Source organism: Tauraco erythrolophus, chromosome 4 (assembly GCF_009769465.1).
Source record: "Tauraco erythrolophus isolate bTauEry1 chromosome 4, bTauEry1.pri, whole genome shotgun sequence".
Taxonomy (NCBI): Eukaryota; Metazoa; Chordata; class Aves; order Musophagiformes; family Musophagidae; genus Tauraco; species Tauraco erythrolophus.
In genome coordinates, this window is record NC_141468.1 from 52,406,127 (window position 1) to 52,550,305 (window position 144,179).

At 40.8% G+C, this 144,179-nt stretch overlaps 1 protein-coding gene across 1 annotated transcript; it reads right to left on the reverse strand.

The window, feature by feature from the left end:
- Positions 1 to 16,647: 16,647 nt before the first annotated feature.
- BTG1 (BTG anti-proliferation factor 1) lies at positions 16,648 to 19,290 on the reverse strand. Its single transcript, XM_086610020.1, has 2 exons — positions 19,111 to 19,290; positions 16,648 to 17,929 (listed from the first exon to the last, which is right to left on the reverse strand). Exons 1-2 carry the CDS (start codon positions 19,256 to 19,258, stop codon positions 17,565 to 17,567), a joined length of 513 nt encoding a protein of 170 aa, XP_086466146.1. The 5' UTR covers positions 19,259 to 19,290; the 3' UTR covers positions 16,648 to 17,564.
- Positions 19,291 to 144,179: the final 124,889 nt, after the last annotated feature.

Genomic DNA, 144,179 nt, shown 5'->3' on the forward strand with positions numbered 1-144,179 from the left:
CAAACGGAAATCAGGATATCAGGACAAGGGAAGTGAATTAGTCCCAGTTCCTCAGCAATCTGAAAATGAACCAAGTGCTTTGTGGATCAAACGTTTCTGAGTCAAAGTATCATATCTACAAGAATGTGTCATTTCCTTCAATACCAGACTGGGAACCCAGCTGACGAAGACCTCTCTATGGCAAAGAGCTGCATAATCTACAAAGCAATGTGAAATGGAAGTTCATTATACATTGGAAAAAACTTTAATTTATAGAAATGGAAACTTTCATGGGAATGGCTTACTTTTGATACAATGTTCAGAAAGAAATGGTTTGTCAGGTGCAGAATAAAATTTTTATTCAAAATGAATGAGAGAGGTCCCTAAAATAGCTTCATAGTTTGAATCTCTGTGTACAGTGTGAGTATTTCCCAATTAGTATTTCATACTTGGGCAGTTTTCACATAGCTCTAGAAGACAGACTGGTGGCATGGGGTTAATGGAAGAAGGGCTTCAGCTTAAGCCTTCTGCCTCCCATTGAATGCCTCATCACCAGCCTATTCTGGTGTATTTATATCTGATGTGCGTGTGGCTCACAGCTTCAGTGTCAGGACGACTGAATTTGTGAGGTGATATTTTTCAAATATTCTTCCAAGTATTAATGCCGAATGATCTTGACTTATTCATTACATGGGAGTAAAAGGCCAACAAAATCCACCCCCTCAAAAGAAAAACCCAAATAACCAAGGAAACACAGAAAAAAGTCATAAGCCCTTGTTTTGTAGTAGACTACAAGACGATGCACCCTTAGGAGAAAGCAGAGCTGCTGATCTGGCAGTTAGATACCAGCACTGCCCTTTGCGGAGTGTTTTGCAGGATAACTATCTGACTGCTGCACATGCAGATACACCCTCTTCTATGGCAACATAGCTATTCCTACACAGTGCATTTTTTACGTCTTGTATCTTTTACATATTGCTACAAAACCTGAGCCTTGTTAAGAGATTATCTGTATTTACCACTACATGTAGTGTGCTTTATCGTCAACATATTTTTCAGACTGTCCATCTGCATGCACTAGCGTTGCTAAAATTAAACAAAAAAACGAAGATATGTGAAGTGGCAATACCTACAGATTAACTATATCCTCAGGAATTTAAAATATTAGCACAGAATCAGCAACATTACGTTTCAGATACCCCCCCGCACCTTGCACTATGTCGGAGCTCAGTCGGCACAGTTGCCTTTGCCGCGGAGCTCACACCGCGGCCCCCCCCGAAAGCCTGGCAGTCCCCAGAGCCTGCCCTGCCCATCGCGTTATTTCCCTTTTTCCTGTTTCCGATTGGGAACGGTTTATCGGCGGTGCCCTGGGCACCTGATATCAGCAACAGCCATGAAACAAAGAAAACTTTGCCAGGACTCCAGATTTCTTCTCTTTCCTCCTGTGCCAGTTTGAGCAAGGGTTATATTGTGTGTGGACCCAAGTCCTAACTCGCTTATCAGGACTGACCCTTGGATTAGCCTCACTCCACCGTCTGCGGGGTAGAAGCTTACATATAGTGTTTGAACAAGGCAAATGGAAGCGTGCTAAAGCTTGAAACTAAGGTTTTGACCTTGGCATAACATTTGTGACAACATACTCAGATACAAGATAACGGGCAGCTCCTTTATTTACCTCGTACAAGGCGTGTGGGGGTATTAACCTAAAGACTGCTCTTTTAGTACTGACAGAAACAAATCGCTTACTAATAAACGAAATTTCCCATTGGCTTTTAACGGTAAGCTCTGCAGAGTGAAAATACAGTCTCTCTGAAAGTCAGTGATGAAACTATCATAAGCTTTACTGAATTGATCCTCAGGTTATAAGAACTATGAAGTACATGAAGAAGCAGTTTTTCATTTCCTTTAGAGATTTGGAGAAAATAACGAGAACACAGGTGAAATTACAACGCAGGTTTTGCTGTTGAGATTTTTTTTTCCCCTTTGTTTGCAAAAGCAAAAATAAACCACTTAAAAATCTCTTTCAGAGATACCAAATGCTTTGCAAATATGGATTAAATTGAGTGAATGAATTTGACAGGCTGAAATGAGGAAAAAAATCAGAAACATAGAAATGCTTTCCACATTTGCTAGTCAAATCATGCAGGTTTCAGATTTTAGGATGGTTTTATTCAGGAAGCTGCTAAAGCTTTTTACAAGCAGTAAGAATTTTAGTGGATTTTGCTTTTGAGCAATTTGAACACTTTTTTCCCCACTATGTGGCTTGATCTCTAAATATATGATTTCCATAACATTGATTCTTTAGATTATTTATTACAACATAACACCTGTGTAATCCTGAGAAACCAGCAAATTCATGTTTACTGTGAACCTAACAGAGGAGAAGAATGTACAAACCTGGTTGCTCTCTCTGGCATTCACACCTCTCCCGGCTGTTCCTCACCTCTACCCAAAAGCAGTGCACAACTACCAAGCTGTCCATAGAAGGAGGTTTATAATAAGCCTGGGCTCTCTGATTCATAGATTCATAGATTCATAGATTTCTAGGTTGGAAAAGACCTTAGAGATCACCGAGTCCAACCATCCCTAATCCCCATTAAACCATATCCTCAAGTAGATCATTCACCCTATTCTTAAACACATCCAGGGATGGGGACTCAACCACCTCCCTGGGCAGCCTGATGATGCAAATCTGGTGTAACGCTTGTGGTGTTGCTCCCCAGGGCTGCTCCCAAGGCATATTTCTGTGGGAAGAGCCACAAAAAGACACGAGATCATGGCTTCTAAGAGGACAAAGCCATTTCTTTCACCAACGAGATGGCAGTGCACAAGCTTCCAGCTCCCTGAGGTCTCTCTAGTCAAGTATGCCAAACTCTTTCAGTTTAAGCTCATTTTTAAATGGCTACTTTCACTGTTACAGCTGCAGGACAAAGACATGCACCAACACGGGCAAAGATTACTATTTTTCTATCAAGGAGCATGGACAGCAAAGGATGTCTAGCACCTTTACTTTAGCCTACTTCCCCTCACTGTGTTGCAGGAACTATATTGTATAGCCTCTTTCACAAAAATGGATGGAAATCTCTATGGATCTTTTATTTAAGAAAAATAATAAAAAGTAATATTCCTGGCAAATACAATAAGGTGATTTCTGAGCCACTAAAAACTCAACTGCAGCTGTAACCTTCCAAAATTCACTGCTTCCCAATCACGACAATAAAATGCGGGGAGAATCATCATATACTTATTAATGCAACATCTGCAGGACTAGAGGCAGGGATCACTTTCACGGGTCTGACTGGCTCACAAAAATACCCAGATTACAAGAACTTTGATTTGTTCAATAGCGATTGACAAAGTGTGAAAACACGGCTGGTCCAGGTAGAAGACAAAAGCTTCTCCTTCATTTAGGCTTCTTGTCTGAATTTGTGTTTAAGCAAAAAGAAATCAAATACGAGTTCTGTTAACTGCTGAAATAAGAAATACACATCACAGTGAAGACAGCTGGATAACCTGTGTTCCTCTCCTGTCCCCTATAGCAGACCATGCTGCCATATTTTTGCCAACATACGCAAAACGCTACTGCTTTTCAATCACACCTATTGAGTTTATGTATTCCTCACTTGGGGGACCCTCTCCTCCTAGAAGCTAGAGCCCAATCTCAGTTTTCATTGCACTTATGAAAATATCGTGCACTTATGAAAATATCGTGTACTTATGAAAATAAAAGACAAGGTCAATCAAGCTTCTGTCTTTCAATACTGTGGTCTATTCTGAAATATTGTACTTAACATAGAGAGGGCCAAAAGCCACAAGAAATCTGATGCAGGGAACTAATTTGCCACTATGATGTGGCAACTGATGTTCTGCACTTGTGAGATACATTTGAGACTCTGATACACATTTAAACGTGCATTGAAACAACCGTCCCTTGTAGGCATTCAGTCTCTTTTCCTATATAAACTCTGGGCATGTTTTTGTTTCCCTTTTGTATTTACCTTATCCTTGATTTGTTAAACTGTGAGCTCAAAATGATAACATAACCTAAGCAAAAAACAGGCATCAAAGCACTGAAAATGTTATTTCTGAAAGGTGGCAATTTCGACAGTATCAAATAGGCAGGAAAATCACCTTTGCCTTTCAGATTCCTTGAGGACCTCGCTCTCCTTCTCCAGGTTTCCTATACCCGTTCAGGTGAAGACACAAAAGAGCTCATTTTCACTGTACTATCTGTATGCTACTTTATGTCTGCCCAGAGCAGAGGTTTTCTTACATTCCTTCACTTCCATAGTAATAGAGGGGTTGACTATACTCAGAAAAGTGGAGTAGCATCAAGTATTTTAAAAGGCATAGTTTATACATACATACAGATTGTTTAATCACACAACTTTTTTAAAGAATCAGAATTGAAAACAACTTAGTGATCCTTGAAAACAAAGGAAGTGTCTCTAAACGTGTATGCGTCATTAACAGAAGGAGGGTTCTTCCACTCTGAGAAAAAGTTGATCCTTAAATACTCTTATAAAATATTTACGATGGGGTTGTTTTCTTGTCAGGACAGCTCATAAGGCACAGTTTGGGAAGAAGGTACCAAAAAATCTGCACACCTTTAATGAACCTTAGACCCATATACAAAGAGTGACTATTAAGACAGCATGGTGTGGCCAGTTACTTCTCAGGGAATGCAGTGAAAACTGAGAAAATGCCCAAAATAGAGAAGCTTACATATTTGTAAACTCGAAGTTTAAGGACAAAAATAGGGCTAATGATCTAATATTTTAACTGTTCTATTATTTCAACCACCTCTCATACATCACAGGCCTCCACATTTCATCCAATTATGTTTAACTTAAATAACTTAAATATATCTTTCAGAAAGTCACATGGTCTTGATTTGCAGGCATGAGGAAATGGGCCCCTTGGTTCTTTTGGTGGGCTGCTCGAAGGATCAAATCCTTTTTGTGAAAAATATGTAATCTACTTCCAAAAAAAATGCCTGGATTCAGGCATTTCCCAAACGTCTCCTTATCTCCCTATCCATAAGGCTGTAGGATTCTTGGTCACCCAGTATTCGATGCTGGGAAGGTTCTTTCAGGCTGTTAAGTGGCTTCTCAGTCCTGTCCTTTTGATATGCTAACCAGAACAGAGAGCTAAGGTCCAACTGCCAGGAACTCTTTCAACCCTTAAGTCATTCTAGTGGCACTGCTCTGCCCCCTCCCCAGTTTCTGAAGTTGTTACACCAACATTGACACCAACACGAGAAGCAGTTTCCGAGCATCTATCATGCTACATTTCAAAGTAAAATCACAGCTTTCCTCGCCCTGATTGTTATAGAACCAAGGGTCTCACTTTCTGCCCTAACATTGTGCCACTCTTCCTTGTCTGCTGAGCTGTAAATTCATTCCAGCCACTGGACATAGTTTCCCATTGCATAGACAGAGGACCTGTGTTTCTTACTCCTAAATGAATGAATGACTTTGAATATGTTTCGATAAGGTCAAATGTAACATAAATGGGCTGCTTATCCAGATTTAGCTGGACAGATAAACAGGAGTAGGAGGCAGCCTTATTTACGACACATTAAACGAAAGATAAGGTAGAGTTCAGTGCACCACCTGAAACAGGGACACCTCTAAGAGTCTATCTACTGCTCTGTTCTCCTTCAGTGACCCCGGCTGCCTTTCCCTGTCATGAGTAAGCATCTTCCTCGCCATGAAACAGCCCTGTTTCACAAGATGTCAGTCGATTCAGTATGACAGTCCTCCTGGTTTCATGGAGCACAAAGAAAACAAGTGTTTTAGGAGAGCGTTAGCAGTCTCCTAAGGTAAGAGAACATGTGGGCAGCCCCTGTAGCTTCCAAAACTTATTTCACTATTTCATAACAATGATGTTAGAGTTGCCCTGTCTCCCCAGCTGCCCTTCTGGATTTTAGAACCCCAAAGCTTGGCAGCAGCATACCTCTCTTGTGGAAAAATGGATGTCTGAGAAGACAAAGATAGCAATAATCTGGAACTGTGTAAGAAAAAACAGTTTTATTCTTATTCTGGCTCTTTGCGGTTAACTGTTGACACCTTCACCAGTGGGTTACAAAAAGTAAACAGGTATGTGATGTCTAGTTACTACATAAAAGTAATGTCATGTTAGTCCCTTAAGATCTCTCAAGAAGCCAGCAGTAGTACTGGGAAAAATACTCCAATGGTGCGTGCAGTCTTTGCAAGACTGCAGGGTACTACAGGCAGCATCTGTCACCCAGCAGGGTTTGACTCAGAAAAACAATCATGTTCAACTGGCAGAGACTACCTTCACCAGGCACTTCCCGGGCCTGGTGCAGTGGGAGTACATCCCTTCCACTTTGGCAGCCACTATCAGACAAGGCTTTTCTATTCCTCTGGGTCTGCCATGCCACCTGAAAGAAGCAGAGAGACCCTCTCCCACCCTGTGATTGCTCCAACTGTTTATTGTCAGCCTGATACTCTTTGTCCAAACCCCGCACAACTGAGTTCGGGGGTAATAATTCATACAGCAGAGCTACACCCCCAACAGCTACCGCCCAGGAGCAGGAGTCCACCTGGTTTCCTCACACAACACGGGGCTGCTGCCTGGCAGTTGGAATGAAACCAAACCACTCCAGTGTGTCTCACGTGTAACCTCAATGTAGCTAACACAAAAAATCACGAGTGTGCTTAGGTCCTGCTAGAGCACTCCTTTCTCAAGGAAGATGCACTTAAAACATCTAGTTTTATGCTTAGCAAGTTTAACTTGATTAGCAATTACATTGACGTCAATCCAAAGTGAATCCAATGTCTTCAAATGAGCCATTTTACTTCGACACTAAATGGCAGAATTTGGCCTCTTATGTTTGGGAACTGACTTTTGAAAACTGAGAGATGCATGAGATGAGGACTGAAATAAATACTTATTTCTTCTTCACATCAAGAAAATAATACATATAAATTAGCACGTAGTATAAAATTCCCTGGGGAAAAGTGTGTATGCCCACGGGCACAGATCACGAGAAGCTGCCATGGGATGAGCCAAACCCTGCAACTTCTCAGAAATAAATTTCCACAGTTCCAAACACTTAAGCACATGTTCCTGAAATTCAGGAAACATATTGCTAATGATTTCCTCTAAGGTACTGCAATTCCAGTAGATTTCGAAATGAACATGTGAGCAGAGTAAGCTATTCTTCATTTGAGGCACTAGGATTAGTTACAGGTACCTAATCAATATACTTCAAGTCAAAGCACATCAGACAATCATGTGTAGGACCATTCAGAAGGAGAGAGTGAGACTCAACTAACTAGATGGAGTCAGTGACACCTGAGCAAGCTCTCACTCTCTTTTTACAAAGAAAAGAACCCAGTGCTTATTCCAGAGTGCATCCCTTCTAGCCCAGGACACTGATTCTATGATTTTCCCATAAAAGGTCTGTTTCTCTTCACCAACCATCAGAAGAACCTAGGGAAGAGGTCTCAGACTCAAGGGGGGAGATGACTTGAGAGAGTTAATACTGAGAGAGTGAAGTCAACAGGCCACGGAGATGCATTCTCAGCTGGATGTAGAGCACTAGTAAAAGAGGTGACGAGTCTCTCAAAGTATTTTCTCTACTCATGGATCAGTCTCTCCAACTCCTGATAAAAATCAACCAAATTAATTTTAACTCAAACTGATGACACTTATGTCACTGTTACTTCAGAAGAGGACATTTGTTCATGGCTTGAGCATTTTGTAATGAGATTTAACATGCCCTAACTTCAGACTTTCATTTGACTTTCCATCCTTCAGTTTCTCCAGTTCCTCTTCTCATTGCCATTTCTCCAAAGGACAGAACTTCAGATAAAAATCCCAAGTATCAGAAATCTCCCTGTTTTCAGGGCAAAGGACACAGAGTGCTTTCTTGCCTTTGGTTTTGTCCACTACTTTTTGCATAAATATAACACAATAATTATTGTTTAACCATACCAAGGTATTTGCAGAAGCTTCTTACATATTTTATGCCACTCCAATCTCTTCTTTCATAGCAACAACTCAGGTTCTTGCATGTTTGCATGAACGTACCTCTACATACATGCAGCGTGTAAGTAACTGAACCGTTAAACGTTTTAAGTAACCTGATCATTCTCGAGAAGGTAGGGCAACATGCAGATCCACCATGGGAACAGTCAATCAACCACAATTACCTCTCCCTGAATAATTTCCGCTGGAAAGGTTTCTTTCTTTAGAAATCTTTAGCCAAAAAGGCCTTTTTGCAGTTTATATTACACCCCATCACTGCCACAAATACACTAACTGTCTTCTACATCACTGCAGCTCCCCTGGTCACTGACCTTATGTTATCTGCAGCCCACACTGCCTACAACTACATCTGGAAAGCAGCCTGCAGAGAAAATAATCACTTGAGAACCTAATTCCTGCAAATCAGCACTGCCCTTTATCTTGGACTCCAGCAATATATAGTAACAGTGGACGCAGTCCAACACATGCCAAACTCAAGGACCATGAAGATGAAGGATAGGATCATCCATTGAATTGCGAATGTGTGGAGTCAGCTTCCCAAAGTACTGCTGCCATGCTACCTAACGAGCATATAACACGAACGCTGCGGAGCGGCACTCCACGTTCCTATAGGTGTCTCAAACGCAGCTGCACAATGCTGGTGAGGTTTCTAGCAAGCATGCTCAGTTTACAAACAAAATTTGCCAAGCTTATCAGCACAGGAGTCTGGGGCAATGAGATTTAGAATAAATAGAAACTTTCAAATATATGTAAGAAAGAGGTAAGCTACAATTAAAAGCTTGTTGGGTTTTTTCCCCTCTGTAAATTCCCTCGTTTGTCCTCAAGGACAGCATATGAATGTGTACGTTAGAGTCTATGTGATCAGACACTTTCTCAAGAACTATAAACAATGGGACTATGAGTCACTATTAGGCTGGAATTACATTCAGTTCTTTCCCACTGACTCACCATATGGATTATTTGTCTGGGTTTTTTTCCTCTCTCCACTTCCTTCCCTCCCCCACAGATCATACACAACCTCTTCCCAAAATTTCAGCATGTGTTTGTTCGCTTCGCGCACCCCAGCTCTCGCAGCCAGGTGACAACAGCAGTCTGCAGGGCTCCTGCACCAAGGCACGGAGCTCACCGCACCCCACCGCATCCCTGACACCCGTAGCCGTTTGCCAGAGGCTGACAGCTCCCCAGCAGATGTGACGGCAGCACGGGGCTCCCACCACGTCTTGGGCATCGCGGTCTGACGTGACACAACTCTACCAACCCTAACAACTTCAGCTAATTTTGAGCAAGAGTCAGAAGAGCCATTTTTGCCACTCCACCCACCAGAACGGTAATTTCTGGCACAGTGGAGGAAGGAGTGGGTTTGGGTAGTTACACATCTTAACCCGCTGCATCCAGGTCGGATCTAGCAGTACATCAGTCAAGGCTTTCATCTTTCATTTAAAAGAAAAATGTAAAGCTAGTTCCTAGCCTTCACAGTCACATAAAAAATATGTTGAAGTTAGGACTTCCAAATCTTCAAAGGCAGACTGTAAATAAAAGTGCTGACATTTATTGCTTTTAAGCAAATCACATACTGGAGTGTGACTCATGAACATTGGAACTGGCAAGCGCCGAGGCAATCATGTTGAGAATGAGATCATGATGCAGTAGGTGTGCAGCATTCTCTTTTCAGCCTATTCACTATCTCTATTCTACAGTAATAAAGAGGAAAGTTTCTTTTCAGTCAATAATAAAGATTTTAATGTGCCTCCCAGCACCTATGGAAATAACAAAAAACACATCTCTGCCTCACTGAGAAAGCTTTTGACACATACTTGATCTCATCAAATACTGAAGGGCGTATGACATATTCACATGAATAAGTCAAAAGGCTTCACGCCACTCATAACGGTAAAATTAGGAATGTATAAAGGCTAGGGTCTTAGATTTTAAAAGTGCAAATCACATTGGAATTCCAGTCTTCCTTTTATTGATTGTAAGCTGCTTACAAAAGGATGCTCGTGGAGATAGGGGGTTAGGAGCAAGAAAAGGAAATCAACATACTTGTACTGCAGAATTAGTCATGAGGTTACGTCAGTTTGATAACTCAGGAGACATTTCGTACACCTATCAGCTTGGCTTGGAATCACCTTCAACTTCAGCAAACTCTACGAGTGTTGCTTTCAAATTTGAATGACATGCATATATTTTTCTACTGAATACTTGCGGAAACTATCACTTTCAGTATTCAGAGTCAGTGTTCTGCTGTTCATGATGCAGGACTTGTCAATTCTGCAAGCTTTGAAGATAGTCACAGGAACATTTGGATAAACAATCAAGCAGATACATTTGTTCAGCTGTCCTTCTGGAAAGTACTTATGTATTTGCCACATGGTTTTTCTCAGTTATTTTACAAAACCCTCATCCATGTTAAATACACCCAGACAACAAATAAAGTATGATAAATATCAAAAGTTAGAGTCTGGTACCTTTTTCACACAGAAACAGATAATTTACAAACATGGAACTAAATTTATCATTTGATTTAATGTCATCACGATCTAGACTGATACTGCTATTTCCACTGCCTTATTTTTTCCCTACTGATCTGAAATCTACAAACAGAATGACCTTACGCTGACTGCAAGCTGGGGAGTTAGATGATAGGCTGTAAATGACAAAGGAAGTGAGCAGTCAGGGGTTAAAAGAAGAGATTATTATAATACCAGCTAAATTTAGGCGTGGAGTTGCAAAGGTTGGTTAATATCACTAGTATAACGTTATACCAATAGGTGTACCCCAGGGGTAGTTTGATTTTATTTTGCAGCTACGATATAGAGCCTTTCACACTTGTAAACAAATTTCTAACTTACACAGTATAGAAACTTGAATGTTACTAGACAGAAGCAACTGTTCTGGTGCACTCATCTAGGGAAGGGTGCTGGGATCAACCAAAATGCACCTTTTGCTGATGGTTCAGACAACTGCTTACCAGAAACCACAGAAATCTCCCTCCTGCGTTACAAAGTATTACAGTAATATACAATTGAGATTCTAAAAGTATCTTAGCTTGAGCTCATTTCAGGCTGGTATTAAATTGATTAAAATGTTGCAATCATTCCTTCAGACAACTACAATTTGCTTCAAAATTCTACAGAAAAATTGGAAAATCTGCTCAACTGACAAGCAAATTGAGTTGAGCTGTAAATTCACATTCAAAAAACTGAAACATAGGAATACATGTTCCTTTTAATACCAATGTATTAAGGCATAAAAAGTGAATAAGGATAGTAATTTTCCCCTGTCTGTGTGAATCTACAATCTTCAGAATACCTGTGGTGACCTGTGAATTAAATCACAGCAAGCAGGGAACTTCAGGATGACCCACTGAAAAAGACTCTAATAACTGAATATGTCTGTGTAGATATATATATTTATACAAGAAATTTACATATGTGCCCGTGTGTATATGTATATATAACTAAAACTCAGTTTAAACTTCAATGCATGGAAGGAATATGCTCTTTCGATATTCTTCTTAAAGTACAAAAAATTCATTAATTAACCTTTGGCCAGCAGAACTCCAAAGACACCAATTATTACACGTTCTTAGGTTACAAAACCCAATAATAATAGAATTTCATAGAACACAGAACAGCACGGGCACACTGTTGGAATTTCTTAATTGCAGCTGATGTCAGCAGATGATATTACTAGTACTAGAAATCTGTTTTTAAGCCCATCTTGGAGTCGGAAGCTGCACCCAAGCCTTAGCTCCATGCTCTAGCCCTTTAGGTGAGCATTGCTGTCTTGGAACCCAACCATGAAAGCTGGGCAGCATCTCAGTCCTGCCCCGGTTGTCGGGCATTTCAGACACTGCTGCTCCTGGCATATATTCAAGGCTGCTCCAAGAATGCTGTTCTCCTCCCTTGCATCCTTACAACAGATTCATTTGTTTATCATTTTATTCAGTTATATAATCAGCACATAAAACAATCACACTGGATTTTACAACGCCCCAGAGAAACTGCAAAGCGAGAGGCTGTTTCCTGACATTCGAGAGGTTAAAGCATCAAATAAAGCTACATCTTTCCAGAAAACTTTAAAAGGCTGTCACCAGCCGTGATGAGATGCTGAGTGGCTGATCGCAGGAATCGCAAGGTAAAAACACTTCCCTCTGCAAAAAATGTACTCGACATTCCCTCAGCCTGGGATTTTTCTCATCCAGTATCACCAGTCGCATTTCCCTTCCTTGTGTGTTGTCAAGGGTCACTTTGAGGGGAAAAAATCTCAAAATTTGAAGATGTGGCATTTGACTTGTTTGCCTTAGTTGAGAGTCGTTTCTCCTCGCCAGCTTTGCAGTCGCAGAATGGCAATACTACCAGGGCAAATATCTGCCGTCAGGCACACAGCCTTACTGCTCGTGCGGATTTCTTCCCAGCTGCTGGGAGGAAACAGTCGTCTTGTTTAGACAAAAGCATCAAATGGTGAGGAAATAAGAAGTTAGGAAAAGCTATATACGAGGGTCGAGCTTGAGAAACATGGGGGTACAGAAGATGTAGCCACTAAGAAAATTCCACTGGACGTTAAGTTACAATAATTTAGATCTGTTCATTTATGGTAAGTCAGCCATTTTACTGTTGACCTACTTTGTATCAGCAATAATTTGTCACAGTACATTCTCCAACTGCTACTGAAAGAAAGGTTGAAACCATACATTAAGAGCACAGTGTCAAAGCAACTGATGTTAATTACACCCTGCAATTCCTATGTTGATGAAATTGTCACTGCTAACCATTAATACAGCATTTACTGTCTAAGCCCAGCTTGCTCTACCAACCCTTGAAAGCCACTGAGTTAACATCCTGCTTCACAATGTTCACTTTATGCCACATTGGAATGTAAATCTGAAACATGTAAAAATAACCTCTGCTATTACACCAAGAATGTGTAAATATACATTCCTTTTTAGGAGAGCTATTTATCTTCAGTCTATACATGTTTCACTCTTTACACTAAAAACAGTTTTAATGTTCTGCAGTCAAGTGGCAGCTTTTGCCAATATAAACTATTTTCCCTAAAAATTATGGCATCAAGTAGAGGAAACTTTGAAAATGTGGAATGCTACTGATTTATAGAAATTCAGAAACAAGCTTTACATAGATACACAAAAAAGAAAAGCAGCAATGTTCTTCATTTTATTCATTGCTAACCTGCACAATAACAAGAGATCACATTCTCCCAGCGTAAGTAAGCAAGGTTAATTAGAAGGACACCTTATGCGGATTTAGTGTTCATGTTCGATGACTTAATCTTAAACTTCATCTGCTTAATTTGGTGACAGAAATGTTTACAAGCATCAGCACGAACCAACCACTCCAGGAGCATTAACTGGATTCTTTATGGTTTGCACATCAGTGAACTGTTTTGTAAGGTCCTGCTGCTGCAGTACAGTTCCCCCTGCTTTGAAATCATCTCTCAAGCTATTCTTTTACCCAGTTAGACTGAAGGCAATCTAGAGCATACACACTTAATATTTAGCCTTCAAAATTATTGTCATCACTACCTATGGCACAAGACAGCACAACTTGATCTTCTGATCCAAGACGACTCTCTTTAGTGATGAATAGGAAAGACTTTTTTATCCTACAAACTGGTTGAATATGAGATACAGAAAAAGTAGAAGCCGATGATGGTATTTTCACATCAGAAGAGTGCCTCATGCAGGTTATTTCCAAATTCTCATGTTGACTGACAGAACAAACCAATAATAAGAAAATCTTGTGGCACGATGAAGCCTGTCACATAGATCAATCAGAAAAATCTTTGCAGAGTCATCAGAAAAATAGAAAACGAAAATCAGCATTATTAGTAATTGAATGAAAGCCCTCACATCTCTATTCAGACCTAAGCCTGACCCTAAGATCTACAGAAAGAAAAAAAAAGATCATGGTCCAAATGACAGCTTAAGCCAGATGTACATCTCCAGAATAAGCAGGAAAAAAAAACAACAACAAAAACCAAACAACTGCAAAGAGAACAGAACAGAGGTTCTTACAGGATATATATAAAACTCTCTAGAGGAGAAGCATCGTTACCAAACATGAAACACAAAACTCGAGTGCATAGGATCTGATACCACAGGGGGGAACATGCTGTGAGAAAAAAAACCCACAACATTTGCTCACCTGGAATAAACTAGAAGGCAATTGTACGCTTTATAAAGACATGCCCTGGATGGTCAACAAGTCTTAGCAGACTGGTCTGTCAGTCTAGGAGGAGCTGTAACATTAAAGCTGCGTACAGCTGAGCCTGCCCTCAGAACACCAACAGAACAGGATTATTCAGTGCTTCACAAGGAAAGTCCAACTAATTTAACTAACGTGCACTGGTCAAGCAGGTCTTGAATGGGCTCTCTCATCTCTATTAAAATAAAAGCCTTGTGTTAAAATAAAAGCCTTGCTGGTTTCATAATGGCACCCAAAACGAAATTCAACAGTGGCAAGCACTTAGCTTAGCACACTGTTTGTTCTACCTGCACCGAAACATAGGATTGGCAACAGCCTCCTCTTACATACTCCATTTCTCTCAGAAGTCCTTCCTATGCCCTGCTGCCACAGTATGCTAAGTACTTTCAAAATCAGACAAGGGCACATTGTGTGCACATTGGGGTATATTTAAATTCCAGCTGGAAGAAATCCCAACAACTCTGAGGACACAGGTTGTACCAATTACTAGTTACAGCTGCAGTTAAAAATTATGCCATGAATGAAAGCACCCTACCGTAAAAGGACTAAAATGTTAACCATCTAAGGGAGCGGGCTCATTCTTGGTTCAGTGTTACATGCCAGCCTCACAGATGGAACACTTGCTGCCTCACAAAGCTATGTTTAACTTATCAAAAAGAAAGTACCGACAGCTGATGCTTTCATAACGTGCACAGCTCATGTCAAAGACCAACGACACAGTTACCCACTCTGATGCTGTTCTCACTGTGCAGCAGAAAGGATTATAGGCAGCAGCACCACAATATACCAAGCACAGCTCAGCCAGCAGCAAGCTTCATGAAAGTTTAATATACTTCTACAGGAAGCCAAGCTCCATGTTTTTCTATTTGGATATACTTACGCTGTCTGTGAACATGTAATGCAACAGAAACGTCTTTGAGTACTCCTAGTGCTTGAATAAACCTCTTGCTTACAGAGCTAGCTTGAAAGCGTCATCTTAAAAGTAGTAGAATTTATAAGGTATCAAGATGCGAACCTAAACTTTGACTCCACACATGAGTAACCCCTGTACTTTAAAGCAAGTTCATTCTGAAGCTTTGATAATAGATCTGTTATTGCCAGATTCAGGTACTGAGCAAGCCCTTTAAAGTTCACTGCTTCAGGAACACTCACGCTTCTACCAGTCTATGCCAGAAAGTCACAGTACTGGAGAAGCCCTAGCAATACTTTGAAGTACTGAATGTTGACATACATATGCAGATCATGGTAAAAATAGTATTTGTAAATCTGACCATTAAAAAAAAAAACCACAAACACACCAAACCAGTGGGGAAGAAATTGGTAAAAAAAGGTAGACCATTTAAGTCTTATGTTTTGCTTATATATAATCAGTTATATTACAGATCAGAAGACAAAAGATTTGAACTGGAGATACGACACATTATTACTGCCACATTGTAAAGGCTCATAGTTGAGCAGGAGCTCCCACAGTGCATGGCAAGCCTGAAGCTCAGTTCCACCCATAGCTAGTGAGTTTAGTTGGCAAGTAATGATTTTCTTTTCCTTCAGAGCCACAGCAGCAGTTCTCATAACTGAAGTGATCAAGTTGGGTATGCCTTTTATTAAACACTCACAGAACAAAGTACACAGGAGATAAGGAACAGAGTTCTTGAGTTTTACTCCAGCACTTTAACAAGTGTAAATAAAGTGGTAAGGAATTTCTCTCAAGTGTAACTAACCACTGTGCCATATACAAATGACATTAGTGTGGTGCTTAAGTGAATCACATCTCCACATCATTCATTAACTCTGAACACACATATAAGTATGGGCTTCTCACTCCACCTCAACCAACCTTTTTAAGTTTGGGAAAAAAGATCTACATACCTTTTGTTGAATCCCATCTTAATGATTTCTAAAGTGAAAGTCTTGCATCTGAAGAACGCAAAAGGCGAGCAACCTTTTTGTAGAGTGGTTAACCTGCTCTTAAGGCTAAGGGACACTTGTCCCAGAAACTCTTATTGAGCAGGGAATCCATCAGGGAAGAACTGAGAACTTGTGAGCAAGTAGGTCAAAATGGACATTTAGGCTTGCTATATCCTTCATCAGGAAGCCAAGTAAACTTTAATCCTCTGGATTTATTCAAGTCATCTTTGGTGGATGTTATTTCTGTACCTTTTCCTCATATCCTGGAATTATTGGCCCTGGAGTTATTTCCACATTGAGTGATTTTAAGAGGTTTAAAGTGACATGTACATCATCGTGTTTCCCTAAACTTCCCAAGCAATTATATACGAGGTCTTCATTAATCCATGCCTGTACCAAGTGTTCCCTAGCATCAAGGGTGCCATCGATGTTCTTAAGCCTTTATAGTACCTATTTCACTTCTACTGTGAGACAAAAATAGTTTAACTGATCCTATGTAATCACGACAAGAGATTAATTAAAATGCCAAGATAGGAAACAATTTATTATAGAGAGAAGAAAAATTTCTCATCCAAAATATAGAAATCTGTACAACTTTGCCACAATCAATATACATGAACTGTACAAATTTACACCAGTTCATAATTTACCAAATAAAAGATGACTAACAAAGTTCACAAAATAGATGGTGGTTTGTGGAAAAGACTTTTACCCAATTAAGAACAAGGAAATTACAAACCAGACCTCCACTTTCTAAAAATAAGAAGTTTACTCAGTCTTAGAAAACTACAAGCTAGCAAATGTACAGATAGCTGGCTGGTGCTAACACCACAGTTCAGACAGTGTCTTTATACGGTCTTTTTAAAGCCTGTTGCCATGGCAGATTCTGATCACTTGCTACTTTTGAGGCCAATGTAAAGATCTGACCATTTCCCCAGGTCATACTTACTAGTTTATCTTATGTACATTTATACATATTTGTAAGTGCTAGGTAAAAGTCTGAAAAATAAAATTTCCAGTACTATGGTGTTCGTAAGTCTTGTTACTGAGCTGCCAAAAATGCTAACAATTAATAAATGTAATAGTGCAAATTTACTCTGCAAGACCTACTGCAGAGAATCACTTTATAAATACAGATTGGGGTTGAAAATTGGTGTAGAAATTAAGTAAGATGTCTTGGAGAAACTGACCCTTCCTAGATCTTCTTCACTCCCTAGCAAGCTGCAATCGTTTTGACTCACAGGCTATTAAATCACTGAAAGGTACTGTCCAAACTATGGCACTGTCACTTTAAAGTATACCACTCTAACGTGTGCCAGATCTTCACAGCTGTGACATGGTTTAAATTCCATAATCCATCCCCAGAGGTGCCCACCCAAAGTAAAAACCAAATTTATCCATCCATTTTAAGGTGATCCATCCACAGACTATATCTTAACCTGATACAGTCATCATATTGTAGCTTTTGGAAGGGCTAGTTCTGCCCAAGAGAAGTTCCTCCTTACAGCTTATTCTGCTGTCTACCATTTGCATGTTGGTGTTATTTTGGCTACCTCCTGCTGGTGCAGCTTCATACAGCACACAGATTGAGCCGTCCTCTCCGATACGATAGGACACTTCATACGGGTCAACCCATAGAGTGAGTTCACTTGGAAGAAGCTGGAACAGTTCCTGACTGCTCAATCCAATCCGCTGTGCTGCCTGTCCAATGAGAGGATCCATTTTATGGTTGATCCGGATACATCGGTAACCTGATCCCTTGCATGGCTTTTCTGGGAACCAGTGGTGTTTATAATGTTCTATAAAATAAAATAAAAAAAAAAGATTATCCTCCTTAAGTCTGTATTCAAGAAGACGTGCAGTGATCATTGTTCTCTTGTAAATTTCACACCCCAAGATGTTGAAAAGCTTATTATTTTAGTATCGAGTGACTTGAGAAATCATTACAGCCTTTATTTTCGCTGATGATTTGCCTAAGTGCAGCGTCCCTCGGGAATTACTCATGTACAAAGTTAGCATTTCGTGCTACCATATACAGAGAACAATGTTCGCCATCTGAAAGGAGTGAAATGCAACTTCCTGGCATTCATAGAAACAACTACAAAAACACAGAAGTGATTACACACACAGCAAAAAAGCTCAAGGGCTTCAAAACTCCAAGAACCAAGAAGAAAAAAAGCACCTTTCCAGCATCCCGTTGAGATCACACCCGTGCTTAGTTCCTCACGTTCTAAGAACACCCAAAAATAACTAGGGAGGGAGCTGGGCAGCATTTAACGACTGACTCAAGCTTTATTTCACCACTGCTCTTCCCAGGCTGTTTTCCAGGGCGAGATACCAAGGACTCCACTCACCTTAGGAGTTTTATCCCACCCCAAATCCTATCGGTCTGAGGCTACTTGGAGCCACTACCAAGCGCACTGGGACACAAGCTCGGGATTACGAAACCCACAGGGCAGCGAAGAAACCCTGGGTATTTGATCCTAACCCGAGCTGTCGGGTGGCTATGAGATGTTTCCAGAAGAAATGGGAACTGAGACTCATCGCCCACCGCTGAATTTTGACAAAAAACAACTTAGGAGTGTTTTTCCTTCTGGAGCCCTTGGAGCAGAGCCCGAGTCCGGGCTGCTCCGAAAGCTTTGTCTACGGAGCCAAGGGGGGGGGGGCTGCCTTGCGCGACGCCCGAGTCCCTTTTGTTTACAGCCCGCTCCTGCCGCCCACACCCGCCGGGGGCCGCCTCGGCACCGGGGGTCCACGGAACGGGCAAGCCACAGCCGCGGAGACCCGCTCGCCGCCGCGGCGCCTCCAGCCCCTCGAAGGGCCGCTCTTCCCCTTCCCCACTCTCCAGCCGGCCGGCCGGCCGCCCGCGGGGCGCGGCGCTGCCGCGGCCGGAGGTGCCGCCCGCACCCCGCCGGCCCGGGCAGGCGGCCCCCCAGCCAGAGAGGGGGAGCGGCTCCCGCCGCGCCCGCGCCGCCCTCACCTGCCAGCAGCTCCTGCAGGCTCTGGCTGAAGGTCTGCAGCTGCCGCTCGTTCATCAGCCCCTTGGTCCGCAGGAACTTGGAGATGAAGCCTACGGCCGCGGCGATCTCGCGTATCATGCTGGCCCGCGTGTACAGGGCGGGATGCATGGAGGCGGCGGCGGGCGGCAGCCAGCTCTCCGGGGCGGCCGGCGCTGGGACGGGACGGGGCGCGGGGCGAGCGGAACGGGACGGGACGGGCGCGGCTCGGCTCTAACTGGGAAAGGAGCGGGCGGCGGAGCCCAGATCACATCCCGGGGGCGGCAGCCTCCGCCTCCTCTTCCTGCGGCAGGGGGGCGGCCGCAGCAGCGCACCCCGCATCTCCTGCTGCGAGGGGCGAAGGGAGCTGCCTGCCGGACGCCGCTTCTTATAGCCGCCACGGCCGGAAGTGGCGTCGGGGCGCCGGGGGCGCGCCGCCGCCAATCGAGCGATCGCACCATTGTGACGGCCGGCCGCTGGGCGGGGCGGGCGAGAGGGGGGCTGACGTAATCGGTTGTAAACAAATAGAGCCGGGGTGCGCGGGGGCGCGCGGAGTTCGGCGCGCGCGAGTCCTTCCTCGTGCGCGGAGGGGGAGCGCGCCCGCCCCGCACGGGCGGGGGGGTTCCCGCCCTCGGAGCCGCGTGAGCAGCGGCTGCGCTGTCGCGGCGCGGGAGGGAGCGGGGAGGGCGCCCGTGCGGCGCAGGTCCCGCCCGAGGGGCAGCAGCGACCGCGACTTGGGCACCGGCGTGGGCAGGGTGGGAGCGCGCGGCGCGGAGCCGGCCAGCGGCAGGGGCGCGCGGAGGCCGGCGGGCGAGGCGGCCGCGTGGGCACGGCGGCGCGCGGCGGTTTGGGAGCGGAGCGCCGGTCGTGCGCTGTTTCTGGGGAGAGCAGAGCCACGTCAGCGGCGGGGGCGGAGGGGGAGGAAGGAAGGAAGGGAGACTGCCCGCCCGCCCCTCTGCCCGTTGGGGTGGGGGGGAAGCGAGAGCGCGCGGGCGCATGAACGTCTGTCTCCGGTCTTTCGGTGCGCGGTGCCCCGCGTCGGCTCAGCAGCCGGCGGCTGGTCTGTCTGCGCGCGGGGGCATGCTCGTACTCGTCTCCCCACGTAGAGGCAGCTGCAGCGGGCGTGCTCGAAGATCAGTATTTGTTCATCCCCATAGCTACCGGACGTGACGTGGCTCTTCTGCTTTTGCCGTCTTTCGGTGCCGCGGTGGGACGGCTCCTGTACCCAGCGCCCCGGGCGTCCCGAGCGTGACTTTGTCCTCGCATTTGCTTACCATGGCCTTAAGGTCGCTTTCACACGGGGATCTCCAGGCAGGGGTAACCATGCAGAGTGAAAGCCCTTCCTTTGGGCGGCTGGTGGGCCACCAAGCCCACAGGTGCAAGCAAAGCGGAGGGCACTGGAACACTGCAACAGGTTGCCCAGAGGGATTGCGGATGCCCCATCCCTGGAGGTGTTCAAGGCCAGGTTGGATGAGGCTTTGAGCAACCTGATTGAGTGGAAGGTGTCCCTGTCTGTGGCAGGGGGATTGGAACTGGATGATCTTTAAGGTCTCTTTCAACCCAGACCATTGATCAGCCCAGATCTATGACACACTGGTCAGCAGAGGCAGTGCCTTCACACAGGCCACCTGCCAGACCTCAGCTCTGGTTCTTTGAGGATGTTCCAGAAATACAACTTATAGTCTTCCCAGCAGCTTGTGCACGCTGCCCAACAGCATGCTTTCTCTTGCGACCATACGATTATCCCAGCTTTTCTGTCGCTTGCTTTGAAGAGAAAAATCCAGGATGGGCAAGAGAACTGATGTGTTACTGATGTATTACTCAGGTACCAATAGCCAGGAAGAGTGTAAAGCCTTAAGCCTCCCAATGCCATGTGTCTCCCTGTTTGCAAAACTAAAGGGGAAATGAAAGAAGCACAGTAATTGGTTTCTTCTTGTTGTTGTTGTTTTTTTTTTTTGTAAAAACACAAAGTGGAGCTTCTTTGATAGAAAGCTCATTCTTCCCCTAGGGTATATGCCCTGCCCCTATGCAAAGCTGTGAATGAAATACAGCCCGATATTTACATGTACAATGCTTCCAGTCAAAGAGCAGAAATTGGGCCATTAAAGGCACAATAATAAACAATGAAATTCCAAGGTTTCTTTTAAATAAAATAATTCAGTAATGAAATCTATAAAAATATGTGCAAATGATTTAAATAAAAGATTAAAATACATTGGTTTTGCTCATTTGGTGTTGAGATGTATCTGAACAGTGCTTTTGGTCTTTTTCTCTGCACTCAGGGTCTATTCTATCTTAGACTCTCAGCCTCGAGGGACTCTTTGACTGTCTAGGCGCAAGGGAGATCGGCAAAACAACTTCAAAAGATAATCCTGGGAGCTTAAGCTCACAGCTTTACTGCATACTAAAAACCTTGGTGTGGTTGTAGAGCACAGTCTCATCTATTTTCCCACCACTAACCTCTGAATCCTACCTTAGTGATCATGAGCTGTCTCTCTGTCTTGTGAGAAGGGAGGAGCTGCCAGCCTGGCCTCTCCTCTTGCTGCTCCAAAGGTACCAGCCACCCTTTCTTCTCAGGTATGTCCAGAGCTGCCGTTTGTGTTCTGTGCATAGGTTGGAATTTGCTGTTCTCTTTCAAACCTTGAAGAAGCAGATTTTTCTCACCTCCTTCAACCTGCTCGAAAATATCACTTGGGCAAAATTAACGTTAGAGCATCAGAATTACAACAAAATAAATATTGGAAATACTTCAACAATAACAAAAAAAAAAGAGTATAATGCTTGCCACCTTTGCTTGGACCTGAGCTTTATCTGAGTCAATTTCTGGTCTCTCTTAGTTCCAGCCAGAATCAAATGCTCAGATGGAGTTTTAGGAACTCTCAAGTAAATAAGTGGTCTTATGTAGTAGCACCCCAAGACAGGAGGTTTAAAAAATCTCTCTTCAGCTTGCTACAGCAGTAACTGTTACGGACGGCAAGGCTGTTCAGATTTGAATCATCCCCCTTGAATTGTACTTTAAGAACATAATGTGGCAGCATGCGCCTCATCCCACGCTCTGCAAGAGGGGAAGAAAGTTAAAAGATTTTTTTATCTTTTTTTAAGAAAAAAGTTTGCTAGGCCATCAAAGACTTTCCTTCAAATCTCCTGCGAAGTTAATAAATTCAGACTGTTTTACCAGTTAAGAAGTTTTGATAGTTCCTATTGCTTCCAAACAGTTACAGGATGTATAAAGAGGGTCTTGTTTGTGCAAAGGATAAATGGCTGTGCATACACATCCAGTCTACCAGCGAGGAATGAACTGCCTCGGTGTTCTTACTGTGCAGGCAGCAAGTAGTTCAAGCGTAACTTTGAGGCTGAGGCTCTGTGAGGTGTCTGCCAGCACGACCTCATCCCTATGGGAGGGAACAAGGTAACAGGAGCTGCTGACGCAGAGAACCGTTTTGTTTTCCCAGTCTAGGCAAGTCTGCCTCCATCTCAGTGCTATGGTGGGATAGCAGAGGAGCTGCTGCCATTTCCTCTCTGCGAAATGCTCCCAAAGATCCTCATCTTTAAAGTATGCAGGCCGTTAGCAATGATGAAGACTTCGGCATACAGCTTACAAGATCAGGGAAAGTCAGCTTTCCTTGCTAGGACTTCGGTGGCGAACATCAGAGAAACTGGCTGTACCTTAGCCTGTTGCTGGTTCGTACCTTAGCTTCCTGTCAGCGTGCCAGCATGTCTCACTGCTTTACTGTTTTGCTCTGAGCTTCTCTGGCATCTGTACATTTGGGGATATGTGAAGTGGTTCTTACTTTCTCTGGCCAGGTCCCAGCTGTCTGCTCCTGCCGCTGCAGCTCTAGACACAGAGGAGGAAGTTCACTTGGTCAACAGTGCAAGATCCTCTCAGGTGCCTTAACGGCAGGATGCTGAAGAAGATAAACGTAAACATTTAACAACTACCTTATTCAGCCCATCTGATACTTTAAATGAAGCAGAGGCCCTAGGGAGAGAAAATAAAGAAAAAGAGTATGTGATCGTGTAATTAAAGACTGGATAAGAATGAATATGTGCAGAAGAGTTGAATTAAGGTTGTACTGGCAACCCAGCTTCTGATATTTCCTAACTTTTAAGCAACACAATGCAACCTTTGCAACATTTCTTTCATGTTGTTTTGGCAGGAACTGTTTCTCACCATTGGTTTGGAGAGAGCCTAGCACTTTGTGAGTTCTGTCATAATGGAAACAAGTAATAGAAATACAACTGCTTTTATCTGTGACACACACACACGTACACACCCTGCAACTATTGCAACACACTCTTTTCCCAGCTTTTTCTGAAGGAAGCTACTGAGTGTTCTTTATGGTAAGAGGGAAGATTCAAGAGTTCAAAGGAGAAGAATTAAGAATTATTTGATTTTAAAAAAATTTGTTCTGGTCTTAGAGTCTGAATTAATATATATTTGTTTATGAAAATAAATACACTACACGTATAGCATGGATTTTTTTTTCCTGGTTAGGATTTTATTCCTGACAGAATAAGGAAATGGAAGAAAGTGTGAAGGTGTTACAGGCTTTTTATGCTGTATCTTATTAAAGCCTTTCAGTGTAGAAAAGAGTTCTATCTGTTCTCTTCCTATTCCACTGTCAGTTCTAGCTATGGTTTTGCACTGTTTGGCATTGACCTAATAAAGAAGTAATGGTTGAGAAACAATTAGTATTTGTTTCCAAAAATCTGTATATGTGCCTTACATTGGCATAAGCTTTCTCTCACCTGTTAGCTGAAAAGTAGTTTCCAATGCATAAAACACATCAACAATCCATTCTGTGTACAGAGTTTATTTTTAGTGTAGGTTGATGTTATTAAAATGCCACATTTTTTTTTTGTCATTTAGCAAGCATTTGAAAGCATACAGCAAGAGGTTGGTTTTGTTTTTTTTTGTTTCTGCAGAGGAAAGCTTACCATAGGATGCCTAAAACATATTAATGTTTTAGCTCTCCTTAGTCTTTGCTCTCAATACGTCGTAGACATTAAGTTGTTATTGACTCTATCGCTGTAGAGACATTAAGTTGCTATTCCAGCAGGCAGATGTAACCCAGAGAGTCTGTAGCCAGCCCTGCGTGTCCACGCTGCTCCCCACAGGACCCCGTGGCCTGGTTGTGAGTTCCCAGCTTGTTCTGTAAAGTTTTCGAGCAGGCACCCCTCAAGCCACGGCGGTGATACTGGAGTCCTTCTCAGAAAGACTTTGGCCACGCGATTTGGATTAAGATGGAGACAGAAGGGATTAGCCCCCCTCGCTGCAAGGTGAGTGCCCTTCTGAGCCTGTCAAGGGGTATGGCTGGCCTCATTTTTTTCCCTAAAGCCAGTCTTTGAGGGCCGGCTGCCATTCATGTCGTGTTGCCACAAGACATGTTTGGACTTGAGCTCAGGCTCGGAGCTGGGCTCAGGAGTGTCTGATGGATCCAGCCCGTTTGTGAAGTGGCGCTCTGCGGTGCGGCAGCGATAAGGGCTCTTCAGCTCTGCTTGTAAGACTTTCTCTCAACCCAGCGTTACGACATCAAAAGTAACCGCAGTGTTGTAGCAATGAGCGTTTTATCCTGAAAAAGCGTGGGGGTGAAGAAGTCAGTTGCATATTCTTCCAAAATGGAGAAGTCTTGCTTTTGAAAGCATAAGATGGACTGGTATGAGTCAGAGAAAGGGCAAAAGTCTGATTTGTGACCACATTGGGAACCCCCCTCTCCCTTCAACATGCTCATGTATGCGCACGCACACACATACCCACACACGCCCGCTCCATGTTGGTAGACTGGTCTGTCAGGCAAGGAATAATTCCTCAGACCGTTTCTCACACAAGCACAGTCCTGTTTAAGCAAGTGGGACAAGTCCCGTAAGCCAGAGTCCCGTTCTGCAGTCCAGCAATAGCCTGACAAACACTTCTGCCACTGCAGGAAGCTTGAGAGGAGATGGAGAGGCTCGGAGGGGCGAGGGGAAGTGGTCAGCATTGGTTATAACTACAGCATGTTCTGCAAAAGCAGTTTCAGGAAAAACAGTTCATGACATCCTAAAATGACAAACTCAGCTGCACGTACTCCATATAGAAAAAGGCTTGCTCTGTGGAGGGTAAGTGTGATTTCAAGGGGACCGCAACAGAGAAGAGATTCCTTGTGGCATGAGCCTCAGGTGGCAGAAACCGGAATCTATCCAGAACAGATTCATCAGAAGGCTTTTCCTATGCTGTTGCTTTGATTTCAGCAAACAGCGTGTGACAGCATGCACATGTAGCAGATAAAAAGCTAATTCAGAAAATAGTATTCTGCTTTTGTTATAAAGATGAATTTTTTTCAAGTGAGATAGTAGCAAGTATGGCAGCACACGAGACGCTTGTTTTAAACAAAGCAATCATAGTTTGGATCCAGTAACAACAAAAATTTAAGAAGACAATAGAAGCAGATGATTTGAAGGCTTGTCAGTAGAGAGCTCCTCATAACACAGTTATTCATAACCATTATTACACATCCATTTTTTCATTTGTATGCACTTATGAATAAAACAGGAGAGACTAATATAGATGAGATAAACAATCCAACAGTGCAATCCTGCATGGGAAAGCTATTAACAATAATATTAAAGTGAAAGGAGCTTTTAAGTGAAGAGAATGATTTAACCATTTATTGTCATGCTCTGCAATCAATGATGTCATCTCAAATTCCAGGTTTTTACCTCTCCTGAAATTTTTCATGGTGCAGCTCAGATGGGAGGGGTGATAAATAGATTTACGGTTCTCTGCTTCCCACAGTTTTCGTTTCTGGCCTGAAGTATAGCTTCAGGAAGGCCTGAAATCATTCCAAAACTCCCTTGTCTGTAGTGGCTGTATATGGGCTCTTGCACTCACTGGTGACTGCCAGAATAGCCTGTGTTGGTCACTGTGGGGATGGTCGGGTGGAGGGAGAACCAGGAGAGGTGACCTGCTGGAAGAAGAATATCCCAACACCCACTTAGGCATTTCAGGGATTCTTCGTGATGCTGAAGCTGTTTAAAGAAGCAGGGGGAGGACTAGCATTTAGTCCTGTGTTTAATCCTGCATCAAATTAGCTGATGTTCTTGAAGGGTTGAAGGCCCAAAGCGGGGTCATCACCCTCAGCAAGAGTCACAGCAATGACAAATCGTGTCCTGAGCACAACCTGGAGTTGGTTTCTTCTGGTGTTTATGCTAGTAGTTGGGGACGCATGAAATCAGCAGCAGGGAAACAAGATTACAGCTAGAACAAGCTTGTCGACTATTACATTAAGGACAGTAAAAACATTGTGGATTATGATGTAGCCTGCATAATGTTTGCCCACAGAATAGGGATCTAAACATCCAATTCACCTAAACACATCTGAGCATATTTTTTACAAAGATATCATTTCCAGAGCAGAGCTCCATGCAGTGCAGAGTCCACCAGCCTAACAATATTAGCTGAAACCCATGGATTTTAATTATATTTTTATAACAGCATTTCCTGTCTGTTAGAATTAAAACTGGGATTGTCTGCAGATTTTAAGTGGGGATTTCATTAAAATAATTAAAAATTTTAAGAAATCAATATGTTGGTTGTGCAAGTATTCATTTTTCCTTAGCAGTGTGTATGTAGTTAAAAAAATCTAGACAGATTTTTAAAAGTCTTTTAAAATATCTGAGAAAAAAACCCTTCCATTTACTCTCCAGTTATGTCATTAATAAGTCTTAAGCAGCTTTCTTTAGGTTTTTGATTTAGAAACTAGACAGACTTTCAAATGGATGGCTCCTTTGGACCAATTATTAAGTACTAGCTATGCACATTCAGCAAATCTGCCTGTCTCAAAAATACCTCAAAACAGCAAAACATGGAGACATTTTGTAATGGTAACACTGGAGATTTTAGGCTAGGCCTGCAGAGACTACAAAGGAGATTGCTATTCACTATCCACTATTAAGACAGAAGAAACAGTAAAACAGTGACTGTAATATGTAGATAGACATACACACCTGCCTCACAGATTTGTAATATCCCTCTGCCAAAGATGAACGTGATTTTTTTGGTTGTAAATCGGGTGCTCCTGCACACGTTTCATTCAGTGCAAGGTCTGGCTTTGAAGGACAAATGATTTCACATTAGCTGCTTTTTTATTCCTTCATTGTAGTCTGTCATATCTAAATCCTGCATATCAATGTGATGAATACATTGCTGTAAAAACAGACACTTAATTTTTTTTTTTTTCATTTTTCCTAGCCAACACTTACCACAACTTATTTTCTTTCCCATTATCATTTGTAGTCATGGCACTGCTCTTGTTACTGCTTTTTCTTTCCCTTGCAATGGTATTAACTCAGACATTTTAATCAGTCTCAGACAGAAATTTAGCCTGTGAATTCTCAGGACAAAAATTAATACAATTAGTTCTCTAGGATGGATTTGGCAGGCTGAGGGAGCATCACATTGAGAGTCTGTATATTACTGTCCTTTGAGTACTGATAGATTTTCTGCATATAATCAGGTGGAAAAAAAGAATTAAAAAATCACAGATACACAGCTCTTACTTGGTTGTGTAACTGTATATACATTGGCATTTAACTACATTTATGTGTGAACACTTCAAACCTACTTGTGTGAAAATGTAGTCATTCGTCTGTTTAACAGGATGGTATTGCATGTTGCATGCCCAAAATTAATCTGTTTGGTCAGTCCCCATGCAACTCAAACTCCTTCCCCAGAAGGGATGAGCAAACGTGAATGCTCAGTAACTTGCTTTCCTAAATTCACTCATGTGAGTAATCTCACTGACTTTGATGAGATTATCCATACAATTGCAAATGAACAGGATCATGATTTTAGGGCACATAACCCAAGACTTTGCATCTCAGAGCTCCCACTGCCTGCTTTTTCTCCTTTCTGAGACATGTGCCACATGTGCCACAAACTGAGGAACCTGCTTTGTCCTGTATTGCCTATAAATCGCCAATTTCAGTAAAAGAAAAAAAAAAAAAGAAAAAAGGAAAAAATAGTTCCTGGGTTTTGATGGTACTATTTTTACAGAACACAAGAACTATCTGACGGTTAGTACAAGTGGCTTACATGAGCATCCCTGATAACACTGGAGAAGGGGGGAGAGGGGCCTAAATAGAAGCAGAAGCAGTAGTCTACTTTTATCTTACCAAAAACCAAAGAATTTTTTCCCTCCATTGTTTTTAAAGAACACCGGAAAAGACTAACTAAAAGAGAAACAAAAATCTTCACAGCAGAAACATACACCTCTATAAAATTACGACATTAGTTCTGATTTAGATTAACCACGTCTCAAACAGGCCGGTGATAAAAAACAAGAAAAGCACACTTTTTAATTAAAAAAAAAAGAAAAAGAAAAGAAAGAGATGCATAGCATTTATGAATCTAAAAAAGCACAATCTTGCAATCTAAGTCTTTTCGTCTTCTGCTTCCAACACCACCTTCAAACAGTGACCATTCTTCCCCCCCGTGTTTTTCTCTGGTGCATTTCCAGAGGCAGAGGAACAAAAAGCTGCTTGATACCCCCCTGACAATAGAAAGGAGATGTGCCTGGCTGTGTGGGAGGAGCCGCTCGATTCTTCCATGTAGCGCTGGGTACACATGCTTCAAGCAGCATTAAGTGTTCCTGGGAGCAGGGAACAGAGTGTTCCAGCGGGATCTAACATACAGGCAAAGATAGAAAGCCATTTTCTTCACAACTACGCGATGCATTAATACGAGATCCTGAGCTTGCAGAGGATGAACCTGCTGTTTCAGAACTTTTTCTTTCCTTTTCTTTTTCTCATCTTAATTCACTTTTAAATTATTTAAGAGGACTCTATGATTTTTTTCAAACCTGTTTTTTTTTTTAAGTTCACTGCTTCATGAAAGCCTGCTTATAAAAAATTACATAAGAGATACAGCAGTCACATAAAGCATCCCTTAAAGATCTGCATAAAATGTCTTTGCGCCATCATTTTCTTCACCTTGGCTTTTTATACCCCACAACTCAGCTAGCAGTCCGTGGAGAAGGAGCAAGTAGAAATTCATATGAGATAAGAGGGGAGAAGGGAGAGCTAAAGCCGTGCACATCTATGGAACAAGAACATGGTGGAGTTCCACCAGCTGTCTCAGCCTTATGCTGATGCCACGTCATTGCAGCCAGCTCAGGCCCCGAAACTGCTATACTTCATACCAAGAAACCAACATGTGCAAGGCCAAGGCAGGGAATGTCTGCAGCACATTCCTTTCCTCCTTGTAGACATGCCTTCATTGTTTCCACTCAGTTTTGTTACCCTGGAGCTGTAGGGTATTTCCTGTAGAGTCATCTCCTCCCACCGGCTCAGTGCTTCAATCTCATCTACCAGGCAGCATGGTTTCAGTAAAGCCATGCTAGAGCTAGTGCTGCCAGCACTCAAACACTTCTGTTTCACATAAAATTACAAAAAAAAAAAAAGACAAAAAAACAACAACAAACTTTGACAATTTTCCCCTCTCCAAAAATTCCAGATCTGTGCAAAGCTACCGCCAGTGTGGATGCATACCCTCTGGATAGTCTGTGTTGATATCACACTATAAAGAAATGACTAGGGACGTCCAGGAGTGATCATAAGAGACCTCCTTCAGTTGCTATACTCCTAGAGGAAATGATATGGCTGTCAGTTATGCAATTTCCTACTTCATATCAAAGACAAATTCACTAGTTTATATAAACATGGCTTAGTAATAGCTGATATTTCCTGAAGACTGGTCATCTTTTTTTTTTCTTAAGGTAGTGGAATCTACAGTAAGAAACAGTGATTGAAACCTGGATTTTTCGTGTACATGTTTTGAGTTGCTGGACTACTGCAGTGATTTCAACACAAAACAGACAGTCTTAGAATGATGAACCAAACCTTCATTTTCTCCTTTGCTGATTTAACCTCAACATTTCAGCCCATGGCCAAAAGTATAACAAGGATGAACTTCAGTTGCTCGAGATTTGAAGAGAAAAGTAGTTACAACCTTCAGACTAACACAACAGCTATGAGGGCTCAATACATTGGAGAGCTTTGATGATGCGAAGAATCCCACTTTCTTAGGGTGCAGATGGAAATGTCACCTTTTGCCAGCTCTTAGTGTGTTTGATAACTGTGGATCTCATTTCATTTTTAATCTAATCATCTTTAATCATCTCAAATCACTTTGACCTTTTGTTTGTAAACACCAGAAATTTGCTGTACCTTCTGCACTCCATCTATAAAGTAGTAACATTGACCACAGAAATGCTTATGTCATCAGTGGTTTTAGAACAAACACAATAGCAGTTTTACTATTCCCAATAAAGGTAAACACCCTCCTCTGTGAAGACAGAGACATAAAAGATTACCTGTAGTAAATAAAGGTATGGATGGTCACATAAAAATGCAATAGTGTTGCTCATTAACTCCAAAGATTGGAGACCAAGCGGCTGTTTAATGGAGGGTGGAGGAGAATTTTACATGTATTCATTTCTGAAGCAAATGAAACAAAGGCAGTGGGATATTTTTTTTTTATAACTGCCATGAGTCCTTTCCAAGTATTTTTATAGTTATCATTACTAATTTTTTCATTGATTATATATCAATCGCACTGACTCCTTGAAAAGAAGGTGACCAGCCTGTTTATCCATACCTTCCCGTTCTGGAAGTGTAAGGTCAGCGCTTTATTGTGCACTAATGTCGGCTGTTTGCTGACGTGCAGATCCCAAATTCAACAGGCTTCTGGTGTCAGAAGTTTTGCCATGGACTTCTCTGGAGAGAGTAGGATTTTACAACATTTTTCACTGTGCTGAATGATTTAGAAACCTTTCCCTTAAAATTTACTAAGCCAATTTTCTTTTCCTTCACCTGGCTTTTGACCTACTGACTGACATTCACGGTTGTTGTTTTTCTCAGTTTTAACTGACAAAGCATCAAAAGCTTGGGAAACAGATGAGTTCTTTCCTGCCAATGGCAGAGTATGAGATCAGGTGTTGTGGAGAGGGAGAGTACAGAGGATGATTGTAGGGAACTGTATCTTCTCAGTAGCCCTTTGGCGTGTAAGTCTGAGAAGTCCTAGAACTGAAGAACTGTGGTTACCCCATGCACATGGCAAATGGGTTTAAAAGCTATCAGAATTATTGAAATATTGAAAGATCAATTCAAAGGGTGTTAGATATATACATTATTGTAAGAGCAATGATTTTTATTTCTAGGATGGTTGAACTAACTGTTTCTTCCTTGCGAATCAGGCGACACAAACAGCAATGAATGTCATCCCTTTGCTAGCTTGAGTTATTTGAATGCCTTTACCAATACTAAAGGAACTAAACTTTTTTTTTTAAAAAAATTGATGCCAAGATAGTTGAAGTTTTGAATGGCATATTTCATTATAAAAAACAAGAAATGTTAAACTTTAAAAACCAGTAGCTTACCACATGGATTACAGCACTGATAAAACGCAGTTCAATGGACACTTTCCTCAACAAGTCATTCACAACTTAGATGCAAACAGAGAATCAAATGAAGGAAAGAAGTCTGAAAATGTTTTCAGTTAACAGACTTAAAAGTTTTCCTATTAAATTGGGACCATTCTGTTAATACAAATAAAGTCCTGCTCCGTAAGAGAAATAAATCATTTCTACTTTCAGTTTCATATGCGCAGGTTCCCTCTTTGAAGAGAATTTTTTGAAAAGATTCTCTCTTTGAAGAGAATCAAGGATGTCCCTTGGAAAAAAAATAATAAAAATGGTAAACACTCTTCAACTTGCCAGGGTGGAAAGCAAAGACAATGTATAACTGCAAGTAGTGAAGCATTTCAAATTTATTTAGGCATGTCATTTGTACACCCCAGAGCTGACAAAAGAGTACTAATTGTTTTTACCTCTACTTAGCACAGCCTTTTACGAAAAGAAAAAAAAAATCAGCCCTTTCCTCCTCTCAAATTTATTCAGGCTCTCCCATACCCCTCTGCTTGGCCCCAGCTCTAACTAGCTGCCCCCTGAGATGAGGGGTCTTTGGGCTAATGACCAACACCCCCGGCCACTTTGCCTCTGGGAGAGCTGCAGAGGGCTTGGATAGCACAGGCTGCATCCACAGGCATGCTCAGAAGGAAAAGCCAGGACAGCAGAGTCTTTTTGTTCCTGTATGATTCCCGTTTGACGCCTGATTAACACTGCTTTAGCCTGGTACGTGTTTCCTCACCCTCAGTTACAGCACATGGCCCTTTTCATGAGACCACAAAGTCTCCGTGCCCATGAGACCCAGGAGAAGCAAATTTACGGAGTGCTGGTAAACATCTGGTGCTGATAATGACAATATATAACTTCTGGGGGTTTACCTCGGACTGCCCACCTCTAGTCTGGTCCCGCGGGCTGTACGTGCGTTAGCAGATGGAGCACATCAGTCGTGCGGTCCTTCTCCAGGATGGCGCACGTCAGGCTGTTTGCGTTGTGAGCGTGTCACTGCGGTGGTAGGAGTGAGCCCAAGCGTGGGGCCTGCCGCAGAGAGCTCCTGGACCAATGGGACAGATGGGCATCGGTCACCTCAGCATGTTTTTGCTGCCTGCTTGTGACAGCTATACCAGGCAGAGTGCTGGTGCAACAGAGGAGCTGGGCTCTTAGCAGCGATCAGGTCCACCTTGCAGCTGATAATGTGACTGTCTATATATATCAGTGATTAGGGCTACCCTGCACAGATTAAAGTCACAGCTCTGTATCTCCCGTCTGAGGCACAACAGTTGGCCTGATGACAGCACAAACATGAACTCTGTGACCTGTTTTTCCAAACTGTTTTTTAAAGCCTGCTTTAAATATACTGGGTCACTGTCTGTAATAGTGGATCACTACAAATGCAATCCCTTTTCCAAGTATGGCTTCCTTAAACTCCATAAATTGCACGAGGGAGGAGCAGGCTACATGATTAGGAGGTCATATCTTTAATGGTTCAGATGCCTTTGAGTGTGCCACTTTGTATTTTTAACAAAAACCAGAAACAACCCACTAAAATTTGTGGGTTAAAGCATCAACAAATGCTTTAAGCAAAAGCAAAATCTCAAATTCAAGCATTTCATTTTATCACTACTACAGCAATGCATAAGCTACCCTGTTTTGTTATAATGCCACCTCTTCTTATAAAGGGGCCTCTGTATTACACGTTTCAGGGGACAGAAACTGATCCTGTGAACCTGAACAAGCCGTTCCAACCCCTTGTCTGTCCAGAGCTGAATTTAAGGCATTGCTGCCTCGACAAACAGGACTCCCTTTGCTGTCCCTGAGAAATCCCCAATATAATTACAGAAGATTCAATTCTTCCTGTATTTTTCCCTAGGCAATGACCTGCTTTGCTTGTATGGCAGAATCAACCCCAATTTTATCATCCAGAGGATAGCAAAGTTGCCTTGTCTTCTTCACATAAATACAACTGGGAATTGCAAAAGCAAAAAAAAAAAAAAAAGAAGACCTTATTCCTTTAATTGTTCACCATTTTAGCATGAAGAGGTTACACACAGGGGAGCCTTGAAACTTCTTTCATGTTCATACTCTTTAATTCAATTAAGGCCCTAAGCTAAAGCAAAGAGCTAGCAAGAGTCAGATACTATTGCTACTGATAATGTAACTGCCAAAAAAATTAATGGCATATAAACAATTCAAGTAGCTGTTTTGTTATGAGATTCCCCTGCTGAAGCAAGTTACTTTGCCTAGTAGACGACAAAATTATGGATTAATTCCTGACTCACTTTCTTCAGTTTTTGATTTAAAATAGGCCACTGGATTTAGGCACTTGAGGTGTAAAGAAGTATTTATGTTTTCTAAATGGCCTTCTGTGATCTGAAGAGATCAATGGCATACATTTTACTTGCACTGCTTGCATTTGGAGCCTAGGGGAAAAACAAAAGCACAAATAATGGATTGATTTAGATGGAATTTGAGATTACAGTCTAAGGATTTCAGACACGTTCTGAGGACGTGTGCGAGATCATGTAAAGACCCAACCACATGTGGGATTTTTGTATGGTCAAAATATTGGCTGCCAAATGTGTGACTTTGAAGAAAATGGAATTTAGGGTTCAAATCATTAATGTGGTCAAAGTGAAGGATCATCGGCCGAATCCTGAGCCGTAAAAAGTGAATAATGAAAAACAGGCAATAGGAAAGTAGAAAGCTATTTTACTGAATTAAAAAATAAACATGCGGTCATGATGAATACTTTTACACTGACACGTTTTCATGTATTACTAAATAAAGAACTCAGAAATACCTATTCTGATCCAGAGTAGAAAAAAGAAGAAAATACATAAACTGAAAAAATATTGAGAAAAATATGTCTAAAAAATCCTATTCTCTGAAACCCATGAAAATACTTAAAACTGCCGAAAATACATGAAGAAATGGATTTCATGATCAAGCAAAGATACTGAAATAATTGACAGTCCATATTTGAGGAGCTGCATTTTTCTCAGGCATGTTCTTTAATTAAATAATGACAAAAAAGAGAAGCATGGACGATGTTGGCTATACGCATTTGGTATGACTGAACTAAAAAAAGCATCAAATTCGCACCTCGTAACAGGAGAATCGTAGATTCATAGAATGGTTTGGGTGGAAATGGGACCTTAAAGATCATCTAGTTCCAAACCCCTTGCCATGGACAGGGATGCCTGCCACTAGATCAGGTTGCTCAAAGCCTCATCTAACCTGACCTTGAATACTTCCAGGGATGGCGCATCCACAGCTTCTCTGGGCAACCTGTTCCAGTGCTTCACCACCCTCAGAGTGAAGAATTTCTTCCTTATATCTCATCAAAATCTACCTTCTTTCAGTTTAAAGCCATTATCCCTTGTCAGGTAGCAGCTGTAGCTCAAGTACCTATATACGGATCCTCTCTCACAACAGGGATTTTAAAAAGAATGTAGGTTTATCTGCTCTCACTTGCAGCTTTTGAATTCTACTTTGGATCAAACCAATCAGAGACATAGGCAAGCCGGTTTGCTTTCCATATTCTCCCAGAATCTCTTGAGTCATGGAGTATCTCAAAATAAGGGCGAGGTGAGAGGGAGGAACCTTCTCCCTGTGCAATACATGCAAATGCCCAACATCCAGTTTTGGTAGGATCTTCTTAGGAAACCAGTGTCCTGTGGATTTGGCTTTGGGCCCTGTAGCTTATATGAGTTTCTCCTATAGGAGCATTGTATGAGAAATAATTCACCTCTAGTGAAAAAGCTGGCTCTTGGACTTCACTGCACCTCCTTAGGATGCCCGTGCTGCCTGACCTCATTAATCTTGTTTTTCATAGTCACTGTACTGTGCAGTTTTTCCATTAACATATTGTAGTGCTGCCTGAGGCTACTCTAATGTGTGCTCTATTCTATATTTGCCTAATTTATTTAGGCATTTGTAGTGCATTGACCACTGTAGGGTCTCTCTTTCTATGGGCAAATGAGGAGAGCATATGGTGTAGAACTGTGAGCTATTGACTGTGCTCCTGGGAAGCCCTGTAAAAGAGCACAGATACTCAGGCACAGCAGTTCTACCCACTAGCTCAATTTAAAAAAAAAAATAATCAAAAATTGCAACAATTTTCCACATAGGGAGTACTTTTTATACGTTTATGCCTATGCATACTATGTACTGGTGGAAGGGAAGGGAAAATGTGCCTATAGCCTCTAATAGGTGTCTAACACACCCCAACAAATTTGAGATCCAACTCGAAGAGTAGATGTTGCAGAGCTCAAAAGCAGATCACATTATATGGCAATGCAGGGAGTAACACACAGTTCACTCACTGTACATTTTATTTTCTGTCATTTATAGAGGGAACAATAGAACCAGCCAGATTCAGCAAAGAAAGTGAAAAACTGTGATGAGGTATTAATAGAAATAGGACTTCTTTCCATGAGATCATCTCTTCTGCATTTTACATATATACATACATTTCCTTGCTTGGAAATAAAGGTCATAATTCTTTTACCCTTTTTGCTCACTAGATGTATACATGGCCTTTTTTTTTAGGAATACAAAAAACCACAAGATGCCAACTGGCAGAACCTAAAAAGCGTGAGAATACTTTCTTTTAATTACACTTAGGTTTAATAGATGTTGGTGCAAGTTGTGAATCAAATGCAATTTATTTTGTTTTGCAAGAATACATAAGCATCATCTACTATTGAAAAACATTTTTAATATTAAATTGCTTCACATCCGATCCTTATTAGCATCTTAGTTTTATTATTAACTCTATTTAGTTGTACAAAAGTAGAGAGAAAGCCTGATATGTTAATGTTTCATTCTTTTATCATCAATGTTTAAATTGTATCCCATGTTTAATGGATAGTCATCAGACGGTTCCTGCAGTGTATTCTGAGTTGTCTTTCTTATGTTGAGAAAAATGTTACGGATTTTTGATTACATTATTCAGAAATGGCTGGTGACTTTGGGTGCCACATTTGAGACCCTTTGTCTTCAACAGATGTATCCATGGTTCCTGTGCATACAGTTCCCACATTAAAGAACTAGCAGGATAGTAACAGCAAGAATGAGAAACAAATTCACTCCAAAACTAGGAAAATTAAAGGTCAAGCAGTCTACTTTTTGTTTAAGTGTTAAAACATCCACTCATCTCCAAAGTAAGCCAGGATAACACTGCTCAAAATAATGAAAAGCCAGCCCATGCTTGAACTAAGTACCTGTCACCCTTCTGTCGCTGTCATTACATATGCAGTTGCTATAGACATGGAGGAGACACGCTCTTAGACGAGGGAGCAGTGATCAGCTCACAGCCCTGCCTTGACCATTTGTCCCTCAATAATGGCAAGGAACAAGGCAATTGGGAGAACAGAGCTGAGTGCTGCTAGAAGCGTAAGAATACCCTGAAAGGCTCAAAAGCTTGTTCAAATTGTTTTATGGCAATGAAGCAGCCTTTGAAATCATTTGAATTGCAAACAGTGAAAGTTTATTGCTAAACCAGTTATTGTTTCTGAGCCACAGGAGGCGTCTGAACAGGGAGGGAAGAGTTGGAGCCGGATGGAGGAGGAAGGAGTTTCTTACCAGCGTGTTGCCTATGCGGCATCTCAGGCAGGACAAAGAGTAGATCTTTGCTGGGGGAAGGAGAGCCCTTACCTATTAAGGACCTATTTAGGACCAGCGCTGGTCAGCCTGGTCCTGGGTGCAGGTAGGCTGCAAGGGGAAGGGGACACCGTGGAAATACAAGAGGAGGGAAATAGAAACATCTACCTTCCTCCCCAGGTCCATTTTCATCTACAGTGTCACACATAACTTTTTGTCCTCCCATGTGATTCTGATTTCAGTTCTAGGTGGAGTTTCTGGAGGTGAGGAAATACTGAGAAAGTGTTGAATGTCAGAAAGCAGTGTTTACACCTTGTATGTTCCAAGGGAACTGAGTTCATCTTCTCATAGCTGAAAAACCTGGCAGAAGAGTCCACGAATAGATACGTGCAAACCACAGTGTCATGTGCCCCCTGCACCATGGTGTCATACAGAGATAGTTTTGCTGGAGAACTGGTCCTTCCCACTGAGAGAGAAACCCTCTTCTTGGGGAGAAGTTCCAGATAGAATCATAGAATCATAGAATGGTTAGGGCTGGAAGGGACCTTCAAAGGTCATCTAGTCCAACCCCCCTGCAAGGAACAGGGATATCTCCAACTAGATCAGGTTGCTCAGGGCCTCATCCAACCTGGCCTTGAACGTCTCCAGGGATGGAGCATCCACCACCTCTCTGGGCAACCTGTTCCAGTGTTCTACAACTCTCATGGTAAAAAATTTTTTTCTAATATCCAATCTGAATCTATCTCCCTCTATTTTAAAACCATTACCCCTTGTCCTATCACAACTGGTCCTCCTGAACAGCCTCTCCCCATCTTTCCTGTAGGCCCCCTTGAGGTACTGGAAGACCGCTATAAGGTCACCCCGGAGCCTCCTCTTCTCCAGGCTGAACAGCCCCAACTCTTTCAGCCTGTCCTCATAGGAAAGGTGCTCCAGCCCTCTTATCATCTTCGTGGCCCTCCTCTGGACCCTCTCCAACTGGTCCATGTCCTTCTTATGCCAAATTCCAGATTCCAGAAATAGTGCAAAAACTAAGCTCTTGCCATTATACTGTACAGAGAAAAGAAGTTTAATAACTGCTGTACATTATAGCTTCCCTAACATGGCTGAGCAGATCTCCGGAGCAAATCAGCCAGTCCATTATCCCATCTGCAGCTCCAGTCTGAGACAGATTCTGGGTTGTCAGAGAACCCAAATACAACCACTTGTCCCACCGATAGGAACGTATCAGCCTTAAGTCTCCGATTTTAACCGTACCAGTGCGTTCTTGGAACAGGAAAATGTTATTTACTCAGAAACTGATGCCCAGAAGTGTCATGAGCACCAGCTAATTGAAGCAAAAACCTGCTATTCCCAAATCTGAATAACTGCCGAATGCTTCTGCTGAGGGGATACTCCAGGGATACACCATGAAGAAAATGACACCTTATTGCAGCAAGACCTCCTGCCTCCGAACAGCTGAAAGCACATTATCAGGTCAACAAGCAACAGCTTCAGCTCCAGATAGAATGTATTCTGTAAAGAAACCCTCTCTGTCATGAAACACAGGAAAACCTGTATAACTGCATACGTTGCACAAAGTAAATTAACAATTTATAACTCGTTCATGTAATGCAGTTGCTCGCTGGAGGGAGCAGACAACGTTACCATCTTCACTGAAGCTTTAGGAAGACACTATTTTCACTCTGCTTACGAAAAACAGTTGCTATCAGAGGCCTAAAGGAAACTGTAGGTGTTAGCTAGCCTAACCGTTGTGGATTTGACTGCCAGTTTTGTATCACATTGAGGATGTGCATGCTTGCACGCGCATCTAAATGTCAAACTCCTTACATGCATTGCTACTCAACTGGGTCATGTTAACGAGACCTTCAGAAGTGTGTCTTTAGGTGTTCTCCCAGTCAAACCAGATTTAATCAGTCTTTCCTCAGCCTCATCCTCAGTTACAAAAATACACCTGTACTTTCCTCTTACCCTCCGCGTTGTCAGAGCTCTGACTTGATGGTCTGAGATAAAATGCGTACACACACGTTCACATGCAAAACAATACTGGCTCTTACTTCATGAATGTCAGAGTGTTTGTCTTTGGAAATTTGAGTTGCTTATTTCCTGTCTGAGCTTTGTGGAGGTGTCTCACGGAGCGACTTGGGGTGAGTAAGTGATACTGCATGCAAGAAACATATGCACAAATCATTGAAATATTTGTGGACGCCACCATGCCCGTGCCCAAAATATAAGAACTTAGAACAAGTTCTCTCTCTATTTACATGGACCTTTTTTTTTCTTCTCTTTCATCTGGAGTTAAGTGGTACGAAAGTAAAAGAGCTGTATGCACTGTGGAACTTAATTCAGAAATAAAACATTCGAGTAGTTCCATTACAAGTTATTATTTTGCAGGGTATTGAAGTTGCTAAATGATTATACAGGAATTTAGATGTTCATACAGTATTTGCCGCAATGAATTTGATATTCTTTTCTCTCTCTTACATTCAGTACATAAAGAAAGTAATTTCTGACCTATATAAATGGCATACAAAACCACTCTCCCCCGCCTTTTCCAAAGTTTAATCCAACAATCAAAAATGACAACAGCATAGATAAGCACAAATGTCAGCCAGCTGCACACTAGCACAGACATGTTTCATGGGGGAGGTGGAAACAGCTCGCACTTTTTTTACCGAAAGAAAGCTGATGTAGAGTCATGTTGGCTTTCCAATATATATGTTCTTAAAAATTTATATTGCCCAGTTAAAAACAAAATAAAACAACTGCTGCTATCATGAAGACAAGTTTCATGTGACCCTTCCATTTTCTAGATCATGGTTTGTTATCTTGAAATAACTCATGCACACACGCACACACGTGCTCTCATACGCAGAGCTAAACTTTCTAAATACTAGCAGACTTTCCTAGTGCTCGAGTGGTCTTATTATGAAGCGTGTCCGCTGAGATAGAATGAATATTTCAAGTTAAATGTAGACATTTTTCTTCAACTAGGCTGAAACTTTCCCCTCAGAGCCCAAGCAGAGGGGAAGCACGGAAGGAAAGTGAAAAAATAAGGACTGCTCTTTGGGGAGGGGGTGGCTGGTTTCCAAGGGCACAAAGAAGGTACATGCCAGAGCAGCTGCAAATGCTTGAACTGGGATTCGAGCACACAATCGCAGCCCTCATGGTGATTAAGGAATAAGTTAACTCTCTGTAGAATGACCTATTATTTGTAACGTGCAGTGCTCAGCACTGTACAGCCGAGGAGGGAAGCACCAACTTGGCTCCTTTTCTCCAGTCTTAAGTTTATCAGCAGCTCTCGTATCGTTCCCAGCACACAGTGCACTTGAAGCTCAGACACCTGGTTATACCAGCTTGCTTAATCATGCATTTTAAACGTATTCCTCCTCTGATTTTATACTTTCAAACCAGTTCAGCTATCACCTGATTGCAGTTTACACACAACCCTAATCAACATATTACAGCATGGGAACTGCTGTGCCATGTCATTCCTTTTAAAAGGAAACAAGCTGTTCCTGTGATGCATCCGATTGCCTGTTCACACAACAAAGTTAAACCCTTTAAGAAGGGTCTTCAGAAGAAGGAAAAAAATAAAGCAAGTATTAAACAGTTTTTGAACCATTCAGCCAAATGAGGTTAAGCCTTTCCCACCCCCAGCATAATGCCGCTCACATTATGCCTCTGGAAACCTGTCCAGGTGTGCTTCCCTCTGCCTGGAATCACGGGGTTGGTGGAGATGGGATCTGGAAACCGCTGACATTGGCTTTCAATACACTCCTTATTTCCAAGTAAATATTCTGCAAGCGTGTGATTTTTTGGCACTACTTTAACTATTGTGGCATTGCCCTGAAGGACAGACTAACCCAGTTTAAAATAAGTGTGTTTAATAGTGCAGAGCTCTATAGTCTGTCTAGTAGGACTTTAACCATGGCTTTGTAAATGATTTCAAAATCAAGTTACAAACCAAAGTGAATTTGCTCGTTGACAATTTTTTTAATAATAATTGGAAGGTTGTTTTACAGGTTTTTGTTTCTGCAAAACGTACAGGTTTACCTAACTGTAAGCATATTTGTGAAGGCATCAAATTTATTTTTTGCTTCTGAGTCAGAACAAAAGTTACCTATAAAAAGAAAGATTTTTTTATTGAGCTTGCTCAAAATATGTGCAGCAAAGAAAACAGACTGGCCGATTGACCCTCCCTCCCTCCCACCCACATACACACAGACACCTGTATACTTTGGCCAGATCTAATAAACGCTGTTTTAGGGGGAGTTCATTTCAGCTTCTTTAGTTTATATCCAGCACATTTGTTGTGTTTTATGTCAGTGGCCATGCACTACTGGACAGGAGATTCGAATGTTTAATAGAAAGTATTTAGTTGTTAGTTTATGTACTAATAATGAAACACACTGTAAGTATGCACGTTAATCTGTCGATGTTTTTAACACAGTAAAAAAAAACCAACTATCTTCAGCAAGAAAATAGTCCTGAAATTATTCAATATGGACAAAAATTACCCAAATAGAGCTGTAAGACTATTCAAAGGGTTTAATAATGAAACCAAAACCATACCCAGTTTAGAATTCCTTCCATGACCAAGATTTGGACTGGGCATGCTCTAAGGTCCATATGCTTCTTTCAAAGATTTCACACTGAATTTTAGCTATGATTCTTTTGAGCCATTTCATAAGCAAATGATGGGAAAATTGTGGGTTTACAATTTAAGAAAAATCTAATGATCTCAAAAAATGATAAGAATCAAGACTCCAAAACCTGACCCAGGGTCAGTCTCCAAGCACAGAGTATTAACACCCAGCATACTGCTTCTTCCTGAAGCCAAATTTTCTTTCCTTCCTGTTCCTGGTGCAGGAGAGATAGTGATTTTGGCAGCTAAGTTAGAGCTATTAAATATTGTGTTTGCCACAGTAATCTTCTTCTCAACCATTTTGTTCTGGTGGTAATGTTGCTTCAATTCCCACATTAATCATTCATTTTTGTTTCACATCTGGTGAGGAGACAATGAGGTAACCCTGAATGACATGCAAATACGAGTTTATATTTGCACACCACTGTCTTTTTCGCCCATCAGTATTCTTTAAAACAGAAAAGGATTTTTCTTTATTAGCACATAGATCTACAAAAACATAAGAGTGAAACTATACTGCCGTTATTTGGATTGCATGAAGAATTCTGAAAAATGTGTTAATTTCTCCCATTTTCTTGTGTATGCAAGGTATGAAATATTTTTTGCTCTTCTTAACTGACTGGCATTCTATGTCTTCTTTGAACAGGACTTTTGAGGGCTATTAGAAAACTTCTCAAAGCTACTATAAATGGAGAATGGACTAGGCCAGTAAGTGAAAGGAAAATACAGTTTTTCTCTTTGCAGACTCACCTTTGATGTAACTATATTGGCCTAAGTATGGCCCTGGCAATTTTAAGTGTTTCTCTCACCAAGTGAACACGAAGCCTTTGCCTCCATCTGCAAAAACAACCAAGTGGCAATTGCACTATCATCAGAGCTCTGGTGTTTGAGAGACTCTCAAATACTTGCTGATGGTTATGGAGACAGCAAATAAGATGAGAATTTGTTTTCCCAGTATATTTGGATTTTTGAGGGAGAACCAGTCCTCAGGAGACAGGCATCTAGACCAGGAAAAAAGCATTAAGTAGCCCACCATCTGACAAAGCAGATAGCATAGGCACAGCCCTGCTCAGAGCAGTCAGACAAAGCTTCACAAAATCCTAATTTTGCCCCATCAGCAAGATATTGTTTATGTCAGGAGACAGAAAGGTGTCAGGGAGCAGAAAGGTGGTACACAGATGGAAAGTGGGTCAATGAAAAGTAAAGAGGCACAAGAGGAAGTGTTTAGCTGCCATCACTTCTTGAAGATAAGGTTATCTGAAGTCTTACATTTTCAGTTGTTTATAGATGCTTCTTACTATTTGGCTCAAATATTTACTAGACCCCATCAAATAATCAAGCAAGTGAGATTTATTATTGTTTTTTCCAAAGCTGATTACAGAGGACAGATATTGCTTGTTAATCTTTTCCTATTCCTTGATTATACATTTAGAATATATGCTCCTGCATCTCTTTTCAGAGCACAGATGCTGAAACCACAGGACATCATTTTAATCCTCAGGTACTGTCACAGCTATGGATCCAACCAGTTTTATGCCAGGTAAGGTGCAGCCAACTGCAATATACCTACTTGCAGAACCATAATTGGGGTAACCATCATATAAGCAAATAAGATTTTAGCTGACCCATGCACGAAATAAACCTCTCACCTTTAGATATTAAGCTTATAGTCTCTTATCGCCTTACATGATGGGAGGTTGGGCCAGCTCAGAAGTTTGTCCAGTTTTGGTAGCAGGGCACAAAATGTGGAGCTTATCTGACTTGAATGGAGCCAGACTTTGACCCTGGCTAGCAGGTGGACACAGCTATTGCCCGAGCTGCAGATGACTCTATAATTTTAGCTGCGAACCTTGTGGAGGTAAAAAAAATAAATAAAGAGCTCCTGAAGTAGCTTGAAAGTTTCAGCCCCCGAGCTGCAGTAAGACTCAAGTGCGCTGAAACAGTCACCTTTATCTAGTGATAGAGAGCAACTTGTAAGATAGCCAATGAGGAATGCAAGTGCATTTAAAAACATTTACTTCAGTGTGGAAAGGAAACCTAAAGTAAAGGAAATCTTCTCCAGTCAAGCCTTCAAAGGAAATATTTATGGCTTATGTCTGCAAATGGGTAGCAGATTTAAAAGTATTTCTTAAAATAACAAGAGGGAAGCAGTTGTTAGGTTGATTGTTCATTAATTAACAGGACACTGGAAATAAAAGTATTTGCCACACAAATAATTAAAAAATGTAAGCGAAACCATTTTTGTAACACGAATTATTTCTAGTTTAAAACTAACTGATTAAAGAGACAACAAGCTGTAATAGAGTATCTCATTAGAGCTGCATTAGAGCTACCTCACTGCAACAGTCACGGAGTAAAGTTTTACTGCACCGAGCACCTGAGGCTGCGGATCAGCCAGCAGCACGTGTGAGCGCTTGTAGTCTACTTTCTGCTCCCACAGGTGTTCACAGAGTATTGTTCCCACATCAACCGGCAGAAAGAAATGAAAGTGCCCCAGACACTTCTGTGAGCATGTATTCTGCATGAACAGAAGCCACACACACGTGTGTGCCACACAGCAGCGTTTGGCACCGGTTTGGTTTATCGTGACAAACTGGCTCATGATAGCGTAAGGTCTGAGGTGTGGATTCGGTACCTCAGGTACCCAAACAAGGGCTCCTTTCTGCTCAGCCTTCCAGGCAGAGGAGCTGTTTGGCTGCTGCGTCAAGGGCAGCAGCCCTGTGCAAACACCCGGTTACAGACATCACGTTAGTCATGGCATGTCAGGGGCTAGCACGTGTTCACACACATGGCATAAAAGTCAACAAACGCATAAAAATCCTGTCAGGTGGTCTGAAGTCAAAGTCTCCAAAGAGGAAGATGCGTTTACCCTGGGAGAGGAAGGACTGCAGGGCAGCTGCCAAACTTCATCCGGCCTCTCTGGGCAGTTCTACCTCCATTGCGAAATCATGCCTGCGGAGCAGACCTACAGAAAGGCTGGTCCCGAAGCCGCCCATGCCCTCCAGCTCCAACCTAGCCCTGTGTCCACTTGGGTGGAGCTATGGGCTATACACAGGGTCTTGCCTCAAGAAATTCTCTATAAGGCCAGATTAGAGAAGAAGGGGATGTTTCCGCTCAGTTTTCCCCATATAGCTCATCGTGCAGAGGCAGCATCGTACACTTGCTCCACGCAATCACCACTTTCACCCTGAACATTTTTTTTCTGGTTTCCTCTCAGTCTCATTGACATTGGTCTATATCCTTTCCAACATGGACCAATTAGTCTTTCATGGACAACTCCACAGCAAAAAGAAACTTGGATCTCTCATAGGGTTGCTGAAGTCCCTCAGCTTTAGTTCCTCCTCTACCATAAATCAGCCATCTCTGCAGACCCTGGAGCAAAAAGCACATACCCGAGAGATATGTTGCAACCTTTTATCAGTGAAGCGTTTTTAGTAGCTAAGATTTCTCCCAAGAAATGGAAAAAAGGTACAAGCCAAAAACATAAATTAGTTCACAAAAGAAAATTTGTTAAAGCATCAAGCCGTTGGAACCCTTTCAGTAGCCTCCATGACTCACGTCTAAACAGGCTGATAGAGTGATTCATCCCACAGGAGAGTCATGTTTAAATATGCTGCTGCTGCTATTACACTTCCAGCCCCAGAGCAGGCAGTCCAATGGCTTTTCTGATCCCAAGAGGCACTACCCATCCAGACAAGGAGCAATACAAGTTCCTCCACACTTGCAGGCTTGACAGTAAGCAGGCTGACACTACAAGGTGGACAGATAAAAATGAATCAAAAGAAGGCCCTTTGCAGCTGCTCTAGATGATGGCAGGGGGAGGAGGAGGAAGAGAGGAGAGGTAACTGGGCTTGCTCCTGTGTTTACATTAGGGTGAGCCTTTTGTCTTTACACTTTGCAGCTCACTGTGAGACCATTCCCCTTAAATTTAGAAGGGCATCATGGAACAGATTTCAGTCAGTCACAAAGTCGTTTAATCATTAGTACCAATACCACAGTTGGGAGATCTGTGGCCAAAGGGACAAAGTTTTAGACATATGTCTGATTTTTAAAAGACGCAGAGATACTACCTATTTTATCTTTTCTGATTTAAAAAAAAAAAAAAAACTAACAAAAAAGAAACATATTTATCTGCAGAAACAAAGCTAAAAAGACTTGAAGTTGTACTAGCACTGATTTTTGTATAGTTTTGAAATATTCCTATGTTTTATTCAGGATCAGTAGAGAGACATATTTCATATAACTTTTCTGGGAATATTACTTCAGAGCAGGAGCAGGGAAGAGTGATTGCATGCTCAACAGTACCAAAATCATGTCACTTCAGCAGAACATTAATTAATTTTTCGACCCCTCAGTCTCTCTGACCCAGTTCTGAGAAGCTTATTGCTGTTGTCAGGTCAGAACTTGTTTCAAAAAGCCAAGTGTTAACTTTCCACTTACAGATTATTCTGGCAGGAGTCTGTCTGCTTACAAAGGATATGTCTTTGTCCTTGACCTGCATTATTTCTATAGTTGTCCAGTGCAGAAACAAGGAATTAGCCTTCCAACACAATTTATAGATGACATTGATCAGTGGGATAAAAATCCACAGCTGATTAGTTCTGTCTCCTTTAGGAGTTAATGAGAAAATAAACCTTTCCTTAATGAGATGGACAACAAAAAAAATGTTTTTTGGGAAATAGATAAAATGCCCTATTGCAATGATACATAAAAGTAAAGTACCTGAAAACCTATAGAAATTATAAGGATCAGTAAATAGGATGGATAATCAGAGGCCCCTGGAATTCTCCTGTGCAGCGGGGTAATCTTGTACTCCCTTCCATAACAGACCTACACGCAAGCTTATTTTGTTAGAGAATGTTAAAACAGTGTTGAAGACAGTCAAGAAAACCACTCAGTCTTGTGGTCTGTTGCAGTAATTTAACCTCTAGCCTGGATGGAATATTATACAGGAAACCCACATTTGCTTGTAGAGCTTACCTCTTAAACGGGAGTATCAATTGTAAATGCTTGAGGCTTATCTCAAATGGCAACAGAGATAGTGATGTAGGCACAGGTAAAGGCATATGCCAAGTAGCTATATTTTTAGAGTACAAATAGAGTTATATGTTACATGCAGCATAACACCAACTCTACCCTCCAAAAAAAAACCCAAACTTAAGAAGTTTGGTGCCAGTTAAGCCATTGCTTTCCAGAGTGAGCTCTCTGAATTTTCGGAAACATCAAGCTCTCTTGAGAAGTTCCTCAATTTGGATCCCAGAAACTGAGGCGCTTCTCAAGTTACACGTTATTGAAACACAGACCATGTGGAACTCCATATATTGCATATGCTTTTTTCCCTGTCAGGCCAAATACATTGCTGTAGATGTGTTGTCATTAAGTAAAATTGTTACAATGTGATATGTGAATTGGGAAAGTAAATTGTTTCATACAAACCAATTTCCTATTAGGGATGTATCTCTCCAAGTTATAAACACTGCTGATAAGCAGCTGAAGTCACCCAAATAAATATAATAGTAAGGTACAGAAAAAATACAGCATTGGTCAGTTTTGCTTGTGATTCTACATTTGGGTTTACTTATATCATTTTTCTGCATTAAGTCAAATAAAACAGTGTTGCCTTTAAGAATTTGTACTTTCTTCAAAGCTAGAAGTGGAGTAACTGCTTTTCTGCGGTTACCTCTGAGGGGAATCTAAAAAATTAAGGCACTGCACAGCAGTTGCGTAGCAGCATGGTATTTCAGGGAGCACAGACCAGGGGAGAAGAGGCAATGGATTTAGCTGAGGTTCAGCTGTACATCCCTCTGTACTGTGACATTTGTCTTACTAAAGATGTAATGAGCTCCTTAGATGTAGGAGTGAGATCATGCACAGATGCAAAGAAAAAACTGTTATTCTGTTCCATAATGGCCATCACCTGTCCTGTCACTATTTTACCTTCAGCTTCCCTCAGTCCCTTCTTCTTGTTCATACATTTTTTCATTGTTAGGCTCAAGTGCCTAACAATGCACTGCTTAACCTGAGTTCACTAAGAAAGTTGTGCCAAGTCAGCCCTTTCAGCTTTCATGTCTTTGGCCAAAGAGATCAGCAGATCAGTTTGCTTGTATTTCCCCCACAGGGATTTTACTTACAATGGAGAGACTTAAAGATCTCATTTCCAGGAGACATCCTTGCACAGACAGTTGCTGCCTGACATAGCTGTTACAGGACACCAAGAAAATCACACCATGAAAATAATACTGCCAGCCCTGGGTACACAACATATATATCATTCACGCAATGTTACAAGGATGATGGAATGGCACATGGGGATAATTTTAAAGTCCACCTAGACTGTAAAAACATGCCGTAGGGTACATCTGCATCTGTGTGCCTTGTGGCAGGGTAGGATGGGAAAGGGAGCACTAAAAACAGTAAAATAAAAGAGTAACAGCCCTCTTTAAAATAAGACTTTACACTCCATATGGCAGTGGAATATTACAGTGCCATCGTTGAAGCCCCTCTCTGCTCTGTTTGTTCTGAAGTAATCTACAGAGACCAGGGAAGGGACTGGATTAGCAAAGTGTGGCATGCTCCGTGCTGTCTCGGGAGCATTACTAATCTCATAACAATATCAACTGTGAGGCATCTCTCAGTGATAAGGGGGTGTGCAGCTAAAACAGACAAAGGGTAGAAGGATCACCAGCACAAGACTGAGGCAGTGAAACAAGAAATGAAACAGGATCAAGAGGCAGGAAAACCATGCAAGGAGAGAAATATCAGAAGATAAGAAGGCAGAGAGGTTGCAAAAATAAGCATGAGAAAACAAACACAATTTTACGCCAGAGTGAAGGACTCATGACATCCCAAAGGGCCGCCTAGTTCTTTTGACACCTTTTTGATGACAGTAGGACTAACTACTGCATCACATCAGTGCCGAGCTGCAAACAGTCATCTCACACCGACTTTTAATCACCGAGATCTCAAATTCAGAATAGCACAGCAAGAGAGCACCAAGAGGTCTGTGTATCAAACTGTGGCCATACAAGGACTTAATCACCTTCCTCTGGTGAATTTACAGAGCAGCTGCTCTATAAGGCCCCAGTGCTTAAGTATGAATAATGTGTTTTTAGGAACACTGCTCAGTATTGAGGAAGATTACCGTGCATTTCCTTAGCTGTGAACACCAGGAGATGAAAGAGCTATTCTGCTTGACCTTCATATCAGAGGAGAGAGGATTTTGGAAAGAAAAGTACGATTATTTGTATGTCCCATCTTATAGCCTACGTAATGCTTTTCTAGCTCATGCAGCTGTGTTTGACTGTAGGAGAGAGGAGCTCTCAGCATTTATTCTAGCACTTTTCTTACCTAAGGGAATGTGATGTTGGCATCCCTGGTGCAAATGCATGTCTGAAAAAGAAATTACCAAAGATTGCTTTTCCTTCCTTTTTTTATTCCTTGTAAATGACACATTTAACAAAAATATTAGGCAATGTGTTCATATACTTTTTTTCCCTATTGTGGTTATCAATGTGTAGCATCCTGCAGAAGTAGGGATTGCAGAAAGGAGAATAAGTCTCACATATAAAAAACAACCTGGAGAGAAAAAAAACATTTCCTCACATAATCTGTGAGATTTTACCTTTACCCTGAAAGCGGTCTGTACCACCTTAAGGCAGGAAGAAGCCAGCTTCAGAGCTTGGAAATTGTTCCTTTGGTGGCAAGAAATAAGAAAGATCTACCTAAATGTTTTTGAGTTCTGAATCACTGTTTTGTCAGAAAAATTATAGGAATGAAATACTTTGAGGATTTTTCTCTCTCTTTGTTGTACAGTGTTTCATATTACTCTGACAAATCCTATGTAGGAAAACAAACCAGGAACCTTTGAGTTTTGTGCAAATCCTCCTGTGTCCTCCAGAAAACCAAATGGACTAAGGGAAGTCCAAAAATTAGCATCCATCAAAAATTTATCTTCTCATGATTTGAGATTTGGAAGGATCAGTACCATCCCAAACTCAAAACCCAGACATACTGTTCCCAAAATACTCCAACAGCTTTAGAAGTGATATTACCAGTTGATAAAACAAGGCACTGAGAAACAAGGTCAATGAGCCATTTAGAACAGCAGAGTAGAAAGTATGTGAACCGTTGGCAACACTGTATCTTGAATTTCTTTAAACGAAGGATTTTGAAAGCCCTGTTTGAGACATCTTAATTAAGCCTGATTTTTGGAAAATGTTGGTCTCTGAATCTAAGTCCTTTTGATCAATTTGTAATGCAGCACTCATTTTGAGAGTTAAAGTTGCCTTTTCTGTAATTACTGTGTCTAAACTCTGTAATATTGTAAAGATCTTCATATTTTAGCTCCGAAATAAGCACTGAATCAAGCTTTGCAGTCTCAGTCACAAGTTGTCTCCAATTTCCAAAAGAAATTGAAGGTGATGGAACTATTTACAGGAGGGCAAGTTGCAGGAGAATGTTTTAAATTAGAAGGGTCAGTAACATCTTAACAATTTTTATGCTACATTAAGCCAGAAAATTATTTCTGTACTCGTCATGGTTAACTTACAGGGAAAGCTTCAATCCATATCTAACATAATAATAGTTTTCAAAAAGCTTTAAAAATAGGGGTAAAATGAAAGAGTTCATGATCAGCCATTATTAATGATCGTCCTAAATAATAAATATAAACATAAATGTGAGAGAAACAAAAACTTCTGAAATTGCAAAAAGTTAATATAGCTACATTTTCTATCTATGGGTGCTGCTAAGGAAAGCCAAGATTTGGTCTCCATTTGTGCATGAAGAAAATAAGGAGTTATATCCGCAAACAGGCACGTCTGTATGATATGAATAAATACTGGCAATTGAATAAGCTCATGGTCACGAGTAAGAATTTGTGGTTTAAGTATCTGAAACACAACCAGGTAGTGACTACTGTAAACAGCTTAGAACAAGAACTGTTTGCTCTAGACAAGAGAGAAGAGCAAGATGAGGTGCCAGACGCTGGTCATATATTTTAAATCTCAAAAGAAGTTTAGTGTCTCAGACTTCACTTTAACCAGAATACCATAGCTAACGCCTCTGCTCTAAATGAACATGCCTGGGTCTTTCTAACACCTCCCCTTTTTGGATCATCCAAATGAATTTGTCCATAGTAGCACACTGTTCACTGAAAAGAAAGAATGGTATTTTAATAACTTAGTCATCTACATGATGCGTCAGTTCCATGTAGAAACTTCCTTGAAGAATTTCCCCGACCAAGTATTAGTCACAGCCGAACAAAACATTTTGTAAACAGATATGGTCCAAGATAAAACCTTTTTCTACTGTCAGCCGTCTGGATGAAATGAGTACCATAATATTTGCTGTCCTTGCTTGCAAAAAAAAAAAAAAAAAGACAGCACAACGTGTTATGTTATGTTATGCACAGACATGGCTTATGTCAGTGCAGCTGTGTATATGAAAGTCATGGCAAATATCACCCCCAGCCTGTTGAGAACATTTTCACTCTACGTTATAGATTAAACCTATGATTGGTGGTATCTTGCCATAATTTCACAGAGCTCAATAGAGCTATGATGATCTATGTCATGGGGAATTTTATTTGTTGGACTGTCTTAACCAAAATAATGTTTTCTGTTCATTACCCTTACATGTACAAAACAAAATAAATAATATTTTTTTAAAAAAGAAAAGAACACATGAAACTTCTCATGATCTAATTTGGACTCAATTTAGAAACACTTTTATCCTCTTCGAGGTACATATGGAGGATATTTTCCCTGTCTCTAAGCCTTCTCCAAACAGACAGGAGTTGCCTCATCTTACACTCAAACTTGCATGAGTGACAGCCTTACTGTGATTGATTACCCTAGGGTCACACTTGAAACAAAAGCTATAGAAGCATTTGTTCATGCAATGACACAAATCCACATTCTTTTTTATCTTCCTGCCCTTTTAGTGTCCTCATTTCCTTCTTTAGGAACCTTTATCTGAGAGTGCATCTTTCACTGAGAGACATTTTTCCCTTTTATTATGTTAGTTGTCCTTTCTCCTCTACTATTACTCAGAAAGTATATAAATAAAAATCACACTTCCCAAATAATATACAACAAAGAAAAATAACAGACTTCTCACTTAGTCATTGAATTATTTGCCTTCTTCAAACTGTCAACAACTTCTTGATGGAAATATTCTGTGATTCATTTCATCTTTCTTGTCATCCTGGGGAATAATTTCCCTGCTCTTTTTCACCTTACCATACCAAGTTCCCTTGTTTGTTTAGAGAGGCTGGTTTTCTGTTTGGTTTTGGATACTGTGCCACTGAAATACACTTAAAAGCAGATGATGTGATCAATTCTATGAAGTGAAGAAGCATGAAGTTCAATGATTTAAAATATTCTACCTGAGGTCAACCAAGGCTTGCGGAGTGTCACAGGTGATTCAGTGTGCCTCCCTGACTTGGGCCTTGGTACAGATGCATCCCTGCACTTTTGGTAGTTATGCCAAGGGTTCTAGCTCAGAAATCCCTCTTTTTACAAATATGTGTGTGCAACTCCATCCATTTCAATGGAGCTTTACTCACATTTGTTGTTTTTGAATTTTGAAATGCTTTATATGCTTCATCTCAAGAATCATCCACTTGGATGAACTAATTAGCTCTGAGTTCTTTGGTGATGACTAGATCTTCACGGATTTTCACATACTATCATTTGTCTGCAGTTGACTAGTGTTAATAACATTCAGGATAAATCATTTGCCTATAAATATTGTTATGCCTGCTTATATCCAACTGCTGGAGATCGGTCATTATGAGCATATTACACATTTTTGCTTTGGACGGGAGAAGTCCAAAGCCCCTGACTATTCTTCATGAGTACCAATTCAGAAATTTCCCTTAGATATAACCAGACAACTATTTCTCTGAAATCTGTATGAGAAAGACTTATTGGAGGTTTGTTTTATGAAAGAAGATACGTGCAAACTCTGTTAATAACAAATAGATTTTTCTGCTATTTTCTACTGAACAAAAAACCCCATGTTTTCTATAATAAGGGGAAAATGCAATCTAATTTCCTAAGTACTACTTAGTCCCTTGTTGTTTTTTTCAGTAGGAATGAGGAGAACAGCAGCATACAGCAACACACACCTAACAAAGACTACTGTAGTGCTAGCATGTCTCTCCAGCTGCTGCTTTATTGAATCCTCTCTTTATGCAGCCTATTATCCATGCATCATACTTCTTGTTTCCTCGTCTTCACCAGCATCTTCCCTACCGCAGGTGGCCACTGCTGGCTCTGAATCGAAATTTTCTTGTGCAATAGAACCTGTAACCTCTCCTTTAAACTGCACAACCTCCATACAGTTCGCCATATACTAAGAAATACTGCTCTTCCTTTCAATTATTTTACCTTCGACATTATATCTGGTCATTATTTTTGTCCTTTTTTTCTCTTTGTTACCTCTTTAAAATCAGAAAATAGTGTCTCTGATCATTGCAGACGTAATCAGGATAATCAAAGGCAGTTGCTGTAGGCTGCAAAGACAAATTTTAGAAAATCAGAGCATCTAAATGTAGAAGTCTTGGATTAGATAGATAGTTTTAAACACGTTTAAATAGATGCTTCTAAGCTTGTGTCTTCAAATAATATAAATACACATCTCAACAGAGCCTTCAGGCCTCATGTTTTTAACACTAGTCCAGAACTCAGTAAGACACAAAATATAGTATAACCTTGTAATGTTAAGCATGGCCATAGTCAAGCTTTTTAGATTGAAAACCAGAAAATGTAAACACATATTCAAGGACAGCTGTTGCTACATTTTTATTTCACAAGAACTGACTGTGTAAAGATATCACATCTAGTCCTCAGGTAGAGAAAGAACGTGATCTGGCAGCTGGGCAACATTTGGCTTCAGATGAGAATTGTTTTTCTTTACAGAGTTTTCTGGACCAAATCCCATTGTCTAATTAATTAATACAACTAAATAAGAACATTTTTGCTTTTTCCTTTTGCAGTTTTCTTCATTTAAATATCTGTTATATTTTGAAAGGATATAGATTACAGTTACTAATTTTCTAGATACTTAAGGAAGAACATGCAGAACATACATAACAACACATAGATTAACTTTTTTATTTAGTTTGAAATATGACTAGTCTGCTTTGTGAACTATCCATTCTCGATGAAAAAATGAATTGTAAGAAAAAATAGGAATCAACTCCAAACCATTCTTCATATGGGACCTATCAGATTCCATCAAATCAAAAGTCCAGAATTACAAGATTTTAATTAATGCAGACACCAATGAAAGAAAACGTTTTAATTTACGACTTTCATTTGCTAAACTCAGATCTGAGCAGAACAGAGCCCTGGAGTGATTGCTTCATTTCCGGTCCATGGATTCAATGCTAAACTGACTGCTTTGCAGAAGTCCAGCTGTAAGCCTTGCAGAGCACTCCTCTACTATGTATTGACCAGCCACAGGAATATTTGGATGATGTAACATCTCTCTGACAGCTTCTTTTTTCCGTTCTGACCATCACAAAAAAAATTGTACAATGGAGATGTCATCTTGCCCCAGCAGGCTCTGATGGTTAACCAGCATCTTTGGGTCAGCAGATACACTGCCTATCTTTTAGCTCTAGTTTTGAGAGAAGCAGATTGACTGTATGTTCACCTTCAGCAGTGGTCTTTACAAGGCCCAGTGTATCTCTGAGACTGAATGGACACAAATGTGAATACACAGAAACTTGGTCCACCTGACTGGAGACAGCAGCTCTCAAACCTCTTTTTCTATCTCCCGCATAAACTCCCTGCTGCAAGTCTGAGTCAAGAACAATCTATTTCCCTGTCCTTGATTCTTCCTCATCATCTTCCAGTTCAAGATTAACTAATGCATTTTTGCCAAAATAAAATTGTAATGTCTAAACTAAGATAAATACTTTCAAATCAGAATGGGACAAAATGAAAAGTCCAAGTGCAAAAACAAGAAAATATTCACATACATTGCTTCAGTATCATGGCTGCTTTGCCAACAACACTGGTTATTTTATAAAGAAATTTTGACAGAATCTAAGATTTCTAGTTATGGCTGAGATCTTGTTGTGCTAGGTTTTATATGTGCAGAACAAAAAAAGATAATTATTTTATTCAGATGTTTTGAATCCCATACTTACACATAAAACCATGTATGAAATATAGTACAAGAAATGCTAAATATGAAGATAGATTTTGTCAAACTAATGCTTTCCAAGATATATGTTAGATTAATATGTTAGACTGACATTTTAGCATGCTGAAGATCATAAGATGTGTTTTATGGTGCATTAAAATCTCATAATAACAATTTCAGAGAGTTAGCATAATGTATTATTCAGAGTTAAATACTGCCTTGAATGATAAGAGCTAACATGCCATCAGGCTATAATAAACTACAGCTTTGAAATATCAATTTTCGTTTATCAGTAAGGTCATTTACATAGCTAAAGCAAGGACATAATGATGTATTTTTTCACTACCTAGGAGAAAAAAAATTGCACTTCTTTTCCAACATCCAGAAAATATGAAAACATTCTGAGGAAACCATTGTTGTGTCTTTTAATCTTTCTTTTAAATTGCCATGGATTTAGTTATAAAACTTAAATACATTCTGACTTCTTATATTGAATGTAAGGAAACTTATTTAAACTCTAGGGGAAATACTGTATTCAGGCACAAATATGTTACTCTGATGGGTTTTGACGAATTGCATCTATTTATCTGATATTTCGGTAAGTGACACAGAAAAGCCATGCAATCTTGCAGCATTCCTCTACAACTTCACCCCAAAGAGGAATTCATCAGCATGAGTTACTCAGAGCTGCACATTGGCCTTAATCCACATACGAAATACTGTATTTTAAGGCCTTTAAGCTGATAAAAGGGTATGCTCATACCGTTAATGGGGTGGAAAAGAGGGCAGCTGATATAAGAGATGGTGAAAGGGGCACTAGATTCAAAAGTACTTTTATCCTCAAATGTCACTCTAACCTTCTCCATCTTCATGTGCATGGAGAGCCACAGGAGTCATCACTGTTGTGCCCACCACTCTGGAGATCTTCAGGCTACCTTTAACTGATTTGATGGCCAACATGTAGGTGTGTAGTAGCCCTTCCTTCAAAAAACACATGGCCAGGCAAGGCACCAGGCTACCAAGGATGTGCCCAGGCTGCTATGAGCATGTGTGCCATGGGCATCCCAGAGCTCCAGTCACTCGATTTCCCATGCTGCCAATGTCTTTTTATTTGGCAATGAACTTTTGACATGTAGCAGCTTATGCATACACAATTCCTCCTCTGCCTTCAGTACAGATACACGGTGAGGACATCAAAGCCTCTGGACATGAGCTGTGGCCCAAAAACGGTGTTAAACACAGGTGCATGGGAATGCAGTGGGATGAGGATAAGTCTGGTACAAGGAGGTTTAGGATAAGTCTGGTACAAGGAGGTTTAGCTTTGCCTCCCACAACATGCTGAGAGAGATACAGATCACCAGTCCAGAAATATACATTATTATTGCCCGGAAAAGGTCAGAAATTCCTTTCCATCTGGCTGTTACATGCTTATGTGGTCATAGGGGGCAGTCAGTACAGAGGTGCTCCTGAAAACTCTGCTGTAGAAGCTATGGAGAAACACCTTCTGGGCACAAGAAGTCTGCACCCATTAAAGAGTAGCGATGAGGCTTCCCAACCACAGCAGCACTTGACCCAGATCAAACCAGTGAATCTGAGCCACTTATGCCTGGATATGAACCAGTGCAAACAGTCCTTTATCCACTGTCCTCTGTGACATCATCTGCACTAGGACTAAACTGCTATTTACACTATAATCTTTAATCATAATAGCAGGCAGATCAGGTCTAAAACAGTCATTTAAATGGGTTCCAGGGCTTAATGCTTTCAAGTTTGCTGTAAAAACTCACCCATTTTTTGAAGCGTTCACCTGAAAAAGGACATTGTGCTATCCCGTTTGGCTCGCCTTATGAGGAATTCAATGTGTGTCATAGTCAGTGCTGATTTTGTAATGTAATTTTACAAAGCTCTCAACTCAGATGAAGTAGTCTCCTGCATGTGCACAAAGTTCAGTCATTTAAATAAATGGGCCACTCGAGTCATGGTGGCAGCCCAGAACTCAGCAGAGCCTCTATCCTGCTTGTTGGTAACATGCTGGATGTAAGCTCAACAGCAAAGATAGGTATATTTTGCACTAATTTCCTTCTAGAGTCACTCTAATCTCTTGCCAGCTACTGTTCTTTATGCACGACATCCATTGTTATCACCAAAGCTTCCTCTGCATCAAGGTTTCCTTGGAATTCCTCTTTCAGTCTTGAATAGGAGCAGTTCCCTTCCCTTCCCTTCCCTTCCCTTCCCTTCCCTTCCCTTCCCTTCCCTTCCCTTCCCTTCCCTTCCCTTCCCTTCCCTTCCCTTCCCTTCCCTTCCCTTCCCTTCCCTTCCCTTCCGCAGCTGTGGTATAAAAGAGGTAGGGCAGATTTATCATTTCAAATAAAAGGTAATGCTAGAGTTTTGTTCTGTTTCATTTTTTTTTTTTTTTAATTTATTTCAAAGGGTAATTGCATGTGCTAGTCGCTGTTCATGTGCCTCTATGGAGATGACAAACAGGCCTTCAACAGTAAAGCAAGTCTAAATTAGTATTCGAAAGATATTTTACTTTGGTATCTTTAAACCTTTAACCTTTTCTATTTTCCCCTTCTCTCATTCCCCTCATACGCACTAACACTGATGTTCCTTTTTTTTCTTTTTTTTTTTTTTTTTTTGGTCACTGGCCCTATTTGCAATGTAGTAGAATGAGACAGTGATGGGCCTGTATAGAATAAAAGAATGCTGTCAGGCTGGTGCCAGGTCAGATTGGACTTCGAGGAAAAAATCAAAAGGCCTCCTTTTGAAATGATTGACACCTTCTCCAGCTTTAGCTTAATAATTTTGTGCATTCTTATCAACAGCTTTGGGTCTGCTGCAGTGAAATTTCCAGCACCGCTCTTGTCATCCCTGCTGAAGTGGATTGTCAAGATTTCCACTTGGCTTAGGCTAGTGCAGGGGACCGAGATTAAAACCCCTATTGTCAGCTGCTCCAAATGCCCTTCAGTGTGACCAGCATACGAGTGAAATATGCTGGGAGTGAGCAAGGGTAACATCACTACTCTGAATTTAGCTCTGGGTAAAAATGAGTATCCTGGCTTTTAAAGTACAAGGATAAAACTCAAATCCACATTTAGTTAAGTGAATGTCCCGATTTTCAATAGTGCTGAGAATTACTAGGTGTGCAGCAGGGTCAGGGAGAAAAGGAAAGAGAAACCAGACACTTAGGTACAAAATTAGGAACCAAGAGTTTGCCAGCATGGTCAGGTCAGAGCTCCACCCCAGCTCTGGGGCAACCTTTAGTATGAGCACCAGAAAAGTGACATCACGCTGTAGGTTTTGATTCCACCACATTTGTTTTCAGACTCATTTGTCAACAACAAAAGAACAAAGTTCAAGCAAAATGCTAGGGTGTCATTTCTTACCAATAACGAACAAGACTAAAGACACCTCCTGCAGATTAATGACTGGTTGGAACCAGTTAATCACCTCAAGCCATTAACCCTAACAGTTATTAAGCTCTAGGATCTAAACCAAGTCCTCAATCATTGTGGCTGCTATTCACTGCTCCTATTTACAGACCCATCCCCCAACCTCTCTCCTGACTCCCACTCCAAAACGTCAGCTAAAGATTGTATGTGAGAATTTGTGTTACATGTGTGTAGAGAGATAGAAGCCAGCTACACGAATAACGAAGAGGTCCATTTCTCACCTATTTCAGAGCAGTATTCTTTTCACATCACATACATGTCAGCACAACGTATTTGTGGGCATTGAAAACCTGACACATTAGTTAATCAGGGTTCGCTGATCTTTCCACAGGGTAATTTAGTTTATAACGTAGCAGGAAACAAGAGGAAAAGAGCAGGGAGAAAGGAGCTGGGGGGAAGAGAGGTAGACAAGGAGGGAAAAAAACCTGCAGGAGATAAATCCAACCATTCAGCGTTCTGAAGAGAAACCTATTCCTAAAGTGCATTCTTTATGTATTCTGATAGGCTTTTGTTTCAGTTTATTTTATAACCCTATTGAACAGTCGGCAGCCCGTTGTTTGCTCTAATCATCTGTTTCCATGACCTTCACCTTTATTGATTCGGCTTCTTCCTAAGTTTAATGAAGTCTCTGAGATTAAAGCCATTTTTCTTCAGGACGAGTTGGTTAACAGTAGATTTGTTTTAAGAAGTAGAAATCATTTTGATTAGTAAAAAAAATGACTTTTAGCAGAGAAGGTGTGTTTTAAGTAAATAAAATCTCTTTACAGAGATAAGCAATGGAAAGAGGATTCTAGCTCATAAACAAAGTCAGCATTTTTTTTAAAGTGTGAAAAAGTAAATGAAATAAATGAAAGCAGCATTGCTTATGATATATTTATGAGTGCTATCAAATACTGCAGATTTGAAGAATTAGGTGCACAGGATTTTATTCTCCCCTCCCAGATGTTATTTTAATCAGGCTTATATTTTCAATAGGTAGAGAATAATGCAAGGTGAAGTAATTTTCCCCAACAGATATAATAAAATAACTCAGCATTTTGCAAGTCTAGCATTTGAGATTATAAATCAAAGACAGAATTTACTGCAAGAATATAATAAGCCAAATCCCATTCTCCTTAACAATTTATAGTTCTGATTTGATTATAGAGCTTATTTGCTTGGCTTTATTACTGCCTTAAACTCCCTCCTCCTTGGTGATACTTTGTTCTCTAATGTCTACCGTCAACCTTCAGTCACATGTTTTGATACGAAAAGCACCCAGCTGCTTCCTGCACATGCTATATTGGACACCACAGACTGCCTTTCCATAGTCACACATACACGGATTCGATTCTGCAGCCTCTTTACCTCACTCAAAACTATAATGAATTACCAGAGATAAACAGACTGAACCAAACCCGCTGCAGTAAATGGAAAATCGTCTGTTGACCTCGCAGGGCTTTGAACCATTCCTCCCCTGACAGCAGACATTCATTTCCTGTTCCCAGCCTCTGCCAGGGTAATAATAAATGTATTACTCAACTCAGCTCTAGCACTTGGTAGCAAAACGAACCGGAGAGAACATGCAGTACAAATTAATGTACCTAATTTTTGCTGTACCCTACATAAAATTCAGAAGGAAAAATCTTAGAATTATCCTCATCTAAAAAATGAATTGAATAACAAAATGTAGATAAATCTTCCTTAACAATTTTTTTCAAATACTTTGTTGCCATTATTTTTCTGTTACCACAGTATGATTTCTGTTAAAAAAAAAAAAAGAGACTTTCGTGAATTAATTATACATTTATCTTATAAATATTTGAACCACATATTGCTTTCTGTTAAAATGGTACAGATTTACTGGAAGAGAAACCAAACAGCAGCTACAGAACCACCACTTCCTGTGATAACAAAACCTGAGCTCTACATGCTTACAAATTAGCATCTATTGTCTGGAGTTTCCCCTATAGTGCTTCAGCTGTGTTTTCCCTAGCTATTGTTTTGTTTTCATCCCTGGGAGTTTTCTAAAATTCCTCTGAAACGGAACAATTGGGGCAAAAAAAAAAAATTGAATGTTACTATGGTAACAACAACGACAACAAAAAGAAAACCACTTTAAGCAGACCGATGACTCAGGGTACAGCTTCTCAACGGAGACCAATGCGCTGGTGTTTTGTCCACCAGTAGAGCGATCTGGGGACCTATTTAAAGGTGTTAAGCTCAGGGTATATATTAATACGATACTCTTTTATTTGGAATAGAGTATTTTTCTCTGCTGAGCAGCTGTATTGCATTATGTGTGGCATTAATTAACATGTGTATCTTTGTATAATCTGTATTCTCCACAGAAACTATTTTAAGATAACGTTAAGGTCAAACCATTACATGCTTAAAAATTAAAGCCAAAACTACAAAACAACAACAGAAAAACAACTACAATTGTATGTAGACTTTTTCACCCCCTCACGCACAAACTTAAAAGGCTCCTTAATTACTGACTCAAATGCCATTTCTTGTACTCAAGAGCAGAAGAGACCTTCTGGGTTAATGAAACCAATCCTTAGGTATTTCAGGCAACCACACTGCATAAACCCAGTCGTGAAAATACCAGACTCCTTAAAACAGCTGTGACTTTTGCAATTATGACTCCTGTTAAGAAGCTGTCCCAGAGCTTTATTCCTGTGGTGTTTCAAAGCCATCCTCCCATTTTCACTTAAGTTTGTTTGTTGTCAGATCATATCAACTTTTTTTTTTTTCCAGAGAAAGCACAGTCTTTTAGCTTAGACAACTCCTCTCCCCCTTTGGTGTCTAAAATACCCTCAAATATTCACACAGAACAATATTTTCCCTAGCCAATCTTTGTTCCATGAATCTAAACAGTTTGGTTTGTTCATCTTACTTTCTAAGATGTACTCTTACTTGGCCTTCTATGATAAAGTTACAGCATTGATGGATAGGGGAAGAGCAACTGACATCGTCTACCTGGACTTATCCAAAGCATTTGATACTGTCCCTCACGACATCCTTGTCTCTAAACTGGAAAGACGTGGTTTTCATGGATGGACCACTCGGTGGATAAGGAATTGGCTGAATGGTCGCACTCAAAGAGTTGTGGTCAATGGTTCAATGTCCAAGTGGAAGCCAGTGACGAGTGGTGTTCCTCAGGGGTAGGTACTGAGGCCAGTGCTATTTAACATCTTTGTTGGTGACATGGACAGTGGGATCGAGTGCACCCTCAGCAAGTTTACAGATAACACCAAGTTGTGTGGTGTTGTGGACACGCTGGAGGGAAGGGATGCCATCCAGAAGGACCTCAACAGGCTTGAGAGGTGGGCCTGTAAGAACCTCAGGAAGTTCAACAAGGCCAAGTGCAAGGTCCTGCACGTGGGTCGGGGCAATCCCAAGCACAAGTACAGGCTGAGTGGAGAATGGATTGAGAGCAGCCCTGAGGAAAAGGACTTGGGAGTGCTGGTGGATGAGAAGCTCAACATGAGCTGGCAATGTGCGCTGGCAGCCCAGAAAGCCAACCGTATTCTGGGCTGCATCAAAAGAAGCGTGGCCAGCAGGTCGAGGGAGCTGATTCTGCCCCTCTACTCTGCTCTTGTGAGACCCCACCTGGAATACTGGAGTCCCCAACACAAGAAGGACATGGAGCTACTGGAGCGGGTCCAGAGGAGGGCCACGAAGATGATCAGAGGGCTGGAACACCTCTGCTATGAAGACAGGCTGAGAGAGTTGGGGCTGTTCAGCCTGGAGAAGAGAAAGCTCCGGGGTGATCTTATTGCAGCTTTCCAGTACTTAAAGGGGGTCTACAAGAAAGCTGGAGAGGGACTTTTTACAAGGGCATGTAGTGATAGGACAAGGGGCAATGGCTTTAAATTGAAAGAGGTAGATTAGATTTAGATTAGATATAAGGAAGAAGTTTTTCACTCTGAGGGTGGTGAGGCACTGGAACAGGTTGCCCAGAGAAGTTATAGATGCCCCATCCCTTGAAGTGTTCAAGGCCGGGTTGGATGAGGCTTTGGGCAACCTGATGTAGTGGAGGGTTTCCCTGCCCATGGCAGGGGGGTTGCAACTAGATGATCTTTGAGGTCCCTTCCAACCCAAACCATTTTATGATTCTATGATTCTATGATTCTAAACCTGTACAATACAATCCTGTAGTTCTCTTCAGTTGTTCCCATATAATTTCATTCTCACTGAACAGCAACAAACTCCAGGTGTGGTTTGACCTGGACCTTGTTTGATGGGATTAATGTTTCTTTCCCGTCATTGGGAACTGCTCCCCAATACATCATAGAAAACATCATCGTACTATATTTCTCTTAGGCTGTGTATCAGTTCATGTGTGTTTGAAAACATTGTGCTCAATTATGCTGAAAAAGAATATTACAGTATTTCATATTTTCATGGAAAGTAGGACTAAAAGGGATTTCTAAATTACCTAGTTTTCATCTCTTTCCTTTGCAACACAGTGTATTTCATCAAAATATCACTACCAAGTCCAACGACATTTGTGAAACCCAATGTCTATCAGTCATCAAAAGTCCTTATTTAACCTAAAATAGGGAGCACAAAAGAGTCGGCATTTCTTTATTTAATGTGATGATCACATTGTGGAGCCCTTTAAAATACAAAACAACAAATCTAAGAAACAAATCCAATAAAACTGTTTTATTCTATTTTTTAAATGCTTGGTTCACTATGTATTTCCTATGTAATAATCATATCCATAAGTGACGGATCAGATAGTTATTCACAAGCCCTCTAGTTCATAGCAAAATACCTGGAAAATGAAAGGTCTGAGGAAGAAGACAAAACAAGAGTGTTTTGATGGTAAGAACTTGGTAGAAGAAATGGTGGCAGATTTTTTAATAGTTGAAGTGTTTCCATCATGTTACTTGCAAAGAAAGCAAGCAAATAAAACCTTGGGAATAGTGGTCTGTAAACAGCTTGCTTTAAAAGCAATTGACAACTTCAATTGCTATGATACTTCAGTTTCAGGGGAAAGAAACTGAAATGCTTGCAGCATAGTGTTGAAAGCCCTTTTTCCTTGTTGACTACAGGAGAGAGTCAAAAGTATTTTATCCTGGTGTTGCATATAAATATCTATAAGTATAAAGTAGGGGCTGAACAAAATAAAACAGTGGGTTTCAGAAACAAAGAGTAGATTTGATAGAGTTTTCACCACAAAAGCAAATTCTTTAAATCAAGTGTACATTTACATCCCTGCAAACATAAACGCTTTGATATGGAGTTGATATGGAGTTAGTCCATGAATGCAGTCAGCATTTTTGCTGATACACATCTCTTTCGGTGCTGCAATTTCAGAGTTGTGCAAAAGCTACAGGATGAAGTATGGTCATTGACCACCCTTCAGTTTGAAAACACAGATCAGTAGCTCAGTGTCACCTTGAAATAATACAGGACTATGTGGGATAATGGATGTGTGTATTTGCCGTTTAGAGTTCATGTAAGTGTGAAACTAATGGCATTAGCGAAAGCCAGGCAAAGCATCAGCAAGCAAGTTGTAAGCTTTCCTCGCCTCAGTCGGGGTCTATTTCACTCCTACTACTGCAGGCCAGGGCAGAGACTGCCAGATGTGTCACTGCTGTGGCAAGAATTTCTGATGCTCAGCAAAAGGCCAAAGACAAGACTGAAGACATTGGCTCTTGTTGTCTCAACTAGGATTTAGGTAGAGGTATCTAGAGAAGAAACCTAAATGAGTAATGGTAAAGAATTTCTCGGCTATAGGAAGTAAAAGGATTGATCCAGAGCTCAGAAAATACAAACCACTGCACCTTTGTATCGCACCGCTGTGACATGATTAAACAAGTATAATAGTATTTTTAAAATGTTAGTCTCCTAACTCTGAAACACAACATTACAAATGAAAGAAAAATACAAATAGCAGTTCAAAAATGCAGAGTAAGATGGGTTCAATACCAGATCAGATGGCACGCTGACATAAAGAGATATTAGCAGAGCTAAACACATTTACCCCACATGAATACTAAGTAAGCCACAGCTCAAAACTGATGGCTGTAAAAGCCAAGGAGCCCCTGTGCCAGCCTCACCTGTGAAAGCCATTGCAACAACCAATAAAGAACCACCAACAACCACCACCACCATTATGAAGAATGAAAGTACGTGCTCAGCAGCTCACAGCAGCTCCCCTGGGCCAGTGTACACTTCTGCCAGCGGATTGCTCTGAGCTGCAGAAGAGCAGAGGTCTTTATATTCTGTACAGGCGCCCATCATCCTGACTAAACAGTATGGCCCTAAAGATGTATTTTGAAAGGTGCCTCAGTGACTTTGCCACCTGTTTCTGAATTTTAGAGCACCTAACTCCTATTAAGCTCCTACTCTAGCCTACAATTAATAAGAAAAAAAGAAAGGCCTATTGCAATGTTTGACGTTATTATTAAGAAGAGCTGTCTGTCTTTCTAACGCTGAACTAAACCACTTTTTCAAAAATTCAAGTTCTTCAATATGTCACCCAAAATCCATCTACAGCTACAAATAATTTCTGCTTATTTGGGTAATTACTGTTTTGAATATGCAAAGTTATAAAATTCTTCCACATCTACCTAGGGAGACAATTAAAAGAAAGCCTACTTGTTTTTTTTGTTTTCTGTTGTCACCTGTTAACAAGCCTTGAACCAATTCATATCACATACAGAATAGTCCTGTAGCTGCATCGATGGTACCTTGAAAATTAATGCAGTCTTGGTTACGTTTGCTGTGTACTTGTTTGTATTACAATATTTATCACAAGAATAGGATTTTAATGTCAACTCAGACCTGCTTAATCTATGCCTAGCTTATCCATGTGTCTGGCTAGCTGAGAGACTTAAGCAGTAACTAATCTAAATAACATATGTAGCACTGATTCGCTCATCTAATTTTATGTTAATTCAAGTGAAAAATGACCTTAGCAACTGTGTCAGATGAAGCAGGTCTGATTAGTATTCTGTGAAAACTAGAAATAAACTATCTTAACTTAAACACTGTTCTAATTAATTGGTTCTTCTTATTGTTTTATACCTACAGATTCCATCCAGGGTAGAAGAAAAGGAGCATATGGACAATCAAAGTACAGAAAGCTGAAAAGGCCTGATTTTATATACATATATATTTATATATATAATCTCCTACTGGGAGATAGATGCAAAAAGCACAAATTAAATTATGTAAGTGATATAACTCTGCAACTTCATAATTTGCTTATTATAATGCAGAAGGTTTTGCTGAACCTTTAAAAAATGAAACCCCGAGGTGATCCTAGAAGTGTATTGAGCAAGGAAATGCTCTTGATCAGAGGAATGGCACACACTGAGACCGTTTCCTGCTGTAGCATGTGCTGCTAAGCACTAATCTATTCCCATGGAGATGAAAACTGAGGATGAAGGGCAAAGCCAATCCTGCCTAGATTTTGACCTATGGCTCTAGGGGGATTAGTAATTTTAAACAGGAAAAGCACCCAAACAATACTACTATTCAGTATCTCTTTTTCTGTGTTTATGTGTAAACCCTTTATTTCCCCCCTCAATAAAATGCTTATTCACCACTTTACTCTTGAAATTTTCCCTCTTTCCCCACTCCTATTCTTTGTATATACTTCAGTTTCCTGGTCCACAGTCTCATCCAGCCTTGGTATAAATCAGGTTTCTGAGGGCAATATGTCTGGTCTCCATGGGGGAACATTCTTGTCTTTCAAAATTCAAAGAGCATCTTGCTCTGTAAGGGAAGTATTTGGAGTATGCAATTAAAATTATATTTAATCTGTTTATACTCACATCATGAGGCAGTTAACTGTCTCAGTTATCCCTACTACTCAGTTTTCTTATACCTACCTTAGACTACATCAAACCTATTGTTTAAGACCAAGGTGGGAACAGAGAGGAGTACTCAAGTGTTTGTTGCATCTTTCAGGTTATATAGGTCTAGATGCGATTTTTGTGAGCATGGAGAGGTACGTCCTCTTTAACACTTTACATACAGTCCTCTCCCTCCCTGCCCAGTCTTTCTTGAGAGAAAAATTACTCCAGCAGCTGAGCTAATAAGGCAGTCGACCTACTCACATTTGATATGATGAACCTCAGTTTACCTAGATGCAGAAACATATGCTGGAGTGCGAGTCTTAAGTACTGCCCAAAACCCACCACTGCCAAGGTCCGTTATCAGCAGAGGCAGAACCAGCCGAGCTCTTCCCCTACTTATTCTGGCTTGTTACGAAGTCTGGAGATATGGGCCAGCTGGACATACTGGTGCCCTGTAAAATGTCATACAGGGCAGATACTCCAGTTGGGGCTTGCTGGGATCTGCGCCCAAACCGCAGCAGCATTATTCAACATTCTGAAGGTTAATGGAGATGTTTTGGGTAGCTTGTAGCTACTTGGTGGAAAGTGCCCCAGTCATGACACAGTACAACCCTACCTCCATGAGAACCTCAGTTGCTCACAGTCCTACCCCCTAAATTTCTTCTAGTCTGCCAAAGGTGCAAGCTGCTGCTAAGGACCAGGGCAGAGAATAAATGCAAAGCTGTTCCAGTTAAAGCCACAACAGATTAGGGTGAGCTATGGAAGACTGTTTTCTAATGGAAATCCTTCATATTTTTAACCCTCCATTCTTGCAAATGCCTTCTTCATTTTGCCTTAAGCTTTCTGGAAAAAATAGGATCAGATCTGTGAAATTCAGACAGATTTTGTTGGTTAGCTGGAAGTGAAGGATGAGCCAAAATCAGGCATGAAATTGAAAACTGTTCTCTTGGTGATAAGAAAATAAGCTGTCAGAGGCCTTGGACGGAATACATGACCTAGCAGCCTTTCCACCTCTAATTTCATTGATTCAAGGGGTTATTAGCAATTTGCTTAATTATGCATAATTTTTCTGCTTTTTTCTAGTCCTTGCTTTGTCCCCATCAAGTTCTTGCAGATCAATTTCATCTTTCCTTAGTTTATTGCTAGATTTTATTATAAGAGATTAAAGAGATAATTAACTTCATTGCATGTCTGTAGAGCACCAGCCTCCGAATTTGCCTTCAATCCACATTAAACTAACTGCAATTTTTTTTCTGATATCTCCAACTTCAACAATTATTTCATTCAACAACATAGTGTTTGAAAGACATATTAATATAAGCAACATTATTGGCAAATGCAGAGGATGAGTGAACTGATCCTGATGGATTTTTCTGACCTGGGTAGCTCAAAAGGATTTGACAGGTGTACAGCTCATAGATGTCCTTTTTACAGTCACCGACCAGGGAAAACAAGGGTTGCACAACCATGGCAATTAAGACCTCTTTGAGGCTAAAATTTGTCTTGGACTAGGGATTTTTGAAAAATATAAATTTAGGAATAAATCTGAGATTATGGCTTACACATAGGATGTAAACGATTCACCATGCATGTTAAAATGTGGTCAGCGTTTGGATTTGCATGATCTGCAAGGCCAGGCCATTCCATAGCGAGCCCTTCTTTCTCCACCTCCTTCTCCTCCCAAACAAATAACTCTTTATGTTTGGGATTTGTAATCTCCCCAGCTATCACAGAAATTTGTTCTTTTATGTAGCTGAGACTTGATCCATTAATTGTTTTGTAATGTAGGACAAGAGCTGTAAACTGGCATCAACAGCTAACCTGAGTAGCTGGAAGACTTCTCTAAAGACCTGTAATGTTCACACTGGGCCAAGCCTTCACTGGCCTGTAATGTTCACACTGGGTCAGCCTTCTGCCTAACGCTTTTCACTCAGCTTTGGTGATTCTTTTGGGAAGGGTTATATTCATGAATGGATACAATGATGCCTTAAATGGATGTTTCCTAGATTTCTGTTCACTCTTACCTCACTATTTAGAAAACATCATCAGCTGTTCATCCCAATTTCATCAGCAGATAAACACAACTCCCTCATCTTTCCAAGACTTTGTCACATGTTAAAAAATAAATATAGACTTTCAATGGGGAGGCTGAGATGATACCCAACCAACTTTGTATTTCAATTCATTGTCCAGCATCACTTCAGTTTTGCCAGCTATTTTTCTTCCAAAACCTGCATAATCATGTTCGTCCTGCCATTTTTCTGACATGAAGACATTGGTTTTAGCAAAACGTCTTCCCTATTCTCTTGGCAGCTAAGCCTATAGCATGCCATCATTTCCTCCACTCCTGGATCCCAAACAAAGACTGTATTTTTCTTATGACTTCTTCATTTATCCTATGACATCCTCATACCCTATGACCTCCTCATTTTTATCTGAACTTTTGCTTGATATTTTGAGCAATATTATTAAAATATTAGACACCACAATGAAGGGTGTGACTTTGCTTGTCATGGTATTGCTCCCCCATGAATACTGCTACTGCACCCGAAGTTACAAAGAATTACTTGTCCTTGGGCCACCTTAAGATACAAGGTTAGTAAGAAAATAGGTGACATGAAATTAGATACAAAGATTTGAAAGTGTTTCTAGGTAAATATTTTGCTTTTAAAGTGTGCCAGATCTCATCAGCTGTCAGGAATTTCAACATATTTTTTTAAGGAATAATCTCCTAGTCCCTTTAGCTCTTCACAGACCATCTGACAGTAAAACTTGACACTGTACCGTTCCACCAATACATTAGGTTTAGTTTTCAGGAGCAAAGCATAAGTCTTCCCAGAAAAATCTACATTTTGAAAGTCTATTTGCAGAGTGGCATCACCCTGTAGGGTAGATGTGAAAAGGAGAAAGATTTTGCTGAATGAAGATTCCCCTCCCTCCTCTTTTTGCAGGTGTAAGGCCTGTGGGGTAGAGAACACATTAAGGACCTTGAACTGCAGAAATGTCTGCCTGTGCTGAGGAATAAAAGTCCTAAACATTTCAAGACTGGGATCTCAGAAGACGACCTTTGGGGGAATCCCTTATTAACTTAGTATGTCAGTATTTTCCACTTGATCTGCAGTTATTTGTACTTTTTTTTTTTCCCTTTCTCTTTTCCTTTCCCTTTCCCTTGCTTTATTTTGAAGAGAAATATAGCTGATAACAAGGAGAATGGATGCTGGTATTATAATAAAGATAAAACTAGAAATGCTGCAAGAATAGCAGTTATAGCAAAGGTTTTTTAATGTAATTGCCATGCTATAATTGCCTGTTCACCTTTTTTTTTTTAACCTGGTCTTAAAAAGTACTAAAAAATTCCATCCATTCCATCATAAAGCAGAAATTGGACATGAGAAAATAAATGAAAATGAAAAAGTATCTTACCACTCTTGAGTTAACCTCTCATAGAAATAAATAGGTGTATTCTCAGCTTCAACAAAGAGGAAGATAATGGGCAAGAGAAAACCATTTTTTTTCATTGTGCTTCTTGGCATCAAAGCCTAAATTTCTTGTCAAAGAAAAATAAAGATAGAGACTACCTAAGGAGAAAAATGGCAATATCCCAGCATACTCAATATGCTTCTAAAATAAGATCCTTCCTACGAGCCACTCTGCACTGGCACATCACTTCACTCACAAATAGCCTGGGAGACATCAATCATACAAAAGTCTAACATGGGGGAGGTAAAGTGTATGGATTGGCTTGTCCTGGCCCACTGAATCCCAGATAAGCTAAATCCATGGGAAAAGATAATTTTTTCTACTTTTCAGAGAAAAAACCACACCACATAACATTATTATCACTAGCCTACTTTATAAGACATCCCTGAAATCCATGATTTCTTACATTCAGTTGTTTATTTGGACCTGAGCCACATCTGTTTTCTGTATTTAAACCTTTTTGTGGTTGTTTGCTTCTGAATCAAACACATTCATTGACATGGTTGATCAACTCCAGTTTCAAGTGGTAATGTCTTTCTGAAAGTGTCAGCTGTGGAGTCATAGACATAGTGTTAGGGCTCAGTTTAACACTGCTCACCTCAGTAACTATCAAAGTCAAAACCCATGTTTTAGTCCGATCTCAATCATTTACCCATTGAATGGCCTTGGCAAAATATTATCTCCTTTTCTTATGGTGTCCATCCTTGAAGGAAATAATAAACAGCCAAACTTAAAAGTAAACAGCTCAGTTCTATAAAACAAGAAAAAATAAATATTAAATGCTACCATGCTCTGGTGAGGTGTTGCTAAGCCTCCTTCTCAATCTGTTCTGACACACACTAAACAACACTTATGTTCGCTATCTACCACCTACTTGCCTGGTAATATTGCATCTTTATTACCATTTACAACTGCAACCTGTAGAAATGTTACTGAGAACAAACCTAATCGCTCGTCACTAGTAACAGGAAAAGGCAGTTTGATTTTCAAGGTTTTATTTATGCTATTTGGGGATTTACTGATACTTAAATGCATATATGCATTTAAGCTTAGCACTCCAATTCCTACACACAAACAACTGCGCAGTGGAAGAGGGAAGCTAGGACACTGCATCAGCTTGTTTGCTAAGAAGCAAAACTTTCCAGGGACTTCAACTGGGAAAAGAACTATAAATGGCAGCAATGAGAGACAGACAGAGCAATAGCTCCCTGCTTCCCTCATTTCAGCGCTGGAGTAGCTGAGATTGAACTGCCCTTGGAGAAATCTGCATGAGCATGTGCTGTAAGACTAAGATTATCAGGAGAAAACCAGAAACTGAATGCACTCAGCACTAAAAGAAATTCAGAGACCACTTGTGAAATGGCTACTTCAGAGTGGCACGTGCAGTGCTCTGCTGAATTTAATGGAGCCACCATACAAAAAGGCATGTTGGGAAATCTGCCAAGTGAGGCTTGAAGAAGACTAAACTATTATTATGAAAGAAACTAAGAAAAGGGCTACCAGAAAGGGATTCAAATTTTACTTATAGTTAGTTTACAGCTCGTATGTTGCAAATAGATATTGCAAATTATCCTTCATAGGGAATAATCAAAGTCAGTAGGATTTTTTCTCAGCTTTTCAGACCAAAGGTTTCATATATTAGGAATGCATAATGTCAGATAATTCAGCACGTTTATTTCTTTCATCAGCTGTTTTTATCTTGATGCTCTATTCCTCAGGCACATGTATCCTAATGTGGGCTTTTCCTGCAAGGATGTATCACACATGAACTGGACAAACGTGTTACAGAAGAAACAATTATCCACAAAGGAATGGGAGCACCAAGAGAAGGAAACCGCTCAAAATTTATCAGTCTCTTCCCATGAACATATGAAAGCATAATTTAAACAGGTGATGAGCCAGAATTTAGATGGGTAAAAAAAGCATATACGGAGCCTCATGGATAATGGATATTAGAGAAACATAGATGTTTACGGCAAGATACATGCTTAAGAGTGTTTCTGAATCAAAGAGGTGCCTGGGAGTGGGCTCAAGAGTAAGTGAAATTACTCTGACTTTTCTAAACCAGGGAAAAAACAAGATTAGGCAACTGCCAAACCTGGACTGTATTAGAAGCAAGGCTACTTACATCTGATTACTAAACACTTCAGAGTTCACTGCAGGAGCATTTGTCTACCTTTGGCTGAAGTCTATTGTCCTTCATTAATTGTTTTGTATTTATTTTTGGATTTGATTGCAGAAATTTCTAATTTCCTGTAATTTGGGAAAAAGCACATCTTGCAAAGGATCATAAGCTTGATGAGAAGGACAGGATGCATTATTTATTTGCCTTTTTCCTCCCTGTCATTGTGATCTCAGGTCACGTACATAATGATCTGAGAAGACAATTCGTAGGCTTCCCTGTATCCAAGCCTTCCAACTATTGGGCAGTTGGCCAGACTCTCTCCCAACAGCCAGGGTAACTGCCATCAGTTTTACATCCAGATTATCTCACAAATACCTCTCTACTTTTTCCACAATATTCTCCATGTTTTCATAACCTTCCTCCTGTTTCATTAGCAATTTCATACCTCCTGACCTGCCTTCCTCGTCAGTTCAGCCAAGATGCTGCCTTGACCTTGCTTGGCTTCTTTTTCCAGTCTACCCAGGTGGCTCACATAAATTCACAATCTTTTCCTTGGAAATCAGCACAATGGCTTCACTCCTGTTGCATCACACACAAATCGCTCAATTTTAAATCTCCACAGAGTTTATGTTATTGTTATTATGTTACAGTCTCCTGCCATTTCTATGTTGAGACCCTTAACTTGCTCATTCCTTTGATATGCCCTTCAGACCTTTCTCCCACAAATCCCGGTGTGACCATGGTGTGCTTCAAATGAGACACCAGTCTGCCAGATCAAGGCAGCTTCCCCTCTCCATGCCTCACCAAGGAACTCACTCCTTTCAACTCTCTCTTTATTCCTTCACCTCCATTCCTGTGCTATTTCATGTTCATTTCATGAGATATTTAATAGATAAATTTATTAAAGAAAAGAAAGCATGCAAAATAAAAATTAGATCACTTTGTGGAAAAATCAGACTGATACTTCTGTAAAAGTTCTCCAAAAATCCTGTAGAAATTCCACCAGGTATTGTTCCACATATGTGCTAATCTCTTCAGCACAAGAGTTAGTTCTTCGAGATGATTATTATATACCACAAAATCCTCAGCCTCTGTATAGATGTAAATGAACAGCATTACAAAATATAAATTATAGGTATTAGAGCAAGGAAAAGATGTAGCCTAAGTAGTGGTCTGAGATTCAGAGGTTTTCAAATCAATTCAGGTTTTACCTATAGGTAAAACCCTGTGTGCCTGGATAAGTTATTTCATGTTTCCATGGCTTTCTATAGAACAACACTGAGTTTCGCTGGGATCACTGTTCTGCCCTCTCTACCATTAGCACTGTAAACTCCTCAGGGCAGAGTCCCCTTCCTTCACCTATAAGTGAGGCCTGCAGCAAAGAAACCCCAAACTCATGTGTGTTCCTAGGTTTTCACATATTATAAATACTTCATTAAGAGTTTATTATTAATACAGCGGTTACTGCTAATGCTGAAAAATGCTTTTCTTTCTTTTTTTTTTTCTCTCTCTCACAAAGACACGGGCACACACCCCCTGTTCACACAGGCTTTCTTTGGCTGCCATCGCCACCACACACTGACCTTTGAAATATGGAAATAAAAGTGCTCAGAAATAAAGCTGGCAGCAACAGCAGCCTGACTGTCGTCATTTAGAATCTGAAACAAGTGGGGCCATAGTTTGCAAGCTGTCTTCATAATTACTTGAAGCAGTTGTCACTGTGGCTCTAGTTTGTTCATTACACCCCAAACAAACAGCTGATATTTGTTAAAGCACATAAGCCACTTTGTTGAGGCAGGGCTCTTTGCTGTGAGGAGCTCTGCAGCTGCAAGTCACATGCAGTTCATAGTATTTCCTGATTTCCTTTGCTTTATTTGCTTCCCTGAATTCCCTTTACAGCAATGTCGTCTTAACCAGAGAGAGAGAGAGAGTTAAAAAAGAAAATACAATAAGGTAAACATTAGCTAACATGAAGCTTGATAGGCTTAAGGTTTATGACCCAAATCTGGTTCCCATTAAACAAATACTTTAGCTGTGGTAAAGAATGCTTAGCAATAAGAAAGTCATGGATGGAATTTGAGGCTGCTGCACTCCAGTGAAACGACTGCCGCTTACAGTTCAGCGCCTTCCCTCTGCGGGAGCCTGAAGGGAAAGCAAATGGATGGCATCGATCTGAGCCAAGTCAGGAGGCTTCTGGAAAAGTCCTTTCTTTACTCCCTTGCATCTTGAAAAGTGAGCCTATGGCAAGCATTCTGCAAAATTCCATGTAAGAATGGTCAACTGGCTGATGATTGTGGTCTTCTCTGAAGAGCCATTGGATGGTTGAATGGGAAAAGATCCCCTTTCAGTCTGTGGTTGCCAGGTCTCCATGACTGCTGGTGAAGATGAAAGAAGGAATGGAGAAGGTGTGCAGAAACCAGGGCTGGTTTCACCTGGACTGTACAAGGGAAAAAGAGACCAATGAGACTTTTTTCAAGCCTCTGCTGACAACATGAGTTTGAGCTCAGTAGGCCAGAGAGTTGACATAATATTATACAAGACTTAAACTATTAAATAAGCTCTAGATATGTGAATAGAGATCTCAGCCTGATCACTTTCACAGCAACAATCCCTGAAAGAAATACTCTAATTTCTTTTAAAGTAAAGATGCAGAAGAAAAAATACAATGGAAGCATTTTAAATGTAGTGCATTTCATTTTGATACCATCCCTTATTCCCTTTCCCGCTACTTGCAGGGAATTTTTATATGTGAAAAACCCTGTTTGGCAATCTTTCAGATGATATGAAAGATGTTATTAGTTGTCCTCGTTGGAGGGGAAGAATCAACTGAGTTGTTGTTACTGCAACTCTTCAAAATGTGCATAAGGCAAAGAGTCAAGGTGAGAAATGACCAGTAAAGGGAAAAAACATGATTTATTTCTATCCTGTTGAGTTGTTACTCCAAGCTCATTGCTGTGGAAACATGAACCCAGTACATTGTCTTGTCTGACATCTGCACATCCAGCAACCTTGTACCATTGCTGAACTATTTGAGATAATGCTTTTATCTACACAGCAACTGACAAAAGATACACTCCTCGACTGTTAATCAGTCTTCCCATTAAACATGAGATAATGAGAAAGAAAGAAGGAAAGTGAGATGCAGTACAGGGAGATACTAGGCGGTCTAATAGGTGGGAATGGTAAAGCCATGTACCATTTAAGAACGTCAGCAAAACCAGGGAAGGACGCGACGATTCATGGGTTCTCTCAGGAAATAGGTCAAAAAAAGGAAAACTCAATGAAGTGAAAGTGAGTAGAGGGTGAAACCCATTGCATTAAGTTCATTCTTTTCCATTCAGTCACTTCCAGCCTTCTGCTGAAAATCTACAGAAATGCAGTATGTAGAACACTATTCATAGTTTAGGCCTTTAATTTCTCATTCTCTTTCCTTCACAGTGGCTTCTATAGCTTGCTCTTGATAGGGCTAACTTTGTCTTTCTGCTCTTGTCTGTGTCTGACTTTATACGTCGCATGTAAGAGGCCAAGTTAGACCTCTGCTATTTTGCCAGGCACAAGAGAAACCAAGGGTCCAGAGAAAAAGGGAACATAGAATCCATAATCTCAGCACAGAGTATTTGCCACATCAATCTCAGTTGAAGTATGTCTATAAGACCTGCTTACCGGAAGAGCTAGGAGAACTTCCCAGGTCACAGCTCTTGGCTCTGACACGTATTCTGCCCACTTCCTTACTCCATTCTGAGATGAGTGCCAACATGTGAAATCCCATCCTTCCACACCTGCGCTTTCAGGGGAAGGAAAGGGAAGTGTGAGGTAAGAAGGGAAGCTGATACAACTGATTCCCAGTCTAAACCATCAGGGATGGGGCTGCAGGGAGTGTCCTCATATGTTCCTGTTCTGCAGGCTGGACATAGTCACTGTGACCTTGTCTCTCTCTTACAGCACCAGACGAATGCCACCATGGGTTATCTGCCAGTACAGTCAGGGACAAATTGCTTTTGGTGGCAGGTTGCTGTGATTCTGCCTCAGATGAAAGAGTTTTTTCCATTTTTTACGAGTTAAACCATGCTTAACACTAACCACACCGCAAAGATGCAGAACTAGCAATAATAACATGGGACAAACTTGTAAAATTATTTATTTATTTAAAAATGTATTTGTTTGCTGATTCGCTCTCAAATAGAAGTGAATTGTTTGCATGAAGGATGAGGTAGAAACATGATGCTTCGGCATATAACCCAAGTTGGGTCATTTACAGAGGGCACGTGCCTCTACCTGCATTCACTCCATGCTTTCTGGTTTACCTATGTGCATAAATAGAGGAAGTTACATTAGAGTTTTGGCAAGCCTGGCTTTCCCAGCGGAAGCTTTTCATATTATTTTCCCTAGCATCCCTGCCAGTAAGTGCATTCATTGAAAAAATAACAGAATGTTTATAAGGAAAGGGTGACAGCAGAGTAGAAGTCTCATAACATGCTTCTCCAAACATGCCCTTCAATGACCAGAAAATTTTTTACGCTAGCAAATTTGAAGAGAAGAGGATGCAACTGACAATGATCAGTGGGGACATGCCAGTGTAAAGGACTGCCAGACCAGAGAGGTACTGGCTGTCAAATTGATGACCAAGCTGAATCTTCTATAGAAAGTTTAAGATTTATTGATTAAAAGCTCTGAGACAGTACTATGATGATGTAGAAAGACACGTTAAAAGGCAATGCTGAGCATTGTAAAAGGCTACATATCTCAACTGGGAAGTAATCTTTCTAGTAAAGGCAGTCAAATTTCTTTCCTTTCAGTTGATGTTTCCTTTGTCTCACTTACTAAACAGAAATGTCTGCCCATACTGAGACAAGCACCATCAAGCAGATTCTCCTGGGAACCATGCTAAGGCACATGGAGAGCAAGGAGGTGGTGGGTGACAGCCAACATGGCTTCACCAAAGGCAGATCGTGCCTGACCAACTTGGTGGCCTTTTACGATGGGGTGACAGCATCGGTGGACAAGGGTCGACCAATGGATGTCATCTACCTGGACTTGTGCAAAGCTTTTGACACTGTCCCGCACGACATTCTTCTCTCTAAATTAGAGAGTCATGGGTTTGATGGATGGACCACTCGGTGGATAAGGAATTGGCTCAATGGCCGCACTCAGAGAGTAGTGGTCAACGGCTCAATGTCCAAGTGGAGACCGGTCACGAGTGGCGTCCCTCAGGGGTCCGTGTTGGGCCCGGCCCTCTTCAACATCTTTGTCGGTGACGTGGACAGTGGCATGGAGTGCACCCTCAGCAAGTTTGCCGATGACACCAAGCTGTGTGGTGCCGTTGACACGCTGGAAGGGAGGGATGCCATCCAGAGGGACCTTGACAGGCTGGAGAGGTGGGCCCGTACCAACCTCATGAAGTTTAACCAGGCCAAATGCAAGGTCCTACATCTGGGTCGTGGCAATCCCAGGCATAAATACAGACTGGGTGGTGATTGGATCGAGAGCAGCCCTGAGGAGAAGGACTTGGGAGTACTGGTGGACGAGAAGCTCAATATGAGCCGGCAATGTGCTCTTGCGGCCCAGAAGGCCAACCGCATCCTGGGCTGCATCAAGAGGAGTGTGGCCAGCAGGTCGAGGGAGGTGATTCTCCCCCTCTACTCTGCCCTTGTGAGACCTCACTTGGAGTACTGCGTCCAGTTCTGGAGCCCCCAACATAAGAAGGACATGGACCAGTTGGAGAGGGTCCAGAGGAGGGCCACGAAGATGATAAGAGGGCTGGAGCACCTTTCCTATGAGGACAGGCTGATAGAGTTGGGGCTGTTCAGCCTGGAGAAGAGGAGGCTCCGGGGTGACCTTATAGCGGTCTTCCAGTACCTCAAGGGGGCCTACAGGAAAGATGGGGAGAGGCTGTTCAGGAGGGCCAGTTATGATAGGACAAGGGGTAATGGTTTTAAAATAGAGGGAGGTAGGTTCAGGTTGGATATTAGGAAAAAATTTTTTACTATGAGAGTGGTAGAACACTGGAACAGGTTGCCCAGAGAGGTGGTGGATGCTCCATCCCTGGAGACGTTCAAGGCCAGGTTGGACAAGGCCCTGAGCAACCTGATCTAGTTGGAGATATCCCTGTTCCTTGCAGGGGGGTTGGACTAGATGACCTTCGAAGGTCCCTTCCAGCCCTAACCATTCTATGATTCTATGATTCTAAGCCTCTTGCTGCTGCTAGGTGGACTGGTGTTAGTCAAAACCCAAAGTGGAAAGCGTCTTAATAAAACAATAATGCAACCAGTATGCATTGAACTCTTAGTATCTCATTTGTCAGACCATAAAATACATTTTAGGAGGCCAAGTTTGAAAAGCAAGTATCTAACAAGAGAGTTTTTGCCTCCCCTACCGACCCCCTTTCCTTCTGTTCTCTGGGTATATTCTATTATTTAAATATTTTACAAGATAGGCAGCTTTCTCCTTCAATTTAAACCCTGGTGAAAGAGCATTAGGAAAAAATGACAAGACTATCATTCAAAGGAGAGGGTCACACTAGTGGCTTGTTACTTCATTTTCATGACAAAGATTGCATCTGACATTTAATACCCAACATCTTTCAAGTAATATAGTGAGGTGCTCCTCCATTTTGACCTTTTCTTGGGTCTTTATTTCTGATTGGCCCATCCATTCCACTCTTTCTTAGGCATTATGGCCCTATCAATCAAGGAAATAGAGATTACAGTCTACTGTGAAACAATACACATTTAAAGGAGGCACCATTAAGATTTTTAGGCACCACATCTTCTGCAGCTTAGAATTGTTAACAAACAGATCACTAGAAATTATTCCCATTTTTTTTTTCTTCCCCAGACTCTTGCAACAAATTAAGAAAATAATAGTCTTCAGAATTGGCAAAGAAACTGTGGCGACGGCACCTAACAACATCCCTAGGCAACGGGTTTGTGTGAGGAACAGATTTGGCATGACGAACCAAGGATGCTCATTGAGAGGCTGAGATTTTTGCTCATTTCCAGATCAACCTTTGTGCTACAGCAGCTTTTTTTCTCTCTCTCTTGTTCTCATTCTCTTTCTGCCCCCTCTGTGTATTTTGGGGGGAGGGCAGGTGAAGTTTAAGTAACACTTTAAAAAGGTCTACCCGTAAAAAACTTTAATCAGTAACATGTAGATATTCAGTGGCACTTTTTAATTGCAGATCTCAAAGCACCTCCCAGAAGTGGGAAGGGGTATTTTTAGGAATGCCTTGCGTGTGATCCAGAGGCCACTGCAGAGCCAGAAGTGGAATCCAGTGTTCCACATTCCCCATGCTGAGTGCTCCTCCCTAGAAACAACAATCCTACTGAAAATACACGGGTAAAGACACACTTTTGGGCTTGCAGAAAGGTAACAGAAAAAAAAAGGGAACACTATAGAGCACCATCTGCATCTCCTTTATTCACTGTCGCTGTACTTTCTCACAAAAGAGACAGTGATTTGTATCTGCAATTCACAGCAATGACAAATAGATGAAGGATTTTATGGCCACCAGTGACTGACATCAGCTCTGAATTATGTCCTGCAGTGACCAAACTCTTAGTCACATTACTGAAGATATAGTGAAGTATCATTGAAGCTGCCATATAGTTAATGCAACAGCAGACAGGGCACTGTTCAAGCAGCTCAGCAAACAAAATGGATCAAATTCATACAAAGGAAGAAAGTAAAGTAAAGGAGATATGAAAGGGTTATTTGTCCAGGGGATTTCAGGGAAAGCACTTTCAAAAATGCACAGACAGGTATAGAGAAAGCCCGACTGAAAGGAACTTGCAATCTCAAAGGCAAGCCTGTCTCTGTGGCACTGACACAATTATTTGAGTGGCCTCAGACCATTGCTTTCTAAAGAGCCAAGCCAGCATCACATGCCTTAATAAAAATTCTCACCAAAATAGGCACATGATTAATCTGCCACATCTCTGTCATATAAAGCATGAAAAGATTAAACTGAAAATCTTCAATCTGAAATGGAAAAAAAAAAAAACCAACACTGTGCTTTTCATCACTGCTGATGCAGAAACAGTAGCATGAACATGCCATGGATATAGTTTTGCAGTCAGGGCTTTATTTGCTCTGAAGTGTAATCATCTATTACACATTGGACTCAAACATCTTGTGAGGTTTAAGGAAGCAGAGTAAATCGTATGAGCAGACTGCAACATGCAGTTATGGTGAGAGGAGGACAGAGTGAGTGAAGGGGGAGTTATTTCTCCTCAGCACTCCCCATGTCAGTAACTCTTTGCTAGTCTGGTAACACAATAGTCATAAGCTCTTCCGGAAAATGCCAATACCACTTATTGTATCTGTTTTCTTTTTTAGCTAGGGTGAAGGTTCATTAAGAATTATTTTTGAAACTTGAATTTTATTGGAAATCTATTTCGTCAAATCTGATCTGTTTATGGAAACTTATTGGTTTGGATGAAATTTTCAGCAGGAAAAAACCTGTCGAGTTCAAGTTTTTGAGATTTCAAGAATGTCAAGAGTTCAACAGCCACAATATTCTGCATAGGGCACTCAGCTGAGATCTTGGAGATGTTGGCTCAAGGGTGTTAGCCCTGCTTCAAAAATAACCTTTAACTTCAATTATGGAGTACAGACTAATCCTTGGTGATGTGTTCTCCTTCTATTATCCTTCTCCATACACACATACACACACAAAAAAACAACCAAAAGCAAAATCAATCACAAAACCCAACCCAAAAGTTATTGTACAAAAATTTTGATTTCATCCCTGTGAGGAGTGGAAGGAAAAAACAAATGTGCAAAAAATGTTATGGGATGAGAATTCCCAGCCCCATTTTATGAAGGAGGAAATCGAAGCAGGTGAGAAAAGCAGCTTTCCCAGAGCTGCAGTGAAACTCCTGACAGATGCGGAATTAGAAAACTAGGAGCTTTTACTAGTACTCCCAGCACAGGACTCATTTTTCTGGGGAATGTATTTACTATGAGTCAGCCCAGTGTTTGCACCAGAGCTTCCCTGACAGAAAATTTATACAGACAAACCTCCCGTTTCACCCAGAGCCCCCTCTGACCCCTGTAACCGTGGTGGGAGTCCCTCTGGGACCAGGATGTCAGAGGGACACTGGACCCTGAGCCGCATGTGAACAGAGATCAGATACATTACTGGTGTAGCCTCTTCAAATCGTGCACATTGGCAGGAACAAATGGTGGCACTCTGACTGGGTCAGGACTGAACCTCAACGTATGCTCTGGCCAAGCCCCACTGATGAGGGTTGTGTAGGCTGTTGAAGTCCCTTACGCTCCCTTCCACAGTGCTTTCTGCTGCTGTTATCACTATTCTCTCTCCTGACATTCCACAGAACTTTTTATTTCTTTTAATTAATTGCTTCACATTTCATTATTTCAGAAAATACTGATTCCTGGAAATCTGTCTTGCCATCAGCTAATTGAACAACTGCTCATGAGCTAGTACTGGCTCCTGCTCATGTCCCCAGTCTGTAATTACAGCTAACAGTCTCCAATGTTAATGTTAAATATATGTTGATTCTGCCTGTTTCTCTGACTTCCAGCTTCTTTCTACTTCTTTGGCATCTATGGTCTTCCTTCTCTTGCAAGCTTGGACTTGTACTGGTGGCTTAAACCTGAAGGGATCTTGTCCTGACTGAAAGGCACCCCTTTGAAATTCATATGACCCTGGAAGAACTGAGACATTTGGAAAAGTGTAATTCATTTAACAATGCTTTTACTCTGATCTGGAGTGAATTTTGAAGCTTTAAAAGTTATTGGTAATTAGATGGAAAAATGTGCTTCAAAGGGTCATCTTATGGGCTAGATTCAGTTTAAGTTGGTGGTGTCAGGAAAACCTCTGTAGGTTCTAGGCTTTGTTAAAAGCTATAGGTCATTCATGTTAACTTTGTATTAGCTAAATATACTGGCAAATACAGGCAGTTTGGGAGTGTTTGCTTTGTTTCTGGGTTCCTTTGCTTCAGCATTAGAAAGAAAAAGATAACAGCGAGTGGCTGCGTGGTGATTAGTTGCCTACTGGGGTTAAACCACAACACCTGTATTTCATGTGAATGAAACTATTTGGTTAAGATGAAATTCCGATACATTTGGAGCTGCTGAATGGCACCTTATTCTCCATTCGTTTCAGTGCTACCATGTGGCTGTTGCTAATATCTGATTTTCAAGGCCACCAAGGGAACCTTTTTGTGCATATTCTGTGCACAGAACAAATGTTCTAAGTGTTTTCTCACCTCAAAGTGAGGGCAAACGTCTTCTGAAGTTCCAAAAAACATCATGGCCTTCCACTCCCAACCCTTTCTTTCTTCTCTGTCCCTTGGTGCTTTACCTCCAAGGGCTATCATTTTATTACTATATTGCTTACTATTCCCTAGGGTAATAATATCTTAATCCCTTCCATGTAAAATCAGAAGAGATGATAAAATGTCTCTTGACCTTTAGAGAGGTTTTGCCTTTTTCTTTTACAACTAAAATTCTGCCCGAGCAATGCTTTAACTTTGTTTCGTGAGGAATATTTGTTTGTTCATTGTTGGTTTTAGCTTTTCTGTGTTTCTTTGTTTGGTTGAGTTGTTTGATGTAGGTGGTTTTCAGAACATTTTTTTCAGAGTGGGTAAACAAAGTGATCAATGTTGTGAGTGACACTCTTCTCATGAAAAGTTTTTTCTCAGGGCAAGGTTTATGTGGTCTTCACTAAAAAATGGGACTTAGTCTAACAGCAAGATGCGAGTCACAAACTTTAGTTAAAAATTCAAAAAATATCTATAGGAATTTATTCAGTAGCTGGGTCCCCTCTGCCAAGCATGTTTGGTACCAGCTCTCATCTCTTTCACTCTGTGCTTTTTGAACTAAAACAACAGTGAGTTCAGATATCCCAGCATGTAAGTTCAAGTCCATGATTCAGCCTCGTGCTCCCTGCATCTTGAGTACCACACCTCCTGGAGAAGTGTCCTGGGCAAGGGAAAGGCTTGGCACTGGGGGAGCAGCAGCATGCTTACTCAGCCCTGGAGCTGGGACAGTGGGAGCTTTCCCCAAAACACCAGACAGGAACAGATACTGAGCCTTCTCTTCTGCTTGCAAAAGCCACTACTGACCTAACATGTCTCATGGGAGGAGGATGCCTGAGCTTTCCAGTGGTGATCTCCGTAGAGCACAGAACCTTGTAGCCTATATAATTTTTTTTCCTTCCCCTAGTTTGGTTTTTTTTTTTTGTCTTTTTCTTTTTTTTAAAACCACAACATAATTTATGTGAAACACTCTGGGACTTGATAACACTCAGCCTTCAGGCTCATGCCTGAGAATGCACCTAAGCATAAATTATTGCACAATAATTCAAGCCCTGTCTGGTCCTATTGCTTAATAAAATTAACATTGTGATATGAACAAAAATGTCTTGAAGTGAAATTGCACTTTTTCAAGAGTTCAACTGAAAGGGAAAAAAAAGCCCAACCAAAAAACAAACAGGTTTTTATGACTGAGGCAAAATTTAACTCTCTTTCATCTCAAGACTTTCTTTTTCCTTTTTACAAGCCGACAACTTAGTTGCTTTTTGTTCTGTGGGTAATGTGAGACGCCTTTTTATACATAATCTGAGTGGTTTCATCATTCAGAAACAAAGCAAAACCAGAAAGTTGCATGTGTTTCTGGATTTTACCTTTAATGAAAAATACCTTTTCTCCATTTTTTTTGTAATGCCAGCAGTAAAAGGAATAGTACTGTGCTCTGAAGAAAATACCTAGGAGACCTAGGAACTTTGTCTCTCTCTTCTCGGAAAGTTCCCAAAATAGAAGTGATACAAGAGTTCCTTGGTGCTGTCTTGGTGACAAATCAGGTTGGGGGGGTCTCTGCTCCTCTTCCTCTAAAATGTATACAAATACACACCAGCACGTAAGGCAAACACTAAGCCTAAAATCGTAGTGACGAGGAGTGTGAGGAGCACTGAGTGAAGATTCAGAGCCGTGTAATTTCAGTTAGACTGACAGGAAGGCTTGAGAATTAAAGGAGGTAAAGCACTCGTGGCAGGCTGTTTATTTTCTCTTTTATGTCTGTAGGAATGTGGAAAAGCTTGCCTTTTACTGGATAAGTCAGCCTGTCACAGGGTCCCAGTATACAGCCTTCTGCAGCTCAAGAAATTGTGCTGGCTACACAGAGACAAGCCACAGATCAAGCAAACAATTTGTCATATGTATAACTTGTAACTGAAGTTACAGAACTTAATTTCTGTATAATTTACAGTTAGTTTTAGGTCTTTACCTATGCTATGGAAAAGATGCAATTCATTCCTACACTAAAACTTCAAATGCGTGTTTATAGTTCTGGGGGGTTTTATGTCGTGAATTGAATGATCCTCTCTCTCCCCCAGATGAGCAGTGATTACACTGCTCATACCAATTCTTGTCAAGACAGGAAGACTGTTTAAAACAGTCTGTATGATGGTTAATACACTAAGCTCATGAGCGGTGCCATGGAGATTATTTTGCCAATGCACAAAATCTCCTTACAAGAAAAAGTCTGAGTCTGAAAGATATTTATTAAGGTAGCCCCAAGGAACCACAATATGGTAACTGCTGCAAAACAGGGGAAAAAAAAAAAAAGTGGTCTAGAAATGCAACTGAATGAAAGAAAAAAAGCAAGGGTAGTCTTTTGTCAGACTTCTATATGTGCTAGAATAAAAAAAGTGAATTTGAATCAAAATCAAAGACAGAGAAAGTGCTGGGTCTGCTCTCTGCATGCCTTTGAACTGGCCTAAGCATGCCTCAGTCTAGGCTGGGAAACGTGCACGCACTAGTTTGAGGATTTCACAATTATGAAAACTAAGGAGCCTTTTGTTTGTATATTTTGTTTAGTTAAGTGTAGCACCATAGACACCTTATCAAAAAGGGTTTTGAGCAAGTTTTTACGTACTTTTAAAAGGCAAGTAAATAGACAAAGAGACACTGACTGGTTTATCTCTCCAGCCAACACACTAGGAAAGCAAACTTACTTTCTTCTAGGTACTGCTTTTTAATTGGATTCTTTCCAGTGTAAACTCTACAAGAAGATCTTCATGTGGGCTTGCAAGAACTCCCTTAAGTGGGTCCAGTAGAAGGTCTTGGTCACCATTTGTGGGAGATGCCATGCTGTGGAAGTCATCTTTTGTATGTTCTCCTTTCTGTATTATCAGTATTCACCCTCAGGCTTGGGGACAGAGGAGCAACACACAATGCAACTATCCCAGAGTGCTAATACAAAGCAGATAGAAAAGGCACAATTTCCACAATGGGGAAGAGTCTGACGTGAATAGCTTAGAAAAAATCAAAAACCTTGGACAGAATGAAGAAAAGAATTAGGTCACTGACTCTAAGCCAGGAAAAAATACACACAAGAGGAAATTAGAACAGCAGAAGTATTTCATATTATCTCATCCAAAGATTTAACGTGCATGGGCAGCAGTGTGTTCTGTCTTCTGGAAAACTATTATGGGCAGGAAAGATTGTTAGGAATTTCTATGCCATCTCCACAATGCAACCAGTCCTACCCAACAAATTACATATGTGGCAGTATACATCTGATATGAGATATCCTTTAAGCGTGAAAGCCAAATGCTGGACTCACCCTAATGAGAAACAGCACGAAGCCTGCTTGTTAACCCTTTTATTCTGTGCGTTACACACACATTGCCAGAATGTTAGCAAGGTTGCAAAGAAGCACCCAACATTGTTATTATCCTCACTGCACATGTGGATATTTAATTACATGTTAACAGTTTTTTACATTAAAATCACTGCCTCAGAGGCTGGAATGAAGCTACTGTTGTTTCCAAGGCTTCTTTTTTCACAGAAGGTGGATGCAGTATAGGGCGTGATAAGTAATAGCTTGTGGAAGTTATGAGTGTGTTCCTTGAGTCAATACTGGGGTAATATGTCTAATATCTTTATCAGTAATCTGAGTAACGTGAGGAAAGGCACCCTTGGCACCTCATGGGTGACACCAACTGAGGAAGCAGCTGACATACTGGAGGGCAGGGCTGCCATTCAAGAGATCCAAAGCCTGGAGAAATGAGCCAGGCAGAAAGTCACGAAGCTGAATAAAGGTTATTCCATCCCTGCACCTGGAATGGAATAACCTCATGCAACAACAGAGGTTGGGAACTGTCTGGTTGGATAGCAGCTCTGCAGAAGATATTCTGGAGGGTCGTAGTGGACAAGTTGAACGTGAATGGGCAGACTATTATTGCAGCAATGAAGGTTAACCATACATAGCAAGAAGATAGCCAGCAAATCAAAGGCAGTGTTTATTTCCCTTTACTTATCACTCATGAGCTCTTGTCTGGAATATTCGGTACAGTTTGGGACCCTTCCATGCAAGGCAAAATGGAGAGAGTCCTCTAGAGGGCCAGTGAGAGGATAACAGGTCTAAAGCATGGAAAAGGAGAGGCTAAAGGAACTGGATTTATTTAGCTGGAGAAAAGAGGCCTAAAAGGGACCGTCCTCCGCTGCCTAAGGGGAATCATAGAGAGTAGTTCTCAGAGGTGCACAGTAAAAGGACAAAGTGTAGTGAGTGTTCACACACTCCAGAAAGGGACATTGCAATACGGGTAGTGAAGCACTGGAAGAGGGGCCATAAGAAGTAGTGGAATCTCCTTTAGAGATCCAAAGAGCTCATCCATACAAGGCCTTAAGCAATCTGATTTAACTTAGGAAGTTGGCTTTGCCCTGAGCAGGGAGATAGAATAGGTGATTGCCTTCTGACTCAAATTTTTCTATGTTTCTATGATTCGAAATACCACACGCCTAAAGACCCTAAAGCCCATATCATACATGAATTCAGCCTCTCTGCCCTGACTGGTGTGGGACCCAGTAGATAAACTCTGCCCACAGCTGGTATCTAGTTATCATGGGAATGTCCATGCTTTTGGAAAAAGCAACATCTGTGAAGTGGTTGTAGCACTTCAAAGGCACTTTGAATTCACAATTCTTATCTTGCAAGAAATATTCTAACCCCCAAGCAACTTACTCCGATTCAAAAGCGAGTTACTCTGCAAGTCATCTTCCGAAGCCTCCATTGGAACAAGCCAATGTACAAAGAAAAAAAATAAGGATCATATGGCCAAGAGAACAAGCAAGTAGGGACTGACTTGATAGTCAATTGATCAAGGCATTGAAGCAAGTGAAAAAGAACTGGTGACAATTAGAAAAGGGGAAGATCAGAAAGTCTCTGCTTCTCAGCATATTCACGTTTTACATGTGAGAATCATCGACTAAATGATCCAGGCAGAACAGAAAAACACCTAGGTCTTCTCTTCTAGTTGAGATCATTTTTGCATCTGCTGCCCAGCAGATAGTAAGGGAAGGAAGTAATAAGGGAAAGAAGTAATAAGAGAAAGAAAGTAAAAACTTACACTGAAGAGACTGGAGAATTGAATTCTGACCCTTTTTCAGCCATAGACTGTCAATGTGATACAAGGCCAGCCCCTCAAACCAACATTTCACAGCCATAACAAGAGTCCTTTTCTTGACACCCTGAGATGTAATACAGAGGACACTGGTCCACTTCCAAGCGTAACTGGAGTCAGTGTGAGCTGGGTTGCAAGTATACAGACTACAGCTATTTAATGTTCCCAGGACCACTCACTGCTCCTAGGACCAACTGCATGGGGTACCTCTGTCCATATTGTTCAGCTCAGCTTTCAAAACAGCATGGAGTTCTCCATAGTGCCTACCGGGACTAGTTCCTGGCCTGGCTCAACTCCTGTGCTCAGGAATTGTCAAAGAGGAATTGGCATGAGCCAAAACCATGTCAGGAGCTGTTCTAACAATTCGGAACAGGGTTTGAGTGATCACCAGAGCATAAGGCTTATGGCTACACACGAAACAATGAGAAAGAGTAAGATATTGAATAAATGGTTGTGACGCAAATGCTGTCCTCCTCATTTAGTAAACATAGCTTTCCTGTGCTACCCTTCCAAATTAGCCCTTCAAATCTTCTCTCTTTCTTTTCTTTTCTGAGCTGTTGAGTTGGTATGCGAGATAAGATCTCAGTGCACTACTGATCAAAATCAGTAAGATTCCCCATTAATCCTCCTGCCTGTCTTCTTTATCTGTTGTGGCATTTTAAACGTTGATTACAAACTCTTTTTGTAAGGGTTCACTTAATCTCATATTTTACAGCACGAAATCCAGTCAGGACCCAACCCAGGCTAGAACTGCTTTGTAATAGGATAATAAAGATTGTCAAAAATGATAACAATGTTTTTGAACAACTGTGTGTGTTTTTAAGACAAGTATGTTGCTTTAAATTATTCAGTTCTTTAATTTACACTTAGCTTTGTCTCTCAGTTCAGGAAGTCCGACAAATATTTTTAATGCTGCTTTAGACCATCAAATAGGAAAAATCTTGCAGTTCCCTAGTTCAGGGGATTTAGGTCTGAATAGTGATTGAGGTATCTCTAAGATGTCTCTAATTTGTACCATTTTGGAAACAATTTCTTGAGGCAAAAGGAGAGGTCCAGAAACATCAGCTTCTGAATGTCAGGCTAAGAGACCTCAAGCCTTTATACTGCCTCCAGTTTTTTTCCAGAACATATTCTTCTTGGAGCTGGCACAGGTCCTCGTACAATGGACTACTTCATGACTGTGTTACATCTCCTTTGTGCTAACCTGCAATGAGTAAGCTGAAGGTCAAACATATGTTGAATAAAGGGGTGCCATTTCTCTGCAAAAGCCATATTTTGACTGTAACCATAGACCTGTCAAAACTCAGACATTGGACATCCTTGCTCCTGCTCCACAATTTCATATACCAACTAGGAGGTCTGAGAGACCAAGCACACAGATCCCCAATGCCTGGTATACAACAATGGAAGCACATTCTTCACTCAGTCCAAAATGCCCCATTCTGAAAGAAGAATCTTGCATGTGGATGGCATAATGGAAAATCCTTTTATCATAAAAAAAGCCAACTTTTTCCAAAAGGAATTTTCAAAAAATGCTTTACAGAAAATGGAAGCAATCTCCAAAATCTTAATCATCCGGGCTGCCAGCTGCTGGGGAGCCAAAGACATTGCCAGCCAAGTAGCTGGGGAGCCATCAATTCAGAGATACTAGGAATGTGCCAGCCTCAGAAGCTGGGCATACCAGGGAGCCCTTGAGTAAGAGAAGCCAGAGAGCTAGGCAGGCCTAGCTGGCAGAAAGCATCGGCTTCCTTATCGTCAACATTTTTTTCACTAGATAATACCTTTCAGCATATTTTCAACAGAAGCAAATTCTCAGAAGCCCCAACAGTGACACTGCTAAATCACCCTAACTCTGCCAGACATGAACGTCAGTCAGAGGATGGAGCTTAGCTTCATAAAGGACAGGGGAACAGAAGGCTGGGGGAATTCCCGTGTCTCTGAGAGAGCAAGATACCACCTCTAGGTCCGAAACATTCTTTGCTACTTATACTATAGCAGATAAATCACTTCTCAGTAGCAGATAGGTTTTTTGCAGGGACTAAAAGGACCATGATAGAACAAGGGATGACCTACCCTGTTCTATTTGGCAGCCCAGGTCAGAGTGGTCCACTCCAGGAGGAGTGAAGTCAGCACCTCGTGCGAGGTCAGAGGCACTTTGCAGATCATGTTGCACAGATCTGTGAAGTGGCCTCAATGCAGAAGTTTAGAGAATTCACAACTCAAGGTAGAGATGAATGAACTGCCTCAGAACAGCTGAGTAATTGCAACTTTATTCAGATTATATCTGTTGCCAAGCTTGTGAGTTTCTAAGTCCTTATTTCCTTAATAGAAGTTCCCTTCCTTACGTGTTGACTCAGAGCTGTTACAAGGCCAAAGCATTCTTTAGGCTTATGGACAGTGAGTGCGTGATAAGAGTGACTGCAGGAGAATATTTTTTTTCTCAGCCCGGACAAAGGCCAAACCAGTTTTGTTGGAATCCTAGACCCACTGATTCCAACCTTTGTTGCTATCATAAACTGCCCAGAAGACAGATTACCTGTGGCATTGCTTCAGTGGGACAGGACACAGATTTATCACATATGATCACAACATGAACAAGTCCTTCAATGCTTGCTCTCACCTTCCTTCCTTCTATTTGACCCTTCATCCTCCTTCCTCCTTTCTTCCTGGTCCCTGGTTCTCTCTAGACATCATCTTCTAAGAGCTTCAAGAACAGACCTTTATCTCCATCTCACACTGTCTCCTTTCTATGGTTGCAATCTCTCTGAATTCACATTATACCCCATTTTAGGCCAAGGGAATGCCTGAAGCTCAAAAATCAATAGGGAAGTGCAAGAAAAGTAGCACAATCCAGACCTAGCCACAGGCAGCTCCTTTTATCTTCCTGAGATGAAATGTCATTTCTGTAGCAAGTGCCTTTTCATTTGGAATCCGTCTTCTCAATGATGAAATAACACTTCTGAAAGCACCACATCAGAGAGAATGATTCTTTGGGGATACAGTGATAATAAGCATAGCAAGTGACAGAGGATAATCTCAGCAAGCATTTAGTAAGGTAGGAAGCACAATACCTATTCAACCTTTGATTAGGTAGAAAACTTCAAACTGGGATTAAGCCAAATCTCTAGCATCCAAGACATCTCTAAAAAAGGCAACCAGCTGCTGGGGCATATAAAGAGCTACCATCAGAAATTCAGAGACTCCAAAAGGCTCTGGATGTTTTTGCTCCAAAACCAGACTTATCCTTGACAAAATGTTAATATGAAATTAATTTTAATTATTTTCCTCAGTGTTAGTAGCTTGCATTTCCTGAACCCAAGGCAAAAAGATCTCTATTCTTTGAATCAATAGGATCTCACTCTTGGCCTTTCATCTTCTTGAAAGGTCCCACGACAGTACTGCCATCCACAGACTTAAATTCTTTGAATTCAAGTGGCTTTGCCCCAAAGCACATATAATCCCGCAGTTGTCATTAACATGATGAGTCATAATAAGAACCTAAAGTTTTGGAAAACCAAAATTTCACTTTTTTCCCCTTTCTTAAATAAATACAAGGCACACAGCTAAAAATAAAAGGAATAAAAAAAATTTACTGTAAATGAGCAGTTCTGCCTAAGCTATACCATCAAGCATTATGTTTCGTTGCCAGAGTCATGTAGCACACCTGCATGACTTATGTTTCCTTTTAATTTGTGCGATTCCTGGAAAATAAAATCCTCATTATGTGCTGCAATACAGTAGCATTTCTGTAAGGCGCCCCAAAGTATCTAATCATCACAATACTTTCATTTTATTTCACTAAAATGAACAGACAGGCACAGAAGATATTTAGCTTTTGGCTTTTAAAGAAACAGTTGGCATTCACAATTTAAAGTATTTCTATCATTTCAGCTAAAATGATTAATAGAAAACAACTGTTGTCTGGCAGATTGCATTTAAAACTGTACTACTGAACACATCCCCAATTACTATGAAAAAAGCAACACACAAGGAATACATCATTAAATACATTTCAGGCAAGGAAACATCTACTAAAATTTAAGACAGGTAATTGTTTAAAGTTCAAATAATACTGGCAGAAAATCCACTCATTTTGCTAAATCCTTCACTTTGAAAATAGAAAGGCTTTTCTCTCACAGTAGAATAGGTCTAAATGTAGAACAAAAAATGTACTTAGCCTTTCTTGGTGTGCTGTGGAAAAAAGATATGCTTTGAGATCAAGTTTGGAAACCAACAGAAAAACTGTTTAAATACTGATTTAACCATCAGAAGAACAATTTAAAGATATAAATATAAATATGATTGTATCCATTGTTCTTGGGTTTATAGTTTCGTTGACCACGAATACAACTTAAACAGAATGCAAGCACTATTTAAACCTTTATTTAAAACCAGGTCTGGAATGTGGCAGAATTGTCAGCTGCCCCCAGATGGAAAGGGGGGAGGTGTCCTGTGAATGGGGAACCGTGCCGGGGGATTGGCAAAGCAGAGGTGCTCAGTGCTGCGTTACGTTCTCTGACTGTGTCCAGTGTTATGTGTCTTAATTTTCTCATTAGCACTTCCCTCGCCCCGCAACCTCCTGCTCTCAGTACATAAAAACGAGTAAGAAGGTAGAGGACGGGTGCAGCCGCTGCTCCCTGCAGGTCCGGGGAAGGCTGGCTCTGGGTGTTCATCGCATGGCACGTGTTCCAGCTGCACCTAGGGACAACTTGCGTCACACTGGCATGCTGTGGGTCTGTGCTGTACATTATTATGTAAGAAAGATCTTCGGCTTCAAGTACACAGCAATTGGCATGAATTTAAATAAGACACTGAAGGGAATTACCTGCAGAAAATTAATGCCAGGCAAGTCCGTTCTAAACACAACATGCCCAAACCTCTTGTCTGAAATAAATAAAGCTGAAAGTAGATATTCATAATGTCAAATTACATGCTTGTGTGCATGGGCCCTGCACTCAGCACATGCAAGCCGTCTCCAGCGGCCGCGCACAGGCATGCACGCTTACATGCACACATGTATACACACACACACAGGCTCATGCAGTTCAAATGCACATGCACGCACATACCTTCTGCTCAATTTTCCCTCATCACACATGTTAAATAGGTCAAAATAATGAAAGCACATACATGAGAATGGATATGAACAGCTGTGCGTGCCAGATATAGAACAAGCACATGAGTGCAAAGATGAAACATGAGTCTGGATTACCATAAAACCAAACAAAAGAGTAAAGAAATTGCCTTTTGGATTTCAAAATTTATCATTTGATATTCTAGCTCCATAAGCTCATTCTTCTTTTTTTCTTTTGTGAGTGGTTAGAGACATTTCTAGATACCTCATATGATATTTTCCCCATAGATGCAATATTTTATTGATCTTCTACTAAACCTAAATTTCAATTTATAGCAATATTTCTTTAACAAGAAAAGTAATGTATGCCTCTGTTAGCATTAGTAAGATAGTCTGTACAAAATCTAGTTGCCCATACATTAAACAAAATTTCTAAGTTAAAAGTTTCTGGTTTGTATTACAATTAAGGTGAAAAATAATGCACTACCAGGATTATAAAAAGTATAACCAGAATCACTAGGTATGGATACTGATTGACAAGCTATGGTAAGAAAAGTTCTGCTTTGCATATGTTCATAAGGAATTTAAGAATTGGAATTTCAATCCAGAAAATGGTTGAAATTATTTGTAACAATTTTATAGTCCCAAATGTAGCACTAGAACATTAGAACTGAGAGACAAATAATCACCATATTCAAAATTAGTTGAATTTTCTTAGTTTGTTCCTGCTCACCAATTGTGAGCACATCTTCCTAGCTACTGAGCATACAAACATATTGGAAGAATATCACAGGAGAAAAAAGGGCAGATGCCATGATTTATTTACAAAGTATTGAATGTGTGCATGTAGACTCCAAGTTTGAAGATTTGTCACTCAAGAATTTTTGCAAGTAGAATTAGTATACACCTCTTAATGTTAAAAAGATCAATACCTGACGTTAGCCAGACAGATTGTATGTTAAATACATGCTTAGATCAAATTGTGCAGACTAATTCAATTTTTTGAATTCACCATATAAAAAGATGTGTAAGTACAAATAAAATAATACTCTAGAATTTAGAAACAGTAATTTAATTTCAGGTTTGTTTATCATTTTGGCAGAGGACAGAAGGAGTGGGTGAGATAGCATTTGATGACAGAATTATTACCCAGATCTACATTTAGGCTACGTAAATAATTCATCTCCACACCAGATATGTCTTTCTGAAAATCTACTGTGACGAATGTGTTACACGTCATTATTTCAATGTTAATTGCAGAGGAGACCAGGTAGAGGAGCTCAGAGTGCCTACTGTGCAAGTGAAAATTGTTTGCCCTATTCAAAATCAGTAGTGCTTGACATGGTAAAGGCTAAATACCATGAAGAACAGTGAATGGCTTTCAGACTTCAGTGCTGATAAACAAGTTTATTGTTTCTATTGTTTATTTTCAGAATTAAAGCTAATCCATTCCTGTTAAACCTAGATATACGTCAATCAGCTGCTGTATGTAAAGGAAGAAACTATGTCAGTTAGACCCACAGGAGAAAAAGACCAAAGAGTATTTAATCCATTTGGCCCTGAAAAGAAGTTGTTCATTGGACAGGAAAATTATTGAGCAAGTGTAAGGAGCATATCTGAGTATTGTTCGTGATTTTTCCTCTGAGGCAAAGACAAAGAAGAGATTTTGAAATTATGTATTGCACTAGAGGTTTATTTGGGATTGCTGAAATCAAAGTGCTAAGTAAGTTCTGGAGACACAGGCCTCCTTTCATCTAGGTACAGACGAGACCTAGAGAGCAGCACTTTGTGCTTGCTGTCAGCTGTGTAAGGACATTAAACCAGATCTGCAGGCAGGCTGAAATGAAAAAGCCGCAGTCTTTGGTTTGCCACAACCCAAGGCTGGAGACCCAAATGTAACACAGCATCCACAGCAAATGAGAGTGATGGTCAGATGCCTCTGCCTTTCTGAAGGAAAAACATGACTATTGCTTAAGGACTAAGCAAGAAAAAAATGATTTTTATGGTCTTGGTTTGTCAGTTGTAGTCCAGTTACAAACTTGAGTGGACACCAAATTTGTACAGCCCTGTAGGCAACTTTGGAAAGACACAAGACACATCTGAAAAGATATAAAGCTAAACGAATTCACCACTTGAAGATCAGAACTGCTGTTTAGCAAAACCACTCATTTTTAATCAGCTCTTGGATATTCCTATACCCGTGTCCCTGCCCCAGCTTCCCCATTTTTCAAAGGAGTCCTGGAGCCTTTCTCTGCCCTTGCCCCTCAGCTCCTGATTTCTGCTCCAGAGTACACAGGTGAATACACATACTCAGACATGCTCCTTTTCCAAATACTATTCAATGAATTTTGTTTCTTTCTAGTCACCCTAATAGACTACTAAATACCCCTTTTTTCTGCCTCATAACTTCTCATATTTTTTTCTATATGACACCCTAATCAGTATCGTGACACTATCAAAGTCTTTTGTCCACAGCCCATCCTTGCTGGGGATGGTGGTTTGGGTGTTGGTTTGTCATCCAGGTCGCCATTTCTTTGTACACATGGGCTGCCACGTGAGTTGGTGATCATCCCCCCTTTGGATTTCCGTCCTCTCTTACTGTGAAAGGCAGAGTAGGCAAATGATACTCAGAGCTGAAACGAAGGCTGTAGCCTGCAGCAGCTGCACACAATAGAGATCTTAACAGCAAATAGAAATCATAAAAATTACCATCATCTCATCATTGCTACAGTACAACAATAGGGAGCAATTCAGTTTGGGATACATTAAAAGAATGCGAATAACACTGTTACAGCAGTGTGATATACATGGTTCTCACCTCAGCTATGTTATCAAAATACTGTCATGCTCATGAAGCCCCTGTGAGGTATTGACTAATTTTCTCAGCGCAAAGGTGGAACTGACTGATCTCCAGAGGTATTTGCCAGGATTACCCTCCCCACAAAAATATGTTAGAGGAGGCAGGTTATTTTTCAGTTTATGCATCAAGCACTACAAACACAAAGACAAAACCAATCAGCCTAACTGGGCCCAGAAGACAAAATTTGAATTTCAGAGAATTTGAAACTTGAAGTTCTAAATCCCCAGGAAATTCTGAATTCTGGGCAAGTCCCTCTTCAGTTTTTAGATGCAGGGATTTCACAGCAGCAGCAAGAAATTGCCAGTCCTGTTATTCGTGTGCACAGTTCCTTCTGAGCTACGATGGGTACTTTTGGACTGAGCTTGCATCCATCAGTTTCAGATTAAAACCAGGGGATTTTCCTGAATTACCACCAGTATGCTATGTGTATTCACAGGTGACTGCCATAAAGTCACTGCTTACTTTTATATTACATACTGTGTTCAAGATTGTAATTGCAGCCTCATACTCCTGCCATTCCTGTCTTACAGGTCATTAGGAAGGTCTTTCACTCACCCCCATACACTAGCTTCTGTGTTATGGGTCTTTTCACCACTTACATACTTCATTTCAAATTCCACAGGGACCCTTTAATACACAGTTTGTATTCCATAACATTACAGGACATTTCTTTTCAACTTTTATTTTGCAGCTGGAGAGCATTTTCAATAGGATTGTTCATAATTGTTTTCAGTTTACACGTATTGAGACATCATGACACATTTGCACTTCATACTTCTCAGCAAGTGTTTTAATGGAAATAAACATGATATCTTGCAAGTAAAAATCCTAGGGAAATGAGACAACAAAGGACAGTTGTGTCCTGGATGAAAAACTTTTCAGGAGCGAATTCTTTCTGCAGCTTGCCATCTCCCTTAGCCTCTGGGCACATCCCTTCCACTGGACCCCAGGCGTTGTCTCTCTAATGCCTCAATTCTGACCTTCAGCTCTGGCCAAGATGAATAACTGGTCAGCAAAAAATTCTTTTCGTTGCCCAAACCTTCCTTCTACAGCCATTTAACAACATCACCCTAACATTGGCTTTGCATCTCTGCTAACCCTAGCTATAAGACTATTCAGACTTTTCAGGGGAGAATACCTTTGGTTGCCCAAACCGTCTCCTGGCAGCCCCTTTGCAGCACTTAATGGGATTCGTAGACTTTGTCATTCTCCTAACCCTAAAGTGGCCAGAGCTTTACACCTAGTCAACCCTTGCTCTGACTGAAATGAAAAATTCTTAGGGGAGATTAATTTATTTTGCCCGAACCTTCTGTGGGCAGCCCCTTGGCAGCCCGTCTCCAACTGGATCCCTAGATTCTATGTTCCTCCTAAGCACCATACCCCAACCCTAAACCTAGATATTCGCTAAGCCTTAGACCAAAATCCTAAGCCACAAAAAAAACATTTAATTGGTTTGGCAGCCTAATTGCTATTGTATTTCGTGCCAAATCTAGGTATTTTCTCTCTCCTAATTTCAGTCTCAACCATAACCATAACCCAGGCAAGGCCTAAGCCTCAAACTCTCCCCTAAAGTGGTCTTCACCTGGGCTACCTTTGGGGTTTATTTTCTAATATACAGGACACACCTATGGTAGGCTTGAGGTTAGGAGGGAGATAAAACCCAGGGCTTCAGTTGTGTTGGCATTGCAGAGAGACTATCAAGGAAAGGCTTGGAGAACACAAACAAGTCTTTTCTGAGAAATTTTCTGTCTGTCACCTGGAGTCTTGGACTAAGGCTCAGCCCATGCCTAGGGTTAGGGTAAGAAGAGAGACAAAGCCTAGGGGTCCAGTTGGAGTATAGCTGCCAAAGGGTTGCCTGCGAGAAATCTGGGGAAAAAAAAAAAAGTACTCTCACATATTTTGTTTGCTTGCTTTGGCCACAGCTAGGTTTGTCTGGGATTAGGTCTGTGGCTACTTTCAAGGGAAGAGAGTTAGGAAAGAGACAAAACCGTGTGATACAGTTGTGACAGGATTGTAAAGAGGCTGCCAAGGGAAAGTTTGGACAACAAAAATAATTTTCCCCTTTTCATTTCATCAATGGAAAGGGTGATCTGTGGTAAAGGCTTCAGCCGTTTTAAGGTTGTAGCTAATGCAAGATGTGACACAAAGCCTAAGGGTCCAGTTGGAGCAGAGGGCTGCCTACGGAAGTTTTGGGCAAAGAAAGGACCAAGGCTGGAGGTCCTTACGTAAAGCTCAGCCCTCGGCTACGGGTAGGGCTAGGGTTAGAGTTAGGAGAAAGACAAAGCCTCAAGTCCTGTTGTGGTAGGGTCGCAAACAGGTTGCCAAGAGGAGAGCTGATCAACAGAAAGACTTCTCCCCTGAGAGCTTTTCCTTCTAGAGCATTGCTTGAGGTCTCATGCTAAATCTCAGCCAACAGCGAGGTTTAGCTTTTATATTATATATTTAATAGTGTGAAGATTAAAAAAGAAAGATTAAAACATGACACAAAGACTCAGCAGTCTTCACGTCATAGATGTACATGTACATATACACGTACATAAATACACAACATGCATCTTTACACAATACATCAAATCAACTATTCATCTTCTTCAAGAGAAACATAAACCGTGCAGCAACTTTCCTCTAGTTATAAAACAAAAGCTACATCCAAGATATCCGTATTATAGCTAGAGCTGGTAGTGAACTTCAGGGTAGTTTCACTGACTTAGGAAGGATCAGGACCATCCTTGCAAGGTTCTGTTTGAGGCCCTCTGTTACAGGCAGGTTTCATTGATGAAACTAACTGAGGAAGAACTTCAGCCTCAAATAATTTTGCTCTGCAGGGGCTGAAAGTCAGCGTTTTTACACTCAGGATGCCACCAGATAAGACAGACCTCGATGCTCAACAAAGCTTGCTGCCACTGAAGAGAGATGGCCCCAGTACTTCACTCTCCACGTCTCCCGTCAGCACCCACATACCCACCACTCTCTAGTACTCCTGCTCCTGCCTCTCCAGTCCTCCCCTGAGTTAGACCAACTCAAGGACCCAGTAAAAATGCAGCCCAGCAAAAAAAGGATAGAACTTTCTGCTGGATTAGTGAGTCAAACTGACTCATTCGAGGTGAAACAAGAGACCAAGCTGAGGAGCAGGAGGGAGAATTGCTGTTGCAGTTGTGAGACCAAGGAGGAAAGAGAGAGAAGCACAGAGAGAAGGGTAGCATGGAGGAGTAGGACCATCACTTTAGGATGCAGCAAACAATTTCAGCCACCTCGTCTGACTGCATGTTAGGGGGGCCTGTGCCAGTCCAAGAACAGCCCTGCTCTTCCCTACTTCTCACACCTCTGTCACTTCTGGGCCATCGCAGCCTCCTGACCCAGAAGAAGGGGAGAGTTGTTTTCTACATGTTAGACAGTGAGAAAGTATATTGCAAGGCCAGAGTAAAATTGGTGTGTCCCATGGAAAAGGGAAGCACGGTGGGGCCCAGGATGCAGGATGATGGCTGGTTTTGGTCAGCACATTGTATGTAGGCCAGAGATCCCAACCCTGGGACTCCCGCAGCAGTCTGCCTGCTACTCACATCATTTCTCACTCTCCAATCTGTCAGCTGGAGAGATTGCTGATTGCTGGGTTGTTTTGGAGTCCTCTAGGAGATCTGAGCTCTTCTTGGGCTACACAGCAACTTTGTAAGCTTCCACCTGATAAAAGACCCTGGAGCCTCAGCCAGAAAGAGTTATAGCTAGGGCTGGAAAGAAGATGGCTGGAAAATGTGATTTCTATCTCCTTAAAATGTCATGTTTGAGGAAAAAGGATCATCTGGGCAAGGCAAATAAGGCAAAACCAAAATTATGTCATGGGGAAAGAATTCTGAAAAAAAAAATATCTATTTGGGAATTAGAGCCCTTCACTCTGCTGAGAGGGGTATTTGCATATTCGCTTTCCCCTTCTTGACAATTTACTTTCAGACCAGTGACAGGGACCTATCTGCTGTCTCCATCTTCTTAGTGAAAAATAGGGTTTGTTTTTTCCCTTGAGAACACTCTTATATTTGTGCAGAGGACACGTTCTACTGAAGAATGGCTGCCACAGGGGCTGTGCATCCCTGCCCTTGGAGAGAGCTGCCCTGGCACACCGTGGCACCATTGCTGCACACACTGCTGCTGCTCTGCACCCCAGCCCAGCCTGGGTTCCCTGCTGTGGGGAATGGGTTATATAGGGGAGAAAGGGCAGAAGAGGAGGGTGAGGAGAAGGAGGAATAAGAAGTTTTGACCTGGTACAGCCTTGTACTGGGACCATGGGGCCAAAACCTGTTCTCAGATCTGCCAAGACAGAACAAGGCAAAAAGTACTAAGGACTTTGATGGTGAAGCTCCCACTTTGACAGACTGGCTTCCTCCTGAGCCACACTCCGCCTCTCTCCACAGCTCTCACCACCTAATGCTGACTGTCTTGACCCCTTTCATTTGAAGTTGTTTACAAAGAGCAGTGATATTCAAACAGTATTTATATACTTCTTGTAGAGTATCTCAGCAGTTGGCAGTAAGGGGCTACAACATGTGACCAATGAACCCACGATAAATAATCTCTTGGACAACTGTTAAAAACCTCTGTTTTATGGCATTTTGGAAGCAACTTTATCTAATAACAAAAACATTAAAGGTGACTTAAATAGCTCGCAGTTCTGTGGAACATCTGGGCTCGTAGTCATTTATCACATAAACTATGAATAGGGCCAAATGAACTAAAAGTCCTTCTGTTTTCCTTTTCCTTTATATATAGCTTTTTCCACTGGAAGAATACACTGCAGGCCCTTAATCACTTCTGCAATATCACAGAGTGTCAGTTTTATTTAGCAAAGCAATACATATTTCAGCAACAAGGCTATGTGAACACATTTACATTTTATTTTTCTGTTTAACTAGGTGTTTTTTTTAATCCCAAGAGCCTCTTGATGGATGAAGATATTTTATTTGGAGGCTAATACTGATTTTTTGGTTAGTGACCAGCTAGCTCTGCTGGAATGCATTTTTAAACTTACCTCTTTTTATGGAAGCTATTTTTTGTTTGTCAACAGCTGCTTGCGCATTGTACTGAGTCCTGTGGACAAAGACAACACTGCCGTGTAACTAAAAACTCTATCATAACGCATACATGCAAGGGGTTGATTACAGCTTCAGGGGAAGCAACTGTTTTGACATTTTCTAGCTTTTCACTTCCTCTGTTTGCAATCTTGAATAATATTTCTGTTAACAGAGGGGTTTTTAATATAATTTCCTAAATTTACCTTTTCTGTTCAATTAAAAGGTAAAGGAAATTGTGCTGCATGCAGTGATCTCTTCTTCCCAATGTATATTGCCATCAGAGATGCAATCCTGTTCTTCAGCCCTGCAAGCAAAGACCTCCACACTTCATCTATAGGATTAAGTATGTTGCTGGGTATCCTGGCCTCCAGGTGAACTGTGCCTTTCCCTTCCTTTTGTGCACACCCTTGAGAGATGACAGGCTGAGTTTCCTTTACACCTTTAACTGTGGCGACCAGCACTTTAGACTGGATCGCTGGATGAATATATGACAATTTCTGATGAAACCTTCCTTTTTTTCTGACTGACTGATATGGCAGTGCGACCTGTGTATGCCACAGAAGAAATTTTCCTTTTGCCGCCCGGAACAGCAGCAGCCTAGCACATGGAGAAAATCTGGGAATTAGAGTCACTCCTCTGCTGCACCAGAAGCTCCTCAGACTCTCAAGTGCTGCTCCTGGGTCTCCACATGTACCAGTGACCTGCTGGGACCCACACAGTCCCCCACCCTGCTCATAAGCCAGTTGGGACTGCCCTGCTATCTCCAGAAGTGAACTGAGATCCCACCAACTAATCAAATTCTCCTTCCCCCAGTGGCCTGGGAATCTATTGCATCCCCCTACACCACCGACTCACTGCCCCTTTCAGAAAACCCCACCTATAGATGTGACCACAAGCTGCTGATTCAAACAACTCAACTTCTTACAGAGAAAATTCATTAGTAATTCTGCCACAGGCACATGGCAAGCAGGAACAAAAAAGTCATCCAAGCTTGATACTTATATTCAGTCTGCTATTCCTCACACCCCTTGGGACATCCTAGCTGTTGACCCACTCTCCAGACTTTCTAAAGTGAAAGTTTTAACTGATAAATATTTGGTTTTGATCCTTAGCCTTAGCAAGTAGCCTATGCAACTCTGCTTGGCACTTAGAATTAACATTTCCCCAGTCAATTGCTTGGCCATTGTTTAACTTTTTGACGTTATACCCAAAGATGCCTTATCTCCTTGCCATTGTTTCACTTCCTCCTTGACAGTACTTGCAGTTCCTTTTGATTCAAGTCCATCTTGGCAGGCAGAAATTACATCCCAAAAGTGAAATGAAGCATGCAGTCCAACTCCAAACAGTTTAAGTTCCATATTCAGTAAGCAAAGAAAGCAAGATGCCTTTGGAGGCCTGCTGAAGGGTACCCATTCCTTTTTATTGAGGCACATCTAAAGAGCAACGTAGTTCACCGAATCATATATAAACTGGCAGGAAAGTGGCAAGCACCCCTGTCGAGCTGCCTAGTCCACTTCTGAAGCAGTCCAGTGAAAGGTACAGAGAAGGAGGTGCCACCTACCCCTTTCCAGGGCAGTGAGAGGACAGTCACTCAGGAAGCCGGAGGCCTCTGCCCTAGCTTCTGCTGTGCTTGCACATCATGTCCTGTAACTGATCGCAGTACTTTAGTGATAGGCTGTTGCATAGACACCATGTAAAGGCAGTTTTTTACACTCCTGTGTAAACAGATTTTCATCTCTTCTTTACAAGCCAAGCCACGATGAAGCCAGACACGTACGAGTCCCGTGGCTAGCTGGAAAACACAAAGAGTGATCTTAATTTTATGCTAATAGCTAGGACAATCTTCAGGCTGATATGGATAACATTCCACCTTGACAGAAAAGCAACCAAATCCTTTAGCCTCAGATTTCCTTTCTAAATATTAAGGCAGTAGCTAAGGCTATGACACAAAAAACTGGGCTGCCACCACTTACTAAGGCACGATTTTTTATTCTGCTGACCATGCCTCATCTTCTTCAGGCTTCCTCTGGGATCTTAGGAAGACTTTCTGTGCTCATTTACACTCACACCTGGATCACAGCAGAGCATATGCAGGAAGACTGACTTCCATCTTTGCAACGTGCATTTCACACCACATAGGGCCAGGCACAATGAAGTGCCAAGGGAAAGAGGCAGGCACCTGACAAATTTAGGTGCCTACAGGAGTAAGCAGTCCATTGAAGCAGATAAGCTGGATTACTGTCTAGACCTCGGCTGGGCTGCAGGTCACCATGAATACAAGATTCAGGCAGACAGGATCACACCTATGTCATCCATAAAACATTGCAGATATCTCCTTTGTCATATGCATTTGGCAACAGTCTGCTATAACCAACACTGAATCTTTTCAGCTGGGTTTCTGAGGGGCAGAAAGAAGATTTTCGGAAGCCAGTCTGTTTCTAGTTATCTTCCTGAGGCTGTCAGCCTGTGATTTCCAGGCAGCTGTTGCTGCTGCTGCTTTTCCTTTGGTGGTATTTTTTAACCCAGCTATTTAAAATGCTTATGTGCACTTATTTTGTGCAAGCTCTTAACAGTTCTCTGAAGAACACAGGTATGAGGCAAGAAACGTTGATTTCTAGCAGCTTATATCTCTGCTAAACTTCTCTGGAATTGCATGGGAGCAAGAAAAGACACATCTCTAGCCCAAGGCCCTCTCCCTTCTGAACTGCAAAGCCTGTCATAAACAATAAAAGCATTAAGGATTTTTTTTTTTTAATGAAAAGGTGAGTGAATCTTTATAATTGAGAGTACAAGGCAAATATGTATGTACATATTACCACATACACACACAGGTTATCAGTATCCCCTGTAAAGCTTCAGATTTCTAAACTTTATTGAGTAAGTGAATTTAGCAAAAGTTTAGCAGGAAAGTGATGTGTTATTAGTTGGTCAGTTATCCTTTAAGAACTAAATAGATTCCAGGAAAAGCCAGAGATCACTACAGTAGAGTAAGCAGAACTAAAAATAAAGCACTAGGTCACAAACACAAAAATGTTGAGAGCCAATAGCCTGAGGTAGGCAGGGGGATGTAGAACACCAACCACCGTACATGAAACTCAGTAATAGCCGCAGAGAAGCTGTCCAATAAAATAGACCAGTGGCTCAGGGTCTAGGAGATTCAATCTGACACCATTCCAGAGATATCAGCATATGACTTCAAACACTGCATTAAGAGATAGAAAGCTTAATAGCTGCTTTCTGGTTTAGTACAATGCCTAGTGATAATATTCCTGAATTTAGAACTCATAAAATATCTGTCGCCTCCAGCAGCAATATCTCAGCACTTTGCTGAGATCAAATCCTTTAGTGAAGTGTGTCAAATAGGTCAGAAGCAGATGACAGTACATGAGAATGGGCACCGCCTCCATAAAAGCATTTATAAGAAAAAGAATATATAAGGCCAGAAGAGATATATGGGAACACAGATATTCATGACTTTCAAAGACATTTTTAAGCCTTCTAATTCTCCAGTTATATATATATTCTATCCAATGCTTACAGAAATTAAAGTGAAAACCAGATTGACAAACACAGGCAGATGAGGAAAGCTCAACAAAACTGCCAAGGATATAGGAAAAAATGGCTTGCCACTGGTTTGGATATACTACCTTGGCTTAGTGAATCGCTCAGGCAGGAAAGAGGGGCTCACTGGCCAGCTCCTCGAGACAGGCTCTTTCGACCTGGGCAATTTCTTAGTAAAGCAAGTGAGCTGATTTCACTTCCAGATCTTTTTCCTTCAGATGATGGTCCTACGCAGTAGCGAACAAGTAATTCAAGTAACAATACTCCTTTATCTTGGACGTCAAACCTTTAACTAAAAGAAGTTGACAGTATTAACCTTTGGAGCCTGAGCACCCACTAGAAAGTATTTTTCTGATTCATTTTTCTTTACTGCCCATCTTCATATGAAAATTACTTAGGAGTTGAATATTTGCAGCCGTAATGGCCTTTGAAGTTCAGTCCTTAAAGGCATTAAGTTATGAAAACTGGTTACCCTGAAAAAATGAGAACAATGGACCTTACTTATTCATTCTGTATGTTCTGTCTAATAACTCAGGGCTAAATCTTACCCAGCTGTGTTTGACTGAGGTCAAATGCAATAAAAGACTAATAATAAATACTGAATTGCTATAGGAGGATCCTAGCTGATGGCCTTCTTGCGTGAATAAACTGAAATCAATACTACACTTTGCACTAAGCTTGTAGAGTTTGGAAGGAGAAGGTTGAGAGATCTGTGGAGATTAATCTGTTATAATTCAGCCATCTTCTCTATTTTCAAACAAGACTCTACAAAACAAGGTCACAAAGGACATTCCTCATTGTTCATTAAGATACTATTTCCTTGTATATGGTACTGGCAGGGTGGAGCACAATTATTTTCTGCAAATCAACTGAGAAAGCTATTAGAACACAATAAAATCCAAATGTCTATTCTTATCAGATCCTTCCCTAAGAGGTAAATATTTGCATTATAACTGCATTATGTCAGATAACTTAATTCTAATGACAAATTCTACTCCTCACTATTCACTATGGATCTTGATTCCAAGTAGTCTGCTCTTCTGCTATGCTCATATTGTATTCAGTATTAAAACTCTAGGATCTGCTACCAGTTTTTTGTTACTCCATAAACTACACATGAAATTATGTCAGCTCAGCACCAGTTTAGCTGGCTATGCTAGGTTTAGGGCTATGCGAGGTTTAGGGCTATGCGAGGTTTATAGTTTGCTTTGCCAGAATAGACAGCAGCAGCAAAAGGTGGTACTAGCTTTAGGCTGAAGCAAAACAGGAGGCTGCTTAGGGTAGCAACCTTCCTACTTTTGCTTCCCCAGCCAGAAGAGTGACTGCTCTGGAAATACAAGATGGAACAGTCAGTTTCTGATTCCCACCTACACCTGCCAACCTGCTGCTTCTGAAGGACAGACAGAAGAGGTAACCACTTACACTAGAGTGCTCTTTCGCGTTTCCTCCCTTCACACCTCCCAAACCTAGGCTCCTGGAAAACTCGTAGACCCTTTCTAGCCATTTTCATGTCTCTTAGTTTTCTGTAACTTCCCTGTCTCTGCACTTGCTTAGACCAGCTCCTTGCTCCACTAACTTCCCTCTAAGTCTGACCTGGTCACTGCTGATGTAACAAGAAGAGAGCAAAATTCATTCTAAGCTGCTGAGAAGCTTTAAGATAGCCTTAGCTAGACTGACCCATGCAATATAGTCTGCAAATTGCAATCTGGACATTTTCTGTCCCAACAGTTAACATGAATTCTGTGGAATAGAATACACAGATACTCCTGAGTGTGACTATTTAAACATTTTTTTTTTTTAACTGAATCAATGTAATTACCATGCTATTAATTACAGAGCTGTCTCAACATATATTTCCCAAGTTGTCACACTCTGAGTGATGGCAGCATAGAAAAAGCAGTTAGTGGATAATGACCATACTCATTAAGAGATGTGTAGGCCAGAGCAGGTGACTTCGTTGAGGCATGGAGGGAGATGTGATTTACTTGAAAGAATGCATTGAAAATAATGATATGGGTTCAAAGAAAACAATTTCATCCTTTTCTAAATTATTCTTATGAAAACGTTAGTAATGAAAAAGTTTTAAAGATTATTCAGTCCCCTTGTCTAATTTTTTTTCCTATGGTTTATTATTTAGTAACTTGCCTTGTTTCATTGTACACATCTTAAGCAATGAAGTTGCTACCACTTCCCTTAAAGAAATATTCCATAACTTGCAATTTGTCACTTGTCAGGAAATTTTCTCACACCAGCTTGCGTGTTTCCTGTGCTAATTTTATGCAGTTGCAGTTGTGCTAGCAGTAGCCTCACCTACTACTTTTAGCAAAAGCAGCAATAATAAGTTGTTGTTCCTATTCTTACACTATTCCGGCAGCTATGGGAAGCCCCCGTGTAGCAGGTGCTATATAACAAAGGTTCCTACTCCAAAATGGTAAAACTATAAGCATTTGTTTCAGCAGTGAATTAACATTTTGGCCATCTCAGAAGAAATCATTTCACAAGAAACTTTTCCTCTGTTTTTCAGTGACACGTAGATGCAGCCAGTGTTTATATTTTGAAATGCAAAAGTAGCCTATCTTTTGTTTTTAAACCATTGGTGTATTTGGACTTCAATATCCTAGAAACGTGTTGGAGTGAGCTTTCCTGGATATGTCTGTTTATCCGTAAGGCAAAGGCAGCCAGTGTCAGTTTATTTCCCCTTATGAAGTCGTTTTCTACAGCATAAAATGGAGGTTTCACTTTTTGGGTGAAGAGTAAAGACCAGCTTCCCTGTCTGACTAGTCCTTGGGCAATCTGGTGAGTCTAGAACTTTATGTAGAATGTGGAAACTCAGCTAAGGAAATCCGAAAGGCTGACGGCTGCAGCTGAACTTTGATGAATATGGCAGCAGCTGTGAAAGACAAGATATTACAAATGGTCAAAATTTTAAAAGATGAAAATTCTGAATTTTCCTTTCAATGAATGTTTGAAAAATTTGTCAAATGGAATTGGTTTGCTAAAGTCAAAAAAACTTTTGTTCTGAGTTAGAGTATATTTTTTCCTTGCTGTAATGTTGTGATCCATAATGCTGTGTACTGATTTTAAACTTTTGTTTTAATTTCAACTCAAAAATCTGAATTAATCTGTATTTTTAGTCTATTTTATTTAAGTATGGACATGCCTCAATCCAAGGCTTCACTTTCAGTGTAATAGCTTTTCCCTACAGGAGCATACTCTATTGGAAAATTTTCAACTAGTTCTTTTTAATGTATAAGCCATTCTCCTTCTTTATAAACTTAACATTTCAAGATTAACAGGAATAAAACATGTTTGTTGTTTTCCTGAAGTAGAAATTTTGCTTAAATTGTCCGTTGCTCAAATGTGTGATTCAGTGCCTAGAACTACAAATAACCTAGGTGATTTGTTTGCATAATTTGAACAGTTTGCCAATAACTTGGGTGTGAACTGTTAAAGAAATTCATTCACTCCCTGTAAATGCTAGAGTCGTTAATCCTGATGGGTGTGTACTGTGTGTTCTTTTCAAATATATGGGATGAAAAATCATGAATCCTTGAGTAATATTTTTCAGGTAGCTTGCTTTGACCACACTTTCCATTGTGTAATTTAATCCTAAAAGTTTGTTCCATGTGATGTGATTCAGAATTTAGCAAATAACTCTTAGGCAAAATGTTTAAGGGTGTTTCTTTATCTGCTATTGTTAGTTGTTCAAAGCATAACAACTCTGCCAGAATCCAGAAGCTAACCACAGAAACTTAGTGGCCCGTTGCCGTGTATGGAGATTGTCAATCATCTGGTTTGACTAAGAATCTCTACTATATTTTTGCATTAAACCTTTACAGGTCAGGACTTGGGAAATTTGTACATTGAGATTATACTAAAAGTCTAATTTTTTTTTTTTTTTTCAGATATATATGGTGTTTTGAAAGAGGGCTGTGGAATTACACCAAAAAGCAACTACTTATATAACCTGCATCCCTTTAGGTGAATGGCAGAGACTGTAAATTTTGAAGTGGAACCATTAAGGTTGAAAAAAGGGAAATTATTTCCAGAATGACAGAGATATTATCCTAACATTAAATACTACCAGTCATGGGAAATAAATTCTAGTTAGTTCAGTCCAACTCTGATCATTGCATTTCTACAGAGGGCTTGCTCCTGCGCTGCACGCAGCACACAAGCCTGACTAGACTCCTTCAAAGTGATCCTTATGTAGGATGGAGTTTCCATTGCTGGGTTGCAATCACCTGCTGAATTATCTTACCCTAAGAGCGTTCATTTGAAATAGTACGATTACAAGAAAAGTTGCTCCAGGAATACTGAGTTTCCTGGATTTTCCTAAGAGTAGATTTTTAAGATGAAACTGTAAAACAGTGAAAGGATATCGAGTGGCAAAAGATTATGGAAATCTACACTGTCAAAAATTAAACCAGTTTCAACACATTGTACTGGTTCTTTTACTCAAAGACATAATAGATAGGAGTCCTCTCCTAGATCTCTTTGTCTGGGTAACATATGCTTTATAAACTTCCAGCCCCACTAGATGAATATGAATGGAAATGGAGGGAAAATTCTTGTCTCTGATTCAGCAGAATGCTCACGTATGTTTAACCCCAAACACCTGACTCCTTCTAATTCAAATCTTAAGGCATGAAAGATCAACTAGTCCCTTCATAACTGAGTGTTACTAGTAATACTGCAAAATAGGCATCTTTCATGTCATGTAAGTAGCACATATCCCTGAGATGTACCAGCGACTTTAAGTGAAGAGCTTGGGCTTTTTGATGCCCTGCTACCTCATGAAGCTAAAATGTGAGAGTACGGTGCATGGTGACACTGAGCACCTGGAATGGCACTGCAATGTCAAATAGATATCAGGATGTTTACAGTCAAAAATGACAATGAAAAGAGAGGTTGCTTAAATTTGCAAATAATGTGGACAGCACACATCAGTAACTTTAGTGTAAGAAAAAGCCAGGAAAGATAAGATGAAATCCAGAGAAAATCAAAGCCACAAGCAAGAAGGTAGGGGAAAATAATTAAATTGTGCATGAGTGACCTTTTTTCCAGTGTATGTTGGAAACAGTAAACTGTAGGAGCTGGAGAAAATGTTGAGCCAGGTATTAATTGAACACACCAAACAGAAATTTTGAAAATTAGTGGAAAATAAAATGTATAAATGACTTGAAAAGGAAATTGTCAACACATCTAAGAAATCAATAAGAGAGATCAGAAGTCTCACAAAGAGACATGGAAGAGATACCACCAGTTCAGGATAGGAAAAGGTGGTGTGCTACAAAGATGACCTGAGAGGAGGGCAATAATAGAAAACTCAAAGAAGTCACACGTCATTTCAAGGCTCTAATGCCCTATCCTGAGTCCAAGTCCTCTCTAGACATTTTACATAGAGCCAGGAAAGATTGCTGACATACGCCACTCACAAAGCTGAGGAAAACTTCATCCCAGTGCAGAAGCCTGTCTTTAAGGCTAAATTTCTTCTTGGCTCTGTCTCCAGAAAAAGACAAGTGTTCCAGTTTCAGTCTTCCCTTCACTATGCAGACGTCTAGAACAATATCAGAAGTGATGACTACACCAGAGGAGATCTCAGTTGGGTGTGCTACTCTAATTTTACACAGTCCGTTATTCATTCTATGATCACATCATGAGTAAGTCAAATCTTGTTTATGACAATTTTATTACAGTGTGAACTTTGGATGTGTGGCTTCATAGGGTGAAATTCATCCATCCGTATTAGGATGTGTAGAATGCAGTTGCCTGTCTCTATAGCTGGTAACACAGATTCCTTTTTGATCAAGAAGAGAAACAAGGAATTCTAAAGAATCATGTATTTAATCTACTTCAGACATCTCTAAAGGAGACAAAAAATACCCCACACATATCAACGATGCTCCATTAACTACAAACAGGGCTGTAGGTGACTACCTCAAATGGAATTCGTTGCACCGCGGTGTCTCTCACTTTGAATGGAAGTTGCTTCGAATATAGAACAGAGCCAGCATGATGTGATTTAAGTGAATTTTCTAACAAACACCACTTTATTACAAGAAAGTTAAATGTGAACTGCCTGCAAGTAACCTGGAGGAGCAATCAGATTTCATCCCAAGTACCAAACAATTGGAAGGGGAGTACAACTTAACAGAATTCATTGAGTAACTGAGAGCTGGAAAGGCAGTTTGTAAGTTTGCATGTTAAGGATTGCTTACCAAGTAGATATCAAGTATGAAAATGTTATTCTTCAGATATGATCACTGTTTTTTTCACAAAGCAACAGAGATCAGAAATGATTTGAACTGAAAAAAGGAAGTAAAACTGCTAGGACAGAAATCCTGGCCCAAGCAGCGCAGCACTGACACGTGAGGGTATGCAGCCCAAGCCAGGTGAGTGATGAGGGGCCTGCCCTGGCCAGAATCTACTCAGGGTCCATCTTAAGTATCATAATATTTCCAACACAATTTTCAGTTTGGTCTGACCTGTGTGCCATCTTGAAGCAGTTATTTCACTCCCCTGAATGCCTTCCCTCCACTTTCCAGTCCTCAGAGTGGAGGACTAGGAGCTTTGCAAGACTGGACGTGACCCTGTGCAAAGTAGGGTAACTGTCAGAGAGCTCCTCCAGTTGTTGCTTCTGCAACTGCTACTATATTTACCAAAATTAACAAAACTAGTAATCTGGGTGTCTAACAAATGGTATATATTAGTTTGGTACAATGCTACATCATAATGGACGTTTCACAGCCCTGCAGAAGACATTGGTACACAACAACAAGACAATTTCTAATTCAAATGCCATGAATTGTGTGATGAGCTTCCTCAAGAGCAAAGGTTTAGAGGCACACTTCAAAGAAATTTGGGAAGCAGTACAGTATTTTGTATAATCACATACTGTGATGAGTGAGGTCCATGTTTTAAGTCTCTCCCCTCTTTTTCCACTATCCTGTTAAAAGAAAAAAGAAAAACGAGAGAGAAGAAGAGAGAGAGGGGGGAAAAAGACTTAATGCCAGAAAGTCTTTTTGAAGTATTTATTCTCTTGATTAAGAGTTCTCAATTTGGCAAGACCTAAATCAAGATACATCAAAGAGGGTTCAAAATAAAGAGCAGCTGAATGAAAATGTATGAGATGACAGAAGGAATAAACAATAATAACTGTGCATATGTTTAAGTCATCTGAAAGTGATTGCAGCAATGTGTAAAATATCCGGAAACAGACATTAAAATGGCATCTTAATTCTCTAAGGGAAAAAAATCTGCTTAAATCTTAAATAAATCCTGTTTAAACTAAACTGCATCCATTCTCCCCTTTATGTTATGACTTCAGGAGCTTTCCCATCCTCTCTGGTTATGTATAATGTAGAAACCACCACTGTTCCTGATCAGATTTTCTGCCATGGTAGTGGGTTTCTGGAGGTAAATATACTGGCCACACAGTCAAAACAAGAACCTCCTCACCAGTTATAGCTCATTTGGAGGGGATGAAGAAGCAAGGGCTTACAAATGCATTCTTTTTGCTGGCGTTTATTTCCCCTCAGTTGAAAAAGGTTTTTTACCAATAGAAAGTTGTACGGAGAATGTGATTAAAAGTACGAGAGAAATGATTCACACTTCACTCCATAATGGCTCAAGAGTTGGAGAAAAGGCCAATAGAAACAGATGAAAAGGGAAATACAGGACAAAACTTAGGAAGATAATAGGCAGCAGAAGGCAATACTAGGCTAATAACATAATGGCATCAGTATTGGTTTCTGTTTTTCAAATACTCCCCGTTCTGTTACATATGGAAATAATCTGAAACAATCTAACAATGAGGCATCTCTAAAAAAGTTACCACAGATTTTAACTCAGGATCATATCTCAGCTTTGAAATAGCCCCTGTATCTTATATTCCATTTATTTGCTTGCAGTTGAAAACCTTGAAAATTAATTTGAAAGAGTACAACTCTTCACAAAACTATTCCCAAAGGATATTATTAAAAGTGAGCTAGCTCTCTGCAGTACTATGACTTTCCACTGCTTGTATTTCCATTGTGACATTGTAAACACTTTTGAACAGCACCACTATAGTCGTATTTTAACAAGGTGACAGAATAATAGCCTTTTCTCTGTTGAATTTTTTCAAGCATTCAAACTTTAGGAATCTTTGCAGTACATGTTTTATAGCTAACAAGTGGAGATTAATTTTTGGCTCCAGTATTATCTGACAGACTATCATTATCAGTCACGAATGTCTTTCATGAAATGGATAAAAGGTGCAGGATATCACTCATGTGGCTCTTTTAAAATGCCCTGAGGTATTCTGTTTTGTTTTGTTTTTGTTTTATCTCCATCTGAGTGTGACAAAATGTGGCAGACAGGAGGGCACCGCAGAATACTTCTGAATCATTTCACATATGTTGAACGCAAGGTGTTTAAAGATAAGGCTGTGGAAATCAGTGCGTATATAGCTGCTTTTGCCTTACTCTATGCCAGATAGTGTAGCACACTTACTAATGCTGCAACTCTACACAGGCAGCCATATGCAGATTATTTGATCCTGTATTTACACTGCCATAATTCATAAGAAGGCATACTGGATATATTTGAAAATATGAGATGCGGATTTTGATACAAGGGCCAGTTTTTCTTTCTGCACTTAAACAAGCAAAAGGGAGTTATAAGTGTAGAATACAGCACTGTCTGTATTGATGTATGATGCTTGCTAATGTACCATGTGGCTCCAAGCTAAAATATACCCTCCTTATCTCCGCATTTAGCCTCAAACAATGAGAAGCTCATGAAGCAACAGATGGGGTTCAATAAGCTGGCTAAAATTAGATCATATCTCGTGCTCCCTCTCCTCTTACTCTCATGTACTTCTAGTCTAGCAATTTTTATAAAATGGAGGTGGGATCAGATATCTGTTGCCTCTAGTTCTGTTATAAAGCATCTCTTTTTGCTTACCCTATACTACTAGATGACCTTCAGCCATCTCCAGTCCAAAGTAAAAGAATCGGTGGCCTGAGACTGGATGAAGAAGTGAAGAGTCCTAATTAAGTAGCCAGCTAATCCATTTTCTCATCTTTCTGCACACCCACTAGAGACAAACCTAACAATCAGTTGTAGGATAATGGGGTCTGCTCTTATTTGTTGTCTATTGCTAGTAGATTAGACTGCCTACTATAATATGAAGGTGTTCCTGATGGGTAGCCCTATAGATGGTCAAGCATGTGTACCTCAAAGACCAGGAATGAAGCCAAATGAAGAAGCATCTTCCCAGAGCTGGCAAATAACCTAATGGCCAAAGCACCTGTAACTCAGTTAAAGCAGTACTGGCTCCTATCTGTGAGTCTACCCAACCATGAATACTAACTGGAACATCTTGGCACTAATTTTCTTCTTAGTCTGTCACTTATCTGCAAGTCCTGCAAAGTCCTGCAAAGTCCTGCTTCTACTTGCCGTGTTCACAGGTATGTTCTTGACCCTTCAGAGCTTTGCAAAGCTCCTTTTCCAGCTTTTCCTCCATTCAGCCTTCCCTTTCTCCCTGCCCTGCAATGCAGCCTTAGCCTCCCAGAAGTGTCCCAACATCTCTTGGATTAGTGGTTTTCTTCAGAGAATTTCTGCTCTCTCCTCATACTGTTGATGATGGAGATGCGTCTGTCTTGTCCTGGTCTGCCAGATCAATGCTTATCTGGGAGAAGACAGTTGGAAAGAGCAGTTTCTTGTTTTAAAAACTCATCACAATACTCAGGAGAATAGGCTCATTACTCCAATTTCCAAAGCTGATCATAGAGCTCCTGTTGCCTTGAAACAGCACAACCTAGTGTTTGCCAATGCCCTGTTTGCTCTAAACACGTTTCACTCATGGCTGCAGCCTCTCCACCTCAGCTCCATTCTCCCTTGCCCTTCTCATTGCCTTCTCGCCATTCGGTGCAGCCTCTTGTCCTCCGTGCCCTCAGGATTTCCATCTCTCTAGTTTGTCATCCTTCCTAACAAAACCTCAGCCTCTCTGACACAGAACAAAACCTAACCTAAAAAAAACTCTCCAACTCCATCACAGCATAGGGATCTCATCCTCTGTTCATGGGAATTCTGGTGTTATGTCCCCTCTCACTCCATCTGCCAACTCTGTGCGCGTGCAGGGCATGGGTGCAGAGGGACGTTGCTGTGGGAGAGGATTGTCATGTGCCTGGTTATGCCACTATAACTACAGCAGCACAATCAATCTACTGTAGTTGTGCTGGGAATTTCACCAGTTTCAACAAGCTCTTAGCTGGTAAGATCTGCCGGGCATGGACTGTCTAGTCTGTTTGTACAGCATCTAGCACAGAGTGACCCTCAGGCACTGTAGGACAAAAAGTAATTGGTATGGGTAATTTCTTTAGATATATCAGTATAGGGCATTAGAAACACCTTTCTAGGTCTCTGAAAGTCTAAAGGGAGGCAATTATTTAACAAAAGAACTTTCCTTCTGGCTCAGACTGTAAATAAAATAACTTCCATGGTATTCTGTTAAAGTCCTCTTCTTGCAAGATGTGTGCATAAGTTTACGAGTAGTTTCCTTCCTTCTGTGGGACTAGTCACATCCATAAAGCTAAAAATGGGTGAATGTCTCTTCAGCAACAGTAACCATGTCTTCTGATATATATATATATTTAAAGACTGTATTAATATTCTCAGCACTGCAGCCAAATGTTGTCCTACATGTTTATGTTAAATATTTGTTGTTATTGGCTGAGTTTTAATGAATGAATTCAAATACTAGGAAAGAAATACTTTGTGGGTTGTTTTTTGAGTGTTTTTTTGAAACTGGAAAAGTATTTTGGAAACTTTCTCATACTGTTACAGTAGTCCCAAAGTGTATCTGGTAGGATGCCAAGGTATGAACAGTGTTACTGAATATAAAGCAATCATGAAGGTTAGGCTTGTACATCTGAGAACAGTTTTGGAAGAAAAATGAGCTTTTCAAGTTTGTATTCTGTCAGAAAGCAATTTTTTCCAAAAAAAAAAAAGTGATTCTGAGTGTCAAGAGAGGAGCATTATGTATAAAGAGAAACTAATGAAGTACAGTGCATGCAGCTGTGAATACTAACACTGGATGAATGACTGTACACATAGCTAGTAAGTCTCACTGGACTCATCACGATGTTCCCTGTTTGTAATAGTAAATCAAATTCTTTGTCCAAAAAGACTTACCACTTACTGCTAAAATGCAGTCATATGATTGTTCCTTAGCCACACGGTATTGACTTCTGTTCACTGAATGGTTGACCTACATTCAAGAGACACGCCTGAGAAAATCACTGCACTTCAAATTCCACAATGAAAATCAACAAGAAAGCGTTTTAAGAAGAGAGTGTGAGAGAGCAAGCTTATTAATGAGGAAATGTAAGTCACTTGAGATAATTTTTGCCAAGTTATACATCAAAAGAAAAGTGCCATATATTTGATTAAATGGTTGTAGACATCAAATTTTTAAGCTGTTGGCCTCTCTTTCTCACTCTGTACAGAAATAGAGGGAGAGATTCATCAGTTCTTCAATATTTTACGTTCCATTTTCTCTTCTTAAATAAGTAACTCCCCAGCCCTCTTTCTCTGGGACTTTACGGTCTCTTTTCTTCCCCTTTTTAACAAATGACCCATGGGAGAAGTGCTTCTCTTTCCTAGGATTTGTTCCATGACATTACATTTGCATACCTCAAGACTCTCTTCACATCACCATCTCTGTGCAGAGATGTTGCTGGAGTGCAACTATGGTCTTGGACCTGAAATGTATTTAGAACATCTCCAGGTAAAAAGCAATTTTGTCATTGACACATGCTTTCCTTCATGCAATATGATTTCTATAAGATTGACCAAAAGCAGTCCAAAATATTATGCAGCAATACTTATTGCAGACATACTTCACCTGATACAGATTTTCAGTGGTTATACACCTCATGATCTAATAATGAATATTTTTATATCCCTTTTCCAGTTCCTTGAATCAGTCAGTCCCCCAGAAGTGCAGGTCCTCCACACATTCATTCACTCTCTTCAGCAGTGGCTTTAGTTGCTCAGCCAGTATCTCTTCCTGCTGACTTAACAGATGCTCTTTTCTGAAGTTTTACTTTATCATACCAGGAGTAGAAAAAATTTTAAGTAGGATGCACAGCTTCAGAACAGATCAAAAATCATCATTTTTCTCCACTATTAACCACTAAAATAATCTGTAATCTCTCATTTTAGAGAACTGCCAGCTGTAACAAATCTGATGAGCTAATTAGATTAATACCAGAAATGTTATTTTGGTTTAAAGTATTTGTGAATAGATGAGGATGATAGATGATGTGCTCATTTAATGCTTGTGAAACAAAGAGGGTTTTAAAGAGTTGCAATGCCAAAGCAAAACTGAAGTCTGTAACCTGGACTAACAGTTAAAGTGCAATTCAAAGAGTGAAGTTGTCATACAACAGAAAACCAGGAGCCAGGAAACCTGTCCATTAAACACACAAACAAGGTAAAAATATCTTTGGAAGTGGAATAAACTGAAAGTGGAATATCTATATTTAATAAACATAACATTGAGCTAGAATTTGAAATGTTCATTCTCAAATTATTGTTGTAGAATGCAAAAAAAAAAAAAAAATTAGCAATCAGTGTACTAACCCATGTATGGGAAACAATTTGGGTACTCTGAGACCAATAGTTTTCTCCCTAACTACAAAAGATTTCTGAAGTTGAGAAAAAAAAAACAACAAACAAAACAACACCTGCTTGTAGGTAGATGTATAGAAAGAATAAAATAGGGACTGGTGAATGACATACAAGTAATGGTGCTAAATTTGCAAACCAATGGCGGACATTCAGACAGATGTGTAGAAAAGACCAGACTGAGGCACCAGGCAGATAAGACACATTTTGCCATCTTCCTGCAGAATAATGTAAACCGCCAGTTTATTCTGCTGTTCCCAGACTGAATGCTCAGACTGTCATGATGTATGTTTACTGGAATAACTGAAATAATTATAAGATATATACTAAAACAACTTAGAAATTCAATACAGCTATAGCAGCTGAGAACATACAGGGTGCTTTTAAAAACCTATCATTTTATGTTTGCCATTGTACTCAATGGTTTCCACCTGTCATCTATCTATTATTGTAGCGCTCCCTCTGTTACTGACTCCCACTTTTCCTGATTCATATAGCGCTTTATTTCCTGGAAGATACCTCTTTTTTCACTTTCTGAACTTTCTGCATCTGCTACCCATCTCTAGCATCATATAGGTGCCCCCTTGAAAGGCTCTGTTTGCTTCAATAATCCCTCCCTTCCTCCACCAAGGTGCTTCCACCCTTCTCAAAATATCTATCAAAGCGGTGTGTTGCAAAATGAAACCTTCCCAATGAGATTCCAAAGTCATTGTAAATATATCCAAATACAATGCTTTTTTGTTGTTGTTTCAAACTAAGAACAGTAAATAATAAAAAGAAAGGTTTAAAAAATCCACCTCATTTCTTTTTGTAAGCACAATTTGTTTCTCAGAAGTGGATAGCTGTGAATCTGCGTGCAGTTCCACCTCTGTTTGCTAATCCCAGGCGGTGCCCCAGTTGTGTCAATTGCATAAGATGGGAAAATTTGCTTGAATTGAAATTCAAATTGCGCACTTTGATACATATTTGGAGATTTATTCCCATGTATTACAGGTAGAATAAGAAGAAATTTTAACAAGGGTTAATAAATCTGCTTCTGTCTTGTTTCCAATAGTCCTAGAGAGTACTACTGGTGAGATTTTAAATGCCATGTATACTGAGCTCTCAGGCCTTTCCCCAGTATTTCCATTCTCATTTCCACATTTTGAAGGACTCTGTAATCTTGTCCTATCCCTTTCAAAAGCTTTCTTCTGCTAGGGGATTTCCTTGTTTGTGTGGTGAATTTCACTGAAGCCCTGTGAAAAATATCTCTGGGTATTTCTTAAGGTTAAATGAATTTCAGGGAACTAAGACGAGAGTGTTTCAGCTTGAGATCTTGTGGATCACTTATACTGAACTGTGTAAGTTTATAAGAAGTTACAAGTGATTAATCTTCTTGTGTATGCTAATTTGTATTATCTTTAAGATAAATGTTTAAATCACTCCATTATATGTACACAGTAGGTACTTGGTGTATACTTTACATTTGGATATTGTAGCAAGAGAAGCTGCAGTAGTTCTGATAGTCAGGACTTCAGACTTCATTGAATTCTGTGGAAGTTTTGCCGTTTGTCTCATTGCCCTTCCCTAAGTGGCACAAATATGCATACATACGCGTGTATATGTGTTATATGTATACACAGAAACACTGCAAACTGCGTTGTGCATTTTATTCAAAGCAGCTTCATACAGATTACAAGCCAGAAGCATGCTGCTCTCAACGTAATCTCAGAAACAATTTTTCTTGCTGTTTGGTTTTCCTGAAGTTCTATATGCAGAAAACACAGCAAAGAAGGTGATAATGAAGAACGAAAGTTAGATTGGTTTTCACTGTAAGATAGTTCCTATCATAAATAGCTCTGTTAACCACCATAAGCACTACTGAAATTTTTAAATAACCTATAATAGAGACCCTACACCATAAAAAGACCATATGCATATAAGCAATCGACTTCCTAACTGCTTATAACACTAATGAAAGCCAATCAGGCTTTCACCCATTTTCTGATAATTAGCAGCTGTTATCTGACAGACGCCATTTCCTACACATGCTTTTGCTCAGGGTTAGTATGAGAAAAGTTTGCTGCAGGCAGGACTATTTTTGGCCCAGCAACACTCGTGTTGCTATGTGCTCTCAGATTACTGGGCAGATAGGCACACAATGAAGCCAAACAGCTGATCTGCAAAACTGAGAACACTGTGCGGTTTTCTCCACTGGTGCTTGTTTGTGTATAAATACACACATGTGCACAAACTATGGGCAATGAAAGCTTATTTTGCTATAGATACGCTTGTCAAAGAAAAAGACCACATCCTGCATTCTGTTAAAACCCTCTTAAAACGCAGTCAGAACCCCTTAGCAAGCTCAGTGAAATCACTCCGTAAAGTTGTGCCTGTGACAGTTTGTACCTGTGACAGTTTGTACCTTCTGTTTCACTGAGTAATTTAAAGTGGATGGTAGATCAGATAGAAGGACCATGTGCCAGTGCTGCTGCAAACATTGCTTCTTTCAGTCAGTTGATAATGGCAATGCTGAGAGCCTTTGATCATTGCCATCACGGCAAATCTGCTGATGGCTGCAAATACAGTATCACTTTCGATTCAGGTCAGATCAGGGATTCTTCCAAGGTTATTGGTAAAACCTAGCTGCTACCTTCTGTACAAGGTTGGACTCCATACCTTTCACCCCTCCTGTCCTTCCCTTCACCCATTGTACTGGGCACCTGGTGAAATACAAGCCAAGGTGTCTCTACAGGATAGTTACAAGAGGCAGCCAGACTTGAGCCCATGTGTTTTATTAATGAATGTAGCACCTCCTTAGGCAATGAAATTCATCAGTAAGTACGATGGGCTCTTGACAGAAGGCTGTGATATATAGGTGTGCTGGCCTATACCATAAATATTTTAATCTGCACCTTTTATCACAGTAGGCAGTGTAAGAATCCATAAACAGTACAAACAGAAATATCAAAATACTCTGTATTAGACCCTGATATAGGTCAGTTTTCTCCACCACATGCCTGGCTTACGATTAATTTGCTGCTTTAGTTACACACCACTAATGTGGATAAAAGTTCTGTGTCCTGTCTCAGTTACAGCCACAGTTTCAGAAATAAATCTCTGTGTTTTCACCTAACACAGGGATCCTATGGGAGCAGGTGCCTCTGGTCTCCATGCTGCCCTCCCCAAACTCACTTCTGCAGAGAGGGCAGGAAAACCACGTGAATCACTTTGGGAACACAGCCTGCAGTGCTCTTGCACAAGCGGAGCTGATGGTGACAATCCATTCTGGCTTTGCCTGTTTGCCCTTTCCTGTTCTGCTGGGATATTTGGAACCACATAGGGCACCAATAAGATTGTTTTGCATTCTACTAGAGGCAGCTTTTTATAATGTGTGGATGAAAGTAAGTTGTGTGGAGACATCAGGAGGGTATGTGGGGTACCTGAGACTCCAAACCCAGCCCAGGTCTGTCCCACTGAATGTGAAGGGACGACCTGTTAGTGTCCACCTTTCTCCTTGTAGCCACTTTCTCAGTAGCAGCCTGTTGGTCACCAGCAAACAGCAACACTGAGCAGCAGCTCTGCTGTCAAGTATCTGGCACTCCACTCACCATGTCCTGGCCTCATGTGACAACAGAGACGTTCCTCTCCAGACACAGGGTGGGGAAGGGTGGAATCATACTCCACTTCTTTAACTACAACAAAGATTCTTCAGCCTGGTACATCGACCCCTTTTCAAAACGCTGTTAGAGGAATGAATACAGCTGTGATCCCATTTTCTCCATAACTCCTTTGGGATGCATAGTTTGCCCATGTAAGCATTCCTCCTCTGTATTAGACCATCCTCTTTTGTAACTGTTCTAGTTTGCTTTGAGCTTTGTGATGGATTTTTAAGACTTTTATTTTTTAAAGAACTTACTTCAGAATGGACATGCAATAATAAACTTTGGTCCTGCTGAAACACAGTGTTTCATTTTTCCTTCCTGCAGAATAATGAAGGCAAATCAAATCAGGGAAAGAAGACAAGTTTCAGGTTTTTCTTCCAATGAGTCTAATCCAAACAATGACGTATGACTTAATACAGCGAAGCCCTTCATGTCAGAACTGGACTCACCCTGGCAGGAAAGTCCCCTGAAGAGATCCTTTACTGAAGAAGAAAAGTAGGTACCTCTGGGAGGAGGAGAGACTAGTCTTTATTTCAGAGGCATGTACCTTGGTTTTTGGTAGTGTTGGGATGTATGAGTTCCCTGAATGGGACATATCTCATATATCAGTTCAGATTGGAAACGCTATGATTTTCTTGAGGGTGGGAAAGGGAAAGCCCCAGCTTTGAAGATCTTCATTACTCAAACATATCTCTTGGGCATATTAAAAAAAAAATAATCTCAGTTCAGACTTAAAAAACGAGGGGAAATCCCTGAGAAGACAGAAAAGGAGAACCTGACATTTACTTAGGACTCTTCAACATTCTCAGGAAAACGCTGCTTAAGTTGGAGAGCCATAGGGTTCAGCACCAGTCACAAAAGATCACGAAGGGCATTTGCATGGCCTCTATCTCTCTGTAAGTCCCTAACTTCACGCATCTTCTGGAAATTTGCTGGTAAACGCTGCAGCTTCCTATTTTCTCTTTTTCTCTCTGGCCTTTCTAGATTTTTAAATCCTTTTCAGTGCTGTTTATAGAAGCTAACAACTGAAGACAGCAATTCCACCCTATGAAAACCACCTTTCCCTTCTGCAGTGTTGAACAAGCCCAGTGGGAGAAAAGAATTATCAGGGACTTGCTATTGCAGTAAGCAAATGTCACTCAGTAGAAAAAAATGAAAATATTACAGAGTAGAAAATAGATCACCAAAAGTAGATGAGCCTAAGGGAGAAAAATACCACTTTGATCTAATACACTCTTTAATGTCAGCCATATCCAAGTGTGAAGAAAGAGCTTGATCTCTGATCATCTTTTTAGTATGTTTCAGTTAAAGATATGGGAATAAAAGTCTACTCAGTTATGTGCTAAATAAAGACAACACTTAGGTTAAAAAGCTAAAAATCCCAAAGAGAAGAGATATATACTTTTTATTTTAATGATTACACTTCATATAATTTTTTTTCATTGATTGGTGTCAGGGAAACTAAAGACAGGCTAGAAAATTTCCCTAATAACATGAATCTCAGAGGTGCTGGAAACATAGGAAGACTTGTGTTATTATTTAAGAAAATCTGGATGACTTTGAGGAATGAAGTAGTACAAATGGAAAGAAATTTAGCAGTAGAAGCTGTGACTTTGGTGTACAGAGCAATCACCAGCTACCCAAATACCATCACTGTCCTTTGGCCATAATGAGGCAAATGAAGTTGTAGGAAGCATTAGGTAAACTGATGTTAGCTGGAACAGCAGTGGGGAAAAGCATCCAACCTGGCTTTGAGAAGAGTTAGATCATTATATGAAAGGGATTACATGATATGGTTGCCTGCAACAGCAGGGGCTTGTATTCCAGGAAGCCTGGATCTGTTTGTGGAAATCAAAGTAAGAACAAGATCAAGACGACAAGTGCTACTTAAGTTAGGTGAAAACACACCTTGCAGCAATATGTGAATTATTATGTCTGCAGTAGCCTGAAAACTATTATTTGTTCAGTTTTTTCACGAAATCAGGAAGCAAGGACTCAGAGAGTCTTCTTTTTTAACTGTACACAGCAGCTTTGCTTCGTTCTTTGTAATTACTGAGAAGCTTTACCAGCAATGAATTAGAGGGTTAGAAACAAGGGAGAAAAATGATATTGGCTTGATTTGTTGATAACTAGATAAAGTGAAAAAGGATACTTGTGAGATAGGGTGGTAAAAGGATCACCGACAGGCCTGAAATTATCTGGAAGCAGTGGGCACTGGCAAGGCAAACGTAACTCGTTTATCACAAAGCTGTGCACCTCCAAGCACGATCCGGTGATAAGTCAATGTTATGGCAGTAGGTCTACGTGGCATCTGCTGCAGAGGGGTGTACCACTCTTCAGAGTAAGTGCTGCCTGGCAATATACAGTCAAGTCTTGTGACATATATCCTCAAAAGGGATATGCCAATTACCTTAATGGAAAGAAAACAGTTTGCATGCATGATTGAACTTTCATGCTATCTGTATAAAGGGCCTGGGGAGTGTGAAATGACTCATGGGTAGCTTCTCTTTTAGAAGACTACTGAATAAGTTATTAGACAGGCAGCCACCCTCAGGCCAGTATATTGGGCTGAGTGAATAGGTAAACACAGAAAGAAAGAATGAAGGATAAAGTGTATGAGAGAGAGAGAGAGCTGTTGCTTATACAATACCATCCCGCTTCCAGGCAAATACACTTTCTAGTGTCTTAAATTTCTTCCTGTAGTAACAGACTGAGGGCTGTACTGAACTTTAAAGGCCTTCATTAGTTGCTAAGTTATGCTGAGACCAACCACAGTGTAGCTATTCAATAAAAATATTTCATCATTTTGTTACTAGACTGCTTAGCGTACCAGACAGAAGCAAAAAGCCCCAAAGACCAAGCACAAATTAGAGCTGTTAATCTTTAAAGACAGCTGATCTTTCTGAATATTCTGGGACAGACTTCTTTCTCCCTGATAGTAGTAGAGATTGGTACTGAGAAGAGTCACTCTTGTATAAATGAGGACTGTTTGATTGTTTTCTTTAAATGAGCATTTTTTTTCACAACCATACCAAGCTCAGCCACATGGAATTAGCTGGCGTTTGTTCATTCTTGAGGATTTGCCTCTCCTAGCAAAATATTCCAGCCCAAGGTTACTGACATAGTCAGCTATGCAGCTGTTCAAAAGCGTGCAAGAGTTTGCGTAGGGAAAGGGGAGATGTTGGTATATTGAAATGCCTGTGGGCAGTTGGGATGTTACATCCATTTAAAAGGACTATGACTGCAGGAAAATGAGATCTTTTCTTCAGTAGCTTTGTTCAAGCTGCAAACTAGAATGGGATACTTAATGATTTATTTTAAATTAAATAGCATGACTCATGCTTGCACTCTATCAGAACTGGTTTCATTTAGATGCAGTCTCTCTCCTAGTCCATATATGCCTACTCCAGGAAAAGCAGCAACAGCATAAAGGAAATTATTATTTCTCCATTCCACTATTTCCTATCAGTCTCCATCAACATGAAAACAAAATTGTCATGCAGCATAAATAAGGTAATATGAAAATATGGTCACTGAAAGTGGACTAAGTGGTGCTTTCAACACACAGGAAGATTCTGCTTTGATCATATTTGCAGTTGTCAGTTAATAGCTACCTGACAGAAAAACACATAGATTTCTCTCTTGCTCCCTCCAAAGCTTTTCCCTCCAGTATTTGTTCTACTGAAGTCTCATTAAATTATAAACATCAGCTCAGAGCTCCTTTTAATTGCTACCAAATAGCATTACTGCAGTGGATCACCAAAAGCTAGACTCATTTTAAAATTTTTGTTTTCAAGCTTATTTGTGTCATGAGAGGCAGAGAGGGTATGAAATTGCCATCTGATTGAATTTCACCATGAGAAACTTTGCAAGGCCATGCAAATAATACAAAATACCTCATTCAATTCCCTAGGTGCAGTATGAGTGTCATCTCTGTAACATGGGATATATAGCCATACAATTATTTCCCTGGGTAGATACAAGCTAAATGTATCTATCTACCAAACTCATACTCAGAGTCGTCAGGTTCACAGCTGAGTGCTCTGGTCTTCACCTAACTTTTTGGGGTGAAACAAGAATCAGGTTACCCTAAAAGGAAAGAAAGGGAGACTGGAAAACAATCTGAAGTGATGAAATAGAATGTATCTCAGTGATAAAAATCTATTCATAATAATTATATTCAGTAGTAACTTCTATTGTCCCTCAAGGATCCATACTGGGACCAATGCTATTTAATATCTTCGTCAACAACATAGACAGTGAGATTGAGTGCACCTTCAGCAGGTGTGCAGACAACACCAAACTGAGTGGTGCAGTTGATTAGCTGGAGGAAAGGGGTGCCATCTAGAAGGACCTTGACAGGCTTGAAGAGCGGGCCCATGTGAACCTCATGAAGTTCTACTACACAGCCAAGTGCAAGATCCTGCACCTGGGTCGGGCAATCCTCAGTATCATTACAGAATGGATTGAGAGCAGCCCTGAGTAGGAGTTGGGGATTCTAGTGGATGAAATATTGGACATGAGTTGGCAACGTGCGCTTGGAGACCAGAAAGCAAATCATATCCTGGGCTGCATACAAAGACACGTGGCCAGCAGGTCTAGGGGATTGATTGTCCTCCTTTACTCTGCTCCGGTGAGATCTCACCTGGAGTACTGCATCTAGCTCTGGGGTCTTCAGCACAGTAAAGACACGGATCTGTTAGAGAGGGCCACAAAAATGATCAGAGGGATGGAACACCTCTCCTGTGAAGAAAAGCTGAGAGAGCTGGGGTTGTTCAGCCTAAAGAGGAGGCTCTGGGGACACTTTGTTGCAGCCTTCCAATATATAAAGGTTTAAAAGACAGACAGAGAGACTTTTTACCAAGGCCTGTAGCGACAGGAAAAGGGGCAAAAGTTCTAAACTGAAAGAGGGTAGATTTAGATGAGGCATAAGAAAGAAATATTTTTATGATAATGGTGGTGAGATGCTGGAACAGGTTGCCCAGAGAAGCTGTGGATAACCCATCATTGGAAGTGTTCAAGGTTAGGTTGGATGGGGCTTTGAGTAACCTGATCTAGTGAAGGATGCCCCAGTCCATGGCAGGAGGGTTGGACTACATGATCTTTAAAGATTCTTTCTAAACCAAATCATTCTGTGATTCTATGATTCTATTAGTACTAATCGTTTCGAGATCTCAGTCCCTGGTGCGACACCTGACAGAGAGGCTGCTATATCTGATTAAGTATCTCACAAGAAGGAACTCCTCACCAGATACACACTAGAAATTTGTCAAAGATTACCGGTGAAATTCAGTTCAGCTGTGTACCCAGCCATGCCTGAACAAGACTTCCACTCATTATATTTCCTTTATTATATTTATTCATTTTCCCATAGCTATGTTAGAAATCCAAATAATGTCCGCATAAGCTGAAGAGGTTTGATTAAAAAGAGAAACAGCTAGAACCTTTAGTCAGTATGTCAGTCTGCTCTGTGCTTCTGAAACTTATTTCTTTCTTCAAACATCATAATTTATTTATTTTTTATTCTTTTAGCACCTCCACTTTTCATCAATAATCTCACTAGAAAGGCTGTCGCTGCAGAACTTCCTGCTGAGATCATATTAGGAAGCAATGGGAGTGTCACAGAGGAATATGTTCTCATATTCTCAGTATCACCTTTCTCCTTTTAATTTCCTCTCTCTTTGTATGAGAGGAAGGGGAGAGTCCAGAATCCATGGTCTAAGAGACCTACTAGATTATCTTCCTGTCATTCTCTGCTAATACAAGATGCTTCCCTGCGTGACATCAGCTAGTGCTTTGCCAAGTCATCGAAGTCCCAAACAGACAAACATTCTTCCCAGGAAGACTCATTTCTCACTATTGCAAAGGCTTGTTTCATGCTTATCCAAAACAGTTCTTTTAAAGGCCTTTCATATATATCTATCAAAAAGTAACACCCAAACTCTTTTCCTTCCTTGGAATTTAACAGCCTTCAGTTATACACAGGTTTTTGTGAGAAAGCAGTTTGTGCTCTGAGCATCATGAGCAATTGTTACATCATATAGTTAATTCAGAAACCCAGTAAGTTTCAGCCTCAAAAAGTCACAATCTGTGAAGATAACTAAAAAAGCCCTAAAGAACAGAAATGTGCAGGCAACCTTAGCTATTGGTTTTGTTATAAACTTCAACTAGAGTACTTATCAGCTTCACAGGAGTGAAGGCTTGTGAGAGCTTGTAGTTGTGCAGACCTTTGAAGATAAAAGAATTGAAAGATGCTTTATATATAAAAATATATATGTGTGATGACTAGGTAGATGAACAGAGGAAGAGCTTCTAGCGCTGAGAAGACACTATCTGAACTTAAAATGCAATAGCTATTTGTTACACAAGACATGATTTCAGCAAAATCCATTGGGAATTCTTTTCTTGTAGGTGTTCCAGTTTGAGTGTGTACATGACATATAAAGACATGTATATGACGTATAAAGACACACACGCACACATGTATATGTATGTACGGACATTACCTACTGCTTATTTTCTGAATCTATTTTTCCAAACAAAAATAATAAAAAATGGAGCTGATGTTGGGAGCCTATGTAATTTAGTAATTTAGACTGAACGATATTCCAAGAATTCTTTAATCACATTCAAACTTTTCTTTTTAAATTAATAAATTCAAATTTAAATTCAACACAAAATATGACAAGACATGGAAATAGACAATACAACATAAACAGCATATGTTTCTTAAGCATATTCTTTCTCACAATACTAGAGGGAAGATTAGCATATTTTAAAATCAGTATAGCTAAATTTAGTTCTACTAACTCCATATTCCTTCGTTACCGTAATGATAATAATAATCTAGTCCTTGGCGTGTTGCTTGCCTGCTTACTTTGTAGCATCGTTTTATTAATCCTGATGAATATTAGTACAAAAACTTCATCCAGGTCTTCTTTCAAAGTTCTGTTTAGTTCCTGTTAATATCATATTTAGAAGAGAAGAGTCAGTTCCTCTTTGGAAGGGTCAGTGTTTGAGAAGTTAACATTTAGCAAGTCTACTTCCCTCCTCTTCAGCTACTACATGCCCGACAAATTCCTTAATACATTTCTCATTTTATTTTCAGATCAAACCAAACAATTTTAATGTGGTAATTCCTGTAAAACGAATGCATTTCCAATATTTTGCAACTTAATATATGAGAGAAGAGTAAAAGCTTCTGGTTTGCATCACTCCTGTATGTCCGATAGAAAATTCCTGTCCATGACTCATGCTCAGTACAACATAAGCAACTAGCCCACATGATCACGATGAATATTGACTTGCAGGAACCAAGAAAGTGTGGGGCTTTCCAGATCACTACTGTAATGTAAGCAACTTTTTAGAGACATGAACTATTATTTCTGTCAATTCACTTACGTCAAACCATAGACAGCACCGGGACCGCAGACAGAAACACCCTAAGGAATGGGAGTTTCTGGTGACTGACACAAAGCAGTGCAACGTGCAGACAGACTGTGAGCCAATAGGGAAAGTGTAAATATGTTAGAAAAAGGATAGGATAGAGTACAGCCAGTGAGTTTAGAACTCCAATTCCCTGGTTGCAAACCACTGATATATCAAAAACTATTACAGCTAGATTTGTGCCCTCTTACAAATTCCCCATGGTAATTTCCTTGCCCTTGGAACTGGCCTCATCTCTGTTTGGGTGTATTTTTACCCACATTTTACTTCTGCAAGTTAGAACAGATACTCAGGTAAATACCATTTGAGGTAGGCAAAGTACCCTCTGAAGATCATAGAGCTGGCTCAAAATTTTATAGTGAAATAATTTCATGAGAAAATGCCAGTCCACCAAAATCAAAAGGTGTTGTGCAAGGCTGTTGGCTTTGCAGTCTTCTGGCAAGCGTAAGCAGGGTTGTCTCATGACGACACTAGGCAGGTCATGGAGCGCCTGTGAGGCCTCAGGGACCTTAGGACTTTCAGAGGTTGTTATGTGCAGCTTTCCAGACTTCTGTACCCCTTCCCATGGCAACAAAGCCCTGGGATCTCAATCCTTCCTGAAGGCTTGGCTTCCTCTGCTGGTGCAGGGACCCTGACAACCTTGAAAATCCTGGCTCATGCTAAGGCTTGGAGGTCTGCCTCTCATGGTCATTGATCTTGGCTCCTACGTAATGCCAGGGCTTCTAACCTCCTGGCTATCTTACTGACTTTGCTTTCATAGCCAAGCCAAGAACTGCAGTGCTTAGCTTTCCACTCTCACTTTCACTATGAGCTTGCTAAGCCAGCTGATTTGATACTTTTTTAGTTTTCCACGTGTAGGCATCTTCATTTGTCATTTCCAAATGGAGCATTCTCAGTCAGCAGGCCTGCACTGTGGAAGCGATGCCAGTTTAGCTTTATCTTTAGATGTACCTCTGTGAAGTCACAAGCAGTGATACAGCTTCTAAGGGCAAAATCATCATGCTCTGCTGATCTAATCAAACCACCTGCTGTGTTAGAGGCTCTACTAGCAAAAAGATACTTCTGACAGAAAACATTACATCTATATGGCTTTATCTTCATAATGATATTTTAGGGATGAAGATTTTTTTAGATCGTAATATTGCTGTGCCAGCTAATCTGAGTATGCCAGCTAACCTTGATAAACACATGCCTTCTGCACACTGGCAAGACTTGAGTTAAGGGTTACCTCTATATTCTATTTCAGTTTTGTGAGAAGAAAAGCCCTCAATATATGACAAGTGACACTTAACTGATCAAATACAATGTTGGTTTTAGGTATCTTCAGCAAGAAGCTCAGATGACACTGCTGAGTGATATCACACCTTTTCTTTCTCCCTGGCACAAAGCTACTTTGCATCTGCCATGAAGACTGGGTCGGGGCAGCAGGGGAACAGCTGTTCCCCAGTTGCGTGACTGGGAGCACGTGTTGCGGCAGGCAGTCATGACAGTAAAGTTGTAATCCTTGATCCCCTAAATTCACCTATGAATCCAGCACCACAGATATTCTCTATCTCCCCTGCTGGAGCCAAGGGAGCAGACTGTGAGAGAGAAATACACAATTATTCTTTTTTTTTTTTTGAGATTAAACCAGACAAAAATTGTTGTTTCTCAATTTAAAAGAAAACCAGAAAGAGTTCTGAAAGCTTCAGAAACCTGCTCATGTCTATAGCCTCGTTTAGCATAAGTGTTACAGCTATTTTGAAAGAGAGCTGTGATAACTTATCATTACCACCCTACTACAGATCACTAAATAAAAGAGCTTCGTATTTCGTTTTTGAATGATTCTCTTTCAATGCCTAAAATGGCCTGGCCAGACATTTGAAGAGTAGTAACGGAACCCAAAATAACTCAAAAAGAATTCAAATAGAAAATAGTTAAGGTTGGTTACAGGTGCTAGTTCTGCACCAGCTCCTCTAGGTTTGTGTTTATTAACTTTAAAATCACATTTCTTATTTTTTTTTCCATTTGTGTCTTCCCTTTGACTTTGCCCATGTTCTCAGAAGAACTTTGTTTAAGACAGCCCTGACCAAACAAAAAAAAAAAAAGGGCATTCGTGAGATATATTCCCTATGCAGTAAAAATTTCAAGGCTCCTCATGCTGTCCAAGCGTGATCAAAATAGATCAATATGGCAAAGACTGTCTCCCAAATTGGCATCATTGCCTACATCTGAGTCTGATATACCCTCAGAAATACACCAATTTGTAATAATCATCTTTTTGATGTCAACAATTTCGCAGTCTGATATGAAATATTATGCTGATACATGTATCTGTCTTCCTGTTAAGCACTAAGCAGAGTATTTTGTAAGAAAGCACACTGCATCAATGAAAGTAGTGAATAATTCTCTTGGCCTACCAGAGTCTATTAATTTTGAATTTCTGTCATATAACCAATTGCTTGGCACTTATGCTGGTTTTCAACAAGTCATTTTAGCTAACTTAGAGGATCCTTTAAAGATGCTATGAAATTCCTGCTGAATATACACAGCCATTTTATAACTATCAAGTGAAATAGTTATAGATGGTTACCCACAGAACACTACTCTCTTTCAAAACCTGTAATTTACTGGCTGCTCTGCTACTAAATTCCTTAACTTGTCCCACTAGAGTAGCTCATTTTGCATTAGTTTTTGATGTGCTTAGCACTGCCTTGGCATTATTTGTCCTCATTTCCTATTTATGAAAATAAAAATATATTGTTTGCAATTCTCTTAAATGCAAAGAATTTCATATCATAAAATGCTCTTGCATTGAATCTAATATAAGGAAAAAGTTTTTTTTATAGAAGAAATGTAAGAGTCTGCCTTGAGTTTTAACTATATTACTATTACTAAATTACACTCGCCATTGAGATGCATGTGATCGTGGGTGCCTTTTTCTTTCGGGTCCTTTGATGAAGGCCAGCTTTCTATTTTATTTGAATTCACAGGAACTACTACTACACTTAGTTTTAAGAGCATAGTTACATGCTTGACAGGAGTGAGGATTTTGCCACTAGTATCTCTTACCATTAAGGTAAGAAAAGAATGACTAATACTCTCTGCTGAACTCCCAAGTCTAACGGAGGACATGGCCCAACAAATTGTGTGATTAGCTATGGAAAGACCACCATTCAGAGCTATTGACTGAATCCCAGCAGCAGACACCAGAACATATATGCAGCTCCTTTGCAAGGTGGGGGTAATCTCTAGAAAATTACAGCTATATGTAGCGAGGTATCTAAAATCAGTTTTTATTGTGAAATAGCTCTGCACACACACCGAAGACAAAGAAAGACAAAAAAGCTGTTCAGTGATACAAGTCGAAGGCAACGTTTTTCCACAGCAAGCGGGCAGACATAGAAAACATTGCTTGAAACCTTCCGACTCTATTCCTCCCGCAGCATGAGCCTGGAGTGAAGTAAGCGCAGGCAGAGGAAGGGTTACAGCTTTCCCAGCTGTTCACACAAAAGGACACTTTGCACCTGTTCCCAGTGAATGAAAGTTTGCTTTGTGTAAAAGCAGTTCATCAACCCCGCGTTGGCGTTGGGGCGGTGGAGCAGGCAGAGCCCAGGCGCGTTCCGGCTGGAACCAGCGGGCTATCTAGGAAGAGGGAGGCTGACAGGCAGGTCCGTTGCAATCAAGCTTCATTAGCTTTAACGTGTAAACATGCCCCCACCTGAAGGTTGATGTCAGAGCAAATGCAAACAGCAGGGATGGTCAGCTAAGCGTAAGCAAGAGAATGTGTATTTTTCTCTTTAATCCCAGCTCTATTTAGTTTACCATATTTGCTTAAGGCTGGTATACTTTTCATAGCTACCAATGAGCCATTATTCAGAAAAACCTGCACTACACTGCGCCTGTAATTATAAAACCAGGTACTCCATGCTTCCTTTGATGTTCTCTTAGATCTCCTAAATTGTGACTTATCTCAGACCTCACCATTAGGTTTGTGCCAGGCCCTCAACTGGGGTAAGTGAATGTAGGTCTATGAGATCTCAGGGGAGCCAGAAATTCATGCCAGAGGAGAGCATTTGGGCTGTCTTAGAAAAGTCAGTTCTCAGGTGACACAGTCATGGCAAAGGCATGAACTATGGTCAGAGCTGAGAAAACACAAGGAGCCAGGCAAGTATTTCTAAATCAAAAAAGAAAGAGAGAGAAATAAAACCAAAACCCCATAACTAAATTACCTGCTTCTCCTTTTCTCATGTCAGCTGGTGACCCAGCAGTTTAAATGCTTCTCCTCAGCGCAGGGGTCACAAACAGGGCACATGGGCCATTCGTCTGGGCTAGCACGGCAGCAGCAGCATAGACCCAGATTTCCTCTACATCTTCACCCCTCTGACCTTCAAAATATATCACCTCCCACCCCCACTTTAATCCCAGGGTCTTTACTTTGGAGCTTATAATAAATCAATAGACAGTAAAAGAAAATCCCTGTGGGAGCAGCAATTGTGGCCCTGTTATAAAAGCTTAAATTCCCCACCTGCCACTTGACCAGCAAAAAGCTTGGACTCCCCACTCTAGTCTAGATTATGTAAAACTATTCAAATCCTGAGTGACAGTATTTATGAAGACAGCTGTTGGGCCCTCCAACTGGGAGAGGCAGGGGCGAATGCTGTGGAGTCCAGTAAGAGCTGTCCTGCTATTCACCCTCCCAGAGATCTTTGCAATGCCTTTTTTTTTTTGCCCTTTTTTTTTTTTTAGAGAGGGTCCAGGTGGAGAGAAATGAATAATTAGTCAGAGAAATGAAAAATTCCCAAACCAAAAGTTCTCAGAAATGCCTTTTAAAAAGAGAGACTGATTCAGAGACTGTTCTCCTTACACTCACTTCTACCTCCCCCTTTCTCTCCCCACCATTTTTGGGTTGCAATATTCGTCTTAGAAAGTGGCAGAAGGTGGTGGGGTGACATGCCTTGTGAACTGGTCATTTGTCAGCACCATTCAGCTTGATACATTTCTGGGAAGAAGATTACACTAGAAAGATGCTATCATGTTTTCAGTCAATCAAATGTTTAACCACTCCCCTTCATCTCACTGAAGCTCTGCCATTGCCAAGTATTGCCATCCTTGGTGGTATTTCAAACTACCGTTTACCAGCAGGGGGTTGAAATTCAGTAAAACAAAGTGGTTTCCCATGGCAGTGGTTACTGCGCATCAGCAAAGGTTAGAGCAAGAATCTCATCCACTCACCATCACAGTCAACTGTAAAACCCCTGTTGACTACCCTGTGTTCACTAGGTTCTGAATGCCCATGCCATAATTCTCCCATGCCATGGAGAAACCTGTCTGTTTACATCTCTTTTTTTTTTTTCAAAGATCCACAGAAGTCAATAAGGACTGTATTTTTATTGGGAGGTGGATCAGGCCAATGAAGTTTTACTGAATGTGCAATGTTTGTTTGACCTGCATCACATCTCAGATCAGCTCTCACAACGAGATGTATCAGCATTTGATAAAACCTCCAAGATGCATAATATAAACGTACATGTAACACACCTATTGCACTATGACCATAATCTTTTCAACCTTGTCTTTAGTTCTCATCAGGAGCTTATTTCTTATCTTTGTTGCATTTGTACAGTTACATTCTGCACGTACAGACCCTGGCCTTTAATTTGTTTGGTTTGGCAACACAGAGATGCCATAAAACTGTAACAAGAGGAAAGCTGGAGATTCCCTTGCACAGAGGCTGTCCTGTAGCAGTCAGGTTAAACTCAGACCCTCTCCTCCTGGCACCTTCCAGGCTGACAGACCATGTGCAGTGCAGACCATGGCCATAGTCCTTGCACTCCCACTGCTCCTAAACCAGGATCAGGTTTTTCTTATGGAATATCAGTCATCCAGAGGTAGGTGTCTAACCCCTTCCCAACCTAGGTTTCTGAGAGAGGTTGGATGAATTGCCTGCTGGGGATGTCCTATCTACATAGGTTGCAGAAGGCTAGCTGAGCGCAAATGACTTCCATGTGGCTAAGAGTGGGTAAAGCCAGTCTAGATATAAGGGCCCATTACACTCCTAAAGTTCATGCCAGGATTTCAATCTGCCACAGAACTGAAAAAAATGGAGCGTTAGTTTTCTTTGGTGTCCTTTATTCTGTTAGCATCCAAATAGAAGCCAGTGCATTCACAGTCACAAATCTCCCTATCAAAAAGTTGTGCTTCTGAACGAAACTTTCACAAATAAGAAGGCAAAAAATAAAAGCAATGGCAAACAAGAATTCTGATGTAAAGAGAATTGTTGTGCCAAGTCTTTCATTTAACAAAATAAAATTATATGATTAATTTTAAACATCCAAATTCACATCACTGTATTGCCACTTACTTAATAATGAATGTTTCTTTCTGACTGGTCATTGTCTATGACTTTTGAGGCAGTGGCTGGTCAAGCAGAACACATGTAGTCCCTCAAATGAACAGAACACTCCTGATCCAGAAAGACTGTCAGCTTCCTTTGCAGAAGCGAGCAGGGGAGCATTCAGTGCAAGTTAAGTTGAAATGAGAATGGAAGGCACACAATCTTTCACAGAAAGTTTTTATGTATGCTGTTATGTTGCATTTATAGTTATTTGACCATGTGAACAACTCATTCATGCAGGTTTCAATTATAAATATTTATGCACATGGCAAAAAAAACCCACCAGTTAGAATATATTTATCTTTCCCTGATTTGTCTTGTCAAAACATAAACATTCATTTCTTTGTTTGCCTTTTTTTCCTGAGAAGCATCACTGTAATGTAGTAAAAAGCTTCAGAGCAGAAAAGGAGTAGGAGTCACCATCAGGTTCCAGCTCTGCACCACTATTTGCCACCAAAGAGCATACTCTAAAGAGGCCAGGACAAGGAGAAAGAAAAGCTAAAGTCTAATTTGAGAAAGGAATCTTTGAAAGGATAATTTCCTTACTGGAGTTCAAAGTACCTGGGTTTTTCTCTGCCTCAGAGAGACTCAGCAGCAGTTTCCCAGTGGTGCTGCCAATGGGCACATTCTGGATAAACACTGCAGTTGTTCTTCCCACACACATTCAGGACACGGAGCCCCCACACACTGACGTCAAGAGACTGTCCCAGGCACCTGGCACATCCTGGGATCGTGCTCAAACCGCTTGTTAAACCAGCAGATATGTTAAATGGAGTGAACTTGGCAGTTTAAGGTCAGTCGCCAGAGATAACATTATCAGAAGGGCCATTTGTCTCCAGTGGGAGCAAACACAGGCTTCTATCAGGCTCCTTCTTTCCACAGCTCTTGCCAGAACCTGATAGGAAAAAAAAATACCAGAACTTCAGGAATCAGGGTTCTTGCTACCCTTACTTATTGACAGTGTTTTGTTTGATTTTCTGATATGTCTGGCTATCTGGCTGGTAGCATTAGCAAGGCAGCAACAGCTTTAACCAGAAAAGCCTCAGGAAAAACCCAAATCATATACGTAATGTTCCCTTTTCATGCTGCAACAGCATCCAGATCCGACTGTGCCAGTGTGGCAATGAAGGCACCATTACCCAGAACATGAAGCTGCAGTTTTCATCTTTATCAATCCCTTCATTCTTTCCTTTTTGAACTATTCCAGACTTGAACACACACTGAGTTCAGAGAGAGTTCAAGCTTGCTGCTTACACCAGGAGAGCTGAAATCTTCGGTTTCCATTTCACAGGGATCGTTGCAGGTTCACAGAGCGGGTAAAAGGCAACACCTAATATTTGTGCCAGCCTGACAATCACTCCGTGCTGCTTAGCCTCCTAGCCCTGCTCCTCGCAGAGCTGGGGTGAAAATCCATTTGCAGATAGAATGGCTTGGCACACCAAAGGGATGTTGTCAAAGTGGCAGGCCTAAAATGTTATCTGTCCTCTCTTTTCCACGTTTGTTTGCAAAATCCATGTAATCTTTTCAATATAGAAGTGGTTTATTTCCATGCACAGCTTGGAGTGAATACTTTTCTAGGTCAGTATCAATGTCAGAATCAGTAACAGTCCTAGTCTGGTGAGTACACAAGGGAAAAACAAAATAAAGTACCCACACTCAAAAAAGGGGGAGAAGGTGAAGACATCTTAGCAAAGAAACTATTTTCTTTGGGTTTGCACAACATTATCAGAAATTACTATGAGAAAAAACAGATTTTTGAAAGTTAAGGAAATGATATGCCATGCAGCTTCTTACATGTAGGCTTCAGATCTCGTATTTAAAAGAAGTCATAATATATTGTTTTAGCCTATTGACTTATTTGTGGTCTGTGTTAAACAATGTATCATATAACAGACATCATCCATTACACTACAGTGCATACTAAGGGGGGAAAAAAGAAGGAAATGCTGCATTCCTACAAATTGAAATGTTCGTGATAAATGGAAGATGAGAGAATTATCACTGAACTGTGTGCTCCCAATATTAAACAGTGGAACACTTTTTTTAATCTTCTTTTGAGTCCTACTGAGACACTTGCTTCAAAAAGAATCTGGGGTGGCAAAAATAACAGAGTACCGCTGCTGAATTAACACACTATTTCATCTGCTGCTTTAAATTATGTTGCACCATTTAACGTTATCCCTTTGGTTTTAACAGATTAGGTGGCCGATCGTTATCACACAGGTGTAAGTAGGAGCATGTCCCGTTCTGTTTGCTCAGAGAGCAGGTTCCAGCCCAGGGCACGCAGACCATGGCAGAAGGCCTGTTCGTGGGAGGGCTGGGGTGACTTTCACCAGATGGAGGGTATGGAAACCTGCTTCTGGACTTGCAGGTCCTCCTAGCCCGATAGTGTGAAGGTTCGCCCTTTGCCGGGTACAGCCAGTGCTACAGGAAACAGTCAGCAGTTTGCCTAGACCTTTTGCTTGCTCTCGCTGGCTTCGGCCAGCGTAATGCTCGCTCCTCATTGTGCTACAAACAGCAAACGAAATCTGCCTTGACATTCCTTCATCCCTTGCCTTCCCTCCAAATCAAACGGGTCTTGTAAGTGCATTTGGATGGCAGGTTTGCAAAACTGTAGGCTCCCTAAGGCAGAGGCAGTGTCATCTGCTGTGCCTGCGCAGGACCCAGCAGAATGAGACCTAAACCTAATTTGCAGCCTCTAGGCACTACAGTAATATCGCTAATTTAATACAAATGACAATGAGAGGAAGGGACATGCTATTCACAATACTGACTTCTTCCCATCCACAGATGCTTGGCAGGACTTCAGATCTGCATTTAGGGAGCTTGTAGGCTTTGCTGAAATGGCCATTCTTTGTACAAACATGCCCCCAAGCAGCAATAAAAAAGAAACAGATGCAGATTAGCACTAACAAATCACATACCCAGTGCACTATACATGTAACCTAATGCATGTGAATAGTCCTACTGGCCTTACATCTGTTACAGAAGCACAGCCTTGTCGAAGGCATTATCTTCTCTCACAGCACCAGCTCTCCCCAAAAGCGAGGAGTTTGAAGGCAAAGGGAACGGCACCCACACAGGAACTAAGGGACACCAGAGAAAGGCAGAGTGGAGTAGAGCTGCCTTCACTTTGCCTAGCAAGCTCTCAGGATCTGATCTCTTCTGAAAACTTGCTATCTCAGCTCCCTCTGCTCCCCATGGAGAGACAAAGGGGGTGGACTGACTCATCCATCCCAAGACCCAAGGGGCCTGTTATGAATCAGGTTGTTGGAGCAGAGGGAGAGTCTGGATGACCTGCTTCCACTGATATCCCCATTTGTAGATGACTAAGGTTAGGTGAAATAAATCTCACTTTGACGACTGACTGAGTTATCCTGTCCACCGCAGTGTCAAAAGTGAAGTGAGAGGTGAGTAAGTACATCTCCTGCCTGAGGCAGCCAGAGCTCAGTCACAGTGGAAAACATAGCTGTGACCTGTAGGTGAGCCAACCACCTGCAGTAGGTGCCTAACTTTGGTATTATGTCTCCTTCCCTCCTTTGACTGCATAGAAACAGGGCCTGGCAGGCCCAGCTAGGACAAAGCTCAAAGCACTTACTGTCCTCTTGATCTTGAACACTATCATAGGTGCAACAACGAAATCATTGACCCAGATGAGATGACCCATCATCTCCAGCAGTTCTCACAAAAGTTACAGATTATGATGACACCATGCATTTTGGAGAAGGGATTCAGAAGTGCAGAGAGGACCAGCCAAACAGACTGATAAGAGTACAATCCATAAATCTATTTTAGCTACAAATGGATCAAATTTGATTGCAAAATCTGTAAATAAAATCTTTCTGAAAAAAAGAAAAAAAAACTGTGGTAGGTAGAATGTGTGTTTGTTTGTCTGTATACCTTAGACTTTCTGTAGGAAGTCTCAGAACTTTGCAGCTTCTTCCTGTTTTTGAGCTGCCCTCTTGTGTCTTGTGATCAGGTGTTTTTGACTTGTATGGATTCACACCACCATTCGTCTGCATCCTCTTGGCATATGCAGAGACTGAGAGTCAATGACCTTCCACACTACCTTCACTGCTCCTCTCAAAGGATCTATTATGTGGCTCACTGGAAGAGCACAAGCCTGGTTCTGTTTGAGTCAGCATGACTCTTACAGTATAAACACTGAAAAAAACCTCTCCACGTAGCCAGCCTCATTTTGCATTAGTCAGGAAAGGTCAAGGCAAAATTGGAGTTGGGATAAAATTGGTCAGTGTTTGGAATCGGTCCCACTTGAGCTCGATTTCCTGTTTCTGAAAAAAAACCCCAAACACTACACTGCCTCCCATTATCTGAATATAATGTTTAGTGAATGCTGCTATACATGCCACACAAACACATTTTACATACAATAATTCCTTCAGTGCCTTAAGAAACTATCAGCACGAGTAAGGAGGCTCCGCAGGTACCAAGAAGAACCAGAAGAAATGTGAAGACTGGAGTTTGTAGCCTTTCCATCTCTATTTATATTATAGGGTTGGTTTATTCAGAGAATTGCCTCTAAAATTAGTGGCAATCTCTTCTAGAAATACACCTAGGCCAACAGAACAAATCAAACTGGCAGCTTCCCACTTAGTATCCTGTTACTGCTGTTGTGGATTCAAGACTAATCAAAACAGCCTGAATTTCAAACTGGGAAAAGGCAGACAAAGATGGCTTGATGTTTTGTTATTTTGCTAATCAGGCTAGAAAAGTGAAAATACAGTGTATCTACTTTATCTGAACTAAAAGAATTAAAAGATCACTCGGATGCATTATTGATTAAACAGCAGAAGAAAATAGTTAGCTGTCTGTTTTTAATGGGATATCTGTCAAAGTCAGAAATTCGATCTCCCTGTTCCCTTCAGCTCCATCCTTCCCTTTGTCAGCAAATCCTCATAGAAGAACCAAAACACATGGGACAGACAATGAAATAACCTCCAAGCTTTATGAATCTGAGCGTCCAGGAGGCACAAGAAAGCACTTCACATTAGTCTTCCAATATTGCAGATGCCCATTAGATACCCAGTAGTATCCCAGAGAAGATATCTTCTTCAGTAGCATTAACTGGCAATTATTTTCATGCTTTGTGTTACTCCAACCTCAGTACTTTCCATTAGCTGTCTGCCTCCCCATCTTGACTACCAAAAGTATAGCGTTTTCTGAAAGATTAGAGAGAAGAGGATTTAGGTATTTGGGTTTGGGGGTTGTTTTGGTTTGGGCTTTTTTTGGCCTTCCCACAGCAACTCACTGTCCTCTCCTCCCTGCTGGACTATTTCTGGAGTGGAAAAAATAATCTCTTTTCACCATACACAGATATGACCTTCTCAATTTTCTTCTGAATATAAATTCTTTAGTACACATTAAAATGGAGATTTCTACAACACTAACTTGTTTTTCTCTGGCTGAAGTGAGGCTATCATGGCTCACATCCTTCCAGTGATGGTGAAGGTGTGAGATCTTTCAGAAATGCAATGCATTATAGGTTCCATGAGTCAATCACAGACCTCTTTATCCCTGCATCAAAAGAAGTGCTATGTTTCTCTTCACAGGGACACAGATGATGAAGGCAGAAAGAAGACTTGAAACTAAGCCATTTGCTTCCAGAAAACACTATTGATGCTCCCTGATTCACAGTCACATAACCATTCATCTTCAACTTCCTCAGCTCCCCACTGCCATCCTTTGGTTTCTTATCTCCAGATACCCAAATTATGACTCCAGCTCTATTTCCTCCAACCCTGAACAGATGTCAGTACAACTGATGTCTTCTTCCACTCTCTACCATACACTTTCTACTCCTTTTTGCCAGTCTCTTCAATCTGTTCATTTTGTTTTCTCACTAGCATTTACTCTGGCACAGTTCAGTCACTGGGCAGAGCCTTGCAGTACCTAGCAGGTAGACACAATTTGTGCAGTAACACATTCCTGCACATGACTGTGTCATTGCCATGAACGAGCCATTACTCCAGAGTGACTGGGAAGATGTAGCTTGATGGGGAGAGAGCTAAAAAGTCTAGATGCTAAGGTGCTGTCCCAGGAGAAAAAATTTTACCTGTCCAGATTGATTGATCACATCACAGGTCTTTCCTCCCTGTCGGAACTGTTCTGCCGTGCCATGATTTGTCACAGCTCCCTCCAGCACAACTTGGCCCCAAGAGGGGAATGACAGTCAGCACAACAATGGTCATGAAGGACAGAGTGGGGGACACATCTGAAAAGTCTCCCTGCTCCCTTGCTCAACCCTAATCTCCAGTGTACTGAGTCATAGATTAAATGAAAGAACAAGCTCTGGGACTTCCTGGTAGAACTGCTGCCTCAGCTCCTGTATCATACCCACTTACAACATCAAGCACAGACTGACTGCACTCAGCAAAGGATAAAGAGATCCTGGAAAGGAAGAGCAGCAAGCAGAGTGAGGCCAGAGAAAGTCTTACAACTGGTTTATTTGCTCTGGGCATTGTATATACAATGGCAAAGGTTATGTTGCTCCTATGCTGAAGTAATAGGGATGTGAATGACACCAGCTAGAAAGCCAACAGTGATGATTTGCTCCACCTCAGTACTGGCAGGACTTCCCAGCTCTGTGTCAAGATCTTAGGGAAAGAAGTACTGATCTGTGCCTTGACTGCCCTGGCATGTGAGAACAAGGGAGGAAAGAATGTTCATCATAACCTTTTACTATTGATCTGGAATCAGTTTGCCAGCTGTTAGGCAGAAACCAGTCATCCTGCACAGAATAATATATAGGCAGATGCCTCTCTTTGCCCATCTGTTGGAAGACCTGTCTTATCGTTGGCAGATGTGACACAACGCAGGAAGTGACATGGCCAAGCCAAGCAACACGTATGCACCTCAGCCAGGGCAGTACGTGCACCACTCCAGGGAAGTCTGAGAAGTTGCTCCAGAGCTTGCAAATAATACTCCAGAACAGCACTGGTGCTTGAACATATACAGCTTTAGTTTTAAAATAACAGACTGAGCTAAATAAATAGACTCCACAGTGAATGCAGCAGAAGGTGTAGGAATGTCTGCATTTGCCCTTCAGACACGAACACATTTTTCTTCAGAAAAACTTTTTTTGCAGTTCAGACACAGTTGTTATTTCTTCTAAGACCAGGCATAACAGGACTGTTATTTGCATCATCACTGTAAAATGGCATGGAGGCCTAGGAAGGACACAGCCAAGAGCAGAAAGGGGAAGGGAAATGACATACAATGATACAATGATTCAAAATCTGTGCAGAGGCTAGCAACCAGAGCTTGAAATCAATCATAAAACAAAGATAAGACTTTGAAGTGGTCAATGTGATCTGAAAAAGAAGTGGATTGTTAAGACACAGTAGTAGGATGTGGATATAGTGAATGTCAAAAGACAGTTTGGTACCATGTATAACATGGAACACAGCTCGTTTCTCTGTTTTCTTGGTCTGCTTCCTCACAAATAAACTCTAGAAACTTACGCTAAGGCAAATAGTTCCACCCCTAGGAGAATAATTTCCTGAATTCTGCACAGAAATTCATTACTCAATAAGTGAGAAAAATGGGAAAAAAACAACCACAAAACCCTCTCAGCAATAGAATGCTACTTACAAGAAGAGCTATACCATTTTCAGAAAATAAGAAGTAGACAAAAGAAATCTTTCTGCATACTTTGTAAGGGATTTTGAAAATGTATCTTAGAGCACTCTAGCAAAAACTCCTATACACATGCCAACATGATGGCTTTTAATAATAAGAAGAAAAGCTAATTCAGCTAATTTCTTACAATGTAAAATAGAAAACTAGCTAACAACATATTATCAGGAGCTTTACCTCTATTGCTTCTTTTAATGTAAATTGCTGAGTTATTTAAACAATCTGCTTCATGACCTTTAAGGAGTTTAGTTCACAAACTCACATACAATTGTCCTCCTGATTTAACATCTAGCTGACTTCAGAACATGTCTTAAAATCATTGACACCTAACTTCCTCTTTTTATTCTGTCGTATTCTAAAGTGATACATACAGACAGACAGTTCTGTGCGTAGCTGCCTAACAGCCATATTTAGCATCTTTCATCATGGCGTTTATCTTAGTATATTATCATTACTTTGGAAATATGCGTGGTTTCACAACAAAAGATAACATATTATAAAGTATTCCTAAAACACATAGATACAAAAGCAATTTCATTAGCCAGGAGAATTTTTTTTTTTAAATGTGAATTCTTTCTCAGTACAGAGGAAAAAAACATGGTGAAAAGGACTAAGCAGACAGAATTCTAATCAGGGAACCTTGATTTACCCTCCATTGTTTTCCTATATATAGCAGTAGAGTCTATTGGACAAAAAAGACTGTCAAGTAATATCTCCTTTTACAGGCTACTTTAAAGCATAAATCTGTGCGGTTTAAAACACACACGATCTTATAGCATATTTAAAAGATGATTTAAGAGATTCTCTCTCTCATCCTACATTTTTGGTGCAGAAATACATGCACACAATTCTGCTTTCAAATACCACTGAGAAATGCCCTACAAAGAAATTTTACAAGCTTAACTAGAGTAAACTAAAGCCAAGGTACGGTACCTAAGTTTGTTTTAAGGAGGGCAGACAAACAGTCTTTGGCATTCATTTAGATTCAAGGATGACAAAACCTTTGTTTATGATACAAAGTACTATGCTGGTTTGTCCAACACAAATGAAAACTGCAAATTCAGCAAAGTTGTTCCTCAGCAAAGAAGAAGGAGTATGATAAATTCAGAAAGCACCCCAGTCATACACAAGGGAGCCTGTGCTTAACCCCTGACATTCTCTTGTGCACAGGCAGTGTTTGCAGTTTCAGACATATTCAACAGTAAACTCCACCTATTCTGTATATCAATGACACAAGGCAGCTGAGAACTTGGCTTAACTAATTAGTCTGGTCTCCATCAAAATGGATGATTTCAAATGGAACGAGATAGAACTCTGAAAGTACAGTCTGACATTTAGACCCCAAAATTTAAGTCTGCAGATGTCTGCTAATCCTTTAAGCAATGGCGCATCATAATAGTCAAGGCAGGTGCTCATTTCTGTTGGTCACACATGTCCGAGGACATCCAAGACATCCACACAGGCTGGCAGATGTGTCACAGAGCCTGCAGGAGATCCATCTCTTTCTGAAACCCCAGAAGATTATTCCAGGGCACCTCCAGTGTACCAGATGCTTGTATGTGCAGGCAACTTGATCAAGTCTGTAGACAATAGAGCCAGTAAAGCTAAAGAGCTACTTGGGTCACAAGCCAGAGGAGCTCAGTCCAGCTGTGTGAGATCCACATCTTTCTATGCCAGCAGCTGAAGGCTGGACGGGAGTCCCTACTACATCTCCAAAACCTCCGGAACATAGCCAAAAGCTATGTCTAGGCATCCAAATTGTGCTTTAGGTCTATCTTGGGCTAGCAAGAATCACTTTCTAGACTTTCCTAGCTGCATTGAACCAATTTCTATTGACTGTAGAGGGAGCCTATACACCCACCATACATGCAGACACTTTTCTGTAGACAGCAAATTTAGTTTTGATCCTAAGTTGAAACCAACAAGGAACAGACACAGCAACCAAACTCTTCCACTGTCAGCAACTTACTATTGTTAATACCTGAGAAAACAGAGGCAATGAATAGATCATTCAGAGATTTAATTTGAAAGAGATAGCAAATTTTAGTGTAAGGTATGAAGCTGGAACGAACGCACCTCAGGGTTTTGAATTAGATATAAGTCTGGGGCAGATTTACATAGTTGAGGAGTAGAACATTTCCTCATACCCAGGCAAAACACTTATATTCCATTCTCGCACCTGCTGGAGAGGATTTAAAGCTATATATTTTACTTCTGGGATACTGTCCTAAGAATCAAGCCATCACGTGTGCTGTTCTTCCTCTTTCCTTCCAGAGAGGCTGCTTTTAGTATGGATGCATTAAATGTTTACTGATCCTAAGATTAAGAGAAAGATCACATTTAGCAGAGCTTGGGGCACTCAGTTAGCAAATGAAAGACCTCTGCTCCAGTTTCTGTGCTGTATCAAGTGGAAAACAGCTTTGAACTTAACCCAGTAGACAGAGAGCAGAAACTTTTTTTTTGTTTGATTTTTTTTTAAAAAGGATATCAGATTTATACATAACAAGAATGAGATTGATTGAAACTGCAGACAACATATTATGAACGTGACCTATTCATCCT

Excerpts from the sequence above, each read along its gene's own strand:
- BTG1 (XM_086610020.1), bottom strand. The coding sequence starts at position 19,258 with ATGCATCCCGCCCTGTACACGCGGGCCAGCATGATACGCGAGATCGCC. Across the intron at positions 17,930-19,110 it reads CCTGCAGGAGCTGCTGGCAG|AACATTATAAACACCACTGG; the intron begins GTGAGGGCGGCG and ends TTTATTTTATAG.